Genomic DNA, 141,148 nt, shown 5'->3' on the forward strand with positions numbered 1-141,148 from the left:
CCTTAGGCAGAGATAAGAAAATACTGACTGGGTAAAAAACCAATCAGATTGTGGAATTCGTTACCGTGCCCTCTGAAAAAAAAATATTTAGTATTATCGTGGGCATCACTAAAATCTGACATGGAAAACGAAGAACGGGAACGGTAACAACCGCCTATTGTTTTCAAACTGTGACATCATTATCACTAGGGAATTCGCTCCATTTCCTGTTTCCGTTTGTGAATGTTAACAAATTACCAACAATGCAATAGCGTTGAGTATCTCTAAGATAATCACATGGAGTATCACCCTCTAAACGGAGGCCTTCTGAACTAATGCACAGGGTTATCCTTAAGACTTAATAAATCCATCAGGTGTGTTCTGTTATCAAAGTCTTTAGTTTCCTAGAGAAATTAAGAGCGAGGTCTTTTCTAAATTACCGTAGAGGTCTTACCAACAACGTATTGGACATTTTCCGTATTTAGATAAGATGTTCAGCTGAGTCATAGTAATGCTGGGAGATCATGGAATTCTCAGCACCTTTCCTTGCCACTTACTGGCCATACATTGCCTCAATTTTGGTTGGCATCATCCTTTCTCACTTTGTTAAAAGAAGTTTCCAGCCACAGAGCCCTAGCTACACAGTGGATGTAGATCCCTTGGAAGACAACGAACACGACATCATACCTCCTGCCAATCCACTTAACAATCAACTAATTGGTGAAGGCAATGCCCCTCACATAGCATATCCCTGGTTTGACAATCGTTTGGAGGAGGCTCAAATGAAAAAAATATCAGCTGAGTTCCACGAGAAGATGAACCATCGACGATCAGTCCGAAAAATTAGCGATGAGGACATACCAATTGAAGTTGTTGAAAATCTCATCAGAACTGCAGGTATTAAAATGAAGGCATGAAAGCTCAACTGTAGCAATAATGTTCGCTTAAGAAAACTCTGGTGGCCTTTCAAAGGCGAAGCAAAGTGTTCTCTCTACTGAACTTTTGGCAAAGCAAGGACTTCTTGGTGGAGTTGTATCCTGCTAGTGGTTGTGGGCTAACAGTATGTCCACAGGCGGCCCAAGCTCACGTCTCGAGAAAAAGCCAACGATGAATTCATGAACGCGTCACGCGTTGTGTGACTCGGTGTTAAGTTACGGGAGGAACCGTTGAAAATTTGAACACGTTATAAGGCATAGTATGGGGAACGACATATGGTCGATTTACAACGATAAATATTTCGAAATCTGAATATTTTACACGTAAAATCAATAAAAACTTACTCATGCCCTGTGTATCTGTCGTAGTTCCTAGCGATTTCTGCTGTTTTAAGCTTGCTTTACCATCACTGTTATCCATGTCAAAAGACGAAGTCAAGGCTGCACACTCCGATTTCGACCTTGGTCCACGCGGAGGTGGTTTGCGCCCCGAAAATCCTCCCGATCGGCATTTTTCTCAGCCACACTTTACGATCTAAGATCGCTGCACCCTGGGACATGTCTCAATACTAAAACTTCACGCGCATTTCGCTGGAAACGAGTGTTTTCTACCTGAATTTCCAAGTTCGCTTCTTTCTGGTTATGCTTTGAACACGAAGACTGGACACGGCCGCGAAAGAGACTTGGGTACGAGGTCAATTTTCTCTCTACCGCGAGTGGTACGGTCGATTAATGTACAATACTTACCCCATCTCCACAGAGGCAACTCGCCTTAACCTATTGTCCTAATCAACCAATCAGACAGCGAGTCGAAAGTAAACCAGATAAACAACGTACAAAATTTGAATATTCTGTGGGGTTTTCTGTGAGCATCTAAGCTTCGATTATTTTCGCGAAAATGCTATCGAAGAGGAAGAGATGCGGTGAAATTAACGGCGAAGCGAATCAGAAAGTTAAGAGTGGCAAAGTTTCAAGATGAAAATCCTAATATTTCATTTTAGGAACTTTACTGATAAAATCACGGGTGAAAAGTTTATATTAATAGAGAACAAATTTCCTAGTGCGAACCTAGGATAAATATTTAGGTATCATAACTTTTCGCAAGTTTGACGTCGGAATCCGATACGAATATTATTTTTTCCTACACGTAGATTTCTTGTGAAATTCATGGAGAGGTGAAATATTTCGCCACCTGAAATTGACTGTAATTAAAGCGAACGTTGTATGTGAAGTCTTACATGCCGCAATGTAAATACCATTGTCCACATGATGTCCTAACGTCGATTGCATCTACCCTTCCATGCATGGCCTATCAAACTACAATGTTTTGCCAATTGATGTCCCTAAACGTATGGAAAAATGGAAAAACCCTCAAGATTGGACCGAATTACCCATGATCTACCCCCCAAATTTACGTTGGAGTAAATGTCTATTTAGTCACCGGAAATCCATTGTAAAGGACAATAAAATTTCGATTAGCTAAGCCTATTGTGAGCACGCAGATTGTCAAATGAAGTTCATTGTGTTAGTGTTCATAATTTTCCTTCATATGAAAACTCGTTCTTTGTAATATCCAATAGAGTAGTTTGGTGGTTAAGGCGAGGTGTCTCTGTGGGGATGCGGTAAGTATTGTACATTAAGCGACCGTGCCACTCACGGTAGAGAGAAAATTGACCTCGTACCCAAGTCTCTTTCGCGGCCGTGTCCAGTCTTCGTGTTCAAAGCATAACCAGAAAGAAGCGAACTTGGAAATTCAGGTAGAAAACGCTCGTTTCCAGCGAAATGCGCGTGAAGTTTTAGTATTGAGACATGTCCCAGGGTGCAGTGATCTTAGATCGTAAAGTGTGGCTGAGAAAAATGCCGATCGGGAGGATTTTCGGGGCGCAAATCACCTCCGCGTGGACCAAAGTCAAAATCGGAGTGTGCAGCCTTGACTTCGTCTTTTGACATGGATAACAGTGATGGTAAAGCAAGCTTAAAACGGCAGAAATCGCTAGAAACTTCGACGGATACACAGGGCACGAGTAAGTTTTTATTGATTTTACGTGTAAAATATTCAGATTTCGAAATATTTATCGTTATAAATCGACCATATTTCGTTCCCCATACTATGCCTTATAACGTGTTCAAATTTTCAACGGTTCCTCCCGTAACTTAACACCGAGTCACACAACGCGTGACGCGTTCATGAATTCATCGTTGGCTTTTTCTCGAGACGTGAGCTTGGGCCGCCTATGGTATGTCATGCTAATAATAGTAGGTCACATCGCCCCCAAAACCAAGTCACCCAAAATCAAGTGTAGGCATTTCCCCCATCCCTTTCAAGACTGATCATGTCACCCTACCATAGAACAACTGAAGTATCCCATCCTTATTTCTTAACCCTTTAAACCCAAAGAGTCACCAGCATCTCATTTCTCCTTTCAATAATGCTGCTAAATCATTCACTAAAAGATCATCAGAATAAAGGAAATGCTTTCCAAGTTAAGAAGCTTTGATCTTCAAATGAATTCTATTTGTCAGTACTAAAAGAAACATACAGAGTAAGTATAGAGAATATGGGCACTGATGTTAGTGTGTGAAGGGTTGATCTTAGTCAACTTTATTTAACCATGGTTAATCTCTCAGGAATTACAAGTTATGAATATAAATATACATACGAGCACTAAGTCTACCTTATACAACATTGTACTTCTGCCTTTGCCAAAGAATAAAAAAGAATGAAAAAAAAAAACCTGATTTTTGAGGATGCTGTGCTGCAGATGTGATAAACACATTTTAATATGAATTTATCAGATACTCAAAAGTCATTGAAAATAAACAATTCAGCCACTCCGGAAGTTATTGCATGGTGTTGAATCAAAAACTATTTCCTCTAAATCAAACTTTTGTTATGGTGAAAAAAAATCCAACAGGTTAAGTTTTATTGTTATGATCATTGTTGAGCATTCTTTACCTATCGTAATAAGTTTCTGTCTTTAACTCTGAATCGACGTCACAGAGACCCCCAGTTTTTGGAATTTTTTACAGATAACATATTTATTGTAAATGAGAAAGAACTTCTCTTCAATCTTAAGAGATATTATCAAATCAAACCTAGTTGCCATGATGACTTGGAATAAGGAGGGCCAGAAAAGACTTTTCACCTGCAAAGTCCTGAACCTTTTTAAAACAATTTATTATTTAATCAAGACTCATAATTATTTGCTTCCAAAGAAAGACTCTTCCCCACTTTTGCGTAAAGGCTGACTCATCCATCCAAGGTGAAAACTGTTCAGCCTTAATTCACTCTGTGTCACAAATCTGTGTTTTCAGGAACCTCTCCTAGTGGAGCCCATACAGAGCCTTGGACCTTTGTAGTAGTGAAAGACAAATCTTTAAAGGCCACAATTCAAGAAATTGTGGAAGAAGAGGAAAAACTAAATTATGCCAAGAGAATGGGGGAAAAGTAGGTGAAGGATCTGGAGTTTGCAAAGACAACTTGGTCTAAGCCGTACCTGAACAGTGCGCCATATCTCATTCTTATTTTCAAACAGGTGTATGGATTTAATGAGGATGGAAGCTAGAAGACACATTACTACAATGAAATGAGTGTGTGCATCTCTGTTGGCCTTCTTCTTGCAGCCATCCAAGTAAGATGAGGGACTTATTCAGGGGGAGGGACTTAACAGGGACTTATTCCAAGGAGGCTTTTCCTTAGGTATTGGCAACCTGTGCAGCATGATTGACAGTATCATTGTTGGGTCTGTGAAATTGAGTATAAGCCTGTAAGAGGTGTCTGATTGAGGCTGAAAAAAAAATAACCATATTTTTAATCTGAAATAGCACAAGGGTTGCATACAGTAATTTTGCCATAGACCCTTACTGACAACTTCTGAGAGTACCTTTCCTCCACCCTCCACCCCCCCACCCCCACCCCCCCCCCCTCCAACCCCTCCTTACCCAACCTAGGGTCATGGATCTGTTTGCTTTGTGGAGGAAAGGATACAATTTTAAACTTATGGCAGTTGTAATCAATTCATTTTGACCTTCTCATTGATTAAGCAAGTCCCCCTTACAACCAACTTTATCATTATCAGAATGCAGGTTTAGTCACAGTGACTTCCACACCCATGAATGCGGGACCAAGATTGCAAGATTTGCTTGGAAGGAAAGTAAATGAAAAGCTGTTATTGCTGCTTCCAATTGGTTACCCAGCTAGCGATGCAACAGTTCCAGACATAAAAAGGAAACCACTTCAAGATATTATGGTTTTGAAGTAGAAAGATGGTGATGTGCAATTATCGCATTTGTAGTTACTGCCAATGGTTCTCCCCTCCCCTTGAGGAAGAGTCTTACAAAAATACAACTCTCAAGACAGCTTTTTTTGTTTTTATTGATGTATATTTAGAAAATGCTCTAATCGTGTAGAGTTTTTGAAATTGTTCTAAATGGCCATCTGTAATTCATTAAACACTTCCCACTTAAAACACATTGTATCTTTTAAAGGCAAATCAGAACAAAAGGTACTCTACATGCAAAGCAAGGTTCTTGCCATTTAACCCTATCTCTACCAAGATATAACTGTAAGTTCTCTCCACTGTCTTTTATACATTCCTTTTATTTTCTCTCAGAGAATATACTGTTTAGTCAAACAGAATCTCTGTGCTAATTTTCTTTTGGATTTCTACTTTTCCTATCATTCACTTTTTATTCTGAAAAAGTATGGTTGTAAGAAGAAGTTGCTTTGTGGTCAGTGGTGGGAGTGAAATGGTTAAATTGTTGATGAAGTAGTATAGTTAAATGGCAATCCTTGGCAAGACTCTTATACCTTTATCCTTTTTAGTCAATTGGTGATAGGAAACATGAATTGTTGAAAAAGAATAAATTGATTATAGCCTACAACTGTTGCCACAAATTGTGGGCTGAATGGTTTTTGAAAGCAATATCTTGTGGAATTCATAAAAATGTTAATGTTATGTAGTATTTAGTTTTTGTGACCTGTCATTAGCAAGTGTGGGCATCCTTAAACTATCCACTGACACATCACATGTAAATTGAAAAGTGGTGCTATATTAAAGTTTCTCAAATAAGTATTATGTAAATGTCTGTTAGTCTTTATCCGTATGGATGTAGCACAGATGTATTGCTGGAGTGATTCCTCCTTTAAAAAAATCTACCTCTGATAGTTGTTTGAATTTTTTTTATTTACTGAAAATAGTTACAATAAAGAAATATCAGAGGGATTTCCTAAATATATTTTTCATAAAAAGTTTACTTCAACGCATACATCATATAGTTTTGTCACCAAAATAGACATTCACATCTTGTGGAGAAAATTTGATCTACTTTTACAGTAAATTATTTTCTAAGTAACTTTTTCCATATTAGGATTTATTACCACATGGGTGAATACCCTGATTTGCTGCCACAAAAGTGAGTAACAAGGCTGCCAAGCGCTATTCACCTCCCCCTCCACAAACAGTAGAAGCACGAGAAATGGACCAAGGAAACGGACAGGAAGACATTTCTACGTTTTTTTTATTCAAATATCTTTTTGTTTTCTCCTTTAGTGAACGTCTGGATTATTACCGTAAAGGTCTGGTACCATTTCAATAACTTTGTTTCCTTTTATATTTATATTTTTTTATCCGACCTATCTTCCCCTTTGCCTTTTGCACTTCTTTCCTACATTCTTTCATTTAGTTTCTTTGGTCTTTCAGTTCTTTTTCACAAAAAAGAGGTTGGTATTTCTAAAGTTCCTGCTACTTTCCATCCTAACAGATATCGACACTGGTGCTGTAGATGGTAGACAAATCAGGAAACGATCAAAGAGACCATTATTATTTGCCACTAGCTTTAGCATTACGTACCTCAGGAAAGGATATGGTTGCGTAAAACAAAAAAGAGCCAAAGCCGTGGAGGGAACCCCAACCCTTTTGTTTGTATTTCCTTTCGTTTCATACCAGTGAGAACCGTCGTAACACTGTAATAATCGTTTCATCGCCGGAGCCGAGGCGCTCGTCTTGAATTCGACTACCTCCTTGAACCATTCTTTTTTTTTTTTTTTTTTTTTTAAATTACAAACACAATGCTTACAATACAATATGAAACACCACTTACACTAATTACAATGCTTATTTACATTACTCTACTTACAGTCACTAATACTTACACTACTTACAGTCACTAATAATTACACTACTTACAGTATCCAGCCCTATTAACAACACAGTCTACTAATTATGCCATTACATACAAAAAGTACTATTTTCTTTTAACATTGCACAGTGACACATACCGGCGATGGCGATGGCGACGCCCAGTTAATTCTCTAACAAAAATAAACTACAATAAACTAATAAACAAGGAAGAATATGAGATCTAAGTTTATGCATTGGTCCTCCATTCTTTTCCTTAAAAAAAAGGGCAAACACAAAATTATATGAGAAATTCCCATCTAATTTGAAAATCGCGAAGCTTTCTGTTTCTTATAGCAATTATTTTTTCAACTTGTTTTTTAACTTCAACCTTGTGCAAAAACAATCTAAATATTGGAGAGGTGTTATTTTTTCTACATTCCCAAATAGTCAATTTCCCTAAAATTATCAAATAATTTAACAGATCGTTCCTCTGAAGTAAGCCAACCGTAATATCTTTTAAAGACAAAATTAAATATTCGCCACTAAGATCAAACCACCAGACTGTAAATACGTTCCAAAAAGCTTGCACAAAGGAGCAGTTAAAGAAGAGGTGGTACAAATCTTCCGTATAGGTTCCACAAAAAGAACACTTGTTCGAATCACTTAACCCTATTTTGAACAATTTATCGTTTGTAAACAAAATGAAATTCAATACTCTGTATTGAAACGACCAAACATACGTTTCGCTCGCAACAAGATAAGGAATAGAGAAAACTTCCTGCGCATTTGAAAGCTCAAAATCCGCTGTCAACTTTTTAAAGCCATTCGGGATTCTCGCTTTACTTGTTATCATCGTAGAATAAAACTGTTTACACTTTGCAGTATATGCATTAAAAGATTTAGACTTATAATCAAAATTCATAGGATCGAGATTACCCGCTGTGGGGATAGGGCAGGAGCTTTTTGATTTCGTATTAATAATAGAAGATCTCAAGGCTATCCAAGTCAGGAAATTAGTGTTAAGCCCTTTTTGCTTAAAGAATTCATAAGAACGCACATTGTCAACATCGAACTGTAAATCATTCAAATAAGTTATGCCCTTGTCAAAGTATGTTTTATAAAAAACAGGTTTATTATTAATTCGTATATCCTTATTATTCCAAATTACATTTTGAGAATAATTCACATCAGAAAAGGAGCATCTAAAATCCGCCCACCATCTTAGAAGCTGTAAGTAAAACTTACTAAGACTTAAGTCAAGATCATTTACATCATAGTTACATCTAAAAAGAAAACATCCTCCGTATTTTTTTAAGTTGTATTTGAGGTAAGAAATCCAGGGCCCTTCCTTCTCATCTATGAGACGCGGAATCCAGGACAATCTTAATGCTTTAATATGTAGCTCAAAGTCTGTGAGATTCAGTCCACCATTCTCTAAAGTATTTATCACAGAAAGCCTTGTAACTTTATCAGGGCCTTTCCACAAAAATTTGTAGATCATTTTCTCCATCTGTTTAATAATTTCGGGTGGGGTTTCTATTATTGAGGAAACATATAATAATTTTGGGATTAGGAAAGATTTAATTATTGTTACTTTGCCAAATAGGGAGAGACCTCTGAGTTTCCATAAATTAATCATTTTTTGAACTTCATTTAATCTATCCTGGAAATTTTGTTTTATAACTTGTTCTTGATCACAGGAGAAGTGAATACCTAGGGTCTTAACACCTGTACACCACTCAAGGCCCAGAGGTGTTTCTAAAGAATTTTTGTTTTTTCCAACCCACATAGCTTTGGTTTTAGAAAGGTTCATTTTTAAGCCAGAACATTTTTCGAAGTCATTAAGGATTTGTATTACTTTTTCGACTGATGAAATATTTGCTAGAGTAGCTGTCATGTCGTCGGCGTACAACAGAGACCTAGTTTCATCTTCCCCGATTTTTATGCCTTCAATATTCTCATTTGTTCTTATAGATATCGCTATAATTTCAATGGCAATTAAAAATAAATAAGGCGACAGAGGGTCTCCCTGCCTAACACCCCTTTCTAGTTGAAAAGGAGAAGAGAAAAAACCATTATTAAGAACACAACCTGAGAGGTTATTGTAAAACGTTTGAATTCACTTTATGAAGGAGGGTCCGAAATTAAAACACTCTAATGCTTTATAAAGAAATTCATGTTCTATGGAGTCAAAAGCTTTTTCAAAATCAATAAACAGTAAAACACCTGGTAACTGTAGTGATTCAGTATGAGCGATAATGTCTAAGATTGAACGAGCTGTTTCCCCAATAAACCTACCCTTCATAAAACCGGATTGATTTGCATGGATTACAGAGGGAAGAACATTTTTTATTCTATTTGCGATGACCTTAGTTGCGATTTTTGAGTCGACATTAATCAACGAGATTGGTCTCCAATTTTCCAAAAACATCCTGTCCCTTCCTTTTTTGTCGATCAAGGTGATGATCGCCTGCTTTTGAGAATTTGACATTTGCCCTAGCTCAAAACAATGATTAAAAACTTCAGTCATTAATTCACCAACAGAATTCCAGAAAATTTTATAAAATTCAAAAGGAATTCCATCATTTCCAGGCGTCTTCCCCGTGTCAAATGTATCAAGTGCTTTAACACATTCCTCTATGGTTATTTGACCCTCGCAGCTTAATCTTTCCTCTTGCGATAGTCGTGGAATATTCGAATTTCCAAGAAAGTGATGTAATGAGTCAGATTGGTCTACCTTCAATTTGCTACTATATAAGTTTTTGTAATACTCCGTAGCGGAATCCAATATTTTTTGATAGTTTTTAGTAATGACTCCACTTAAACAGAGCTTTCTTATGTGTTTCCTGGTGTAATTTCTCTTTTCTAAACTCAAAAAATATTTAGTACTCTTTTCTCCGTATTCATGCCACCTCGCCCTGGCACGCACAATTAATCCATTAGCCTTTTCCTCATAAAAATTTTCCAAGTCCGCTTTGCATTCATCAAGAATTTTTTCGACCTCCTCACAGGGGGCCTGCTGAAACTGTGCTTGAGCAATTTGCAATTTTCTTTGCAGCATTTCTTGAACCATTCTTGATATTCATCGATGGCACACAACGCTACGCGATTTTTACTTCGCAAAAAGAACTTAAATAAACCTTCCTAGCTGGCATCACCAAGAAGCAATTCACCACCGACTTTTTCTTCTCCCTTGAACGCTTTAAAGTACCACCAATGGCACAACAGTGGAAAGTATGCTATAGCAAGTAACATCCCCAGGGAGGAGAGGGATCACAAACTCTTTTCTCCGTTCGTTTTTCGAGAGGGAACACATGTACTCTCAACGTATGTCTCAGACACCATTTGTTTGGATACCAGCCGATCACACATTTAAAGTGACTGCGAACATTGGCACATGGAATCAAGGAGTTTGGGTCAAGCAGTGTGACTCACTTTTCCCGTTATAAATGAAAAAAAGCAAGTTCTTGCTTGGTGATTGACGAGAGGTACCTCGTTTGAAAGAGTGAAGAACATGATTCATAACCTGAAGAGGAGATTGGACTACAACGGTGTCAAAGTGCAATCGATTTGTATAGAGAGCTGCTGCAAACATTTATCGTATCTCTAATTAGCCATTTGGAGAAAAATGGTCACATATAAGACAGAAACATTCCAGAAAAGATTAAGTAAATCTCCTCTACCGCATTACAAAGTTATTTGCAGTTATCATAATAATGCGGGTAAGTATCATATTTTGCTGTATTTTTTCCAAAATATCTTCAAAAGACACAAAAACATGTCCGGCTTTCCTTTCCAACATTCTAAGAACAGATACATTGCGCAGGAGATTTGATTAAAACAGGGACAAGCTATTTGAGTCAGTCTACTCTAACTTTAATCAAATCTACTGCGCGATGTATCTGTTCTTAGAATAGAGATCCTGGGAATAACTTGGGGAAAGTATTTAAATATTTGCTGACTGGAGACCCCATGCCCTGTAAATTAATCCCTTTCGCGAAAAAAAAATTATAATAACATCAATGCTAACAAATCAATTTCCTTCTCATCGAAAATAGGTTATGCCGAAAAAGTAGGTTTAAGTGGGTATTTATTTATTTATTTATTTATTTATTTCATACAATTCAATGACAATAAACAAAATCATCATCATAGTCTAAAAAAGAGTCATAGACCTCATACAAAGGCAGATCACAAAAAAGAAAAGAAAAAATACATGTAAAAATATAATGTATCCTACAAAAACTTCAAATAAGAAATAAATAACAATCATCAAAACTGAGATACAGACATGAATGAAGAATTCAAAATTCAGTCATATCTTAATTTTTGGTTCTATTTCAGTTTTGATGATTGTTATTTATTTCTCATTGGTATAATTGCTGTTTGAAAACAAATTCAAACGAAAATCAAAGTGCTCTGTGAGCAAACTCGTGAATTGACACATGATTTTTTGGATTACGTCTAATGTTATCTGGTTTAGGGAAGTTTGTGGTTGATTGTCATATCTAGAGTACGAGCAGTAGTTTGGTGTTCGTAGCAAAGAAACAAAGTAACGTTGGGATAAGAAGGCATTACAATTGAAATGATCATGCTATTACATTTGACAAGGGTGGATGATGTCAAGTGTTTTAAACGTATATCATTTTTGTTTCTGGTTTTGTCTTCAAAAGAAAAGGTTGGAAGTAAATGTGGGTGAAAAGTGAAATTTACTGTTTATCATTGCAAATATTAGAAAACCAAGGCAATACTGTCTTAATGAAAACATTAACGATTCCCTCTTTATCAAATGAGACAAACGGGAACGAGTTTTGAGTGATATAACTAAGCCCAGACTGCCACCGTCATTTTGGATCTCCGCCTGGGTAGATTTTAGTCACGTACTAGGCAATGTATAATCAGGAACAAGATAGAATTTCATTTCAGGCCTATTTATCAATTTTGTGGGGTATAACTTTCGCATTTTAGTACGTAATATTTATTTTGAATCTTCAAATTGTCTTGAAACTTAAAAGAAAATTGTTCTTTAAAATTCACTGAAAATCGGCAGCTAAAATTGTTTGTTTAGGTGTTATTTGATTTTCGTGATAACTTGTAATTTCGTCAGTCGCCGGCATCTATTGTTGCTTCACACAGGAAAAACACACGATACGAAACGTAATGATCGATTTTGTCCTCAATCTCACGCCATAACAGAAAAAGCTTTTGAACATCTGTAAACTCCGAGCGCTTCGCAGTAAGTGATATTTTCAATGAATCTTCAGATTGTTTTCAAGTTCAAGGATTGTAAATTACAATTTTATGAAAAACGAAGGTTGTTCTATTATTTCAGTGTGAATCCTTGCGTGCCTGCCAGTCGCTGGCGCCACTTGTTGAAACTAAAACGAAAAAAAACTCTTTTAAGATAATCATTGGCTTCTTTTTCACGCCACCACTATTCTTAGCGACAAAGGTCGCCATTTCGTTTGTTTATTACTCGCCAAAAACTATCAAATGCACTCAAAAGCCTAAAATCGAAAAAAAGTTTACGGGAATCGATCAATCGAGCGAGTGCCATTCTCGGGAGTTACTACATCACGGGCGACGAGCGGGGATAGAAAAAACGACCCAAATACGAGTGGTCAGCGGTGAAACAAATGCACATCACTGCGAGGATCACTTTCATTCACGTCTTTATCCGCAGTTCAAATATATGACTTTCATATATTCTTAACCGTCTATTCATCACTTCACGGGTCTATTTAGAACCACCATCATGACCAGCTCCCAGTTGGCTTGTTAGCTCAGTTGGTAGAGCGCTGCACTGGTATCGCAGAGGTCGTGGGTTCAAATCCCGTACAGGCCTGAATTTTTTTCAGGCCTTATTTTCACTACTGCCTAAGTAGTGCACATCACTGCGAGGATCACTTTCATTCACGAAACAACTTTCATACTTCATATATAGACAGATCATTTGTAGTATCAGGAAACAATCGTGTTGTAAAGCCGAAGTGTAAACATGAATGTTGTGCCGCGTAGCACTGGGAACACAAATGGTGAAACAGAGAATTAACTCTGAAGTGTAAATTAAAGTGCTATTTAAACCCATGAATAACCCATTGGGCGTTAGCCCTAATAAAGGGAAACAGGGAACCACACGAGGCAAAGAAAAAATCTTTTGACCTCGGTGGGAATCGAACCCACGACCTCCGGATTAGATCTACCGTTACTCTGCCGACTGAGCTACGAGGTCGCACAGAGAAAGTCGGGGACGATTTAGGATGGTGAATCGCGGCGAAGAGAAAGTAAGTCTTTGCCTCGTGTGGTTCCCTGTTTCCCTTTATTAGGGCTAACGCCCAATGGGTTATTCATGGGTTTAAATAGCACTTTAATTTACACTTCAGAGTTAATTCTCTGTTTCACCGAAGTGTAAACAGTTTACTTCGCTAAATAAAATGTTAAGCAATTAAAAAGTGTTGATTGTACATATATCTTTTACTGCTTTAATAAACAATGAAGGCATCGGTGACATCCGAAAGGTACCAAGAAGAATTAAATGTACGTTTTGTAGTTGCAGAAAACATGAGAAAACAATCGTGTTGTAAAGCCGAAATGTTACCAAGTTACACTTCGCTACTTAAAAAGTTAAGCAATTTTCCTCAAGCTTTAACTGGAAAAATACTTTTAATGCTCTATTAACCAACGGAGGCATCGGGAAAGGCATTGGTGACACCGGGAAAGGCATCAAGAAGAATGATATTCACGTTATGTAACTTGTTGTGTGACGAAAAAAACGTATCTTGACTTGTTCAAAGCATTAATCACAGTTGGCTTCCTTTTCACTTGAATTTTGTATCCACAGCCTAAGATGAGAAATTTAAAATTTCTATCAGCTGAAGTTCTTTTACTGCATATTATATCTATTCAATCGCCCCCAATTCACGTGGAAAAAAGGCAAGTAGGAAAACACTGAGCTTCGAGAAACAGCCATGTTAAGGCTAATGTATTTACCATTCCTTAAATATTTACAATCAAGACCGCTCGTTTAGGAGATCTTTTCTCAAAAGATCCACACGTGCAAATAATGCTGTTTTCCGTTCGAAATGTTTTTCTTCCTATTCAATTGAACAACTGACTTAGCGTTTAAGCCGAGAAAAAAATCACAAAGTTTGAATTCTGGGATGTTGTCCACTTTTGGCTCCATCAAGTTACGATTCTGCACCATTGACGCTCGTGAAAATCTATCTTAATTGACTACCAAGGACTGTATTTCTTATCTTGCAAATCAAGGTCTGTACATGACATTAAGTTCATCATCTGGTTCGTTGTTGTAGTCAGCTTTAAAATTTAAACTCTACTTGTGCTGACAAGAAGCCACCCTAAGGGCAGGTGAAATGTTGCGTAAGCGTCTCCGCGAAAGGCACATCCAGACAGCTTGCATGGAAAAACTGGCCACAGATATCGCACCCAAGCCAATCCTCTCCATCGTCGTCTTTGCAAATCTTACAGACCGCGGTATTTCTCCTATAATTGAACAAAAGATATGGGACGTCAAAGAGAGTGTTGCGGCGTTTAAGAAACACTCTTGACACCATCAAAACTTACCAATCAAGGTCATCATAACACGAGCCAAATATGACAGACGTCATTCTTTCCCTTTCCATGTCCACATCGTAACTTCCATTGATATCCAACCCCTCACACAAACACCGAGCAAACTTAAAACAAACAAAGAGAAATTTAATACATTCGAAACCAGGAAGTAGTCCTATTAAAGTGAGCTTTAGCAAGTGATTATGCTACTCACAAGACATACAATCACACCACAGTTATAGCTATCGGTCTGTGTGTAATGTAGTGGTTCAACACATAGCCATGACTTGCAATTCCATCCCGTTTTGAGATCAGCAACGGCACTGCAGAGTCAAACAAAATACAGCAATTACATAAGTATGTTTTGTCTGCATGCATCAAAATAAAAAGGAAAACATTGAGTTGAAAATATTTCACCTGATGTCATCGACCAAAATGGTGTGTACACGCCCATTCATGGGATCGAAATAGTATCTGGTTTTCTGCTTTCGATCCAGAACCCTTAAAACATAAGCAAGAGATTTAGAGCGCTTAAAGATTTATTTATAATGCAAAGTCCAGTTAAAAGGTTCTTGATTAAAGTGCGTTATTCAAAAAAGATTATTATCGTAAGGTCCTAACCAGAAGTGTCCAGTGATTTCCAGACTTGTTCATGGGTATAAATATTTTAGAAATCTGGGTAAAGTTCTCTCCTGACCAAAGCAAGCGAGTGTTGGAATGTCGCTTTACCATTTCAGCCATAGTTGTGTCTGCTACAAAAATATCTCTGTGGATTAAGGTCAGGCGCCACAGAACTGCTTCGATAACCTTTGAAAAAATAAAAAAGGAGAGCATTTTATGGAGGAAAGTTGTATGAAGGGAAGCCATCAAAAAGAAAACCTTCCGAGGAATAGCCGATCCACGCGGCAGCCTAGGAAGAGGAAACATGAAGACACCATCAGCGCTATCCAGTTCAAGAAGCAAAAAACTGAAATCTCCATTTTAAAACTGGAGAGACACTTACAACAAAAGACTTGCCCTAAGTCGCTTCAATACAAGGCGAAGGCAAACGTCACGCCTGACGAAACCTTTCGACAGGAAATAAGCGCTATTAAAAGTCACGCCGAAGAACAATACGTTAGCGCCCTAGTGCGCTTCCATCAGCGTAGACTTGTTAGTCACAAGAACAAACTTGAAAAGGCTAATATTGCCAAGTCTCGATCACAATACAATGTAAATACACGTGAAAGATCACGTTCGCCCTTGAAGAACACTGTAAATACTGATGCCGACAGGATAGACAAAATAGAAAATCAGCTTTCAGAGCTGAAAGATCTTATATGTACACGCTTTCAGAGTGATAATAAACATGTTGAAAAGTACAACATTGTCATCTCTGAAAAATCAGTCCAAAAGATTCCAAAACGAAGCTATCCTCGACGTCAAAACTCACTACAAACCAACCGAGACCTTTCAATATACACACTATTCATCTTGCCACCCGCCAGGTGTTAAGAAAGGCTTTATTAAAGGAGAAGCTATCAGACTTCTAAGAACAAACTCCTCGGAAAGAAACATAGGAGGCCATGTGTAACTTCAAAACACGACTTGAAGCACGTGGTTACCCAAAAAGCCTAATTGAAAAAACATTAACTGAGGTCTCGTTTGCCGCAAGGCAGTCGACACTTAAAAAACAAACCAAAAAAACTACTAAAAATATTGCCTTTTGTGACAGCATACCACCCAGGGGTTAAAAATTTAAAACAAATACTGATGCAAGAATGGAACCTCATCCAAAATCAGCCACTGCTGAAAACAATTTACAAAACGCCTCCGATTATATCATACAAAAGAGGTAAATCGCTTAAAGACATACTCGTCAGAGCAAAGCTTTAATTAAAGGCTTTTGCGTCGCAAACGTAAAACCACACAGGGGAGTCTGTGTAGGCCTGTTTATGACCTTTTCAATCAATGAAATATAAATAGGTAGTTCAGACGCAGCTTCTCGCAAATCGCGTAAGACTGCCTTTGAATTAATTTACCATAAACTCTGAAAGACGGCGATTCTTCTCAATTAAATTATCCCTGAATTAGGAGAGTCAGGATAGGAAACCGGGATCTGTGCACTTTAAAACACTGAGAGATTATATACCTGTTTGAGAAAATCTGTTGTGGTTTTCCTCTTTTGAATGGCTTTCTGTAAGTACATAACACGTGGAGTTCAATGCCTGAAATCATCCATCTCTGCTCTGTTTCCCTCGAAATATCCAAAACAATAATTGCCTTCAACAGAAAAGCCATTGAGATGTTCTTTCAAAAAGTCGATCTCTAAACCTCTTAACATTGTTGGCTTTTGGTCTTCATCCATGGCAAGTTCCTGCCAAATTTGATTGACATTTTTGACAACCGGAAATCATGATACTTTTTTTCATCACGCACGTCACGCAGCTAGCTACAAACCATATAAATAATTATTCTTGGTGCCTTTCCAAATGCCACTGACTCTCTCTCCGAAGCCTCCATTGTTTATTAAAGCAGTAAAAGATATGAGTTCAATCAACACTTTTGAAAAATTGCTTAAACTGTGAAGTAAACTGTTAACGTTTCGGCTTTACAACACGATTGTCTCTGGAACAACAAATTATATGTCTCTATATGAAGTATAAAAGCTGTTTCACCGCTGACCGCTCATATTTGGGTCGTTTTTTCTATCCCCGCTCCTCGCCCGTGATGTAATAATTCCCTGCCATTCTCCACATCATATCTACAACCCGCTCTTGCGCATGCGCGCAATTCACGAGTTAAAAATTAGCTTGAGATGAATTGAAAAACCGATATCATGTCTGACAGGGCAAAAAAAAAGAAGAAAAACCAAGTTTAAAGTAAATTTTAAACTATACTTGTACGTGTCGGCTTGGTATCAGTGTATCAGTTTCCCATTTTTATTTATTTTACATACTGAAGTATTTAGTCTTATTGTGGGCGTCACTAAAATCTGACAAGGAGAACGAAGAACAAGGAACGGGGAACAGGGAACGGGAAAGGAACGGTTCTAGTAACAACCGCTTATTTTTTTCAAACTATTAATGGGTTTCTCCGTTCATTTCCTGTCTCCGTTTGTGAATATCGTGAACAAATTACCAACAATGCAGTCGCGTTGAAGATCTCGAAGATAACCACGCGGAGTATCACGCCCAGAACTGAGGCCTTCTGAACTAATGCACAGGTTTATCCCCAAGACTCAATAAATCCATTATGTGTGTTCTATTATCGAAGTCTTTAGTTTCTTAGAGAAATTCAGACCGAGGTTTTTCCCAAATTATCTTAGAAGTTGTATGGACCATCTCGACCATTTACTGGTGTTCCTGTGCACATACCTTCCTTAGAAGTTTTCCCTACTCAGTTAAGATATTCAGCTGAGTCATAGTAATGCTGGGAGATCATGGAATTCTCGGCACCTTTCCTCGCCACTTACTGGCCGTACATTGCCTCAATTTTGGTTGGCGTCATCCTTTCTCACTTCGTTAAAAGAAGTTTCCAGCCGCAGAGCCCTGGCTACACAGTAGATGTAGATCCCTCGGAAGACAACGAACACGCCGCTATACCTCCTGCCGATCCACTTACCTATCGGCCGATTGGTGAGGGCAATGCCCCTCACATAGCATATCCCTGGTTCGACGATCGCTTGGAGGAGGATCAAATGAAAAAAACATCGGCGGAGTTCTACGAGAAGATGAACCGTCGACGATCGGTCCGAAAAATTAGCGACGAGGACGTGCCTATTGAAGTCGTTGAAAATCTCATCAGAACTGCAGGTATTTAAGGGGCATGAAAGCTCAACTGTAACAATACTGTTCAATCAAGAAAACTCCAGGGGCCTTTCAAGGGCGAAGCAAAGTGTTCTCTCTATTGAATTTACTCTAATGAAATTTTGGCAAAGCGAGGACTTCTTGGTGGAGGTGTATTCTGCTGGTGGGTGTGGGTGGGCGGCGGGCTGATAGTATGTCATGCTAATAATAGTAGGTCACATCGCCCCCAAAACCAAGTTACCCAAAATCAAGTGTAGGCATGTCCCCCATCCCTCCCAAGACTGATCAAGCCACCCTACCGTAGAACAACTGAAGTATCCCATCCTTATTTCTTAACCCTTTAAACCCAAAGAGTCACCAGCATCTCATTTCTCCTTTTAATAATGCTGCTAAATCATTCACTTAAAGATCATCAGAATAAAGTAAATGCTTTCCAAGTTAAGAAGCTTTGATCTTCAAATGAATTCTATTTGTCAGTACTAAAAGAAACATACAGAGTAAGTATAGAGAATATGGGTACTGATGTTAGTGTGTGAAGGGTTAATCTTAGTCAACTTTATTTAACCATGGTTAATCCCTCGGGAATTACAAGTTATGAATATAAATATACATACCAGCACTAAGTCTACCTTATACAACATTGTACTTCTGCCTTTGCCAAAGAATAAAAAAGAATGAAAAAAAAAAACAACCTGATTTTCAAGGATGCTGTGCCACAGATGTGATAAACACATTGTAATATGAATTTATCAGATACTCAAAAGTCATTGAAAATAAACAATTCAGCCACTCCGGAAGTTATTGCATGGTGTTGAATCAAAAACTATTTCCTCTAAATCAAACTTTTGTTATGGTGAAAAAAAATCCAACATGTTTAGTTTTATTGTTATGATTATCATTGAGCATTCTTTATCTATCGTGGTAAGTTTCCATCTTAACTCTGGATCAACATCACAGAGGCCCCCCGTTTTTGAAAATTTCACAAATAACATATTTATTGTAAATGAGAAAGAACTTCTCTTCAATCTTAAGAGATATTATCAAATCAAACCTGGTTCCATGATGACTTGGAATAAGGAGGGCCAGAAGAGACTTTTCACCTGCAAAGTCCTGAACCTTTTGAAAATAATTTATTATTTAATCAAGACTCATAATTATTTGCTTCCAGAGAAAAACCCTTCCCCACTTTTGCGTAATGGCTGACTCATCCATCCAAGATAAAAACTGTTCAGCCCTAGTTCACTCTGTGTCACAAATCTGTGTTTTCAGGAACCTCTCCCAGTGGAGCTCATATGGAGCCTTGGACCTTTGTAGTAGTGAAGGACAAATCTTTAAAGGCCACAATCCAAGAAATCGTGGAAGAAGAGGAAAAACTAAATTATGCCAAGAGAATGGGAGAAAAGTGGGTGAAGGATCTGGAGTTTGCGAAGACAACTTGGTCTAAGCCGTACCTGAACAGTGCGCCATATCTCATTCTTATTTTCAAACAGGTGTATGGATTTAATGAGGATGGAAGCAAGAAGACACATTACTACAATGAAATGAGTGTGTGCATCTCTGTTGGCCTTCTTCTTGCAGCCATCCAAGTAAGATGAGGGACTTATTCAGGGGGAGGGACTTTACAGGGACTTATTCCAGGAAGGCTTTTCCTTAGGTATTAGCAACCTGTGCAGCATGATTGACAGTATCATTGTTAGGTTTGTGAAATTGAGTATAAGCCTGTAAGTGGTGTCTGATTGAGGGTGAAAAAAATAACCACATTTTCAATCTGAAATAGCACAAGGGTTGCATACAGTAGTTTTTGCCATAGACCCTTGCTGACAACTTCCAAGAGTACCTTTCCTCCCCCCCCCCCCTCCTCCCACACAACCCCTCCTTACCCAACCTAGGGTCATGGATCTGTTTGCTTTGTGGAGGAAAGGATACAATTTTAAACTTAGGGCAGTTGTAATCAATTCATTTTGACCTTCTCATTGATTAAGCAAGTCCCCCTTACAACCAAATTTATCATTATCAGAATGCAGGTTTAGTCACAGTGACTTCCACACCTATGAATGCGGGACCAAGATTGCGAGATTTGCTTGGAAGGAAAGTAAATGAAAAGCTGTTATTGCTGCTTCCAATTGGTTACCCAGCTAGCAATGCAACAGTTCCAGACATAAAAAGGAAACCACTTCAAGATATTATGGTTTTGAAGTAGAGAGATGATGATGTGCAATTATCACATTTGTAGTTACTGCCAATGGTTCTTCCCTCCCCTTGGGGAAGATTCTCGCAAAAATACAACTCTTAAGACAACTTTTTTTTGTTTTTATTGATGTATATTTAGAAAATGCTCTAACCCTGTAGAGTTTTTGAAATTGTTTTAAATGGCCATCTGTAATTCATTAAACACTTCCCACTTAAAACACATTGAATCTTTTAAAGGCAAATCACAACAAAAGGTACTCTACACGCAAAGCAAGGTTCTTGCCATTTAACCCTATCTCTACCAAGATATAACTGTAAGTTCTCTCCACTGTCTGTTATACATTCCTTTTATTTTCTCTCAGAGAATATACCTTTTAATCACACAGTATCTCTGTGCTAATTTTCTTTTGGATTTCTACTTTTCCTATCATTCACTTTTTTTTTTCTGAAAAAGTATGGTTGTAAGGAGAAATTGCTTTTAGTCAGTCATGGGAGTGAAATGGTTAAATTGTTGATAAAGTAGTATAGTTAAATGGCAATCCTTGGCAAGACTCTAAAACCTTTATCCTTTTTAGTCAATTAGCTATAGGGAACATGAATTGTTGAAAAAAAAATACAAAATTGATTATGGCTTACAACTGTTGCCACAAATCATGGGCTGAACTGTATTTGAAGGCAATATCTTGTAGAATTCATAAAAATATTAATGTTATGTAGCATTAAGTTTTAGTGACCTGGCAGTAGCAAGTGTGGACGTCCTTAAACTATCCTCTGACACATCACATGAAAATTGAATAGTAGTGCTATATGAAAAGTTTCTCAAATAAGTATTATGGTAAATGTCAGGTAGTCTTTATCCATATGGATGTAGCACAGATGTACTGCTAGAGTATTACTTCTTGTAAAAATTCTACCTCTGATAGTTGTTAGAATTTTTTTATTGACAGAAAATAGTTACAATAAAGAAATATCATAGAGATTTCCTAAATATACTTTTCAAAGAAAGTTAACTCTAACACATCCATCATATATTTTTGTCACCAAAATAGACATTCACTTCTCGTGGAGAAAATTTGATTTACTTTCACAATAAATTATTTTCTAAGTAACTTTTTCCTTATTAAGATTTATTACCACATGGGTGAATACTCAGCCCTGATTTGCTGCCACAAAAGTGATTAGGAAGGCCACCAAGTGCTATTCACCTCCCCCCCTTTGAGATGAAGAGATGAAATTGTGCTTCCAGAGATTCATTTCCATCTATTTTTTTCCTTTACTAAAAGTAATGCCCTAATTTTTCGCTTTTTTGTGTAGTAAATATAAATAATCCAGTAATCCAACTTGGTGTTCCTGAAAGTGGTGGATAAGTATGTCTCCACTTTGCCATTTAATAAATATCCACCACTATTCATCCCACTTTGGTGAAATATACTTTCACACTAGTGAACCAATGACTGTGTGAGCTGATTTTCATCAGTGCAAAGTCACAGGGGGCAATTTCTTCATTCAGCAGTTCACTGATGAATAATCAACAGTGGTATTAAGATGCCCATTCAAGCAATCAGTTTCTCTATTTATGGAATGCTGACGAATGATTGGTTGTCCTATTGTCCCATCAACATCATAAGTTGCCTGAAGTGAGTTGGAGCGTTTCACTCCAGTTGGAGATCTTGAGTCAAAACATGGTGTACAACACTGGAAACAGCGACGAAACTTACCAAAACATTTTTCAGTAAAAAAGCAAAATAGAAGAAAGTTTGCAAATCCAGGGGCATTATCTCCAATACCCTATAACAACAACAATTACAAGAAAGTAAGCATAACAAATCAGTAAAGGTAAATACAATGGGAACATATGCATAGCATGATTGCAATATTCACAATTTGCTTATCATAACTACATAGTTCCATAAACAAGAATTCAGGATGTAAATTAAATTGTTGCACATTGCAAGTATGACTGGAAAATCAAAAAATACTAACTGTAAGGAGTTTTTTAAATAAAACCATTACAAACCCTAACTGAGGTAATTTCTATCTGTTTCTCACTAATTCTTAATCCCAATTTTGCTCACCTGTAGAATGAGAAGCCAAAATGGTGACTCATGGTGTGAAATCATCAGGAGAAATCTTATAGTTCCCCAAACACGCAACAACACAAATAATAAGGGAACACAAATCAGTTTCCTTTCTGCCTTCTGAGCTTGTGCCACTGTACTTTCAGTGAATACTCTGTTTTTCTCATGAAGCTAAGGAGACAATCCATGTATTTGTTGTTTTATATTGAAGTATTCTTAAAGTTTTAAGGATAGTTATATATTTAGATCTACAAATATCATACAGCCATTCATATCATATTGATCTTTTCCTAGATCCACCCAACTACTAAACTAAGAAAAATATATAATAACTGTAAGTTAACACCCCCTCAACCCCAATGTCTGATATGCACTCTAATTTTTGAGCAGGTTTCAAAGTTTTTTGTCCCCACTGGAATTTATGAAAGAAGCATTCCACAAACATACTAACCACAGCCAACCAAAGAGTAATGTTACCAAACTTGCAAAACAATGCAAAAAAAAGTAAGCCTAAGAAGAGAAAAACACACTGCTTGCACTCAAGTGCCTCAACCCCTCACTCTGAATACATCATGATCCTAATCAACACTTGCAGTCTGTGTCTGTTGCTCTTGCAGCAATAAGGAGTAACCTTTTGACCCCTAAGAGCGACCAGCATCAAGTCAAGTCAAATCTATTGTGTATATACAATGAGGAAAATCTCACCAACTAGTTTGCAGGTATAACAGAAAGTTAAAGTAAAAAGAACTAAATTGAGATAATATCATCTATAACTAAGATGATATAAGATTGAAATAGTATCTCAGCAATATTGGGGACACCAACAAAGGCAAAAGCTGGCATTTAATAATCAAGCAGTACTACCAAGGTCTGGAAGGGTATTTTCGAATCCAGGATTTGACCAAAATACAGTGTGGGATTCAGGAAAATGCAAAATATCTTGACAGGACTCAGGATTTGACTGCTCCCCAGGAAGTGGAATTTGCCAAAATTAGAGTACAGGATGCAGGATTTTTTTGCCTATCTGTTGGGAATTTGGTATAGTGCCATGAACCAAATAAATGTTCTAGCGGTGAAAGTAAATCAAACAGGTGAGCACTTGGTGTGTAAGTGGTGTCTCCTTTCAAATCAAACAATAGAGTGCATGTACCTGGTCAATAGTTATCTAATTGAAACTGTCAAGAAATCACCAGACCCTGGACCCTGAGACAACAAAGGGTATTTTTCTCAAACCGGATACCAGGAAAGTACACTTGGTGTAATAGCATATCAGTTACGATGACTAAATATAACTCTTTCTCAAGCTCTTTACATGACTTCACAACTGTTATCCTGAGCAGTTGAGAGGATTGTTTTTAACAATAAGACCATAAGATATGGTGAATACTGATACCAATACTGATACTCCCCTGACCAACACTCAGCTCAACACAGTCAAAGTTTTGTTGTCATTTTTTGCAGCCACTGATGAGTCAGACATGTCTTCTAGTGCCATAAGTACTGAGGCAATCCACAAAAAAATTTAATATCCCATTAAGTGAAGAACACAGAGAGCTATACAGATTTAAGATCCATTCAAAAACCTTTACTGGTCTAGAGGATATTGCACAGAGTTAAGGTCTTGGAGAAAACCCTGAGGGCACCATTGCTGTTCACATGCTCCACAATCACAGGAGCCAATCTAAATCTTACATTCATTTCCTTTTGACTTTTTCAATGTATTTGTGGAAAGAAAAACAGGATTCACAATGATGATAAAAGAAGGTACAGGAAATGGGACTTTAGTAAAAAATGAGCAGGAATTCTGGATCAAAGCCCCCCCCCCCCCCCTTCCAGACCCTGTGCTACTTCAACCTCATAAATACTACAGTGGAACCTGTATGAAGTGGCACCATATTCAGCGGTCACCCTGTATTATGCAGTTGGTTGTCAAAGTCCTGAATTTGTTTCTCCTAAAACACTGTAATTTTCACCTCTGTCCAGTGGTCACCTCTATGAAGTAGTCTTGGTCACCCTTTATTCAATCCCAACAGCCTGTTTGTATTGTCTTTCACCTGTATTGAACGGTCACTTAGGCTGGAATTTCAAGTATAATTTAATCCATCTTTATCTCCCTAAATAAGTGTTTGAAGTATTTTTGCAACTTGAGCAACTTAAGTGGTCAATTGTGGCATAAAATGGTGTTTTTATTCTGTGGAACTGGTATTGATTGGTCAATCTGTATTAAGCAGTGACCTAACCATTCCCAATGGGTGACCACTTGATACAGGTTCGACAGTATTTCATACTACAATATTGATAGTTCATTTTAATCCTTGAACTCCCAAAAGGGATTAGCATGTAACTTCTCCTCATAATATCCATCATTATGCAGCAAAAATGCTATGAGAAGACCTACACTAGGTAGAAGTTGTTATTGTGCTCTAACACCAAATTCTTGTAGCTCGTTTACAAGGAAATGTTTAGCAGCTACCAGAGGAGGATTTATTTCTTGAAAGTTTAAGGGTTAAATGGCTTGAATTCATTGCAATTAATAGCAAAATAACCTTACCTCCTTCTTCATATTTCGTTTAACTAAGGCATAAAGTACAACTATTGCACAAAATGCCATTATTTCCCACAATTTTCCTGCCAATAGCATCCATTCGATTTGCTCGTACCAGCTCAACTTTATGTTGATCCAACACCATCCTGCTGAGACTTTGTTGCCGTTGTCTCCCAGTTTATGAGTCGACGCTGCGACAGTCACAATTATTGCTGGAATTCCCCAGCCAAACACGTGAAATAAGTACAACAAACGCTCAGCTAGTCGGGAATTCTTCCAGCAAACAGAAATGTACAGATGCAACGCCAAAGAAACTGTCCAGAAGAAAGAACACAGCACAGAAAAAGTTCCAATGATACTTTGGACGAAACAGACCTCTTTGTTTTCAGTTCTTGACAACCAAAAATTTGTTATAGCAGCGATTGTTGCAACACATGTGAGAAAGTCTGCGATGGAGATGTAAACCAGAATTCTCCTTGACGTAGTTCGAATGTCCTTCCATAGAAAGAAAGAGACGATGATGAAAAGCGTACCAAAAAGAGACAGAACTGTAGTTATTGTCGCCAAGATTTCGTTCTCCGCCATCGCAGCGCTGATACAAAAATCTCTACGTAGCCTTCGACTGTGGCGTAACAGAACTTATTACGGAAAGTGAAGCATTGCACGATTTCACACACAATAGAAATTTGATACTGAGATTGCGTCACGTATCTAGTACGCTACGACGTGAGCTGTGACGGAGGGGGTGTGTTGAGGGGTAACACGAGGGGGCGTACTGATTCCAGAGTCGTTTGTCACCGATAATTTTTCATTTTTCTTTTCGCTAATTTTGCTGCTACCGGGCTTTTCCGGTATTGAAGGAACAGTTTTGTCAGGTACCAGGGTTCTAAAATTAGAAGGTTGTCAGTTTCAAGTGTGGTTTTCTGTCTCAAAATCTGTTACTTATGAATATATTAAAGTTTTATTGCCTTGCTGGGTTGCTGGTTTTCTTTAGAAATGTAGACAGGTTTCTCGCTTGAAATAAGAGCAGTAGTCTCGCAAAAAGTCCTGTTATTTTCTTCCGCAGTTGTTTCACAATTCGGGACTCATAACGCATCGGACCACTCCCCACCCCCGCTCAGTACGCCGCGGTTTAACTCATCCGCGAATAGACAAGCAAAGTTTCGCGCCCGAATAGAGGCTATCGTGATTATATCCCTCAAATATTTTTACAACGCGCGGGAAATACATATATTTCATGAGTGGGAGAAGTAAGAAGTAATAAGTGGATGCTGAGAGTTGTTATTCTCTTGTAGATGCTCATTTCATTGTCGAGGATTGTCCTTTGCTATTTCTTCACCACTGATGTGTTTCTAAACGGGTTGTTCAAAACTGTGACAAACTTCGACTTCGACACTGGTTTTTTTCCGCCCTTGGGCTCTTATTTGTTTCTGTTATGAGTTGGCACTCGCCCCTTGATATTTATTGTGTTTGATATCTGTTGTGATTACTGCGCTTTTGAGTTCTAAGAGACTCAATTAAAAAGCGCTTTACTTGATTTGGCTATGTTTTTTAACAAGAGAAAATCTTGATTTTAAGTATTCGGATGTCATTCACACAGTGTGCTTATAGCCGGATCGAATTCAAAATAGCCAGCAAACAGGCATTGATTATTAGCGCCTCGGCAAGAGCGTTTCTTTTCCCGCAATAAATTTTTAGTTCACACGGGAAGAGAGCGGCCAATGAGAGATCTGCGAGAGTTCTGGCAAAAATAGTGAGTGCTAGACAGAGCCAGATTCTCCCAGACACAAAACAGACCTCTCGCCAGCTCTCCTCAAACTTTCTCGCGGGCGAAGAAAAGGGCGTTCTGCAGCGCTAAAAGTGGGCCATATTTCTACCGTCAATTTTGCGGGATAAATAAATTAATGTGCACGGTGTGTTTAATAGTCCACATGCGCCAGGCTTAGTTACTCCCATACGTACAGTGCAAGAGCACAAAGCCAAAGACTCAGCCAAAGAGCAGTTATGGAATACTCGCAGCGTCCTGCCCCACTCATCTTACAAACTGGCTGAGTAGGCTGAGTGATCTCTTCATGATATGGCTTGCACAGATCTTCTTCTAAAGCCCATGGATCTTTCCCTCCATCACAAAACGGGTTAAAGTTAGCGGTGACATTTTTTAAGATCCCCGTGGACATTGTGGTGACATTATCGCAAACGGTATCCCATGTCATAGTCACACACATCCTGGCTTCTTCACGTTTACTGTCAGAATAAAATCATACAGAAACTATTCACTATTAAGTACATGGGATATTATCACGATAGATAGAGCAAAACTCAAATTCTTTTGGAAAAAGGGACAATTTTTGCCATGGAAACATGATCAGTGAAAACATCAGACGGTCGTGTAAATAATTAGAGCTTCATCGTAGGAATTCAGTACATGAACATGAACTCATGATGTTTAAACCTCACCTTCCATTTATCGCGAAAATACAGGCGGACGTTGTATGGTTTCCCAAGAACGAAACTCAAGTAAAACAATGAGCCTAGGGACACAGATATAGTGTTCATGGAAAAAAATGTGAGTATATTTTGACACCAGATGAAGATCACTATGTTATTATAGTGGTTCACATACTGTAAACGTATACGCGTTGAAATAAACTTAAAGTTAAGTTTTAGCTGCAAGGGGTGATCCGTGCGAACATCTACTGACAAATAGTAAGATCAAATAGAAATGTGTCAACTACGGTTTTTAATTCGAAAATCCAGTTGATATAGCATTTAGCAGCCTGAGAGAATAAAACTGGTAAAGGTAATGTAGATACCTGCACAGAGATTTGTCGCTTGGGTCCTTGAAAAACGCTTCCGCGAAGTCACGAATGCATTCGTCGACTTTGCTCTTGTGTTCGGGCGAACACAAGGACAGCGACGAAACTAGCGGTATCTCTAAGTCTCTCCCGCTGCAGTAAAGCGATTCCATTTCCTCAATGTTAGCCACTTTCAATGTTGGTTCAGTTTTCAAACATTCCTTTGATTTCTTCAAGGAGCGATAGTATAACATCCAGAATTGGAGTCTTTACCATAAAATAGGAAAACAAATGAGAGTGAGCTAGATAATTTATTAAAATCTTGCGGATAATCAAAATTATATTGTGAAATGCTGAGCATCTAGAGTTTGAAAATGGCCAGCTATCGATGAAGGAGGTTCGTGGAGGTTCAATAATCCCGATTCCCTACCCACCCACCCACCCACCCTTTTTTATGAAGAGTGAATCATTTATAGTAGATGAAGGTCAATCCAACGCCTTTTCAGGCCTTAGCGCATGATTCGATCCAGAGTATCGTACACGATCATGTAATATCGGCATTAGATTCCAAATGCTCAAACTATCAAGCCAACAAAACACTGATAAATTGCAACCAGGGGATCTTTTTGCAGGGCTGTAGGAGTCTGGCTTTTTATGGACAACCCTTTAATCTACCGCTGAGGACTAAAATATAATTGGAACGTAATTTGTAGGAGTTCTTTTTCACACTTTCCTAATGTTTTAGATCTTTTCCAATAATGCTTAATGCTTACCCACAATCTGAAGAAGTCCCTTCCTTCAACGCCTTAAAGAATGTTGATTCGTAGTTTCGTAAGCTGCAGTAGTAATCCATGAAAGTACAGTTTCCCACAGCTGGTAATCCAGCATCGCATGGGTAAAGACAGCCTATAATGGATAGATTTTGGCAGGAGAATGATAAATTAGAATACACTCATTCAATTCTGAAACGACAGTGCCAGTAATGTTAGCGAGCCTCTTTAGCTTTTGGATAGTACGAAATGGGTATCAAAAATACCTGCGAGCATTAAATAGGCGGCAATCAACACTAACCATGAATCCTTAGTTTCTTTGGTTTACGCGTAGCTTAACCATCCTTCTGTTTGACTACAAATTCAGTCCGATTTGACCCTATGAGCTCCTATAGCTTGTGCCCAAATACCAATGACACTAATTAAGAGGCGTAATCGGAATCCGCGGAATCCGCCAAATTACTAAATGGACACTATATATCTGAGACTAATTTTCACCTGAATTCATTATCATTCATAGCAATAATATAAAACTGTTTCACTTCAGGATTTCTGGTGGCGGAGGAGTTGTTTTTTTACTTATATTCTACGTAGTTGCTTGGATTCCGCCGTAGTTTCGAGAAATGAGTGCTGTCACGCGATAACATTTCCAAGATTCAACTCACCTCAGCAGATGGTAAATGTAAATTATTTTCTTTTTCTACCTATTTTTCATCTTCCTTTCTCATTTAATCCCATATCACTCTATTTAGGATGGTATTTGAGCGCCTGGCAAGGTTTAAAGTGACATTTACCACGCTATCCATGGACGTATTGGCAACAGTGACGTGTTTCGCCGAAGTAGCAACATAACGGTAAACACTGCAACTTTGAACGCTTCGTACAAGGTCGATAAACTTTGGCCGAAAACTGTTTTACAGAAACGTAATGTATATCCTTCTCATGTCTGATTCATCACTGTGATTGCTTTCAATAGCGTTGGATTTTGCAGAAATAATTATTTTAAAATCATCTCAACGCTCCATCTAATTTGATATGTAATATTTGAACATTTATTCTTCATTCGCTTCTGCAGTTTTTCGATTTTTATCGAATGATGTTGCATTAAAAGGCCTTTTTCTTCATAAATTTGTAGTTTTCTCATTATTTTGTGTGGCGATAGTGATTTTTGAACCGGTTTTTGAAAGGGCATATTTTGGGACAGATTTTACTACAATCAGACCTAACAAGTTCGTGACTCGATATTTTTGGTTTAAAGCAAAACTGAAGCAAAAGAAATTAATTTTTAAATAGTATTAGGTAACCTCTACTTGGAAGATAAAAATCGGCCGATTTTGATTTTTAGCTAGAAATCATCGGTCGTTTCTTAGGCGCAGGGCCTCTTAAACTTTCTTCGAAATAGGACTAAGCTGAGGCGGAAGTGGCTTTAGATTGCTTATATGTCAAACCCAAGCAAGTTAATGTCAATCCATTGCTTAAATGTCAAACCTGAGCATTAAATTAACTCTTCCAATGCCTACTGCACCTTCGCTTTTTTAAAATGCCCTGATAGGGGAAAATCGTAACAGATTGTACTCACCTAAAATAACAACAGCTGTAAATAGAAGCATTATCGGTTTCGATTTCCCAGGAAAACCTGACCAGAGAAGCAAAATATGGAGCATTGACCAACAATTTAAGAGTTTGTTGCTTCCGATTTCGGTTAACGTCTCTCCTAACCAATGGTAAGTTCCTTTTGAGAGTGCAATAATTCCGAGCACAGTAAAAAAAAACTTTCGCGAAGGAATAAAATTCCACCGACGTAGGAAAATCAACAGCGCATGATCTAACACGCTCGCTCTGAATTGTGTGAAATTAACCGCGTTATCATATTGTTTTGCATTAAAGACAGATCAGGCAGTTCACTTCCTCATTTCAAACTGTTCGTAAAATGATTTTTTCGCAAATGATTTCCGGTAGTATTCATACCAATACTTGGCATACAAACGTTTTTCTGGGTTACAAACGCATAAAAGTACGTTTTGGAACCGTTCACTTTCAGCCATGACTCGAAATTGAGATTTTGGTATTTCAATTCTTACGTGGGTATGCCATGCAGTAGATATACTTGAAACAAGGAGGTGAAGCCGAACTGGTTTAACCAAAATCAGGAGTTGTCGGCGCAGGTGGGTCATGATAAAGAAACGAACTGGATGGGCAATGACGAACAGTGTAAACATAGTCGGGAATATAATATTTCGAACAAGAAATGCTACATGACAGAAGGGTACATTCGTTATAATTTACATACTTGGAAACGCCGACACAGTAGTCAAAGCCAGAAATATGGCGCTTTTTCTCGCTCAACTTAAGAAATATTCCACTCTGCCTCACCTTTGTAAATAAATAATTAAGAAAATAACACAAATTTTTCATTTTGATAAGGTATTACTCGATAACAGAAGAATACAGTTCATATTCTCTTGTCGATAGTCAGGTATGGTTGCTCGGGTGATCTTAAAGGTAAGGCCTATGATTGGTCGAAGATTGTGTCATTTTTCGCCTAGTAATACATCAAATCAAGAAAGGATATCATCCTCTCTTTATATAATACATTCGTTCGAACAATTTTGGGCATAATTTTCGCCTCTGGCCATAACATTGAATGATAATGAATGTATCCCTGTATGATTCCATTGTAGCTGTGATGCTGACAGAGATCCATAGACAATAGGAAAATATCAGTGTAGTCCTTACAATGACAAACCTACCCAGGCCCCTAGCAGGGCAGGAAAGAGCAGGCGTTCCCTTATTACCATGTGGCAGAAGCTTTTGCCTTTTGTGGTGACACTCTCGCTCATTTTTCCACGGCAGTAAATAAGCTTGACGCACTCACTGAAGGAGAAGTACTGAATTTCTACCTTTACTATTGAAGGTATACATGAAATCATAACATGCACCGACACGTTTTGATGTCCTAAAGAGTAACTTAGCTTGTCCAAATTGTCTTCAAATAACTCAGTAACTCTCTAGTGAGCATCAATCCTCCATTTTCTCTCAACTCTCTGCCTGAACAATTAGGGGTTGCATCATGATTAAAATGCAATCTTGACTCAAATACTGATTTTTTTTCCGATTGTTTGACCGGGGCAGCAGCTGTTTGTGACCTGCATGCTGTTCTTTTCCTTTGTGCAGTCAGCGAGCTTCTGGGTTGTTTGCAGAATAGGAATAATTCCCTCTTTTCCAGTTCTTAATGATTACAGGATCGGGCGGGTGCGTGTGTCAAATTCTAGATTTGATATTTAAAACAAAACATCCCTGATATGAAATTAAATTAGGCACAGCTGCATGCATGTTACCTAACATTTAAGCCACACCCGTGTCGAGAGGAATTGGGAAGACAAATTTGACCAAGAAATGTGTCCGAGGTGTAAGCAGTATCCATCATGCATGTAAAATAACAACAGATGCCCGTTGAATCATACTGGAAAACCAATTTAAAAAACCGGAAATAAACTCGAGCGAACCGGCTGTTAAGTTGAGTTAACGAAAACTTTGATGAATTCGCAATCGCCAATCCGTCTGAAGACAGAGAACACTGACCTTAGTCAAGCAAAGAATGAGAACATCTCGAAAACGCACAATTTACAAATAACAAGAGAGTATCAATTATTCAATCGATAGGAGACCATCACAACGACTGCTCTGTGCGTCTTTTTTATATAAGCCTTCGTTAATCTATTCTTCTCCACAACTTTCCCGCCTACATCAGCTTCAGTCATTGATTCATCGTCTTGATAAACTTGATTATTTGTAAAAACTTGTCTGAGGCAGAAGTCAAGACACTCACTAAAATAATACTTAACGTCATCAAACTAGATCACACATCACAAGTCTGATACGCTGATTTCATAATCAGACTTAAATAATCACATTTGACTGACCACCACAATTTATTCATCATGAAAATCCCGCTACTATTAAAGATTGTTCGTCCAAATAAATCAATTTCAAAATCTAACCCAATGTTCTGATTACATTATTTAAAAGTGAGATCATGGAAAACTCGCGAAATTATGCTTTTTCTCAAACCACGCCTGCTTAAGTCTGATTAAAAAATTCCAGGGTTTGGACAATAATACTAGGTAAGTTAAATTGTTGACGATTCGTCTGAGACGATCGATAGAGGTAAGGAGTCTGAGACGGGTGGTGCCTGGTAGAAACTCTCTCCCTTACTCAATGCTCAGGCCACTTCATGGCGGTGACAGAAGAAGGCTCCAGCTTTAGGTTATGGCCAGATAATTTGCATTTAAATTAGATGTTCGAGATAGCGTGACGGTTTCATTCATTTCTGTGCTCTCAAGATCAAGTATGTTATAGCCATCCGCTGGATTAATACTCTGATCGGTTGGCTCTATGGTAGCGTCGTATTCCCAGATCTCCTCAAGACATGGGCAGTGTCTGTATAACAATCTCCGTGAATTTTCCTGGAATTTCTTGGTAAGCAAGCAGAAGAATATAAAATTGGCGAATCCTTGTGCACTCTCACAAATTCCCTAGAAAAAAATATGGAAATTGGGTAATAAAGAAAGATTGTGGGTTGTCCTGGAAAAGGATTGCGACACAAGCGCCGGCTGGCTACTTTATTATCAGTTAGACCGTTCACATAATATTGCCACTGCTTAATTATTTTTCGAGAGGGACACATCACCGAGGCTCAATCTATTTTTGTTTTAATTCTGCCTCGTTCTCTTTTACAAAGCCTTCAAAGTATCTCCTGCAGTGAGCCAAACTTTTTTTTAAAAAATGGGCATACTAGATGAGGTTTTTCCTGGGCAAAAAGGCCCCGAATCTAAATCCGTTGTTAGCAACGGGTACAACTAGTTTTTGTGGTCAGCTATTTCCTTCGACCTTTCCCTTAAACTAGATACTCTCTTTTTTGTTTGTTTATATGCACGAGTTTAGGTAGTTGATACCACCACACCTACCTGCAAATAAACCAAAACTTCTTGGATGTTCAGTGTTTTTGTTGACTTTAATTCCTCCTCAGATGAAGATATATAAATACAGAAGCGAAGCATTCCACAGGACCGTAGAATTAGGAAAATGACGGGAACAAAAGTTAGCCTTTTGTCAGCTCTTTTGGCTGCATTTAGGGCATTACTTCTTATCCGATGTCTTTCGTTCCGATGCAACTGAAAACAAAGCAGTTTAAAATATATTTTTTAAACAAAAGAATACTATAAGAAAAAAATTCAACCTAGCTAAAAGAAAAGGCAATGATATGATCGGCTTAGGTTATACCACAGAGACGAAAAACGTAGGCTTTATTGCCAGCTGCTGCTCAGGAAACTTAAACTGAGCCCGAGCATCTCCCCCCCCCCCCCCAAGTGTATGGGACTGTGGGGAGGGGGGAGGGAGTGGGGCCATTATAGACTGGACCCGAAAACTGCAGGAAAACGAGCCTATGAAAAACTACAGGTCCAACTTTCATCATTCTGATCAGTTGTCACCTAGGATTACGATGAATAAAGAGTCTCGCGAATAAAAGAAAACCAACGAGCGAACAGGAAGCAGAAAGTATTCTTTCAAAAGTTTGAGGCCTTTACAGCGTTTTATATCTGAAGAATTAAGTTCATTGAATATATAAATAAAATTCATAAAATAACAGATTAACGTTCCAACCATATGTTCTTCCCGTCTTTCTCTCAAAGAGAGAAAATTCTTAGTATCATCATTTCCACAAAAAAATCGTGACAGCTAGTCCTGTTAAGTTTTGAATTGCGTGACAGCTTTGACCATATCATCATTATATACATCTCAAATTTCTAAAAGGCATTCATGAGCTTTAACTCGGTGAAGTAATATATACTCAGTAGTGAGTAATTAAGATTACAAAGGTTCTTCTAAGCTTATATGAATTTATTCATGGTACATTGTGGCCTGATGAATTTCTTAGCGTGTGTAAAGATTGTAAAGATTAAAGATCATAGCGGGATACATCATGATATCAGTTAAAAATTAGAACTGTTTATAATTTAAACTGTTTTTACCTCTTCGCGAAGATGCCACTTGAGCAATCCATAGAAAATCAAAATAAGAACAAAGACCAGTATTTCCCATGCTTTGCCAGTGACAAGCATCCAGATGATATAGCTGTGATGTTGAGTGCTTTTTCCACTACCCTGTACCTTAATCCAACACCAGGCAGAACTAAAGATATCACGGTCGTTCCCCAGAACACCCTCAAACAGAGCAAAGCTAACAACAAACACTGGCACCCCCCAACCTATGCCATGATACATCCAAAACATCTTTAAGGCCGTGCTGGGTTTTTGCATAGCTATCGTCGTGTACAAAAATATAGCCATAAAAAGAGTCCAAAAGAAGGACCATAAGTTGGCAGTGGTGGATATAAAACTCTGAGTTGTACAAGCGTTGGAGTTTGTGTTTTGAGGTAGATATGCGCCAAAGATGTAACTTGCGGCCACGATACTATCAGCGATGGAGATGTAAACCAAGATTCTTCTCGAAGTCGACCTCATATCCTTCCATTCAACGTATGTAATAATTATTATTGATGCCCCAAGCAGAGATAAAAGGCAGGTAATGGTTACCAAAGCGCGGTTTAAAGTTGTGTTTCCGATGTCTCCAAAACTCAAAGTAACGGGTGGATGCGTTGTTGATGCGTTGGCAAAATTCATCTTGATAGCCCAAGTTTACACGGTCGTGATTTCTCGTCCTTTCCTCTCGGCAATCAGATTTACGGCCCTTAATTTTTAAACTCAGTTAATATTTCATACTTTTATGTCGACTCCATCATCACAAGAACGAAGATAAAAACGTTTCCTTCAAGCACCAGGTTGAGCCAGCCGCTCGAAGTGCTAAGGTTAGGCTTGTCACACAATCTCCGGAGCGTAAGCTGAGCAATTACGTAAAAGAGGAATTCTTGGAAACAGCACGACTTACGACCCGAAATCTCACTTGTTAAATAAAATATAAGGGCCTTGACGTAAAAAAAGATTGATAGAAATAACCGGTGCACGTGTACTTTAGTGTAAGAGAGATCGCCTGATACTGTTGAATTACGTCTTGTGACAAGGAGGTGGCTTTGCCACGAGTTCCTGCTTATTTCATTTAGACTGACGTAATAAGATCCTGAAGGAAACATGAGATGGTCTGGCGTGCGCGTTAACACTTCTTCAATCTAGCACAGACATCGATCTTGAAAAAAACATAAGTTTACGCAGAGAAAACAAACAAACGCTCATTAATCCCCCAAAATAAGACGCTTCAAAACATCTATTGAAAACACCGGATGCGAGTCAACTGTCAATTCGTATTCGGTTTGCACCAAATATTTCCACAAATCACCGACCATGTGCCTTCCCCGCTGTTTAAGAGAGGAAACTTTAAGAGAGGTGTAAATTTTTGGCGATTTCATATAAACAGTGAGACAAAGGAAAAGAATATTCGACCTCTAAGTAACTGTCGTGCTTTCAAGGCGTAAACGGGGAGTTTCGACAACCTAAACATGCTCGTAGGTGAAATAAGCGCTCCTACAAACTGTACAGCCTTGAAGGCACTAAGGAAGTTTTGACCCGAAACAAAAAGCATGGGTTAAAGGGAAGAAAAAACGTTTCAGACCCAAGAGATTAATCACCGCCCTCAAGCATTCCTTAAAACGCTCTAAGAGCAAAAATTGGAGGGCGAGTAGCTCTAAAGTTAGTCACTTCCGTCACGTCTTCGTCACGCCACAAACATAGCAGGGAAAACGTATCAAGTAACAAAGAAGGTAACAACTGAGACGTGCTGAATCTCTCGATTGAGTGGTGCTTGAAGCAGCCTTGCAGAAATCGATGCATTCCTCAAATAATCTCCATTTGCTGATTGGCAGTGAAGCTAAGCACCACAGGGGCCCCTTATAGGAGGCCTCAATGCAAATATGTCGCCAGAATCCCCTACCATCGCTAACACGTCTTTTGAAACCGAAGCTAACTCACCCTTCAACAGAGTTCTTACAACTGTGTCAGCGAGTCTTTCGTTATTGGGAACTTCTCTGATCATAATCACATTCATCGCATGGAAAGACTTGAGATCGTCTTCCAGAAAGATACTTGTGTTTATTTCAATAGGCGATTTCTTAATCGCTGGTGGTAATTTGTTTGGAGTATGGCTGCCGGAAAATGATCGAACTACTGCTGCGTGCAAAGCTCAGAGTTTTGTCACAACTTGTGCCTCGCTTTGGTCATTTTTTTGGACGACTTTTCTATCCATATTCATGTACACTGCTGTGGCAAGAAAGCAGGCTGAAAAAGCTGACAAGATGCTGAGATATTTCCACATTTTTGCTTGGGTTATTCCGTTAACAGTAACTGGTATCGCCTTTAACAAGTTAGGAAATGACTATGATTTCTACAGTGCTGGCTGGTGTTGGATCAGTGGCGAGTTGAAGACAAATGAGAAACGAAAATGGATGTTACTCACAGGCAAAGCGTGGGAAGTGGCTGCATATGTTCTTATTTCTACATTTTATTGGATGTTAAAGTGTCATATTCGTAAGGAGGTAATGTGTATTGTGTGGTACTTGTACCTGCTACTTTTAGACACAACTATGCATCGGTTAGCCAGGATTTTCTTTCCTTTCTTCTTCAAAGAATCCAACTTTCTGATTTAAACTGATTCTGACTGTAAATATATGAAAATCATATATGTGATATGCGGATAAAGAAATAAATATGGAAGTGATCTTTGCAGTCATATACCCGATTCACACCAGCAAAACATGTTTTGTTAAACTGGTTTTCATTGAATGAAAATTATAAACAGAGAACTGAAAAACTTGATTTTCCATTGGATTCAAGTACTTGCTAACTTGCATTTCCAATGTGCTACATTCAAGTCAAAAATATTCGGCTAAATAGTTTCTATGGAGAAGAAAAAAATTAAACTGTGTTTAACAAAACAACTTTTAAACATGTTTAAGCTTTGGTGTGAATGGGGCAATAGACACTACTTTAAAGCAGCAGTGAAAAGAAGGCCTGAAAAAAATTCAGGCCTGTATGGTATTTTAATCCATGACCTTTGCGATACCGGTGCATTGCTCTACCAGCTGAGCTAACAAGCCAACTGGGAGCTGGCCATTCTGTTGGTTCCAAATAAACCTGTGAAGTGATGAATAGCTGTCTGTAAATATGTGAAAATCATACATGTGAACCGGTATTGCAGAGGTCATGGGTTCAAATCCTGTACGGGCTTGAATTTTTGTCAGGCCTTATTTTCAGCACCACTTAAGTAGTGTTCATAACTGTAAAGATTGCTTCCATATTCATTAAACTGATTCTTTTCCTTAATACTTGACCAGAAATTTCATCATCACTTTGCAACATTATTTCTATAGTGACTGAAACCAAGGTTGTGATTGGTTGAGTTAAACTACAACTTAAAATGTGATTGGTTGAGTTAAACTACAACTTAAAATGTGATTGGTTGAGTTAAACTACAACTTAAAATGTGATTGGTTGAATTAAACTCCAACTTAAAAAGTGATTGGTTGAGTTAAACTACAACTTTGAAAGTGATCGGCTTATTGAACTGTCCAATAACAACTATCCAATAACAAACTGTCTGATAACAACTTGGCAAAAGAATTAATGGAAAAAAGGAATTTTTGTAAAGCAATCACAATCAAGGAAATTGTAATTTTTATGATTATAATAATAATGATGATGATAAAAATCAAAACAGAGTATAAAACTATGTTTATTGAAGATTATTAAACCAATGATATAGATGATTTCATTAAAATTCGATTATTAAAAAGTAATTTGAAATTAACTCACACATTCAATTGATTGCATAAGAATTCGATTATTTAAAATCTATTTTAAAAAAGTAACACTTGAGCACAAGAAGTCCATTTGTGGCCCACATTAAGCATGTTCTATTCCTCACAGCAAGTGTTTTTCCACCTTCCATGTAGCTGTTAAATCTGTATTTAACCTTTAATTTCTTTACATGTAGGTCTATCATCGCCAAAAGTTTTCATCTCACCAGTCAAAGGAATTTGCTATTAAAGCAGAGAGAAGGCTTACATTGGTACCCATCATTTTTATTCTTGTGCGCATTTGGGGTACAATTCGCTTCATCATTTATTTGTCGAACAGTGTAGCAACTTTTAATTCAGAATGGGAAAAAGCTCTTCTTTACCTTCAGGTTAGTTTTTGAGTATCTTGAAGTCAAAACAAAGCAGTTGACCAACCAGTTGCTTCACAAAACATGCCATATTTTTAGATAAGGGGTTGTAAAGATGTGAATTTATTGATGGTTCTGTTGATTTTTTCATGATGTTGTCACTCCTGTGGTAGATTACAAAGTTCAAATTTACAAGTGCTTTCAATTGCAAATTTTCTTCAAGCAATGTACCAAAGATCAAGAAACAAGTGAGATTGTTTTTAGAACTGTGCTGTTGTGAACTACTTGGGAGTACATCACTAGGAGATCAAAGTGTTAAAATCTCAGCTGTTTCACTGAAAACCAACCAACCCCAGCACTCTAAGGTATCATAAGGTGATGCTTGACTGAATGACCTCATTGCTTGGAGAGGTATATCAAAGAAATGTCCTTATCCTAATTCACAATAAAAGTGACTTCATTAGAAAATTATTTATTTTGCAAATTATATTTTACATGTATTATCATTATTATTACTATCATCATTACATTATAATAATATTAATAAGTTTTTCATATGCTGCATTTTATAATTGGGTGGTTCTTCCTAAATTTGCCCAAGGTTCCCATGTGTAAGATGAAAATTCTTTAGCTTTTTGTGTTGATTGCGGCAGATTTCCATACTATCATCAAAAATCTGCATCTTGAAAATTATTACTCAAGATCTTTGTTGATTTTATCCATACTCAACCATTGTTATTCTCCTATCAGGATATTCTGTTCTCCTTGTTGTTTTTGAATCTTAGCAAGTTGTTAATCATTATTACCCTTTTTTGTCTCTGTTATGTACTAGTAGCTTCTTGGTAATTGCCATAGAGTTCTGCAGTGTTTCCATACACCATAATACTAACAAATGGTTATGGTCCACAGTTACTATTAATTTCCATAACAAAGTTTTTTGGTTCATTGTTTTGTTTTTAAATTTTCAGGGAATTGGTGACAGCAGCCAAGGTTTTGCAAACTTTTTACTATTTTGTCTTTTCACTAAAAAATTCAGAGTTAGTCTGAAACTTGCTGTTAAGGAATGTCTTATGTGCTGCAAATCACCATCAGATGATCCACCTCCAAGGATAGACACATCTGCTGAGTATCAAATCGGTCGTAGAACATTGATCAATGAAAGGTCAAGTCTTCTAGCAAGCACCAGCACATCAGTAGAATAAGGACCATGAGTTCCATCTACAAAGGACACCAAGGAACCATTAATTCTATAATGATGACTACATGATGGACAGTATTAATCCTTTCACTCCCAAGATCTCATTAGCTATTCTCCTTACTGTCTACAATTGTAATGATATAACTTCTGAGAATTTGACATGTTTTTCTTTATTCTCGTCTTTTATCTGCTTGATATTGTACAGATATTGTAGGGAGAAATTCTGTCTTGGTTACTCATGGGAGTTAACCAGACTTAAACCAAACTTAAACTTACTAATCAGTCAATAGAATAATTATTGGACTGCAGGTTACACTTGCTGTTGGGTATCTATTTTCCTGACGGCTAAAGGCCTTAAACTGATCATTCAAATTTTTTTATCCTAAAGATATTCCCTCATTTTTGCTCTTCCAGAACTGAGTGGTAATACAAAACAAACAAAGGAAGAAGGAAAATCTGTATGGATAAAACCTCAGGCATCACTTGAAAGTTAATGAAAATATATTGTCTTGATTCCTTGAAACGCAAACTTGATTTCATTGAAACCCAAACGTGATCCTTTGAAACGCAGACACATGATTCAATGAAACGCGGGCTTGGTTCTTTGAGACGCAAACTTGATTCTTCGAAACGTAAACTTGATTACGGTTCAAGGAAATCAAATCACGTTACAAATTGGGTCGAGAACGCATTGTGTGACAAAACTAGACCACTAGTGTGATGAAGAAAACTTACCTCTCTGTAATATTTGATTTCGGTTCAAGTGACTTCCTCTCACCTCCCCCTTGACTGAATTTTATTTGGCTAACACCATTCCTTTGTTTTATGACACTTTAACTGCTACGAGTGAACGCAAAGCAACAGCGCTCGCTTCGAAACGTGGATATGCCAAAGGGCAAAGGGAATACGCCTGCTGGCAACTGAGCACGTGTCTTGGCCAATGAGATAGGAAAAAAAGAGTGCAGGTACTTTCCTTTCATTTATGTTTTACTCAGAACCGTTATAACAAAAATGTTTCATTTGAATCGAAAATTGACTTAAATTTAAAATCCATCGACTTGAAAAAAACCTGCTGATTTCCCAGATCGCCACTTTTCCAAATCAGTGAAGTTATTCAGTAAGTTAGCCGAGAAAGCAACCCGTGACAAATTCGGAACTAATCAACTGAATAGCAACCTGATGAGCTGCTTAGTCCAGAATAACAAAAACATCAAGGATAACGCTGATAACATGAAAAGCTCGTGACTGTTTTTGCGATGTCAGGAAAGGTTCGTTGTTAAATATACGACAGAACTTTTCATCTACGGCCCTTCACCGTCAAGTGCGAACAGGCTCAGCTTATATACAATGCGCTCATGTTCAGCACATGTCTATTACAATGAACAAAATATTTATACTAGGGCGAAAACAGAGAACAATCATTTTCATCTTAATCGGATCGTCACAGAGCCCTCAGATTTACTTTCGATAATACCTTGTGAAGGTTTTTTTGACTCTCTTATACGATGATGAATGTTCCGGAAAAATTGTTTTAAGAGAAAATAGGCCCAATACTAAGGATCAGAGAGCCACAAGCAGTATGAGCGCCTCGCGTGACTTGTGACTGAAATGTGATCTGCATGTTTCCGCATGTTCCCGTTACGATACGTGCTTAGAGCATGTGACAAATAATAAAGCCTATTCTATAAGTATATTTGTTACACTAAATGATTTTTAACCCTCAGCTCTATTTCATCTTAAAGGTTTGAAACTTCGAAGCTAGTGAAATGTCCTTAAAACAAATGTGACCGTCGTAATCATGAGCTACGACAAGGAAGCCGCTGGGGAGGTCAACAAAGCTTTGACAACAATCTCTGCAAGCTTCTCGTTATTAGGAACATTTTTGATAATTGCAACATTTTTAGCGTGGAAGGACTTTAGATCAAATTCCAGGCGAATATTAGTGTACATTTCCATCGCTGATTTCCTCATAGCGGGAGGAAACTTACTCGGAGTATGGCTGGTAGACGAGAATAACAACGCGTGTAAGGCTCAGAGTTTTATTTCAACATGTGCCTCGCTTTGGTCGTTTTTTTGGACGGTTTTTCTTGGCATATATATGTACACTGCTGTGGCGAGACAACGGGGTAACAAAGCCGATGAAATGATGAAATTTTTCCACATCATTGGATGGGGTCTCCCTCTGGTTATTGTAAGTGTTGCGCTTGGACTTGGAAAGTTGGGCCAAGATCATGTAGATAGTGCTGGCTGGTGCTGGATTGACGGGCGTTTGAAGAAAGGAGAAAAAGAAATATGGATGTTATTCACAGGAAAAGCCTGGGAAATAACTGCTTATTTTCTTTGCTCAATATTTTACCTGATGTTAAAGTGTCGAATTCGCAAGGAGGTAAGTGAAGGTTCTCTTTGTATTTCTAGGACTGGGAAAGTGTTGTCCATAATTTTGGATTGGGGGTGTGGTCTGCCTCACTGTGCTTAAACTGTCAGGAAAATTTTTCTGCACCAGACACTTTCCTTTCTGGTGCTCAACAAACCACATAAATTAAATGTGTGTCGTTCTGCATCTTGAAAATTATTAGTATTTTCTTCTTGTCATTTCCTAAGTATCTATTCACGTACACCATGAACATTGACAGGTTGCAGTAGATATTAAACATGTTTAAAAAGTTCGACTTTTTTTCTGACAAAGTAAAATATAATGAACATTTTTTTCTCTCCTCCAGATATATAATGAGAAAGCGCAGTTTTCATCTCCTCAGTCAAAGGAAGCTGCCATAAAAGCCGAAAAAAGATTGATGCTAGTTCCAGTCACGTTCATTTTAATTCGCATTTGGGGAACACTTCGCTTCATCCTTTACACTTTCGCTGGTGTTCACAGTTTGAATACAACTTACGGAACAGTATTTCTTTATCTACAGGTTAGTTTGTTGTGATGTGCAGCTCAGTGTGACTTTTTTTTCTCGACTGGTGTGGTGGCCAATCTTACTATCTTCTGTGTTCTAATTTTGTTAAAATGTCTATGACGATCAAAATCACGAGACACTCAAGAGAATTGGATTCCCGTGTGGGTACTCGGCACCCGTGAAGTCCTGTCAGTTTGACCCCATTACCCGATTCGCGGAACATCGATAAAAAAAAACCGTTTGCCTTTCGGTTTCACATTATCTATCGGAAATCCATCCATCAATCAATCAATGTTGTTAATTCATAGTCAACAGCTCAATGACTTATTATTACACCTCACCCATGATAATCATTTCGTTCTAACTTAAAACAATGTCGCGCAGAGCCCCTCAAAGGATGGCTGCAAAGGAGATACTCGACAGCTAGCAAACTTTTTTGCTATAAAAAATTTTACTTGTATCAGATGAATGTGACAATGTGAACAGCGAAATGTTTCACTATCACACTGTCACGCAAACTTGCGGATACATGGACTTCGTATTCAAAATAATACAACACAGTACAACTTATTAGTTACAATACATCAGTATTAGCTACAATTTATTAGTTATGTGTGTGGTCAGGGTTAAGCTCTGTTGCTAAAGTATAGTCAAGAACGCGCGCTGAATATGTCTACGTTCAATCAAAGTTTACAGGGAGATTTCAGTAGGTCTTGTAAAAATGTAAGAGGCTGGAAAATGAAACTTCAGTGGGATTCCCTATGATTCATGACCCTTAAACTACTGTGACTTGAATTAATTGAGCGGATATTGCCCATACTAGGGGGTAGGGGGTAGGGGGTAGGGGGTAGGGGGTAGGGGGAGGGAATACTCTAGAAAATTATATAGTCGGCCCAGAAGGCCTTTGTTATTTTCCTGTATCGTCTTTTCTAAGGTTTTTCAAAGAACTGCTTAGGAAGGAATGGGTAAAGCGATTATTCCAGCAGGAATAACGTCCATTGTTTTTTTGTCATAAATCAAATTTCTTTCCTTTCTTTGCTCTATAGGGAATTGGTGACAGTAGCCAAGGCTTTGCAAACTTCTTACTGTTTTGTTTCTTCACTGAAAAATTCCAAAGTTGTCTAAATTATAGCGTTCAGAAACTTTCGCTGAATTGCAAGAGATCATTCACCCCTTCATCGATGGTGGAACTCGAAATATCTAGCCAAAAAACACGTAGTACCCAGTCAACAGATGAGAGGTCATATCTACTGCCTAAACCAGACATCGAAAGAGGTCCTTAATTGTGTTTGCATTACATTTTGGTTCTCACGTTATCACATCATCAGAACTTGGAGTGTAGGAATTAATGTACGAGGGGAAAAAAGGAAGATAAACTAAACGTTTAAACTCAAACGAAGGCAAAGCGTTAGCTTTACGTACTTATAAGATACACTTTTGCCGTTACTCTTCCAAAAGTATCGTTTTTCCACATGTAGACTTACATGTAGTTGTTTTTAGTATCAACTACAATTTGTGACAAACTGAAACTTGATTTTCCTCCAAAAATTTTACATTTTTCAGGCCCTGTATCTTCTAACTCTTTACCTTTAAAACCCTGGCAGATTAGCTGTAGGGTATTATTTAGGAAGTCTCTCGATGAATTTTATTTTGTATAGTGTAGTTACTACAGGTTTGCGTTAGCAAAATTCATATTTTATTTGATTTTCATTTTTATTATATCTGTGTTTTTATCATTTAAATAGGATCCCCTTGATAACAGTACCTATGTACTGAGGGTCTATCCTGTATAAATATTCATTACTATATAATTATTATTATTATTAAGTTCAAACAAAATATTACTTTGTTCATGGCAATGTGTGTTTCATGTATCAGTTGGTCACAATGTTCTCCAAGAAATTATTTTGTCTTGTCCAAGTTAAATTTGAATGAAACTCCTAAGTAAATACAAATGTATATTTAAGTAAGAAGAATATATTTATGGTTCTGTATTTCTTAGCATAAGTCATTCAAATCATGATCCATATTGAAGGAATTTACTAGAGATATCAGAGGTACAAGTAAAATATGAATTTTTTTTCCCCCTTAATTCTGGGTCAAGTGAAAACAATAACGGTTATGATGAGGTAAAAATTTGGATGGAAATAATTCCCACTATATAAGAGAAGACAAAGACAAAGAAAGAATAACAAAGTGTAGAAATCTCAAAATATAGTTTCACTGATATCACCTGTGACGGCATTTTGGTTTTTAAGGTACATTTCAATAAAATTTTGGTGCTCATGAAAAATATATATATGTTATTTGCCGGCTGGGAGGTCCGTATGGTGAAAAACTGTGACCGAGGTCTTGAAAATACTGCCCGAGGCCGTAGGCCGAGGGCAGCATTTTCAAGACCGAGGTCACAGTTTTTCACCATACGGACCGACCCTTAGCCGGTAAATAACATATTTATTGTTTTTAAACTTGACGAAATTCTTTCCGAAAGAACCCGAATGATTTATGGCCGTAAATACGGCAAGATCTTCCATAAAATGAACAATTTTTGAGTGAGTAAATGGTAGTTAAAATAGAGGTGATGCAAATTTAAGAGAGATGCCTCAGCGAAACATTTTCATTTCGGTAACGATAAAGGTGATTTAAAAGGCTTCCAAACAAACTTTGAAACATTATTTTTACAAGTATCTGTCACAATCTGACACCTGTCAATTAGAGAGCGCGCAAGAAAAAAAAAAGCGTAGGAACATTTGAAAACCAACAGAACTAGTTTGGCAAGGACTGTCACGACAATGTTTTCTTCAAAATCAGTTAATGATCTAACGGAAAGTATTATTCACTCTCATCGACCATTCATTCATGTACGAAGATTTACCTCTGTTCATTAAGTAAACGGCGAGGAAAGTAATTGTGAGTAAATTCAATTTTTTTTATTTGAAGTTGTGAGAGTTTGCTCGTTTGTTTGCTGTAATGGCGTGTTTAACTCTGATCTTTCCTTCACAAAAACTAAATTCGAACGGCACACTCCAACGAGATACAAGGGAATGTAATGCGGCCTTTTCTCAAAAAATTCATTCAATTTCTGTTGTGCAATTTAAGGTACAAATGTCCAAATTGAACGGAATTGGAAAGACTCACCAGGAGCGTATATTTGTTGTAGAACTTAAATTAAAACTTCGCTCGCTCTTTCACTATGAACAAATTGCTCGAGAAAATTCAGATATTAAATGAATGAAAGTTCCATCGTTCAGTTTAACTGTAACCAAATACCTCACGTTTCAACTTTCTGTGTACTTTTTGTGAACGATTAAAATTAATTGCAGACGGTTTTTAGGCCGCTTGTCAACCAACGTAATGACACTATTGTTTATACAAATTCATTCTGAAACCAATATTTTTCTGTCAACCAAAGTGATTTGATAGAGAGAAAAGAGAGGATTCATAAGTTATTTATCGGCTTGAGGTAGTGACCGACGTGTTTGCTTAAAAAGACTGCCCAGCCGGAAAACGAGGTATGTTTATGAAAAATGACAACGAAAGTTGGGATGTACTCGGCGACTCACGAAAGCGTTACCGTGGCCCGTGGGCAGAGATAGGAAAATACTGACCGGGTAAAGAACCAATCAGATTGCAAGATTCGTTACCGTGCCCTCTAAAAAAACAATAAATATATATATTGCTCACTTTAAGAGAACATCTGTATCAGACTGACTGGTCAAAATCTACTTTGTAGTAAAGTTTGAACAGTCAGAAACTAGTGCAAAAGGCTATTTAAATATAAAGTTAGTTTTGAGCTTCATATAAACAAACTAAGTACATTAATTTAATTAGCTACACAACCATTATCAGAAATTGTTATAAAAATGAAAATCCTAGTTACACAATCAAGGAATTCCATTGTAATCTTACTGGTTTCTAACAAACAAAATTCTAACAAGTAATGGTAATAGGAATGAGTGAAGTCCAATTCAGTCTGTTACTGTAATAATCATTAACAAAATTAGACAAAATCCCAGCAGGAGTGTGATTTGTTAATTAAAAGTATGATTACAGACAGAAATGGTTTAATCATTACTATTATAACTTCTGAAAAGAAAATTTTAAAAACTGTGGAAAGAAGAGAAAGTTGGGAAAAATATCTCGGATAGAGACATTGTCTGACGTAAAAAAATCTTTCATTTTGGAAACCCCCAGTTTTGTAGGGAAGTGGTTGTCGCTATGGCTATTATAATCAATTTTTCGATAGGTGGATTTCATTGAGTGGACTTAGTATAACTGGCTGCTTTAACTGTCCATTTACAGGTGTCCAATTACAACAAACTGTTCAATTTCACTGTCCAACTACAACTCTACAGAATAATTAAAGAAAAAAAATGCAGCTTATGCACCAATCACATTGAAGGAAATCGCAATGGTTATGATTATACCTGAAAAGAGTATGCTTTTAAAACATCATTTGCCATACCAACACATGTAGAGTAATCACAAAGTACTTTTTCAAATCCATTCCCTGCTCTTTGCAGTGAGCCACCAAGGAGAGTGTATTTACTGTCTAGATTGTTTGAACTCTTTGACCAACAGTAAGTTCTGATGGAGTAATCCCTTGAGCAAGATATCACTCTGTAACTGTCAATATACAGCCCTGTAATCGGTCCCTCATGACTAGTGTGGGTTTGTAATGCCTCAAGTGAGTTTAAATCCCACAAACGTACAGTATGATCATGGCCAGCAGTTACCAAAGTTGATCCCCTTGTATTGATACATGACACCTCTCCTATGTGTCCCTGAAAACAATGAATCTGCTGCCTAGTGTCTGTATTCCAGAGGATGACATCACCATTGTTGAACCCTGCAATAATTTGGTTCTGTTTGCCATGAACCCAACTAAAGCAAGTCACAACTGAATCAGATGGATGCTGAAGGATTTGCATCTCAGGGCTCTTCCAGCAGTCTGGTGCAAGGTGTCTTATATCAAATATCTTGATGGTGCTTTCAGACTTAGAGGCTACAGCCATAAGATGGTCAGATTGAAGTTTCACACAATTTAACCCAAATGAACATGTTAGCTCATATTGAGGACTTAATGTCTGCCGTGGATCCCACATCTTAACATAGCCATCTCTGAACCCAACAAAAAGAAGTTGGTCTCCACCTCTCTCTTGTCCAATTACATCTTTTCCACACACCATTGAGGTTACGACAGCAGAATGGCTGCCTTGCAAAGGAGAGGCTTGCTCTGTATTGATGTCCCACAACTTGATGTTCCCTCCAACATCTCCACTTGCCATCAGAGTATTATTGGAGAAAACTGTTAGGCAGGCAACTGATGATTCATGAGATTGCTTCTTCCACAAACTTCTTCCTTCTCGCACATTCCATACACATACAGACTTGTCTTGACTGCAGCTTGCAACAATCGGATAGACATTCTTCTCAATTATTTCCTCATTATAAACATCATTGCTTGTGACAAAAACTGCATCTGTGATCTGGCCCTTATGCCCACGTAATGTTTTGCATACATAATCTTGGCCTGGCCTCCCTGTGGCTACACCAGTTTCAATCTTATTCCGAGCCACATAGTACCTCTGCCATGTTCTCTCTCCTTGAAAGAGGAAGAAATCAAATCAATTATTTATTCTTGATGACCACCTTCTTAACCCTTCAACTACCACATCAAATTTGTAATTCTCCTTACTTTCAACCATACAATTCTCATAATGTTAGTTCAAAGAATCTAGTATTGAATCAACTAATTATCCCCAAATTGATATGTTTCTTTATTTTCATCACTTATCTGGTTGATATTGTATTGATATTGTGAGGAGAAATTCTGTCTTAGTCACTCATAGGAATTAAAGCCTTAAAGGGCATGTAAACCCAAAAATACATGTTTTTCTCATACTATGTAAAAAGTGGCATAGAGAACGAATCTGAAATTCGTTTTGTCCGATTCGACTTATTTTAGGAGAAAATCGGCATTTTCAACTGAAATTCCATTTCCGGTAAAAACAATAGCGAGAGTCGTGACGTAAGCGGTGGAACTAAAATATTGCGCAACACATATTCCCTAGTAGAACTGGTGTGGTAGCTCGTGTAAGTAGCAGTAGTTCGAAGATGTTTTTCAGAAGATAGTGACTCGAATGCCCTAAGCTTAGTACATGACAGCGATGGGGATGGTCAAGAATCTTTAGGAGAGTCTGGGCCACGTCCTTAACATTATGAGCTGCGTAGGGTTCACCGAAGCGATCCGCACGAACACAGTGTTGACAAGGATGCGACCTCCGCGGAAACTCAGACTGGTATCTAATTTACTGTGTGATTTACTTGTATTTGATATGAAAATCCAATAAAGCAAGGGCACAATCTAAAAGAATGCAACAGAAATTTTTTTTTAACCCGCTGAGCTTCCGAGGTTGTTTTGTACAAAATTGTCATAGGTGCGAGTGTGGAACTTGTCAACCAATGCCGACAACTCGTGAAAGTGTTTGTTGTACGGAAATCGGGCAATTGTGGCAAAAAGTAGAGGAGCGAGGGTCTGAAACCCAGATAAGTTGTATCACTGAGTATCCAGGTTTTTAGTAAATTGCCTCGATTTCTGGGTGCTAGAGACGGCCTATTACACGTACATGCAGCAGTAAGGCACAGAGAATCACACCGGAAACGAGTAAGCTAAATGTTTTCCGTTTCATCTGTTTCGTTACATTTTGAGATCGATTTGCTTGAGTTGTTTCTGTCATTGATTTAATAATACAGTACTGCAACTAGCTGTTTATAGTTCCGAATAATTTGCTTCTGGTAGGGCCTGAATTGTCGGTACAACACCAGGAAGAAAAATGACTGCTACAAACAACAGAATGTTCGAACGGCTCGATGAAATCGGCTATTTTCATGTGAACAAGTTTCACAAATTGTGGCTTCAAATTTGCGTCATTTGGAAATATTTGAGTTGTATGCTCAGTTTTATTTGAATCAGTACAAAACTGGACGACACAACGCTTTACCATTATGGAAAAACTGAGTATATTGAAGCAAACTGTAAGTAAAAAAATCGTGACGAGACCGGCAAACAACGGCTGTGGAAAAGACTCCGTGTCTCACGCGATTATTAAACGAAACTTTGTAGGTTCCACCCGTGACGTCACAAGAAAGATGGCGCCATTCAAAATGGCAAATGTTTCGAATTTGGAAGAGCTTTTTCAAAGTGAAAATGGACTTTTGAGAAAAAACAAATGGCACCTTTGGTGTACTTGATATATTTACTAAACATCTATGTGAAAAGAAAATGAATGTTTTTTGGGTTTACATGCCCTTTAAATGACATCTATGTTATGTTTAAAGTGACATTTATAACATAACACATTCACAGTCTTTAAGACAACCATGCCTACCTAAATCTATCAACAGAAAGTATAATAGATCAATTGTAGAAAAAGTAGATACTGGTAGATATCAAGGTTCAAAAAGCAACAGATGAAGTTGTTGTAATTTTAAAACTATAAAAATAGTAAGAATTTAATTTCATCCTGTATTTCCCTACTTCCTATAATAAATTTTGTGCTAATTTGAATGCATTAAGCCTCTGCAATATAAAACGCAACACTGATTTTGGGTTAGGGGGCTAAAAACAAGTGTATGAGAGATGCAATGATTTTCCAGTATTCATATAAACATAGGAAGGTGTTTCAACTCCTTTGTCATTGATTGTCACTCATTGTAACACATTACAGAAATAAATGGTTTGTTAAGAGATGAAACTCAACAGTATCAATACTGAGACTTTGGCAAATTGTCTTGATACTAAATAAAGACATTTTTCCACCACTAAATAGCGTTCCCTTCGGCTCTCCCTTTGAATATTGGAACATGCCATTATCTAAGAGAGTAAACAAGCTCTAACACAGTCCTACAGTCTCTGTGCATCACTGTAATGGAGGGATGGGAGAGAATAAAAAACTGGTGAGAAATTCCCATTTTGAAAATAATTATTTCTAACGCACGAACCAGGTTTCAGTTTTCCCAGATGACAGAAGTTCCATTTCTGCAAACAATGCTTCTTCCATAAAGAACCAACTTGGGAGGCTTCATACCAATCTCTGCAGACTTGAGAGCATTTAGAAAGTTCTCCAGGCGAAAGATAACTGAAAATATTTACAAGTTCGTCAAAAGAAAATATATTTCCTTCTTGGTCCGCCATTGTTAGATTACTTCCCAAGGTACTTTGCAGGTGATAAAGAGCCCACAATTTCCCAGCGGCCTCTTCCCTGAGTGACAGAATGTGTCTTGAAACATAAAGTAATCAGTGGAAGCACATTGCAGTTTGGTCGTTTTGACAAAGTACATCTCTTTTCTCAAAACTTAGACAGGATAGTTGAAAATTCCAGTCTCTCTGTGTTAATTGAGACTTCCCAGCCAAATAAGAACATGGCAGATTCACATTCAGAACGTTTTGATGGAATGTTGCTCGCGATTGCACAGCAATGCGAAGGAGGGATTGCTGAGGTACGTGGTAGAAATTACCTAATCTGTATCCGGGTTGATTTTCTTTGGAACAAATCTATAAATATTCCATTAAATATGCCACTAAAGTGTCGTTTCCCGCTGAAGGTATGTTATCTGTGAGGTGCACATAGTGTCATACATCCTGCCGTCGACCCCAGCTTGCATCAAGCAAGTCAAGAAGTATTGAAAATACCATAACATCTTTTCTGATCTTTTAATTGTTTCGCTATATGTTCGTCACATTTTCACATTCGATGTCATTGAAAAATGTTACTTAACAGTTGCTAGATGTATTCTTTGGATTTCTGGAAAGAAAAACAGACTTTTTCATTGGAGCTGGGAAAGCAAATGCTGAAAAAATGGTACTGAGCAAGTTCAAGGAGCATCAGAAGAAAGTTGAAGAGGTTTGTTTGAATTATACGTTACTTGAATTAATTCTTATCATTTATTTATTTATTTACTGAGCTTCAAATGTTTTGTACAAGGTATCATATGTACATTTATGTAACCCATGAATACTATTTTTTTTTAATTGTTTGCATGCATTTTAAAAGTTCAATGCCCCACACCATCAGATCAGTTACATTTTTTTCATTAAGTGTTGTGAGGCTCATGCAAAGTGTAGTGAATCCAAGTTGTGAATTTGGAATGACTGCAGACTATTAAGTTTGATTCCTCTAATTTGAAATACAGCTCCAGTTGTTTCAAGTTTCATAATATTTTAAAATTGGAATTACATGTAGTAGCTTGGGAATTGTAAGGTCTCTGTCTGATTCCAGTGGACAGCTCCCTTGTTTTTGCATTGAATTGTTCAACATTTGTTCTTTTCTTACTAGAGAGGAGCAGTTTTTGTTACTGACTTCTTTATTGAGGATATGCAAATAACATTATTTTCTTGTGGTTTTTTGTTTACCAGAAAAAGGAAAAAGAGAAGAAGGAGGCTGAAGCTTTGAAAGCAGCAAAAGCTAATAAGGAAGCACAGCAGAAAACAGAGGCAAAAATACAAGAAGTGACAGAGGAAGAAGCAGAGAGGATAAAAAGTGAAGAACAGGAAAGAAAAGAAAAGCAAAAAAAAGAGACTGAAGAAAAAAACACAAAAAAAGATGGAAAGGCTGAAAATGGAGAGGTTAGCCTTTATTCTTATCATTAAGAAGTTGTGCAAACATGTCAAGTGCTTTCTTTAAGTTTCAGAACATTTTCCTATTTACACTTAATGGATACATAAATAGATATCTCATGCTTTTGATGTACATGGAAAAAATTTTTTCCTGGTTTGGTGTAGTTTTAATGGTTGGTAAGGATTTTTTAACTCTTTGGCTTATTCTTTACCCTGCTAGACTGCCAAAGCTGAAGGCTCTGAGGATGAAGATGAAGATGCTAAAGGAAAACTTAAACCTAACTCTGGCAATGGAGCTGACCTTGAAAACTATAGATGGACACAAGTGAGTTGACAAGCGTTATTCCACTTCTTACGACTAGTAAGCTTGCCAAGCTACCTGATGAAACTAGTGAGCTTATATCACCTACATGAAAATCTGTTTGAAACATCAAATTCTGTATACCATTACTGTATTTTACAATAAAACTCATTCAAGCTCCTGTGGTGTTGGCCATTAGCTATGTGTGTATCTATACAAGACTTGATATTTTTTTTCAACTGACTTTTACCTTATATGAACTTTTTTTTATATATTTATTTCAGACATTGCAAGAAGTAGAGGTGAGCAGATTTACATACAACAGTCAGAGGAATAAAAAATTACAACCTGTCTGTTTTATTATTTCAATGTTATGACTTCAAAATTATTACCTTTTTCAAAATAAAGCTGTCTATTAGGAATTAATGTGATCTGTAAGAGCAAACATTGTTAATATTTCTATACAATATTTACCATTTTTATTTACATTATGTGAACCAATTCCCTGATTGCTAACTTGATGACTTTTTCCAGTTCAAGTTTCCAATGGCATGTGCCCTGCCATCTTTCTTGAATTTTTTTTTTCATATGAATGACTGGTAGCTGTTCACAAGCTAGTCACCAGCACTAAAATATTCATCACCTTAATATGTAAACTAGTGGGAAGGTTGTTTGTTTGTATTTAAAATTTTTATAAAATTCCACTGTGATGAATTTACATCCTTCATTTGGAAGTCAGCATGGAATGATGGATTCATACTGATATTATTGAGCTTCTTCTTGTTTACTTGAAGAAGCTGTGATCAAATAAGCTGATAAGATCTGACAATGCTGGCATACAATATTGTGGCACTGTTCTCTGAAATATAACTGCAAATTTCATTAATAATGTTGTTCTTTTTGGAATGGAATTTAAGGCCTGGATTCCTTTAAATGTCAGTTTTAAAGTGAAAGGAAGAGACGTAATAGTGGATATACAGCAGTCTGTAAGTTTTTTATTAATAGTAATTTTTACATGACCAAACTAACAATTAAAAACAAAGAACCAAACTACATCAGAACATTGACTGTAGGCTAAACCCTACAAGCTGTGGAGAGTTTATCATCATGAACACATAATGTTGTGGTTCATTTAATTGACTGCTGGTTAAAATTTGATTTTCCCCTTTTCTAGCTTTATCATTTTGTACAAATCTTTGATAGAAACGCTTTTATTACTTAAGGAAGTGGTATTTGAAATAAGGGTTAAAAGTGAAGCCTAAAATATGTATCAAAACATGCAAGCTCTCCTTTTGTCACCTCGTAAGTTTCCTCTGATGAAGCTTTTGTTATTCTGATGAAGTGCATTTAGTGCTCATCCTCACTTCAAATGTTCTGGTCAAATTTTTTCAGAGGTGTCCTTGGTGAACAACATGTAGATAGTACTGAAATATTTCTGAAAGTTTGGGTTAAATTAGCTGGTTATTTTGCCCAAAACTGACTTACCCAAACTGAAACTATCAGGTATAAAATTTTGGTATAATTAATTGTTTTTCTCTCTTCCTCTGTACATAGCATTTAAAAGTTGGCTTAAAAGGACATCCACCTATAATTGATGGAGACCTGCCAAAGAAGGTAGCTATAATTTAATTTACCTTTATTATACAGGAGAATTTTTAATAATGCAAAATAAACAAAAAGAATTTTGGTAAACAGTGATAATGATTTTTTATTAGGTGAAGATTGAGGAGTGCTCATGGGTACTGCAGGATCAGAAAAACGTTGTCATCACCCTAGAAAAAGTAGGTGAAAACCAGTTTAATTGGGTTAATTTTCTACATAAAAGACTTAAACTTTCAATAAAAGTCATGAATTTAAAGGCATGCAATTGGCAGTTATGTGGTTAAAGATCTTTCCCTCTTTTAAAGATTGTGTAATATTGCACAAAATATTCTTCTCTGTTTGAAAGGAGTTAGCAAGATTGTCATTTAAGAAGAAAAAGCTGTCAGTAGTGGTTGCATTTTTGTTGATAGTTGCCATTTTACTAGAAATTTTCCAGACTAGTAAAAATTTTTTTCCCTGGCAACCATTTCAGGATTTCAGATCACAAAATGGTGACTGTATAGATTTGAGTTTTGAGCCCTTTTAGCCACTGTAATGGCAGTTTTTATGGATTTTTTTATGTTCTTTTCATATTAAACTAGTTATTTATTGTTAATTGCTAATCAACCCATGTGTGTGTTTTGTCAGGTTAATAAAATGGAATGGTGGTCACACCTGTTGACAACAGATCCAGAGATTAACACCAAAAAAGTTCAACCAGAAAATTCAAAGGTTAGAATATTTCAAGGGTGTAATATGGAGAAAATTATAAAATCGCCACAACAATTGTTGATGTCTTCAGTAAAAACATAGCAGCTTAAGCTCAAGCGTCAGCTAATGCATTGGCTAATGCTCACAAAATTAGCTTAGAGACTCTTTATGGTGGCCAATTTACTTTATAAATTCAGTTGATAAAGCCAAATTATCTTGTTATACCCCCGCCAACAGTTTCTCTAGAAACTTACCCTCTTTATTCAAACTCTGAAAACTTTGAGCGGCAGAAATATTTTGAGATAATTTTTTGTAATTTTGAGGTTTACCCCTGCTCCTGTTCACCCTGCTAGGATGAAATCAAAAGTGTGGACAGTTTTCTTAGTAAATCAATAATAATTTTTTTTTTATATTTGATTAAAACATATTAGCAAACATCATTTATTGCTGTCTTTACTGCAGCTTGGGGATTTAGATGATGAAACAAGAGGAATGGTGGAGAAAATGATGTTTGATCAAAGACAAAAAGCTGTAAGTGTTAAAATATGTCATCAGATATATTACAAACTATACAATGGAAAAATAGGGTAGTGGCCTCATTAAAAGTAACAACAATCATGTTAACATCATTTGAAGACAAATGGAGTAGAAGAAAATTTAAATGTTTACTTCAATTGGAACTGAGTCAAAACTCAAATAATGGCAAGTGCACTGCAGAAAAACATACTGTAGGTGGTTAATCAAGACTGGAAATTTGGAACTTCTGAGAAGTCAACTTCAGTTGTAACATTTGAATTATTGATTACTCAAACATTTGTTTTTTCATTAGATGGGATTACCTACTTCAGAAGAACAGAAAAAGCAAGATATCCTAAAAAAGTGAGTTTTTTTGTCCCTCAAAAATGGAGTTGAAATTCCCATTGTCTGGCTTACTTACTCGAATTGCATCACTAAGGAAGTTCAGGACCTTGTACCATTATTTTTACCTGTCAAGGTAGTGAGTACAAACTCCTCTGGATTGTGTTTTCATTGGTAGGCAATACCTATATGATATTTTAAGGAGGAGTTTACAAAAACAAAAAAAGTTTGTTTCCTATCACAACTGACATTTGGTGGTTTGGCTTTGGAAATTTTTCCAATGAATGTGTATTGCTTATATGTGTGTGTGTGTTATGTTTTTTAAGTAAGGAGGCCTATCTTGTATAAGCCCTGTGGTGTTTGGAGGCCCCCTTGCCATCCATTAAAATATTGTTATTCAACAAGTGCTGTAAACTTACTTAGTTGATGATGTAAACCACCACTCTCTTTATGAATGACAAACAAAATTGTAATTTCATATTTGCTCCTTTTTGCCAGGTTCATGGAACAACACCCAGAGATGGACTTCTCAAAAGCCAAGTTTTCATGAATTTTATTCAAGTTAATGATGCAAATCAAACCAAGCCACCAGTTTATTGTTCAAAATTTAATGTGAGACAAAGCAAAATCATGGAGAATCATTGCTTGGTTTTCACAAAGGACATTTAGTGTGTTGTCTGTTACTTTGTGCTTTGCAGTAATATTTTTATTCTCTTTTCAACAAAAGCTTATGATCAGTCATTCTCTGGCATTAGAGATTAGTTTGCCCTCTTTCTTTTTTACTTTAGAATAAAGAACACTATGGATTGTGATACTGCAAACAAAAATGACCCAAGCTAGCACTTAGAACTATAAAATTGGGTTCATAGAATTACCAGGTACTCATCAGTCAAATAAACAGTAACCTTTCACTAAGTTTGTAGTTCTCTCTGTCAGTAGTTAATGAATTTTTTGGGTATTACTTCCACAATATTTTTTTCTTTCATTCAGTTCAAATTCATGGTCCCTATATAATTACATGTGAATGCAAAATAATACATATTTGCAGTTGAAATTAGAAAGGCCAACGGATCATCGACAATGGAGATCAAGACCCCGGCCAAATGGAGACAGATCCAATGAACTAGGCGAGTGAGATAACCATTCTTACATGGCGATACATCAGAATTACAAAAGAACTTGAGCGCTCTAAGAATAAGTCTTTTCACATGGGTTGGAAGGGTTACTCGCAACTCAACGACCTTTTTTTAGCCTCGAGAGTACTATACATCGAGATGTTATGATTTCACTTGAACATTAGGAAGGTTACCGGGGAGCAGGTAATTTAGTGTTAACAACTGAGTTAAAAACATAAATTGGCCACCGTAAAGAGTAAAAAAGCTGACGTTTTGAGCGTTAACTCTATCGCTCTGACGAAGGGCTAACGCTCGAAACGTCAGCTTTTTTACTTTTTAAGGTGGCCAGTTACGTTTTGTCAACTCAGTCGTTAACACTAAATTACCTGCTAAATTATCTCTCCCACCGACGCAGCACCACAGTTTCTTTAGAAACTTAGACCCTTTATTCATTTACCAGGGAACCTCGACTTTACGTGCCCCTGTTGGTTTCGGTAGGTTAACGGACCAGTTTCACATGTCGAAGGTACATGCCGGCTAATTTCCTTCAGTTATTATCGTCAATTATACATTGTTATGGACTAAGGCGTAGTACAGGGCGATCGATGAAGTCGATGCATATCACGCTTGAAATATTTCTTTCAAAGACCTGAAATGCATGACTGAACTAGCCCCAATTCGGCCAGCGGCATTTCCCAACGGACCAATCAGAGGAAAGTGGAATCAACGAGTGGCAATTTCAAAACTGTTCCCTCTCGTAACTTTATGAAGGAGTTTTTCGCGCAGATTTGTATGGTAAATATTGTAAGTTCTTCTGGTTTTAATCGCTGAAAACAATTGTTTGGTAGAACAAAATGTCTGAGCATCAACGCAGTTCTATTTCGGACGGCGAAGAAGAGCCTGATGATGGTCAGATCGACCATCCTAACCGTGACAATGACGCGGACATTCGCAAGAATCTCTTCGATGAATTTGATGATCCTGTAAAAGAAAAGACCTCTTCGGACACTTCGGGGAGAGAATACATTAAGGTTTATTTACGAGCACGGCCGTTTAGTAGCGAAGAACTCGAGGCAAACGAAGATCAACAATGTGTAGAGAGAGAAAGCCGTACTTCGGTCTTGATGAACGCGCCAAAGGAATCGTTTGCATTCAAAAACAGCACTCGGGCTGGCGGTGAGATTTCGCATCGATTTTCGTTCACAAATGTGTTTAGTGAGGATACAACACAGAAAGTTTTCTTCGATGAGACAACTCTTCCTTTGGTAACGGACTTCATTAAGGGACAAAATTGTTTGGTTTTTACCTACGGGGTGACTAACTCGGGAAAGGTAAGCGAGCTTTCTGTTTTATTTGAACATTTGTAACTACGCGATCAGTGAGCTGTAACCTCTTTACTTTCTTTCAAATACAAATTGGATTCATGGTAATAAGCTGTAAAAGGATATAACACTTATTAATTTAGTTGGGTGTCGTTTTGATGTCAGTTACATGTTGATATGATTTATTCTAGTTGAGTTGGGTCGTATACTTCAAAACATCTTTGTTTTCGGTGTTTCTTTTAGACTTACACAATTCAAGGAACCCCCAAAGATGGTGGGATTCTACCTCGAAGTCTTGATGTACTCTTTAACAGTATAGAGGGAAAGAGTTACGAGAGAATGGACCTCAAACCAAGATTCTGCACAGATGTTGTTAGGCTTACATATGACGAGGAACAGAAGGAAAGTAATTTCAAGTGTGCGTTACTCTCGTCTCTCAACAAAGAGGTGAGTTACAGCAATTAATGGTGGGTGATATTTTTTTGAACCGAGCTCTTAAACATCTTAAATGAATACTGTATACACTCTTTTTCAAGGAACATCAAATGTTTTACGATTTGCGATTTTTTCGATTTGAGCCTGAAAACGTTCTTATCATGTTCTTAAGTTGTGTGGTATAGTATTCAATAAATCAATTATTCAATAATCTTACTGCCTGGAGTTGTGTTCTAATGTTTTTGTTTAGGGATAAAAAGTAGCAATGGAACATGATCACCAGCATTTACTGCTGCTGATAAGGCCTCTTACTTCTGTCTTTCAAGACTTTATTTAACATTGTAAATGATTTGCATGGCCACTTGCATGACACAACATTGCAGCTAATAGTGAAAAAGATAAGAATCTGTTTCGAGAAAGGGAGGCTTCTTGAAATGGGAAACTCATAGATGCATTTATGGTATTGCAAGATATTCATCAGGAAAAGCAGTCATCTATGTATTTTGCATTATTCTTTCAGGCTTTTGACATAAATGCATTTCTCAAACTGGACCAAGACTCTACTGCTGACTTGTCAAAAGTCAGTTGCATTGATGACTCAGTTCTGCATAACACAATCAAGAGTCAGGATGGAGGACATGAAGGTATTTAACATTTTATCCAAACTAGATGCAAGGTTACTTCAGTTGTAGCTCCCACTTAAGCATGGTTTCATTTTTTTTTTTTAAAGAAAATTCATCTCAAATCCTCCTTTATTCAAGAATTTTCTAAAGACTTTTGCCAAGTGAAGTGGTTAAACACTGGTATTTTCCCTAGATTTAATTGATCCTGTCATGTCATTTCAGAGTCATCCATCGACAATGACGAGAATATTTCTCGGGTGGCAGATGACACCACAATTAATGTAGATGCACAAGGACCAGTCAAATTCTCTGTCTGGGTTTCTTATGCTGAAATCTACAATGAAACAATCTTTGATTTGTTGGAGCCATGTCCAACAGGGAAAGGTAAAAAAAGAACAACACTCAGACTTGGTGATGATGCAAACGGGAACCCCTATATCAAAGGTATGTGCTGAATAAAGACTAAAGTGGAACCTTTGAACATTGCTTTGTTATTTTATTAATTACTAAGAAATGATCAATAAATGAGTTGACTTTATTATTTTTACAAATTTAAATGGTACAAAAAAGGTAAATGTTATGTTCCCTTGAGCATGAACAGTACTGTATGCTTCCCAGTGTTTTCCACAGTTCTTTCCCTTGCAAGCAGTGTGGTCTATTTATTACATTTGAGACATCCAGATTTTGTGGTACAAGCAACTTGAGTCTTAACATAGATCTGTGCTTTCTGTACTTAGATACAACAACCAGATCCTAGTACCTGACAATCTGTCACAGCTATCTAGTTTGCCTTACTTTCCAAACAATAATTTTTTTGACTGATTTTTTTTATCAAAACTGCACACTCAGCTAGACTGGTCAATTGTGTCATCAGTTGTCAGGGATTTGACAGTTTCAGTGGCCTAAGTCACCAATACCTGCCTCTTCTTTTTCATTATATATTTGCTCATTTTGTAAATTGTAATTTCAAATATGGTTAAGAAATTATGCTACAATGATGATGATCTAGTAAAGTGGAAAATTTAGGCAAATTATTAATGATGCCTGTTTGCATTTATTAATGAAGGATTGAGAGAAATTTACGTCTCCAATGCTGATGAAGCCTACAAGGTAAGATATGCTTCCATCCTCAATCTTTTTCCCTTCTTGGTTATCTGCACTTAAATAACATCAGTGTAATTATAACTGTGTTTGTTTCAATTTCTCAGAGGAGTGACGCAGTGATACTAAAAAATCTTATTTCTTTTTTCATGTATAGATTCTTAAGATTGGCCAGAAAAATCAAAGAATAGCTTCCACAAAGTTAAACCAGTGTTCCAGTCGCAGGTAAATACAACAAATTATCATGGTCGGTTACATTAGGCTCTTTAAAAATGGTCTCTTTTTCATTTACTCTACAACACATTATTTTGTTGCCAACTAGCATGGTGAGTTGATGATGATGACAATGATGGTGGTGGTGGTTGTAGTGGTACTGATGATGATGTTGACACACAGAAGTAGACTTTATCATAGTTTTATGTTACTAACAAAGCAATTCTTTCATTCTTCAGTCACTGTATCTTCAGTATCAAGGTTCTGCGAGTAGTTGATGTTGATGATCCTCATGTAGCAAGAGTTAGCAGGTAAGTGACCATGTCATGCAATTTTTCTTGATATTATTATTTTAGAAATCACAGTTCAAAATTCTTTAATAGAAAACTATAACACATCATCAACTTGCCACAAAGTAGCCTCCAGAACCTATATAGTTATAGAGGCACATGGCTCCATCTGCAGTTTTATTTAAAATACTTATACCACAGTTACAGTTAACATAATTTTTTTTTTTTCTGCAGACTTTCATTTGTAGATTTAGCAGGATCTGAGCGCTACTCAAAAACCCAGAGCAAGGGAGACAGACTCAAAGAAGCTGGTAACATCAACACTTCCTTGATGACTTTGGGCAAATGCCTGGAATATTTACGTTACAATCAGAAAAACCCGTAAGTAGGATTTATCCAGTGAACTGCAAATAAATGTTGATAATAGTTTTTAGCTTTCGAATTAGCCTCATACTGCTGTACTTTATGTTTTCGTTGAAACCAATTTTATATCTTTTAACATAGACAAAACTTTTCATTTATTTTTGTAGGAATCAACCCCTTATTATCCCATTCCGTGAAAGTAAACTCACTAGACTGTTTCAGGGATTTTTCTGTGGAAAAGGAAGGGCTTCCATGATTGTCAACGTTAACATGTGTGCTTCCATGTTTGATGAAACATTCCATGTGATGAAGTTTTCAGCTATCGCCAAAAAGGTTAGAAAATATTTGAAAATTGTCCATCTTTATATACTGGATTTTACCTGACATGTATCATTAATACAAAAAAAGAGGCTTTGGAGAATTTAATGAAGAAAGTTAGCAAATAGAAGCCAAATATTTCAGTGTACAGTTTGATGTCTGATTCTCCCTTTCTTTCCTTGTTTATTGTCAGGTGACCACCAGAGTGTCCAAACCAGTGGATTTACCTCCTCCAGCAAAGAAGGCCCGTGCCTTGGCTGCCACACCACGCTCCAAACCAGCAAGGCCCTCTGTGCCATGGATCAAAGGAGCACTTCACACACCAGCCCCTTGTGATGATACTCTAGCAGAGGTTGATGAAGAGATAGAGGAGGAAAGTGTCATTATGGAACCCAACCCTTATCAACAGGTTTGTTACTCAAAGCTTGCAAGCAGGCCCTTATTACTATTCCTTTGGCGAGAGTGTTTCTCTGCCCGCGGGAGAATACGAGGTTGTGAGCGACGCGAACTGATGAGGGTCTGTAAAGAGTCTGGCACTGACAGTATTATGAGTTAATCAATTATAAGTTTATAAGTTTGCTTATTATAAAGGTTTACTAACTTAGATCAGACTAACCTCAGGAGGTGTTAACTACTACCCGCACCACTCAGACGACTCATTTACGACATTGACATGACTAACGAACCGAACAGAACGACATAATTTTACCGATGGACTGAAACTGACCAATGACAACCGATTTGCACTACCTGGGTCTTACAGCCAATTACATCACGGCAAAACTGACCAATCAGTTTGTACGAACCGGCCTCAGAACATTGGAGTGACAACAAATATTCACTTGACTCTGAAGATGTTTTCCACTCAGGTTGACGAAACATCAATCACCACTACCGACAACAGTCCTTCACAGGACTACACTCACCCGAATAACAAGACACTACACTTGGAAATGTTGTAGGTACCAGACCCCAGGCAATCCTCTTCCTGACTCGTCTCCAATCTATCCGCAGTTAAAGAAACGCGCGTCGTGCATCGCTTGGTAATGTAGTTACTCCAAGTGTTGATGTCAAGCAGCCTAAATGCACAAAATCATAAAAGTAAAAACCAAGTCAGTGGAATGGGATGGTGCTAATTAACATCAGCTAGGGCTTTAGTCTGTTATGCTGTCATATCTTACTTTTCTATCGATTTTGTCACATTTAGCAACTTGTGGACTTGGTTAAAGTTCTCCAAGAACAACTGATCGAAGAGAAGCGTAAGATGCAGACACTGGAAGTAAAGATACGAGAGGAAGTGTGCAAGGAAATGGCTGAACAGCTTGTTTCCATCGAGAAAGCCTACAGGTAATAAGCAAAGAACAGTAGTAATATCAGTCCCCCTAGTTTGTTGCTCTATTATCACCCGAACCTTAAAATCACACACATTTGTGAGACATAACGTTCTTAAAAATGTAGAAGTGAAATGCTTCTGAGGTTCATCTAAGCTGTGTGTTAACTTTCAGTCAATATTGAGGTGTGATAATTGCTGAGCAATGTAGAAACCGCGCAATTCGCTCTCAAATTTCAGTCAACGTGTTAAAATGGAAGTAACCGCTGTTGAGGAGAAGTGTGATCGCAGGATCGAATTGCTGACGCAGTCCGTCAAAATATCTAGAAAAAGAGCCCGGGTCGAACGAATAGAAGAGGAAGACGAGGAATGGGTGCCAAGTGTGTTTTTACATACAGAGCAGACTAAAGTTCGGGTGAGTAAGTTGATGGAATAACGGAATACTTAAGTGACAGAATGATCATGCTTTTAGACAGTAAAGCTGAGCTGTCTCAGATCTTGTCGCATAACGCAACAAGCTTTGCTACTCCGTCCAGATGGGAAGTTTTTTTTTTTTTTCATCACCGCTAACCCGCACTATTTCCTCAGATTTCCTAGCCATTTCCTCAGATCCCATTTATACTCACGGATGGAGAGAGACATACAACAAAGTTTGCATGGTCTTCGAACTTCTCTTTCGTCTCACACTACTGGGACAGCATTCTCAAGGCAAAATATTTGTAATTGATTTAAGTCGTAATTTCTTTTCACAATTTTGGTTTGTAATCAAGAAATCTGTGCTTCGTTTTTCAGGAGCAGCAGCAACTCATTGGTGGACTGAACGCACAGATTGCTGAGTTGCGCCAGGAAATCAAACAACTAAAAGAAAACAAACAAGAAGAAGCAGCGACCTCACAGGCAGTTTTGGAATTGCAGGCTCACTTGAATCACGCCAACGAGGAAGCTGCAGAACTTAAACAGATGCTTGAGGAGGCTGGCGAAGCATTCTCTGAGAAGGAAGCAGAGATCAGTAAACTGAAAGCAGCGCTTGACGAACAGGAAGCTTGCATTAAAAAACAGGTGCGTTCGAGGCGATAGAACTCGACATTACCAATTACACGAACTGGTCTGTTTAACATTCTGTACGTAACTTTGTACGCAATTTCTTACACAAAAGTACACCACTTGACGTTTTTCAAATTACACCTCACTACCCTGTACACTGTAAAGTACCAGACGAAAACTCGCAATCATATCCATCATTCTTCAAACGAAAACAAAAAGTCAAATTCAAGGTCTGAAACTGCGACCAACTGGTCGTCAATGTGACTGAAAAATAACTCTTGACGACCAGAATTTGAATTTGTATGTGATGTAAGGCGCTGAATATATGGATGTGTTCCAAGTTTGAAGCAGATAAAAGCTGACGAAACATTTAATAGCTTACAAGACAAAATACAATTTGCAATCACCTGGCTACGGAGTCTTCACCCCTCGGTAGTGGCTGCACAAAATAATGCCTCATAGTAGTTGTTTCATGAAGTCATCGTTTATTTGGTGCTCCTGAACCTGTAATCAATAAACGAGTGATTACGTATATTTAGTGGTGTTCGTGTCGTTCCTCATGCGGCGGCGGCGGTCTACTTTTGTGCGCCCTGGGACCAAGTTGTCTCTAAAAAGCGGAGAAACACCTAGAGAAGAAATTTTCCAGGGGTAGGGAGGGTAGATTTTTTCTAAACTTAGGAGTAGGGTTTACCCCGTTTTAACTCACCAGATGTAAACTAGGAGTTATGTGGAAATATTAAAAGAGTGGCGCTAAAACGAAGTTAAGTGAAGTGAAAGCATCAAAAAATATTCTGAATTGTGACATGATACAGAAACCGAGCGTTTTCACTATGACTAGGTTACTGTAGTCAAAGAAATGATGATTGAATTTGATTTGACAATCTGACTTATCAGGCCCACTTTGCAAGAAAATTTGATTAACTTTGTTGTGGAACTTGGAGTGTTTGAAAGCAAACGTTCGTGACAGTGACTGACAAGAACAGACACTATTCCTTTTCTGAAATTTGCTAACAATTAAGTTGACGACCTCTAAGCTCAACGTTCCTTGATAGCCTACCTCTTAAACAAATTACGGTGAAAAATGGAAGGCGTATGGATGTGTAGTAGTTCGGTGATTCTCCTTGGTATCCAGTCACCGTCCATGCCTTTCTAGTTTCGTTTATTCATTTATTTCGAAGGTGTAGTTTGATCCTAGTTTTCCCAAAAATTGACCACGCGTATGGTATCCAAAATGACTGAAAAACACGTTAAGTTCATTATGTTGACATTGAAGTCCATAAAGTATATCCAAGCTCACATATCTCACACTTTCCGTTTTCTCTGGCGCGCTGCGTGTATGTCTTGAATCACTTGAGTTAACCAGACTGACTCCCCTGCATTTTGTTTATACCAAATACAGGACGCAACCTTACAACATCTCACAAATGAGCTACAGAAGGAGAAGGAAGCGCCTAAGAAGACGGAAAATTCCGCTGAGCTTTTGCGGACACAAGGTGCCCTGGACGCTGCCTTGGCCAAACTTTCAAACACAGAGCATCAGTTAGAGACAAATAACACAATGATGAAAGAATTAGTAAGGACATTGGAGGAGACAAGAGAAGAATTAGCCCGTGAGAAAAGTTATGTCGCTCAAGCATTCGACAACGACGAAGAACTAATAAGAATTAAAGACGAGCTGCAGAAAGCAGAAGAACGCTGTAAGGAGCTGGAGAAGGAGATATCGTCTCTAAATCAAGTTATTGAGGATTCACAAGCAAAAAGAAACACCCAGGCCGAGGAGACAGACCACATTATGGCCACCGAGATGGCTGTTTTGGCAAAGCAACTTGAAGCAGCTAAAGGAGAGATGTACCATGCCAAAGCTGAACTAGAAACGTTGAAAGGCGAGTGCAAAGAAAAAGAATCTCAACTTGAGTTGATGAAGAAGGAGTTTGGCGAAAAAGTGACAGAATTGGATGATGCTAAGAAAGATATTTGTGATAAAATGGCTGCACTGGACGACATGAAGAAACGAGTTACAGAAAAGGAGACACAACTGAAGAACATTCAGGAGGAGAATTTAAAGACGACAGCGGAATTGAAGAATGCCAAGAAAGCTCTTGAAGAAGAGATCGCAGTTTTGTCCAAGAAAGAATGCGACGTTTACCAGGCAGAAGGTCCTGAAGACTTGAGCAAAGAAAGTGCCCAAGACATTGAAAAGCAAGAAGTTAGAATTAAAAGGGTGGAAAAGGAAATCGAGGAAAAAGATGCAGAATTGAAGAGCGTCAAGAGTGAGAGCAGGAGAAGGATAAATGAACTGGAATCGGAGTTGGTAGAGTGTAAAAAAGAAATGAAGAAACTTCATAGTGAAGATAGTTTGAAAGAATTGGAAAAACAGTTGGAAGAATCCACAAAAGTGCTGGACAAGAAAAATAGTCAGGTTATTGCCAGAAATAACACCATTAAACGCCTCGAAATGTCCCTAGCAGAGAAAGAGAAGCATCTGTCCGAAATGGAAAAGCTACCCAAGGAAAATAATCTGAAAACTAAGGAAGAATTGAAAACGTTAAGAAGACGACTTGTCCAAGCTGATAAAGAGAGAGAGGAGAGTAAGGATATGATGGCTAAAAAGAACGTGACACTTGAAGAAACTAGGCTGGAACTTGAGAGGTTAAAGAGAGAGTACGATGAGAAATCCGCCAAATTTCTCGAGGAACTACAAGAAGTAAGGGCGGAAATCGATGTAGAAAAAGAAGAAACGAAGAAGAAAGACGAACGCATTCAGTCTTTGGAAGAAAAGTTGAATTCTCAGCAGCTAAAGAATGCTTGTTTACAAACGCAGCTGGAAAATGAGAAGAGAAACGTGTTGGAAAAAGAGAAAGCTGTTGAAGAGGCGAGTAAAGAAATGTGTAATGCACGAAGTGCGTCAGCGAATGAGTTAGATGAAAAGAAAAAGCGTCTAGCTTCTATGGATGGAAAAGTTCATGAACTAAAAGATGAACTTTCTGCTGCGAACGAGACAACTTCACGACTGCAAACTGAAATTCAAAGATATAAAAACCAAGTTGTACCAGATCTTGAACATAAAGTGAGATTCCTCGAGGAAGGAATGGCACGCAGTGATGAGAGGATTAAGGTATGAATAGTGATTAGTGTATTGTTGACTATTAATGTGGCTATATCACACACTTTGAGCTTTTACAGCTAACCATGGAATTAGCTATAATATACCACAGTGGCATAAAACTGTTTCCACGACTTAAATATCTTTCAATTGCGACCTTGAAGTTATTTTACGTCAGGTGAAGTATTTCTACTATACCAAACGACTAGCTTGCTAGAAAGCATTCATTATTAGCGCTTCAGGATGCGCGTTTTGTATCAACAAGAAGATTTGAGACGAGTCGGAAGAGGTTTTTCGGGGGTCTGGCACTAATAATATCAGTGCTCGCGTTGTTTAAGGCCTCATACTTTCTCATGGACAAAAAAAAAACGTTCGTGCCGAAGCCAGAGTTTTCTTTGAGGTTTTAAGTAGCCGGAGCTTTTGTAAAGGTAACCGGTTGTGGGTCCGAAGGACCCATACGATGGGCTTTAGCCCATTGTTTCTAGGGGGGTCGGGGGCATGCAAATCCAATATGGCGGACAAAACGTCATATCGTTCGTACTTTCCTGCCACCGCAGCCAGATTTGTCCAAAAAAAAAGTCCCCATCAGACAGTTTTTAAACTAACCTTGAGTCAGAAGTCTATTTATGTTTTCAGAAAAGATAGGCTGATCATCTCTGTACGGGCTCTGGAAGCAATGAAAGTAGCTGGCGAAACCTTGCAGGGAAGCCGGCGTTCTTGGCCGGCTGCCGGCTGCCGGCTCTTATCTACAACCCTGGGCCGAAGTACCAATGACGTAGGGCCTGTTCCCGGGATATCAAATGACGACCGCACTTTTTATTCATTTTAAGACAATTTAAAGTTAAATGATTTGGTTTCATTAGACTTTCAACGACAACTTTTCTAATCGTCAGAATTGTTTCTTCAGTATTTAAAGTAAATACCTGTTATAAATTTTTTTCGTTTCAGGAAGCCAAAGTAAAGCTGGAACAGGAGACGAATGAGGCGAACGCGAGACTGAAAAAAAGAAACGAGGAAATTGAAGAGAAAGTGAAAGAAATCGAAGAGCTGAGGGAAAAAATAAAGACGATTGATCAACAAAAGTTCCAAGAATTGGACAAGGTAGGGCTCTTCACACACAGATTCTGACCGTCGAAAAACCGCTAGTTTGGCTCACTCCAGGTTCCCTTGCCGGATAGCAAGTGCTTGCTCTCACTTGTCAACTTGGCAAAGTCCCAGCACATTTTCAATTTTGTACTAAAGACTGGCTGGCTTTCAGCTTTTACTACTCCGTTCGTGTGGCTGAGATACTGCTCAGATTTTCCTTTAGCCATAGAGAGACTTCAGTATTGTTGACTTTGTCGGCTTTGTGATATCAAATATACTCTGCTTTTAATTTTTTCCTCGTGTCTTTCCATGTTGATCTATAGCTGTGGAAGGAGATGATGTCCATGCAAAAGACCATCGAAGACAGGAACAAATCGATCGACGAACTGGAACAAAATATTAGGAAAGCATCAATTGAAAATGAAAAATCCCGAGAACAGATCAGGACACTTACAGACAAAGTGAAAACACTGAATGACGAAAAGAGTTCCATGGAAGGAAATCTGCGTCTATTCTCGTCAGGTAGCCGCTGAAACAGTTTCGTTGTCTCGATGATATCGTTTGTATGAAAGGATTCTGAGTGATTGATCGCTGGGTATGGTTTGTAATGGCTAGGGTATGCCTGTCGCAAAAATTATGTCGAGTTGTACTGTTTGCATACAGTAAAGAATTCCTTAAGCGACCACACAGATTATAATGCCTGTTTGGTCAGCAAGAGTTAAGATAATAGCAAGTCAAATTAAGACGTCTGCTAAATATGCATGCCATAATATTGCAGTTGAACTGAAAAGAGTTTTTCGGGTTTTAGCTGTGGCTACTGGTCTTGGGGACAAGTTTTGATGCAAAGGGAAAAAAAGAAAGAGAGAGACATCATGTGTTCAACATATAGCAATTCTCAAACGTGTTGCGAAATCATTCTCTTGTTTTCCGTAGATGCGGGAAAGGACAAAGACGTGATTGCCAACCTGAAAAAAGTTTTAGAGGAACAAGATGTATTATTAGCTGAACAAGGACAGGCACTTGAAGAAAGACAGGATGAATTGGAAACTCTCTCCATAGAACTGCAAACTTGGCAAGAAAAGTGTGAGTTAGCAACTAAGGAACTGGACATAAAGAAGGGGGAAATAACCAGCTTGAAGAAGAAAGCGACGGCTGCTAGCGATGCTATGAAAGATATGTCCAATAAGAGCGAGGCTAATGAGCGAAACATCTTCGAGCGGATGCAGAACATGGAGAAGGAAATAGCCATGTTGCAGAAAGAACGTGCAACTCTTGAGGAAAAGCTGGTAAAGAAAGACGAGGAAATAAGCAAAATGAACGATTCAAGAGACAACATCATGAAAACCATGCGTCAAACATTAGAGGTGGCTAACGCCAAAAAGGCAGAGTATGAGATCAAACTATCCACAATCCGCGAGCAGTGTAGGCAGGATTTGAGAAGAGAGATGGAAGAGGAACTGCGGAAAACGAAACGGGATTACCAGAGACAGCTTGACGACAAGGATAGGAGTATAGAGGAGATTAAACATGAAAAAGAAAGCGTAGAAAGAGAACTCGCTGCTGAAAGAAGTGACTCTTCAAAAACAGATTCCTCTTCTTCGGTGAGAATAACGTTTATGGGTTTCATTTAATACCCCTGATGACACAGATCAGTGTTAGTAGAGCTGCGGGTGTTCGAAATTAAATGAAGTATTCTCGTTTTTGTCTATCGCTCATCTGTTACTGTTCCTGCTTCTAACTTCTCAAAAGAAGGACATTACATAAGTTCGATATTATTGTTAATCCAAAAGCCGTTTTACAATTTCGATCTGAGGAGCTGCTAGCAAGACCTTATCACCGTCTGTTTGTTAAGTTGTTTCTTTGTTTGTTTTATTAGGACCCTGATGTAGCTGACAAGGCGGATTCGACAACATCTTGTTCAAGATCAGCGAAGAAATCCTTGAAGAGGAACAGCAGTGACATCCCATTGTCTCAGGTAAATCCTTACGAGCCGGTTCACTCTTGGTTTAATGTTGGCATGAAGTTGATGACAATTTCCTGACTCCGACATTTGACAAAAACATCAACTAAAAATTTCATAGAATAGTTCAAGAGGAATAAAATCAGACGATTTTTTTTTATTCAGTGCGTCTCTCATGGCTGGAAGAAGTGTGGATTTTACCTGAAATTTTATATAACTATTCAAGTCCTTGATGACTTGAATTGCGTGTACAATGTTTTTTCTTTTGGTTATTTTTTAACGTAAAAATTTATCTTGTCAGAGGACAAAAGTGGAACAGCACAGTCACGTTTGGAGACAAAACATAAAGCAACAGCTCTCTCTCCTTAAGGGTGCTTTCTTTCCTGACACCATAGGGTGACGGTAATCATTTATCCACTTTTCTGATACAGTTTATATGTAACCCTTTCCATTCTTTGCTCTGTTTCAGCTCAAAACCAAATGGACGAAGGTACAAAAAACAGACGACAGTGAGGAGGACTTTACTCCGGGCTCTTCAAGGAAAACGTGAGCACACACTCATACACACTGACTGGCTTTCATGGCTTGGGACAAAAAAAATCACTTTAAGAGAGAAACAGTTCAATCGCCATTGTACTAACTTGAAAAATCCCAAAGTATTCGCTTGGTTTGATTTATTGTTGGCTACCGCCTTAAATCAATTCATGCAGATTAACAATTCATCTTCCCTACACCGGGTTTAAAAGTTCACTCGTAAGTTAATCATTTCTTTTATTTCTTCGTAGACGAAGTCGCCCGGGCACAAGACAATCTGTGAGAAACAAACAGACGACACCCGCAACAAAGTCAACGACTTTACCAGTTAAAAAGTCGTCAGTGGTAAGGTTATCTCTTTCTGTCACGTGATGAGCACGCGTCAGTTTGTTAAATGAAGAAATTATCAATGGATATTGGAGTTGTAAATTCTGAGTTGCTTTGCTCGAGCGCCCATTCAATGCTGAATTTGAAACTCTTTGCAGGACGAGACAGGGCCACCCAAAATAGAAGCAAAAAAGAAAAAACTCTTCCAAGAATTGCAAGAAAACACTGCAGGTGTGAAGCTTTCTTGAGTAATGGCGTAATATCGATCTATGGACATGTCCTAAAGTCGTTCACGTTGACAAGGCGTGCCTCTTAATTGTAAAGCTCTGAACTGTATTTGTCTTTTCCAGTTGAAGACAATGACAAGTGCTCATCGCAATCGAATGAAGAAACAGAAAATGTTCCACCAAAATTGACTCAGTCCTCCGCGAAAAAGGGAAAGAAGCTGTTCAAGAAACCTTCTGGGATGACATCTCTCTTATCTCCCGCAAAACAGGTACAGTGTATTGTACTCTTCGTGAGGCACATTCCGACCGGTTTGAAAACGCTCAGGCGCTCTATACGAGGCCTGAGTGGAAAATTTGGGGTTTCACTTTCGCGTTCAATCACAACTGAATTGAATTTCCATCGAGGATCTGAGCTTTTCTTATTTAGGTCCCAAGAAATAATTGAAAAGCAAGCGAGATGTTTTTACATACTTCCAACTGCCTTTCTCTGCTCTCCATACTTGGCGAATTTCGCACGTGTACGGCATTTTCTCGTGAAATATAAGTGAAAACCGTATGAACAATGTGCCAAGATTTCAGTTACCGCAATTATGGGCCCTTTTACATGGAGGTGGGGGACCCCAGGTGGGTGAGGTAACCCGCCTGTCCATATAATTTCTTATTTCATCTTGATCACGTTTACATGATAGGTGGGGTGACCCGCCTAGGCGGGTTGCTCGGTCTGCCAAGTAGGGTAATCCTGTCAGCCGGGGTGGCAATTTGCCATGTAAACGTATCAAGGTGGGGTAACCCGCCTAGCCGGGGTCGCGTTCATGGCAAAAAGCTCAAAAGCGAAACATGTATGTTTTAAAACTTTGTACATTTCCTAGCCGTCTCATGGCACAAATCACCAGAAACCACAACGGACACCCAAGGAGTGTAAAATGTTCACATTTCGGAATAATTAGAGTTGTAAATCGACCATATTTCGTTTCTCAAACCATTCCTGATAACGTATTAAGTCTACTATACCTCGCGTAGCCACCGCGTAACACAAGGCGTGACGCTTTCATGAATAAATACAAATGTGTCCGAGAATTAATCTTTCGTCTTTCTCGAGATGTGAGCTTGGGATGCCTATGCTGAAATTCCTTAATTGCAAGCGCAACAACAACCTCAAGAAACCTCACCCCAGCACCTCGGGGTTGTAAGATTGCATGTAAAAGCGTTTTATTTTTCGACCACGGCTAGGCGGGTTATCTCACCCACCTGGGGTCCCTCACCTCCATGTAAACAGGCCCTTAGACTGAATACACATAGAAGTCCTTCTTCTTAGACTCTTTGAGTGTTCATGTATCTAAATGTATTTGACCTTCTGCTACTTTTAGGGAAGTCGTGAAGTGAAGACAGAGCAAGAGTCCACAAGAAACATTATTGCCAGACAATTGCGTCCACGTGCAGTCAAATATAACTAGTTATAGAATGGAAATTTCTGTGTAAGAAAAAGGCTGAAGTGGCATTGTTTTGTTTTTTTATTCCAAATCAGACGGTATCGTAAATATAAGTTTAAAATTATGAAGTCCAATAGCTTTAGATCAATTACTCCGAGCCTAAAACATTTCAGTTCTCTAACACACGTAACTTAAAGGTAAGAATCGCCAATTTTCCTGTAGTAGGAATGAATTAATGGCTGTTGTCACAGGAACAATCTATGCGCGAAACTGAAAGCTAATAAGGGGTAATGACATCAGACAAAAAGTAATTATGCCAGGACGTTACAAAGTTATCAAGAGGCATGAAAACGTTTCTCCTTTACTAAACAGATGTATATATTTTGGGATTTAAGTGCTTACATCAATGCATATCTGTTCTGTTATCACATGCTTACATAGCCTTTTACTGACTAAACTGGGTCGCTCCGTTTAGTCGACTTAATCCGCACGTATCAACGATTACAAAAATCTGTTTTCAGTGAGGGCGCTAACAATGCTGTAGGAGAGGCATTTATAATAACTGGTATCCCAGGCTAAGCTGACATGTGATTACTTAATTTGCCATAATCCTGATTGTTCGAGAACCCATCAAGTCTCAATTCACTATTTGTGAGAGAATCAGTGAGGGAATCAAAGTGAATCAACCAAACATTGTGATGCTTGAAAAGAAAATAAAAGATGAGAATAAGCATACTTTATATGCATGTTTTTCTACTGAATAAAAGGCTGCTGAACAAAGTACCCGTCTGGGGTCGCAATTTCATGTCGTGTGTTTCCACTTCATCCCATCTTTGCTCCCGTCCCCTCAGTCAGCAAAATGAATGCGGACGAGTGGGACAGTACTGAATTAGGGAGACTGGGTATATTAACTGACATGATTATTATATTAACAAAACCTTGCTTTACAAAAAAAATGAAAGGATACGTTTTGGCACTTCCTCATTTGGCTTTAGTTCACGTGTCATTAGGGTGAAAATCGATGCTATGAAAGCACTAGCGCTTATGAAGATGAATAGAGGTAAAGCTAATGTAACAAAGGGGGTAAGTTTCTGACGAAATTGTACTGCTGCGTCGGGGGGGGGGGGGTATTACACGCTTATTTGGTTCTATCAGCTGGGTTGATGATATAAATTAGCCACCGTCAAGAGTTTCGAGAGCTGACGTTTCTAGCCTTAGCCATTCGTCAAGGTGTTAAACTATGAGTGGCTTCTGTTTCAATACAGTATCAAACAGACTAGTAAGGACTAGGCCCTTCTCAATTATGCTGGCATTTTTTTGGCATTATGTGGTTAAAAAAACCTTCTTTTCCCACTTTTTCCGTAAAAAGAATTGCTAGCATTATTTAGCATTTTGCATAACTTTGATCTAAATTTCAGCACTCAAGAGAGTGAAGATGCTAAATTTTAGAATTCAAAAGCATTGTGATGATTTGCTTATGAGTTTTAGAGGAGGATTTCATTAACTGTATGAACTGAGTGCAGCTGGTCAGTATAAACAAGATGGCATCGGCCAGTGCCACGCCATCTCTATACTTGCAGCTCATAGAAGGAAATTCTGAAGGAGAACATAGACCAGTCCCTTCAACGATAGCTCGAGATCGATCTTTAGAATCAACCAGCGGAAAGAAAACAGCGATACAACGAAAGTCACGTTATATGAGCGAGTTAAGAGGGGTTGTCAGTAATTTTCAAGAATCCGGCGACAGAAGCAAAAATTTAACTTTTTTTTTATTTGCTCCAAAAGACCCTTATGGTGAACTGTTTTCAAAAATATTATTCAAAAGTTCCAGCGAGTTTTTATTTTGGCAAAAAATACGAAAGTTCGAAATCGGCCAAAACGTACCTAATTTGCATAATTTCTATCTGGCTTTTGGTGCATTTTCACAACGCTCGTACAAGACAACGAAAATTTATCTTGCATTCATTTTTTTATAAGTTGTTTTTCATCCCTTGGAGTAGCTTTGCAACTATATTTTATCTCCAACTAAACTTTCTTTCGTTTGTAACCACCCGCGTAAACTATATTTGCTACTCCGTTTGTACGCTAAATTTTGCCATATTGCAGACGACCATATCATCGGGGGTATACGAATGTACATAAAATAAAAGAGTTTTCTCCAACGAGCAATTCTTCGTGTTTATCATGTAAAAATATTATCCTTGGCCCGAGAAAAGTGAGCGCGGCAGACCAAAATATATAGCGTGCATTTTCACGGAGTTCGGCCATTTTCTTGCTGTACTTCTACTGCAAATCACACGCTATTGGGACAAAACTCGACGTGTTTGGTCTCTACTTCTGTTTTCATTCATTTAAATATATCAATTTTAACTTTAAAATTACCCTACCTTTATTGTTAAGTGAATAAACCTCCGTTTTAGGTAAAGTTTTCAAGTTTATTTTTCTCGAGTGCTAAATAAACAAATCTCTGTTTACAGAGATACCAGCTCTGTCGACGTGTTTTTAGCTGAGATTAGCCTGTCGCTTATATTGTTCTTTGATTTAAAATCTATCCCCCTGGCGTAACTTTAGAATAAATTACATGTAACTATAAATGTTGCTGTAAATACGTGAGCGTGAACTAAATAAAATCTTCGCACACAAAATATTCGAAACATGTAGTTGTCGCAAGAAAATACTCGCTTGTGCATGAACCTCGTGTATATACATTCGGTGTTTTGCTCTGTTGCTTTCAATTGATTTCTACTACTGTCGCTGTAATTAAATAGTTTGTTTGTGTAGTCCACCTGTTTAGATACATTTTCAAATCAACTCTAGGTTGCTATTCTGTTTATAAAAATTGTCAAAGAAATCCGAGAAATAATGCAACATATTCCTTCTCAGACACTCTGATTAATGGATTACCATAGTACACCACTTTCAAACCCTGCTGAGAAATTATTCTCAAGCAACATATAGAGAAATTCACTTATGTATGTGTAGTCCATGTTTTTGAAGTAGATTATATCTGCAGACCTCAGATTCCTCAGCTAAAGGTATCCTGAATTAGTTTCCACAATGTAAATACGGTTAGATTTTACGGTAAATACTGTTAGATTTTACACCGTTAGTTAACGGCTTAAAATCTTACAGTATATACACCGACGCAGATAGTGGCGTAAAATTGTACAGTCTACAGACTATGTTAGTCGCATATTACCCGTTATCTAACTATCGAAAATAAAGCAACATATTCCTTCTGTTTTCGGCTGATGCATCAAATTTCATCTGTCACGCAATAAGCATGCTGACCGTATTTGCGTTGTGGAAACTAATTCAGGATACCTTTAGCTGGGGAATCTGAGGTCTGCAGATATAATCTACTTCAAAAACATGGACTACACAAGTAGTAATAGTGAGTCGGTATAGCGTGTAACCAATCAGAATCGAGTATTTTGGTCACATGGTACAAATGGACCGATCAAAAAGCCGGATTTTCACATTCCATTCTGATGACGTGTCTAGAACCGCGCGGGCGCTAGGGGCCGAGTTTGTGGCGGTTACGGGCGGTTTACGGGCGGTTCAGGTGTCAATGGGTTAATTTATATATTTATACCTTTCATCGTTAAAAGAAAATGGAATTTATTTTTTTTCGTCATATAACAATTACAAATCGTAAATATCATTCTTGTTGATGTCTTTCCCTAGGTCACCGACGCCTTTCCCGATGCTTCCGTTCGTTAATATAGTAGGGAAATTATTGTTACGGTCAAAGCTTTTGGAAAAGTTTTTAACTTTCTAATTAATGAAGTACAACTTGGGAACATTTCGGCTTTACAACGAAAAAAGAAGAAAAAACAAAAAACAAAAAACAAAAAACAAAAACAAAAAACAAAAACAAAAAACAAGAAACAAGAAACAAGAAACAAAAAACAAAAAACAAAAAAACAAAAAACAAAAAAACAAAAAACAAAAAACAAAAAAACAAAAAAACAAAAAAGACACTACAGAGATAACACTCCAGGTAGATTCAAAGCCAAACTTCTCAAGACGATCTCTTTACCGGGAAGAGAATGGGAAGTGGCCTTGTCGAGCATTTCATTCCCATCTGCCTTATCTTCAAGTATTCGCAATGATTACCGAAGCTTGGTAGACTTAGATTTCATGTGTGGATTAAATCTTAGCATGGATGGTGTAAAAGATCACAATGGTCAATACATTTCCAGTAAAGAGTATTGGATCCAAGGCGATAAGATGAAGTATGAAATGGGGAGAAAAGAGAAAGGTCTATCAGCTTTAAAAGATGGTGTGGATTTTTGGAATAGAATAATTGCTTTACTCACTTACAGACTGCACAGCAAATTACCCATCAAAGCAAGTGGTATTATAACCAACGATAAAACTTTGCTTTCAGAGAAAAAACATTACAGATGGCCAGAATTTTCATAGGAAAACGTGGGTGGTACATACAGGTTGAAGATAGACAATGGCGGGATCGATGGAGCATACAGATCTGGACTTGAAATTGCTTTTTACCTCAATCTAGAAATAGCTAAAGCCTTTAATTTAATCATGCCTAGACAAGATGGAAAATATGATTCTTACTATAAAGGTTATGAACTTACTAGTCATGTAGCTGTGGAACATTTTAGAGATCCTATAAGCCAAACTTTAGATTGGATCGATGGTACTAAATTATGGGAGATCATTCATGCAAAAGAATTAGGATTTAAACCAGGAGGACATAGTAGCACTTCCAAATATGTGAAATTTGAATGTTCAGTCAATTGGTACTTTTACGAACTGGGAAATGCCTATTACAGTCCAATGTATCAAAAACGATCCTTGTACGTGTACACGGATTTGGTGCAGACACAGTTTATGGGTAGATCGGAATTTACAGTTTGTTCCTGTAAGAAAAAACATGTTTAATACTGTGGAAATAGGAATCAGTGAAGTAGATGGAACTCATGCTGAATTTGTAAGAAATGTTTCAGAAAGCGTGTATATAAATAAAACCCTATTACCAAGCAACACGCGCTTTTGGTTTTATCTCGATCCGTGGTGCACTTGCAAAAGTCAGATTGTACGGTATTTCCTACTACCGTACGAAGCGGGTATGAAATTTGGTCGCGTTTTATAAATCTAGTGACGAATCAAATGTACCAGGAGATGAAAGATATCTACGACTATGGCGCAGGGTATATGTATAACCGAGGAAGGAGGTTTGAAGAATGGAAAGATGGAAGTGGAAAAGGGAAATTTCCTTATTTCGAATGGGTGCCGAATGCAGACAGATACGATTTGAAGATCAACAGCAAACATGTGCAATACATGGGCGTGTTCGACCCCGAATTCTTGCATCCTGTACCATCCCAAGATAAACGAACTTTGGAAGAATTGACGAAATCATGGCTAGCTAATGACCACGTAGACATTGAACTGGAGTTGGCTAAAAAATTCCACGTGATAGAAGAAAAAACAAAAAGTGATGGCACTAAAATCACATGCTTGTCAAGTAGCGTCAGAATAGAACATTTTAGAGATCCCAATTTAAATTTATGGAAATCCACTGATGATCTGTGGAAAGTCGTGGATATTCAATGGACTGTGGTCGTGGGTCGTTACGTGCGATTCTATTCTTATGTCAACTGGTATTTTTCTGGTTTAGATGAAAAAATCTATCATAACTATGCGGATCATAAGAGAACACTGTTCGTATACACAGATTTGACACAAACTCAGATCGTAGGTGGTACAGAGACAGATTTATTGAGAGAAGTCTCGTTCCCTAATAACGAAAAAGGGAAATGGTTATTTGAACCGTTACATTTACAGTATTTACCTATTCGTAAAAATGTCTTCGACAGTGTAGAAGTGAGAATCAGTGAAACCGATGGCTCGCAAGTAAATTTCAAAGATGGACAGACAATCTTGACCATCAATTTTAGAAGAAGCGGCGGTGGGTCATTAGAAATGTCAACCCAAACGCAATTAAGCAAGTGTGCATCTACGAAACGTATGTCACAAGACTATAAATATGAGTGGTGATTTAATTTTATCATTTTTGGGAGTATAGAGAGAGAGAAAAAACCCTAATCATCATGCAAGGTGGAAAACTACGATATTATAGACCGGGAATTCAATCTGGACGTGGACTGGGTGGAGTATTGCGTGGAATGGGAAAAATAGCGAGTGCAGCTCTAAGAGGAGACGTGGGACCTGTACTCAAAAAAACGGAAAGAGAAAAGCCAAGGATTTTGTTTTTGGTAAATTAACGCGTGTGAGACGTAAAAAGAAAGTCCAAAAAGAAAGCGGAATGAAAGGTATAAAAAGGAGGAAAAAAAAAACAAGACGTTTGAGTGATATTTTTACCTACTGAAAAAATATGACATGTGGAAGACGACGCGCAATAAGAAGAAAAAAGAAAAAAAGACAGAAAGGAGGAACCATATGTCCTTCATCCATAGTACTGTTTCTTGGATCTTCTACCATAATGCCAGGCGCATACCTGAATAGGAAGAAGAAGAAGAAGAAACAGAAAGGAAGAGGGCTACTAATGGGACCGATCCTTAGAGTTGTAGGGCCAACGTATAAAATAGGAAAATTCTTAGGCCAGAAACTCATAAATAAGAAGAAGAAGTAGTAGGAATATTATAACAGAGAATTTTTATAGAGTTGATTAAAAAAAGATATAAAAGAGCTGAATTATTTTTCATTTTGTTTTTTTCATGAAAAAAAGGATGGATGAACTTCCTATAAACAGAGCTTCCAATCCCTTTAAAAATCAAGGTTACATGATGAGAATAGTCGGTCAAAGAGGTGGTGGAATGTTAGGACGTCGTAGTAGTGGTCGTCGTCGTCAACGAAGAAGACAGAGAGGAAGAGGAAAGTTTTCGGCCGCCAAGGTGCCGATATTTGGATCTTTAGGAACAGGATATAAAATAGGAAAATTCCTAGGCAAGAATCTCTTTAAACTCATGGGTATGAAAATGAAGAGAAATTATAAGTATAGGTAGAAAAAAAGATATAAAAAAAAAGCTTTTTCATTGGAGTTTTTACATAATGGTAAGAAGACAAACTGGAAGTGGAATGATAGAACGTCGTCGTCGTCGTCGTCGTCGTCGACAAAGAAGACAGACAGAAGGAGGAGGAGGAGGAAGAGCGTTTCCATCCTCATTGATTCCAGGATATACCTTAGGAAAATACCTAACTGGTAAAATCATTAAGACCATAAAAAAATTATGAAAATCACCACACGTCGCAGAGAAGTATAAAAAGCTCTTTAGTGAGAGTTTCTTCATCGGTTCTTGAAAGATGAGCATCGTTTTCGGAAGCAGCGAGGCCTCCTCGGCCCACTTCAAATTGGGAGAGGTTCAAGATAGTGCTTTAGACCTTTTAACAGTACCACCTACCAACATCACTTACAATGGATACCGTATCGTGGAAATCAATCCGACCAGTGAAAGTATTACCCTTATAGAATTTTTGATACCAGGCAGTCGTGAATATCGATTTTAGCCGAAGTTATTTTCGTATGGATTTGATTCTGAAAAAAACCAATGGAGGAAATCTGGCTGCTGCATCGTAACGTTGGTTGGCTCCAAACGCGTTTCACACCATCATCAAACAACCTTCCATCTACGTGAATGGGACTCTGACCACCGAACAAACAGACACGTACGCTTACAAAGCATATCTGGAAACCATACTCAATTATGGAACAGAAGATGAGGAAACGATTCTCAGACCTCAAGGGTATTACTCAGCTCTAAATTATCCACCTAGCGACCTGACTGCCAATCAAATCGACAGTGCCGCACCTCATGCCGACTACACAGCGTTATCGAAAGAGCGAAAAAAAGCAGTCGACGGACTCCTGGAAAAAGAAAAAACCACGGGAGGAAAAACTATTCAATTGTTTGGTTTACCTCATTTAGATTTGTTCAATACAGGCAGGTTACTCATACCGGGAGTAGATCTCAAAATGAGGTTTACACTCAACGATCCTAAATTCTTCATGAATGGACTGACTGCAGTAAACACCGACGTCAGGTTACAAGCCGGCGATTTGAAAATGAAATTCTATGCCTGTATGGTCAAAGTCAGGTCAGACGTGTACAATAAAATCGCTACAGCAAGACTGCAGAGGAATATTGATGTGTATTATCCCACCGTCAGACCAGAAATCAGGACCTACACCTTGCAAAACAATCACACTAACTTTGAAGCTACAGACGTGTTCAACGGAAGAGTACCGGACCGTGTGGTGGTGGGCTTAGTCTATCAAGATGTTTTCTCAGGTAATTACGCCTACAACCCTTTCAATTTCCCGAAATTCGATGTAAGTAGCATCAAACAGATTGTGGAAGGGGAAGAGTACCCGTATCAACCCTTGCAACTTATTGCAGCCAATGGTCAACTAGACATGTCAGGGTATCACAGACTTATCAGTGCCAATTGTTCAGCCTACCGAGGAAAATGTATGATCAAACTAGAACATTGGGGAGACGATCAACATACCACATTATACATGTGGGATAATGTCGCCTCTGGATGTGCAGACAGTGTACAATTGAACCCTAAACAAGAAGGACGTGTCAAAATCGCCATTACCAAGAGCTGTAAATTCGTTAATCACCGTCATCGTCTACGGTGAATTCGAAAACATGATGCAGATAAAACCCACGGGTAGTACTCAGTACGACATTTACAGTCAAACGATTGCAGGAAGAATCCAGTAAGAAAGAAGAAGAAGAAGAGGTCATGGAATTCGTTCCATTTACTACAGAACAATTATCTTATCTCGCCAAACAAGATCCATGTCTAGCACCTATTTTCGAAGGAATGTTTGCAGCCGATCAATTACCAGGATTACCAGAAAAATGGAAAAAAAGAGCTTACATCGTCAACACCGACGAAATCAGTAAACCCGGATCTCATAGGTTGGCTATTTTCACAAAAAAACACACTTGCGAAGTCTTTGACAGTTACAGATTACCATTAAACTGGTACAAACCATCCGATGTGGTGGAATGGGTTTGCGAAAACTTTGAAATTATAAAAAAGTAATGCAGTGACATTGCAAGAAATGAACGCACAATCGTGTGGGCAATATGCATTAATGTATTTGAAAGCTAAAGCAAGGGGTCAAAGCATGCACGACTTCATAAGTTTATTTAAAAAAGGGGATTTTGTGCACAATGATCATTTGGTGGGAGAAATGATCAAACCATTATTAAATTCAAGAGTTAAAAATCTTAAATGTTGTAAACAAGACAATAGCAGATCTTGTCCATTGAATATATAAATAAAAAAACACTTTTTTAGTTTACAAAAAAAAAATCATGATGTTATGTACACCGTTTCAGTTTCAAAGTCCGTGTAGCATCATGGTCGTGGGACCTTCTAGTTGCGGTAAAACGGTGTTCGTGGAAAAACTAATGAGAGAAAGAAGTCGTTTGTTTACACTGCCAACCCACGACTTTTAAAAGAATGAAAAAAGAACAAGGCATTCATTTCTACGAAGGAATTCCAGATACCCAATTATTGGATACATGGTACAAAAAATCAAAAGGAGGAATCTTGGTATTAGACGATCTCATGTGCGAAGGAAGTGACCACAATAGAGTCTTAGATCTGTTTACCAGAGAATCACATCACAGAGGTATCAACGTCGTTTTCATGACTCAAGACATGTTTCCCAAAGGTAAACATGCCAAAACCATTTCTAGAAATGCACATTACATCGTTGCCTTCAAGAATCCTCGCGATCAATTGGGTGTGCGTATTCTCACGCAACAAGCCTAAAGAATCCCAAAACAAGTCAAGGTTTCAAAAAGTAAGCCATCAAACAGATCGATCCTGATATAGAACTCTACGTTAAAAAAATGAGACAACTACCAGCATCGTTATCGGTCGATGCCGATCCTACTAAGTTAGTGAAATCCTTAAAAGACGAAGAAGGAGATTTGGTCACTCCCGTACAACAGAAATTGCTCAAAAGAATTTTGAGTGAGGTCACCCCCAAAAGAGAACCGGTCACACCCAGAAGAGCACCCAAACGAGAACCGACGACGACACCTCTAAAACCGTCGAGAATTCCCGTCAAGATACCCAAGAAACAAACCTCAAGCAAAAACGTGTCGTGGGATGAATTGCCGTTTACTCAAGAAGGACCTGAATTAGATATAGACGGTACCGTCAACAAAACTTTAAGAAAGATGCGAAAAATATTTGCCAAATATTCTAAAACACCACGACCCCTCAAAATCTTAAAACCGGCTAAAGGATGGACAAGTTAAGATCCGTCTAGAAAAAAAAAGAAGAAACAGAAAAGTTATATTTTAAGCTCTATAGGTTCCGTTGCCAAAAAATTGGCGTTTGATGGTAGCGAAAGTGATGGTAGTAGTAGTAGTAAAACTTAAAAAAATGATAAAACAATTTTTTTATTTGTAACTCCACATGTTTTTTTTTACATCTAGGCCAAACGAAGACGGGCCAACGTACCAAGTTTTCTTGTTGTAAATATATCTTTGTAATGTTCATAAAAAATATAAATCCTCGTCAGTCTAGCAACGAGACTGCTCCATTCTATCCCGGAATAGTGAGATTTAAATTTCATAAAGTCTTTTTTTAAAAATGTTTGATATGTGGTGTAGTCTGCCGGAGGTTGTGCGGGTATCATTTCATCCATCTTCTCCACAATCTTCATAAATCTTGCAGCCATGACCGCCTCGTTATGCTTGGCAAAGATGGGGAAGCATATCCAATTTTCAATTTGTAAATTGCGCACCAGTTTGATGGCTGTTCTTAATTGTTCCCTCGTCATGAGCTCCGACGTGGGATCGGTACTCTGTCCGATCAGATCGGTTTCCAGGTTCAGCTCTTCGACAAGTTTTGATCTTCTTCTTTGCCGCGCCTTACACATCGTCTATGAAACAACAGCTACACTCTTCGCAATACCAAATGAGAGATAAAATTGGTAAAGCCACAAAAAACATACCAACAATCATCAAATGTACAAAAACGAACCACCTTTTTATGTTACGCTCGACACCGTTCACATGTGGTATGACATGATAGGGGAATGGGGGGTACCCCTATTAGGATATACCACATGTCAGCGGTGATGGGGGCACTATATAAAGGGACGTCTTTCACCACTCGATCACACATTTCCGAAGTGCAGAGACACAATCAACATCAGAATAAGAAGACGAAGGAAAGACGGCGAGAAAACGATGAAAAAAAGGTATAATACTTTTTTTTCCCGAGAAAATAATGTCTTTCGTCACTATCTTGATTGCATATTTTGCATCGTGTATAGAAAAATGGCCGGGCGAAACAGTATACGAATGAGACAGGAAAAAACCGGATGTGGACGCTACCGAATACGATTGTCATCTGTAAATCCCAGACCTGTGAACGAAGCGTGCAACTTTCATGTTGCCGATAATACGTGCACCGGCGGTGTCAGGTGAGATGGGAAGAACATCACAACACCTGTGCATTGTGTCGCGCCCCTTGACCTAATGTGGTGGTGGTGGTGGTGGTGGTGATGGTGTCACACCTGCAGCTCCTCAAAACAACGAAAATCCTGATGCAGAACTAGCCAGGCAAGAAATCGCTGAAAATCGATACAGACCGTATCGCACGTGACGTTCTCAACATGACGCGCAAAGTCATCGCCAGACTTCACACCCTTATAGATTCACCCACCCTAGAAGAACAATTGGAAAGGGTAACAAAATACATTCCCCATTTTTTTCTCGTTTCTTGATCGAACGTGTACGTATAAATTAACAGACGAATGAATTCATTAGATGTTTACATGCGAACTTCCCCTCTACTCGTTTCTTATCAAGTTGAAGGGCGTAAAACTGATTGGATGCAAGAACAACTAGAACTAGGAAGTAGAATGTTCAACATAGCGATAGAAAATATCACAACTATTTCACGAAATGATATTAATTCGATTAAATACTTTTTATTTTTTTCAGACTCACGACATGATCTTCAAAGAAATCTCAAAAATTTAAATTACGATGTGAATTAAAAACAAATCGTGATTTAACAGTAGAACGGTAAATAATTACATTATTTATGTTATAACGGTCGATCTCGAATTGGACTTCAATGAACAATGATTTTCATCTTCAAAACACCTTTGAATATTTATATTTTCCATTAGTGGATCTATCTTTGTGTAAAGTCATGGGAGATTTACAATACCGTCGCGTGATGTTATTCATTTACGTCAATTATAATATTCGGTACAAAGAAACCGACTCGATCATGATTAACACTTTCTGTATAAAATGGTATGGAATTAACGATGAACCATATATTGTCACCGGTAATGTCTTTCCAATCTTGTAACTTGTAAACAACATGACGTTCATTTTTTTTTTACTGAAATAAATTTCATTTTTTTGACAGCAAATGTGTCAATCGTATCTTTTCTCTATAAATTTCATTCCCCAACCCACTTTTTTTTCATTCGTACAAAACATGGATCCCGAAAAGCAAAAACCCTTAGAGCTCAACCAAGAAACAAACCAAATCGTCCAAGAACTCCTGCAAATCTTTCAACGGACAGAAAAAAACCTTGATCTCCTTCAACAAACAAATCAAATCGTCCAAAAACTCCTGGAAATTTTTCAAAAGAAAAATATAAACTTACAACATACAACATACCATTGAAAGCATCTCCAAATGGTCGGGAAACATCAAACAAAGCAACAAGGTATTACATAATTACACAACCACGCTCAGGGATAGATGATCCCTTTTCACTCAAAAAACGTAAAAGACATCAATATCTTGGTCCTGGAACATTTCTCAAAAAACGATTCGCACGTGGTGATCCTGGTATCAATCGTTTGGACAGAATCGCCAAACAACATGTTATAGACTATTCCAATGCCAAAAACATACGAGACAAATGGAAAGCTGACCTGAAAATGGTCAACGCCATCGATGCACTTCCTGGTAAAAAATCACGCATGGAAAAATTGTCACGAAATATCGCCGCTAAAAGAAAATTCAAATTGTAAATAACCCTCACCTATAAAAACAACGCATCAACCATCATCATTATACCAGTAAACTCGTAACTTACAAGAAGACATCATGGTTCGAAGAAGAAAAAACAGATGGAGAGGAACAAGAAGAAGAACATCAAACAGACAAAAAGGGGGTCTCCTACCCTTAGCAGCACTCGTTCCAGCATTCATCGCCGGAGGTAAAGCCATCGGATTAGGTGCTCTTGGAGGAGGTGCTTCATTTGGTGCTAAAAAAGCTCTAGAAGCTGTCACCAGGAAAAGCAGGGAAAAAACCAGCAAAATAAAGAGACCCCATGCTTTAACACCTAAACAATTACAATTTCTGAGAAAAACCGGACCCATTTTTGGAAGAGCTGTCGGCTCCGCCGAAAAAATACGAAAAAATGTGTTAGGAATATCATAACCTTTGTAAATAAACATTCCCTTTTTCAAACTCTTTATTTTGTCTACTTATTTTATTCATCCATGATTACGATGAATGAAAAATGACACATAAAAGCTTCTTTTATTCTTTAAATTTTGATCCCATTCAAAAAATTTTTTTCATCTGTAACAAAAATGGAGTAAGAAAAAACAAATTCTCCTAAAACTCAACCAAAAACAAACCAATTCATTCAAAAACCTTTTACAAATCAACAGAAAAAAACCTTCATCTTCATAGAGAAACAAACCAAAACATGAAACGAGTCACAGAACGGGAATGCCTCCTCATACAACGGTGTTTTCGATTGACATCGACTTCATTCACTAAAAGCAAAAAAAATTCGCACATTAAAAAATTTTTTATTCACTAAAAAGAAAAAAATTCGCACATTAAAAATGCATTTTTGGTTATGACATCTTATAATAAAATAAATTTTACCTTCTTGTATTATCAACTTCACTTTTAAATATCATACATGGTGTTTTCGTATCTTGTGGCACAATCACCACATTCAGAAGCCTGTCATCAATTACATCCATCATTTCACTCGCTAAAAAGAGTTGTTGAGTTGTTATTCAACTATCTCATGAGGTTTGTGTGCGAGTGTGGAGAGTGGAGTATGCACACGTCGCTAAGGGCTCTCGTTTTGGTTGCCTTTTATTGCGTCTTGGCACTCTCTAAATTTAATGGAACAACAACTTCTTCTTCAGTTTCGCCTTGGTATCAATATGGAGTTGGTTGCTTTGGTCTTGGCGTTTTTTTCACGAACATCTTGCCATCTTCAGTTCGCATTGGTGTGCGTGCTAGATCTGTTGGTTTTTGCTACACCAAATTCTCCTTAGCTAGATGGTCGAAACACGGTTCTACCTGTTTAGTTATTGCTGGACATGACCCCCCGCTGGATAATACTGTCTGGATGGATATTTCTAGGAATCCAGGTCCTACAAACGATTTATTTGATATCTGCTCTGGCGGTCAAAATCTGGTTCATGGTGGAAATTTGCATATTTCAAGTTCGACTCGAACAATAAGCACATCAAATAATGGACCAGGAGCAAGGTTTGGAATTCCATCGCTGATTACAATGCGGCCGACTGTCACCACTGGTTATAATAGGCCAGTATTTCGCACGCTCACGGACGTTCCTATTGATATAGCACAGTGCTCTTCACTTCGAACTAACTTAATGAAACTCTGTAATTTGAATGCAAGATCTATCAAAAGCAAATCTGCGGACTTTCTGTGCTATGTTAAATCGTGCGCTGCGAATATTTTCGCAATTACTGAAACCTGGTTCACCGAAAAAGACTCAGCTCATAGAGCGGAGGTGACTCCGCCAGGCTACATGTTAAATGATCATGCGAGATCTGGTCGCTCCGGGGGTGGTACAGCTTTATTGTGCCGTGACAGTATTAGCGTGACGAGAATCGCGGCTGGCGAGAAAAAGTCATTCGAGTTCTCTGAGTGGATCATTCTTGGTTGGGGCTCTCGGAAAGTCGGCGTCGTTGTTGTGTATCGCCTGCAGTATTCTTCTTCTCATCCTGTGTCTGTTGATGTCTTCTTTGAGGAGTTTTCAGCCTATCTGGAGTCAATCATCCTTTCCTCAGAGCCGTTGTTGATAACGGGCGATTTTAATATTCATGTAGATGTTGTCGGGGATCCTGTTCGCGCGAAATTTCCTGATCTACTCGAAGCGATGGATATGTTGCAGCATGTTACTACGCCAACTCACGAATCGGGGCACACATTGGATCTAATTATCACACGGCAATGCAACGCCCTGGTCAAGGATCCACCTGTTAGTGATTATCATATTTCTGATCACTGGTCTGTTACTTGTTTGCTTAATCTCGACAAGCCAACAATCACCAGGAAGACGAAAACGATTAGGAAGATTAAGAACATCGACACTGCTGCACTGTCTAATGAGCTTGCTGTTTCAGATTTGTGTACTAACACTCCAGACGATCTCAACGATTTGGTGCACTGTTACAACACCACTCTTGCGTCTGCATTAGACCGTCATGCTCCACGCGTTACTAGATCTATTCCAGTGCGTCCTCTGGTCCCTTGGTTTAACAACGATATGAAGGAAGTGAGAAAGGAGAGGCGTAAGGCAGAGAGAAGATGGCGCCGCACTGGCCTCCTTTCTGATTTACGGAGGTATAAGGTCTTGAGAAATAAAACTAACAACCTTATAACGGAGGCGCGCAGGGTGTTTTACAGAGAACTCATCGATGAGAACTGTGGCGATCAGAAGAGATTATTCTCGGTAAAAAAGCGGTTGCTTGGTAGCGGTCGTGAAATTCAATATCCATCTTTTAAGGACAAAGCTGCTCTTGCCAATAAGTTCGGTGAATTTTTCGCCCAGAAGATTGTCACCATTCAGGGTAAGCTTGATGAAATGTCAGCTGACGTGTCACCTAGTAATACTGACTCCCAGCCTGAAGTATCTTCGATTGAGCCAATGACCAGTTTTACTCTGCTCACTGAACATGAAGTACGGAAATTGATTGAGGCCATGCCCAAGAAGTCATGTGCGCTTGATCCTATGCCAACTCCCCTTCTTGTCGCCTGTATTGACACTCTGCCCCCTGTTTTAACCAAGATCATTAATCTTTCACTGCAGAATGGTATTTTGCTGACCAGTGGAAATGTGCCTCGGTCCATCCCCTGTAAAGAAGCTCGGACTGGAACCGATTTTTCAGAATTTCAGACCAGTCAGTAATTTACAATATATTTCCAAACTTACAGAAAAGGCTGTGTTCATACAGACGCATGGTCAGATGGTCACCCATAACATCTATGCAGAGCTGCAGTCGTCTTATCGTGAACACCATAGCACGGAGACGGCCTTGCTCAAAGTCATGAACGATGTTCTTCTGAAAATGAACTCGCAACACGTGACCCTGTGGATCCTTTTGGATCTTAGTGCGGCGTTTGACACGGTCGATCATTCCATCTTGTTGGATCGGCTGACCAAGATTGTTGGCTTGCAGGGTAAAGCGCATGACTGGTTCCGCTCGTACCTGTCTGGTCGGAGTCAACGAGTCGTAATTGATGGATCAATGTCAAAGGAATTTTCTCTGGACTGCGGTGTTCCCCAGGGTTCCTGCCTGGGTCCACTGTTGTTCGTTATTTACACCTCTTCCCTCTTCAGGGTCATTGAACGTCACCTTCCTCAAATCCACTCCTACGCCGATGACTCCCAACTCTACCTTCGCTTTAGGCCGGGTGATGATGATGCCCAGGATGTCGCGCATCGCGCTATGGAAGCATGTATTAAGGACATTCGAAAGTGGATGATTGATGGGCGGCTGCTACTGAACGACACGAAGACTGAGTTCCTTGCTATCGGAACTCGTCAGCAGTTAAGCAAACTTCGCTCTTCTAGCATAGAAGTTGGCAACCAGAAGATTGATCGTTCTTCCAGTGACAGGAACCTCGGCGTTATGTCAGACGAATCTCTGGGGATGAACAGCCATGTTAACCAGATATGCAAGACCTCCTTCTACCACATTCATAACATTAGGCGTTTATCGAAATACTTATCTAAGGAATGCAGACAATCATTAGTTCATGCTTACGTAACTTCAAGGCTGGATTATTGCAATAGTATATTATATGGGTTACCCAAGTACCAACTATCGAAATAACAACGCATACAGAATACGGCAGCCAGGCTTATAACGGACACAATGAAATTCGATCATATTAAACCGGTACTTTACAACCTTCATTGGCTGCCAGTAAATTACCGTATCCAATTTAAGATCTTGATGATTACTTTTAAGGCGATTCATGGCATGACTCCTAGTTATTTAAGTAATCTGATCTGTATCAGAACATCGTCTAGGTATTCATTACGCAATAATGATACAATATTTTTAGAACGCCCAAAAGGGGTTATGCGCGCAACTTTAGGTGCCCGCTCGTTTCATGCCTTTGCGCCTGCGCTGTGGAACAGCTTGCCTGCGCACATCCAACGAAAAAAAATAAATTCCATTTTCTTTCAACGATGAAAGGTATAAATATATAAATTAACCCATTGACACCTGAACCGCCCGTAAACCGCCCGTAACCGCCACAAACTCGGCCCCAAGCGCCCGCGCGGTTCTAGACACGTCATCAGAATGGAATGTGAAAATCCGGCTTTTTGATTTGTCCATTTGTACCACGTGACCAAAATACCCGATTCTGATTGGTTACACGCTATACCGACTCACTATTACTACTTACACATACATAATCAGTTGATGATGCAGTTTGGAGATGTCGCAAGGTTCGTAGAAGAGGCAAAGGACGCAAAAGTTTGCCCACAGTACAACTTCAAGCAATACTTTCTGACCCACAGCGACTAGTGAACTTGAAGCTTGAGATTGACGATACTATTGATGTTAGCAAACATTTTGTGAAAGCCACGTATTTTTTGGAAGGGGATGGTCCTTTGGTTTTTGCTTGTTATGAGAAACTAAGCGCCGTTTCCCAACTTTGTCAAGCTCCTTGTTTCCTTAACGTCCGTGCAATTGCAACTGCAATTTCGGAGGAAGACCCATGTCAGAACGTAACAGCACTTGAACGGAGTGCGAAGGCTTGCGTTGAGCCGGCAATTACGTGGTTTCCGAGAAAGTTCAATGTCGATCTTTATGATGTAGTGGTAGCATTCAAGGCTGCCAGACTATTCTGCCCTGTTAGGATCCAGTGACTTAAGCCCACAAATACATTAGTAGGGACTCTGAGGACATTTCCTTTCCTGGATAGTGATACTACCATCGACAGTCTCAGAGCCGAGCTTCCTGCCTATTTGGCTGCCACTGAAGATGTTGTTATCCCGACTGAAGAGAAGGAAGTCGAATGGTGGTGTGGGCACGAGGAGTAACTTCCTCGTTGGGCTCCCGCAGTGAGGTAAGTTCTCCTTGTCCAACCATCGTCTGCTACGGCAGACAGAGTATTTTCAATACTGAAGGCGTCCTTCAACGAGCAACAGAATTGTGCTCTTGTTGACAACCTCCAAGCCAGCGTCATGTCACAGTACAACAAACGCTAAGGACTTCAAATATTAATTAACTGTATATCATTGGAAAAGTTTTGACCGTATCAGAAGTTTTATAAACAAACAATTTAACACTTTTCACTTTATTCAGATGCTGATACACACGATGTCCGAGTTTCTACGTTTTGCTTGAAATTCTATTTCGACACCAGTCCTACTCACTAGTGAGTCACGTGAGATATGCGCGAGTAGCCCGAGCGATCAGTTGCGCGCGTAATTCCAGAGCGGTCGGTCGTGTATTTTTCCAGTGCTTGGATTATGGCGGACGAACATGATCAAATACTTTCCACTGAGGCGGAGGACGAACTCTTAACCGTTGAAACGGACCCTAAAGAAAAGACTCCAACTGATGTCCACCCGGATCCCATGTTTAGTATGATGCAAAATGTGAACAGAAACCTCGGAGCAATGGCAGACTCGATGATCGCCGTGCAGCAGTCGCTGAAGCGTCTTGACTCCAGCCACACAGACGAACAAATTGACCCTAAACGGCGTAAACACTGTTCCAGAGACGAAATGAGTGCCTCCGATGGTTCAGAGCACGATGGAGAAGACTCTGATGCAGACTTGCAGGCCCTTTGTGGCACTGAAGCCGACGGAATTTCCAAGGATAAACCACGTGCTCCACTTGAGCAAAACGATGGCAGCAATGACCCATTGTTGTCAGAAATCGCAGAGGATTTCCTCAATGCAGACGACTCAGGTCCGGCTATTGAGAAACAACTGGCGGACTTTATCAACAACCTGTGGTCTAAGAAATTGCCAGACTCGAAACTAAAGGATAAGTCGGCGAAGTATTTACGCCCGGCGAACTGTGAGACTCTCACAACACCGCGGGTTAATCCTGAAATCTAGGATAAACTGAGCCACTCAGTGAAATAGCAGGACCTCAGGTCCAGCTCAATCCAGAAAACGATTGCCACAGCTGGTGCTGCAATGTGCAAATCCATTGGGATGCTGCTAGAAATGAAGAATTCGAAGCAGCCGAAGTCAGACTCTGACATTCAGAAACTTGTCAAAGTGAACACCGATGCGGTCGCTCTCCTAGGGCACGCACATATCGACCTGTCCCACCGTCGCAGGGAGTCGCTCAAACCGCATCTGAACAAAGATTATGCTGGTCTGTGTGCTTCCCATGTTCCTGTAACAGCTCAGCTGTTTGGAAACGACCTGCAAACCCAGCTGAATAATATACGAGCATCCAACAGAATAAGCTCCACAGCAGTTGGGAATCGCCACAAAAACTCGAAGGGACACCCTTCCCGAAACTACCAAAAATTTGATCGGCGAAGCAAGCCTTTTTTAGCCAAAGGCCGTCAGTGGAACTCGAAGCCACTTCAAAAACCCTTCTTCCGACAACAGGATCAAGGGAAGAAGCAGCAATGATTTCCGCTGACACACTTGATAATTTACAGGTAAATAATCTTGTCTTGTTTGAGTCCAATATGAAACATATCTTTGCGAATAAGGTGCAAAGCTTCAGGGGTGGCCAACTGACACATTTCCTTGGTAAATGGAAAGAACTAACTTCCGACTCGGAAGTCCTTAACTGTGTTAGGGGTCAGTACATTGAATTTTCCACACAGCCCATAAAAAACTTGGTTTCCAAAAGGAAAACATTCAACATCAGTGACTCACCAGTTATTGAAGCTGAAATTAAAAAATTGCTTGACAAAGGTGTCATTGTACCCACTCAACATGAAAGTGGAGAATATATTTCGCCTATTTTTGTGACAAATAAAAAAGATGGATCATCTCGAATGATCTTAAAGTTGAAAAGCTTTAACCAGCATGTTGAATACCAACATTTTAAAATGGACTCGGTCTGGACAGCAATTAGGCTCGTGACCCCAAATTGTTACATGGCGTCAATTGATTTAAAAGATGCTTACTATTCGGTCCCTATTGCAAAGCCACACCAGAAGTACCTCAAATTTGAGTGGAACAACATGTTATTTCAGTTTACATGTTTTCCCAATGGGTTGGCCTTTTGCCCTAGGAAATTTACCAAGCTAATGAAACCAGTCTTTGCCACCCTTCGACAGCTTGGCCACTTATTGTCAGGTTACATAGATGACTCCTGGTTGATGGGGACAGTCTGGGATGATTGTGCAAAAAATGTGGTTGACACGGTAAAATTATTAGACAGTTTGGGATTTGTGGCACACCCTGAGAAGTCGGTGTTCATCCCAACTCAAAAACTGGTATTTCTGGGTTTTACTCTAGACTCAGTTAACATGCAAGTCTACCTTACACCTGATAAGGCTGTTAAGCTAAAACAGGTAGCTACTGTTATGTTGCACTGTAAAAAGCCTACTATTAGGGATGTAGCCAAGGTACTGGGGCTTATAGTATCTAGCTTTCCTGGCGTTGCCTATGGACCCCTTCACTACCGCTATTTAGAACGAGATAAAACTATAGCTCTTAATGCTAGCAAATGGAACTTTGATGCCACAATGTGCATATCCAGCCAAGCAGGTGAAGAGCTTAAGTGGTGGATTGAATCAATCGAGACTGCATCCAACCCGATAAATCGAGGAGAAGTAGATATTACCATTACTTCTAATGCCTCAAAACAGGGGTGGGGTGCAGCAACCAGTGATTCTTCAACTGGGGGACTTTGGACTGTTGAAGAGGCTAAGGAGCACATCAATTTTCTCCAAATGTTAGCTGTATTCTTTGCCTTAAAATCACTCAGTACTTTGACTCATGGCAAACATGTTAAGGTCATGGTCGATAATACTACCACTGAATCAACTATTAACCAGATGGGTACAAGCCACTCCCCTAAGCTAAACAAGCTAACTAAAGACATATGGGATTGGTGCATTAAGCACGATATATGGCTGACTATGGCTCGTATACCAGGGTGTGAAAATTTAAAGGCAGACAAAGAGTCGCGTACATTTAGGAGGTGTACTGAATGGTGCTTAAAGAAAACTCTCTTTGCAAGGGCTTGTACCAAGCTCAATGTTACCCCTAACATCGACCTATTTGCGTCTAGGATCAATTGCCAGATCACGCCCTATGTCTCTTATAGAGCAGACCCAGAAGCTTTTGCCATCAATGCTTTTCACATGTCTTGGCAACATTACTTATTTTATGCTTTTCCACCATTTAGCCTGATAACAAGAGTTCTTCAAAAGATTCAAGAAGAGAAGGCAACAGGGCTTCTACTTGTTCCAAAATGGCCAACTCAACCGTGGTGGCCCAAGTTAATGCAGATGTTAATACAACCACCAGTACAGCTTCCAAAGGACAGAGACACTCTGTTCCTACCCAGCAGCCCACAGGAACCTCATCCACTTCACAAGAAACTGTGCCTGGTTCTGTGTCACTTGTCCGGAGATACCTCAACGGCAAAGGCCTTTCGACAACAGCTACCACAGTCATGGAACACTCCTGGCGGTCAGGCACTAGAAAGCAATATGCTACTTACCTTGAGAAATGGAGACGCTACTGTAATACTAGGAGCATTGATCCCATTTGTCCCCCTGTAGAGGAGGGAATCAATTTTCTTGCTGAACTCTATGACTCTGGCATAGGATACAGTGCTATTAACACTGCGAGGAGTGCCATCTCATCTATTGTTACATTGGCTAACAATATGTCGTTTGGTACCCACCCCATGGTGTGTCGTTTCCTCAAAGGCGTGTTTGAATTGAAACCTTCCCTCCCTAAATACAAGAACATTTGGGATGTCAACACTGTCCTGGCTTACTTGTCAAACCTTCACCCACCTCCGGGCTTAACTTTGAAGGATCTCACCTTCAAAACGACAATGCTTTTAGCTTTGTTATCAGGGCAGAGGTGTCAGACACTGCATTTGCTTTCTGCTAGCAATATGGTATTGAAGGACGATAGCTGTGTATTCATCATCAACAAACTTTTGAAGACCTCTCGGCCAGGAAAGCATGTGTCAGACTTAACATTCACAGCCTACTCACCAGACAACCGTCTGTGCCCTATCGTCTGCTTATCTGAATATGTCAAAAGGACAAGTCACCTTAGGAAAGGGAGTGACCAGCTGCTAGTGAGTTTCCAAAAGCCTCACAAGCCAGTTTCAACTGACACGATTTCTCGATGGCTAAAAACGGTTCTTGAAAAGTCAGGAATAGATACCTCAGTCTTTAAGGGACATAGCAACAGGGCAGCTTCTGCATCTGCAACTGCAAAGTGTAAGGTTCCATTGTCTACAATCATGGATAACGCAGGCTGGTCGAATGCGACAACCTTTGGGAGATTCTACAGGAAACCCATCGTCACATCAAGTAAAGCTTATGGACAACTCCTATTGGAGAACCTCCACACAGGATTGTTACAAGACATTTGTTACTGTTAACCAGTACTCATTACCACATGTTTGTTGTGTTTATTTAGTTGCTGCCTATTATAGGCAGACTCCCTATAACAATGAATCTGGGAACTTGGCAGCTTACTGTTTACTGCCTTCTTTCCTGAAGTGCACTCTGTGCACCATAGACTGACAAGCCATATTGCAGTAGTTGTTTTGTACACATAGTTTTGGTAAATAAACCTGTTTGTGTTTATTTCTTTGATCATAATTGCACTGCTTTAAAGTCTCACGTGACTCACTAGTGAGTAGGACTGGTGTCGAAATAGAATTTATAAGTTAAACGAGACTTACCTGTAAGTTGAAGTTTGACTGTAATTCTATGAGATACCAGTCACGAACTAGGGAGTCACGTGCCCTACCCCTTCACTTGGTGACTATGTAGCACATTCATCTTATTACTTCCCACCCATTATTGTTTGCGATCATTCGCCTTTAAAGACTGATCGCTTGGGCTACTCGCACATATCTCACGTGACTCCCTAGTTCGTGACTGGTATCTCATAGAATTACAGTCAAACTTCAACTTACAGGTAAGTCTCGTTTAACTTATAAATTAAACAAAGCATTTTCTGAAACCAAAGTAGAATTATTTTGAGAATCGAGCATAATTTGAGCATTATTTTTGGCGTAAAGCGGAATTTCTAGGAGCATAAAATGCCAGTTTTAGTAGCATAATCGGGAAAGGCTAATCGGAAAATGAGAAGAAAAATATCAATTACAGGATTATTAGTTGATCCAAAACCAAATTCTCTGCCCTAATATTACATGAACTGTATGGCAGACAGAAAGGAGAATTACTAATGAGATCTTGGGATAGAAAGGGTTAAAAGGGCACACGAGTAGAACCAGCTTCAGGGCCGGGAAAAACAACGCCATTCCTTGATATCAGTTTTAAATGGCTAAAGGTAAGGTTAATGTTGCGATTAATATCCAAATTCAAGTATATAGAACACTGTTATTAGCCTTTCTCTATAACATAAGACTAATTCTTGAAGAAAATGAGAGGTTTGTACATGTATGTAAACCGGAAGTGACTGGAAGTGTTGGAATTCCCCAGATTTTATGCTACAAAATATACTTTCACCTTCCTAATCACGCAGTTAAGTCCATCATTCGTAAAAACCTTAAATAACTTCAAAATGATCCCGAAAATGGTACTATATTTTCGCAACCAAACTAAATTCATGGGCAACTTTGAGGTCAGAATTTCAATACAAATGAAGGATCGTTTACAAATTCCGCCTCAGCCAGACCCAGAGCTTTTCGACGGTGTTGACCTGGGACTAGCCTTGCGCGAGGTGTAGCTTCTGTTGCCTGCGTTGTGTGCAACATGATCTCGAGACCGAAATTACGATTATCGTTATTTCTAAATTGGCACCAAATTTATGGATATAGTAATTTCGTGGCACTCTTTACCAATCCTCTTTAAACGTGTTAAATAAAGAGAAGGACTCGGTTCCACTGTCTTACAACATTCAAGATGGCGGAGGAAAGGGGTAAATGTGCGTTCAGTTGTGATCAGCATGATCTCGACACCAAAATAACGATTACCGTTATTTCTAAATTGGCCCTGAAATAACGAATATCTGCATGTCTGAGACCTTCGGGCTCGAAGCTTGGGAACTAGTATTCAGGGAAAGATAAAATGGCGGCTTACGGCGGCGAAGGAAATCTCAGTAGTTTAATATTTAGCGTGAAAAGGCTTGGGTGTTGTGATCTGGTTCTCAAGTGAAAAAAAAATCACGGTCTGCAATGGCCCTACCACCTTTTGAACAACAAGAAAACATTGAAACGGTGGTAAAAAGCAGCAAGTTTCGAAGTCTAAACGAAAGATGGGTAAGCTGAGTTTCAGTCAAATATCATGACATTTGGGATGTAATTTCGATACCGAATAAATAGTTCTACATGGTTATACACGCATAGGATTCTGTTGTGTTCACGTGAAGGCCATTTCAGCCATTCCTGCCACTTGTAAGTGGTAGGAAATAAAAGATATGTATAGTTGTTTCGTATTGAAGCCCTGTGAAATCAAAAATTTGATTTATTTCTTCTTTGTTTTAGGTGGTCATCATCCATTACTTTTGGAAGTCGATGCTGATGAGAAAGAAAAAATGTTTATGATTATTTCTTCTCTCGAACATTTTACTATTTAGGTACCAAATAATCTTGATACTGGAGGTCATTGCATCCATTATGAAAAAATTACCCTTGATTGCTTTGTCAACTGGAATGTATAATGTAATATACCTTGTGATTTGTGGGATTTTCACAAGTAAACTAGAAATACTTGAAGAGGGTAATGATGTACTTAATGCAGAGCATTTGGTACAAAGTCTGCTTTGCTGTAATCTACCTGAAGGTGCTTTTTATATGCTAGTAAGACTTGCACAGCCCAGTCAAAATGTTTTTGAGTAGTAGAAAAGCTGGCCAAACCTCTTCCTGAAAAGCAGTCTGAAAAATGTGAAGTTAGTGGAAGGTACTTCATTGTAGGCGGCCAAATTGTAAGCTGCCAGCCCATTTTGAGTGAGCAGTAAAACTCAAGATTGGCTATTTTAGCTAATTTTATTGAGAACCAAATTCCCAGCAACGGGCACAATTTTACTGGGCTATTTGTTATTTAACTACTTAGTAATATTCTTATTAAAATTTACTGCATTCCTTTCTAATAATTTGCTGTTGATTGTATGCTGTATATAGCTTATGATTTGTGTGATTTTCACAAGTAAATTAGAAATACCTGAAGATGGTAATGATGTACTAGATAATGTGCTTGATGCAAAGCTATTGGTGCAAAGTGTGTGCCTTGTCTGTAGGTGATTTTGCATGCTAATAAGACTTGTAATTCAAATAATACACATCAGCTGGAGTGGGAATATTAAAAGAAAAATAATAATATTTAGCTATACCAAGTTCTGGTTTTATGTCCAAATTAAGCACTTAGTTGAAGATCACTGCACTGCTCAGGTCCAGAAGGCTGAAAGAGTACTGTCTGCTGTTAGTTTGATTTTTGTCATTTCTATTGATTTATTTTATTTATCAATGTTTCTTTGAATTGTAATTCATTGATCTCTTTCAATAGAGCAGGTTCGCTCATGTAACCTAATCTCCCACTTATGTATGTATGTATGGATGAGCTCAGTCAAAATGTTTTTGAGTGGAAGGCAAGCTGGTGATAGTAATAGGCAGCAGAGGCTGAACCTTGTCTTGAATGGAAGTGTGAAAAGTGTGAAGTTAGCGGCAGCTATATTGTGGCAGGCAGCCAAATTGTCAGCTGTGGCACATTTTGACTGGGCTGATTATGTGTAGTATATATGTGCACTTCTTTTAGGGTGTTAAACAGGTTAAAGTACCAAGAAATCCTCTGTGATAACTTGATAATTCAAGATGTAAAAATTTTAAATAATAAGGTAAAGCTTGATCATTCTTAAGAGTTTCCATTTGTTCTGGAAATTTGGGGGAGGGTCAGGGGAGCATTATTTATACATAAATAATGTACATAAAAAGTAAAAAAAAAAGGCCCAAGGTAAAATCCCAATTTGTTTTAAGAGTTAATTTTATTAAGAGAAAACCCTGGATATAGCTTGGGATTTGTGTGATTTTCAAAAATTGTTAGGAACCTTGTTAATTTTCAGCTTCAAGAACACAAGTACATAATCTTTAGTGCGGCCCTCTTTTCTCCCCGCCATTATTCTAATTTTTTTATCAAGTTTCCTCTTTCTTGTGTTCAATTAATTTATTGTCTTTACAGGTGAAATTTTAATATCTGCTAGCACAATTATCTCTGCTAAGAGTGTCTACCATCACTCTTGCCGGTCTCAAGCCCAAAACGCTGCAAACTAGCTGAAACTACATGTATTTCGTAAAATTGCAATGAAATCTATCTAAAAACACCAAAATCCGGCAGAACGCACGAGTTTTTGCCAAATTTTACGCAAAAGTTGACAAAAGCGCTTAATTCTACCTGAAAAACACTTTTTTTTTTTGCAAAAATCAGCCTATTTTACATTCAAAAGCACGATGTCTTTAACAAAATAGGGATACAATCCATGTGAAAACACTTATTCCAGCTAAAACGCAGTGTTCTCAGTAAAATTTAGGGAAAAAACGCGTAAAAACCGTCAGAAACACGACAAATTGGGCTGATTTTACCCACTCTTTGTGTAAATAGCTGCCAAAACCCTCTAAACTAGCTGGAACTACATGTTTTTCACAAGATCGCCATAAAATCTTGAAACGTTGCTTTAGGGACCTTTATGCCTCCAAAACGAGTTTTTACTTTAAAAAAAAAATGGAATGAACAAAGATGTTAAAGGGGAAAAAGCTGTGAGAAAGGAGAAGTTTAGTGTTGCTGTTTGATATGCCGCCCAGATATATCAATTTATTAATTTAACGCCTTTAGCCGTGGGCAGAAGTTTTTCTCTAGACTAAGAGGACCCTCCCTATGTTGACGAACCTCAATAACTCGTTGATTTTACTGTTTTTACACAGATTTGATTTTAACCATATTCGCCAAAATAACTGCCAAAACACGGCAAACCAGTATCTCGGCCAAGAGCGATATTGGCCATTTCACACATCCTTATTAGATATGAATTTTATTAAAGATTGTCATTCTAGCATATGTTGGCTAGTTTCCACAGGTTTCTTGATTTTCATGGGAAAGTGGCATTGGTTGGTACCATGACCAATCTCCTCGACTTTCCCATGATTTTCATAGGATGTTAGCGACCCATACTTCGAACCTCAGTTGTTTTTTTTTTTTTTTTTTACATTGGCGCGAGTTTCACAACTTTCTTGTGGTTTGGCATTGACTCAGAGTTGGGCTTATTTTTATGGCTAATCCATCGGCGACTTTCTCATGATTTTCTTGGGTTCTCAACAGTGACACGCACTTTGGAACCATAATTTTATAAATATGTCAACACTGGCAAATACTGCTAAAATCTACACTCTACTAAACTCCATGTACCACAATATCCACACAACTGCGTGTGCCTACTTGAAAATCCTAACCCTAACCCTAAAACTATCCAGTTAGCCTAGTATTGTATTGCTGGTTTGAGTGACTAAACTGGCTCAAATGATCCAGCTGCTTAAAAATCTAAGCACAGAGTAAGTTTAAAAGATTCAATTTTGTAAGGTTTCGAAACAGTTCCAAAATTAACATGCACATAGCTCAGTGTAAAACATCGAAGCTTCTAGGACTTCTTATGATTCCTACGAACGTACACACCTAATGCACGTCAATTTGCCTTTGTTTTCCTCGAACGATCACGTCTTCATGGTAACGTGGTGTAAGAACTGTACAGCACTTTATAAATATATGTTTTACTTGACGGTAAAAGTTTGAATCCGTACGAGGAAACGTAACGGAAACAGGCGATGATAATATTCCGTTGACAGAAATGCAACGGAAACGTGTCGTCATATTTCCGTTCAGGAATCATAACGGAAACATAACAGGTCCAAGGAAGAAGTGAATGATGTGGAAACATAGAGTTTCATTTTTCCGAATTACGGAATCATGCTATTTCGTCCTGTGCTCACTCTAACTCTGTGCTATCCTAAACCTAACCCAAACCCCAAACCAATCCTAAGCTATGGTAAAGGGTTTAAGTCAGGGTTGAGGATAGGGTTAGGGCAGGAGCCCATTACCTGGTTAGGGTTAGAGTTTGGGTTGCTTCGGGTCAGAGGGGTTTAGTGTTACAATCAGGGTTAGGGCTAGGGTAAAATTATGCTTAGAGTTAGCGGGGTTTAGTGTTAGAATTAGGGTTAAGGCTAGGATGAGGCTATGCTTAGGGTTGGCGTTAATATTTTTCTACAAGCATTCAATTGCAGGGTTTTTGGTATTGTGTTTGTAAATTTCAGTAACTACTTGAAAGTTTACTGAAAAACAAACGATAGGCCGACTGGTACACTTACAGGATAGATAGAGAAGGTTGGGGTTAGGGTTAGGGTTAGGTCTAGGTTAAGGGCTATAGGTTAGGGTTTAGGGTTTAGGGTTAGGTTTTAGGGTTATGGTGTGGGGCTAGGGTTAGGGTTAGGGTTTAGGCTTAGTGTTAGGGTTAGAGGGTCTGCGGTTGAGGTTAGGGCTAGGGTGAAGGTTTGGGGTTAGGGTTTGGGGGTAGGGTTAGTGTTTAGGGTAAGGGTGTAAGCGTCTTCAAAAATATTTTTAAGAAGATTTTGTCACCTTTTTCACTTAAATAACCACCTGAAGAATTTTGACCAGTTAGATTATTTGAATCGGTTGGATTAATTTTGATTGGGGTTTAATAACTTTTAGTAGTTGGATGATTATTTTTACCAGTTGAACCACTTTAATATGCTGGATCTTTTTAACTAATGTTACCATCCTTACCTGAATTATTTGAACCAATTTCACTGGTTACACATGCATTATCCAGTTAGACCATATCAACTGGTTGGATTATTTAAACCAGTTGGTCCATTTTAGATATTGGCATCATTTTATCAAGTTGGATCATGTTAACCAGTCGCACCATTTTACTAAGTGAGATCGTTTCTTCCGATTGGACCATGTCACGTATTTAAAATCTTTTCACCGTTTAAACCATTTTATCTTGTTTTGGCTGGTTGGACCATGTTAACCAGTTGCATCATTTTGACTGGAGTGAAAAGTTCCGTTCTTAACCCGAGCCCTAACCCTAACCCGGGGTTTGGGTTAGGGTTAGGATAGCTTGCAGCTAGAGTTAGGGCTTGGGTAGGGTGGGATTATGATTAGGCTGAGGGTCACAATTTTTTCTGAAAACATCCATTTTTTTTTTGGTATTGTGTTTGGCTCTAAACTTTAACAACTACTTGAAAGTTTGCTTGAAATCAAAATATACCATTTTTTGCCAAAATAACTGCCAAAATGCGCAATTCGGCCCTTTTTATTAATTTACACTTGGTTTAAGCTTGGTTTTTGTGTTTTCCCACAGACTCTTAAACTATTTTGCTGAGAACATTTTTTTGCAGCGTTTTTAAAACTGAGATAAGCTTATTTTTGCAAAAAAAACAAACGTGTTTTTCAGTCGAATTTAGTGTTTTTGTCAACTTTAGCGAAAAATTTTGCAAAAATCGTACATTTCTGCCGTATTTTGGAGTTTTTAGACAGATTTCGTCGCGATCTTGTGAAAAACATGTAGTTTCAAGCTAGTTTTCAGTGTTTTGGCAGTTATCTTGGCAAAAAATGGGTAAGTCAGCGCAATTGTTTTTTTTTGGTTTTTAAGGTTTTGTTTGCCCAAATTTTACTGAGAACACTGTGTGTTAGCTTGTCTCCATTGGTTTTTCGCAGATTCTATCGCTGTTTTGCTGAAAACATAACGTTTCAGCTTGTTTGCATCGTTTTTGGACGTGAAATAAGCTAATTTTTGCAAAAGGAAAAAAACCTGTTTTTCAGCCCAAATTGACATAAAGGATACAGAGGAACATTTGCTTATTGCCTTTTTTTTTGTCCTTACTCATGAAGTTGATTTTGGCATTTCAAACAAAAACTCTGCCAGAGCATTAATTGAATGACATATCATGCACTTACTTTGAAGCAAGAACACTTTTTTTTTAATTCAGAAAAATACCTTTTTATTTCTTTTTAAGGACTGCTGGATATAACCTGTACAACCAAGATGAATTTACATTCATTATTTGTCATAACTTACACTAAATTAGAAATTCAAGTATGAAATGAGGGTACTAGCCCTTTAATAGTGTTCAAAATTTCCATATGCAGGGGTACTTGTGGCTACTGGAGAAGAATCAGTCTTTAACCCTTCACCCCCCCCCCCCCAAGGGAGATAATAAGTACAGATATCCTCTTCCCTAGGGGCAACTAGCTCAAAAGTGAGTGATCTCAAGGGCCCTCCAAAAACGTTTTCTACAGCAATAACTAAGCTCTACAGAAGCACACTATGCAGACAAAAGGTGTAAGAGAATCAATGAATTCTTTAATTCTTGGTCCCTCCCAGGCCAACCTATTGTACAAATCTCATGACATCTGTTCCAGTTTCATCAGTCAATTTTTCAAGCTTCAAGCTTTTGCTGCAATTATGTACTTGTTCTTGAAGCTGAAAACTAACAAGGTTCCTGTAAATTAAGTTTACATAACAACCTAACAATTTGTGAAAATCACACAAATCCCAAGCTATATCCAGAATTATGCTCTTAATAAAATAAACTTTTAAAGCAAATTGGGATTTTGCCCTAGTTCTTTTTATTTTTTTGTTACTTTTTAAATACATTTGTATAAATAATGCTCCCCTAACTCTCCCCAAAACTTTTAGAACAGATGCAAACTCTTAAGAATGATCAAGCTTTACCTTATTATTAAAAATTTTTACATCTTAGACTACCAAGTTATCACAGAGGTTTTTTTCGGTACTTTGACCTGTTTAACACCTAAAAAGAAGAACACATACATAACACACACACAATCAGCCAGGTCAAAATGTGCTGCAGCCAACAATTTGGCCACCTACAATGAAATAGCTGCCAATTTCACACATGTCAGACTTCTATTCAGGACAAGATTTGGCCTCTGCTGCCTATTACTATTGCCAGCTTGCCTGCCACTCAAAATTTCAACTGAGATTGTACATACATACATGTGGGATTAGGTTACACGAGCGAACCTGCACTATTGAAAGAGGTCAATGAATTATAACTCAAAGAAACATTGATAAATAAAATAAATCAATAGAAATGACAAAAATTAAACTAACAGCAGACAGCTCTTTTTTGGCCTTTGGGGCCTGATCAGTGCAGTGATCTTCAACTAAGTGCTTAATTTGGACATAAAACCAAAACTTGTTATGGTTAAATATTATTATTTTTCTTTCAATATTCCCATTCCAGCTGATGTATATTATTTGAATAACAAATCTTATTAGCATGTTAAAATCACCTGAGGACAAGGCATACACTTTGTGCCAAAATTGCTTTGCATCAAGTACGTTATCTAGTACATCATTACCATCTTCAGGTATTTCTAATTTACTCTTGAAAATCACACAAATCATAAGCTATATACAGCATACAATTGGCAGCAAATTATTAAAAAGGAATGCAGTAATCTTTAATAATAAGAGTAGCTAAATAACAAATAGCCTAGTCAAAATGTGCCGGTAACCAGGGATTTGGCTTTCCACACAGAACATTTGTTAGGCGTCTAGTCTGGACAAGGTTTGGTCTCTACCTTCTGTTACTATAGCCAGCTTGCCTACTTCTAAAAAATGTTTTGACTAAGCTGAAAAAAATGTTTGAGAGAAAAATGGCCACAACAAGCCCACTTACTGCAAAATAAGAAACATAAAAGTAACACTTCAAATTAATACAGAATATAAGCCTTGCAGGATTTGGCTCTCAATAAAATTAGTTAAAATAGCCGATCTTGAGTTTAACTACTCACTCAAAATGGGCTGACAGCCTGCAATTTGGCCACCTACAATACACCTTCATAATAGGATGCAATGGTCTTCAGTATCAAGATTATTTGGTACCTAAATAGTAAAATGTTCGAGAGAAGAAATAATCATAAACATTTTTTCTTTCTCATCAGCATCGACTTCCAAAAGTAATGGATGATGACCACCTAAAACAAAGAAGAAATAAATCAAATTTTTGATTTCACAGGGCTTCAATACGAAACAACTATACATATCTTTTATTTCCTACCACTTACAAGTGGCAGGAATGGCTGAAATGGCCTTCACGTGAACACAACAGAATCCTATGCGTGTATAACCATGTAGAACTATTTATTCGGTATCGAAATTACATCCCAAATGTCATGATATTTGACTGAAACTCAGCTTACCCATCTTTCGTTTAGACTTCGAAACTTGCTGCTTTTTACCACCGTTTCAATGTTTTCTTGTTGTTCAAAAGGTGGTAGGGCCATTGCAGACCGTGATTTTTTTTTCACTTGAGAACCAGATCACAACACCCAAGCCTTTTCACGCTAAATATTAAACTACTGAGATTTCCTTCGCCGCCGTAAGCCGCCATTTTATCTTTCCCTGAATACTAGTTCCCAAGCTTCGAGCCCGAAGGTCTCAGACATGCAGATATTCGTTATTTCAGGGCCAATTTAGAAATAACGGTAATCGTTATTTTGGTGTCGAGATCATGCTGATCACAACTGAACGCACATTTACCCCTTGGGAGTTACTACATCACGGGCGACGAGCGGGGATAGAAAAAACGACCCAAATATGAGCGGTCAGCGGTGAAACAGCTTTTATACTTCATATAGAGACATATAATTTGTTGTTCCAGAGACAATCGTGTTGTAAAGCCGAAATGTTTATTGAAAAGGTCATAGACAGGCCTACACAGACTCCCCTGTGTGGTTTTACGTTTGCGATGCAAAAGCCTTTAATTAAAGCTTCGCTCTAACGAGTATGTCTTTGAGCGATTTACCTCTTTTGTATGATATAATCGGAGGCGTTTTGTAAATTGTTTTCAGCAGTGGCTGATTTTGGATGAGGTTCCATTCTTCCATCAGTATTTGTTTTAAATTTTTTAACCCCTGGGTGGTATGCTGTCACAAAAGGCAATATTTTGCCTGTAGTTTTTTTGGTTTGTTTTTTAAGTGTCGACTGCCTTGCGGCAAACGAGACCTCAGATAACGTTTTTTCAATTAGGCTTTTTTTTTCAGAGCTGAAAGATCTTATATGTACACGCTTTCAGAGTGATAATAAACATGTTGAAAAGTACAAAAGTGTCATCTCTGAAAAATCAGTCTACAAACCGACCGAGACCTTTCAATATACACACTATTGATCTTGCCACCCGCCAAGTGTTAAGAAAGGCTTTATTAAAGGAGAAGCTATCAGACTTCTAAGAACAAACTCCTCGGAAAGAAATTTCCAGGAGGCCATGTGTAACTTCAATACACGACTTGAAGCACGTGGTTACCCATCATCGTCAGAGCGAAGCTTTAATTAAAGGCTTTTGCGTCGCAAACGTAAAACCACACAGGAGAGTCTGTGTAGGCCTGTCTATGACCTTTTCAATAATTGTGATTTTTTTCTCGGCTTAAACGCTAAGTCAGTTGTTCAATTGAATAGGAAGAAAAACATTTCGAACGGAAAACAGCATTATTTGCACGTGTGGATCTTTTGATCTCGGTCTCCTAAACGAGTGGTCTTGATTGTAAATATTTAAGGAATGGTAAATACATTAGCCTTAACATGGCTGTTTCTCGAAGCTCAGTGTTTTCCTACTTGCCTTTTTTCCACGTGAATTGGGGGCGATTGAATAGATATAATATGCAGTAAAAGAACGTCAGCTGATAGAAATTTTAAATTTCTCATCTTAAGCTGTAGATACAAAATTCAAGTGAAAAGGAAGCCAACTGTGATCAATGCTTTGAACTTTCAGCTCCCAGTTGGCTTGTTAGCTCAATTGGTAGAGCGCTGCACCGGTAACACAGAGGTCATGGGTTCAAATCCCGTACGGGCCTGAAATTTTTTTCAGGTCCTACTTACAACTATTAGTTTCAGTAGTGTTCTTAGCTGCGAGGATCTTCTAATTTCATCTTTCCACCGCAGTGCAAATATGTGAATTTTCATATATCTAAATCTTTAAGTCACGATAGGTTTTTTTCGTCACACAGCAAGTTACATAACGTGAATATCATTCTTCTTGATGCCTTTCCCGGTGTCAGCAATGCCTTTCCCGATGCCTCCGTTGGTCAATAGAGCATAAGAAGTATTGTTCCAGTTAAAGCTTGAGGAAAATTGCTCAACTTTTTAAGTAGCGAAGTGTAACTTAGTAACATTTCGGCTTTACAACATGATTGTTTTCTGCAACTACAAAACGTACATTTAATTCTTCCTGGTACCTTTCGGATGCCACCGATGCCTTCATTGTTTAATAAAGCAGTAAAAGATATATGTACAATCAACACTTTTGAATTGCTTAACATTTTATTTAGCGAAGTAAACTGTTTACACTTCGGCTTTACAAAACGATTGTTTCCTGATACTACAAATGATCTGTCTATATATGAAGTATGAAAGTTGTTTCACCGCTGACCACTCGTATTTGGGTCGTTTTTTCAATCCCCGCTCGTCGCCCGTGATGTAGTAACTCCCTTACCCCTTTCCTCCGCCATCTTGAATGTTGTAAGACAGTGGAACCGAGTCCTTCTCTTTATTTAACACGTTTAAAGAGGATTGGTAAAGAGTGCCACGAAATTACTATATCCATAAATTTGGTGCCAATTTAGAAATAACGATAATCGTAATTTCGGTCTCGAGATCATGTTGGTTGTGTGAGAATCCAGTAAACTCCCTTTCCTCAAGCGACACAGAAGTAGGAGCTTCTTTTCTTTCACACAGGTATTTTGGGGTTTGTGTATAGTTTTCTTTGAACTTGTATAGAAAAATATCGAGGTTGCCCTCCAGACACAATCTTCAAAAAGTGAAGGTATTTGAGTAAGGATATCGAAACGAAATGCGGAATGATGAAATATCTCCACCAGCCTTCGCTGGTAGACTATGAATTGGGTTGATATCCCCATCTAGAGCATAAGATATGTTTGTTATCCAGCTATCTATGATTTAATCATTCCAATAGGTGCTAATTTTAAACATGCGTGATCGGCGCGCTGTATATCAAGGTTGCTCTCCATACACAATCTTCAATGGGTGAAGTTATTTAAGTGAGGACATCGAAACGAAATGCGGGATGATGAAATATCGCAACAAGCCTTAGCTTGTAGATGATAAATTGATTTGATGTTCCCATCGAGAGCATAAGATGTGTTTGTTACCCAGCTATCTCTGATTTAACCTTTCCAGAAGGTGCTAATTTCTGACGTGCGTGATCGGCGCGCTGATCAGAGCCGTTGCTTCTCTTGAGCCAAATAGAATTCGTATCTAGACCAACCAAAATTCTTAAATAGATCGCTTGAATTGATTCAATGCTGAAATTAATTGCAGTTGAACTAAATTCCATATCCAAGAGAATTGCGCGTCTTGATCAGTGGCAACGTTTACTGAACTGTGTAGTGAAATAAAAACGTAATCATAGCGGACAACGGGTGAACTAAAGCCTTTCTCTGTCTAGACACTAAAGACAATAGCTAATTCGCCTACTCGGCGACCAAAAAGCCAACTAGGCGTGTATTCGCCTTTTCCAAATTTTCTATTAATAGCACTTATTGGGATATTGCACTTTATGCTTTAAGACTGCATCTTGTGAAACAAAATACAAACTTAAATTAAATCAAAAGTAAAGCTTTTTGGATAATTTTCCACATGCTTGCACACTTTTATAACAAAATACATTCGAATTTTCTATTCCATGGCATGGCATGAATTTATTCTGAAGAATATCTTCACCAGCCTTCGCTTCTAGATTATGAATTGAGTTGACGTTCCCATCTAGAGCATAAGATATGTTTGTTACCCAGCTATCTATGATTTAATCGTTCCAATAGATGCTAATATTAAACATGCGTGATAGGCGCGCTGTATATCAAGGTTGCCCTCCATACACAATGTTCAGTTGGTGAAGTTATTGGAGTGAGGACATCGAAACGAAATGCAGGATGATGAAATGTCGCGTAAAGCCTCATTATCTGAGTAAGGAGATCGAAACGAAATAAGGGATGATGAAATATTGCGACAAGCCTTAGCTTGTAGATTATAAATTGAGTTGATATTCCCATCGAGAGCATAAGATATGTGTTACCCATCTATCTGTGATTTAACCTTTCCAGAAGGTGCCAATTTTAGACATGCATGATCGGCGCGCTGATCAGAGCCGTTGCTTCTCTTGAGCCAAATAGAATTTGAATCTAGACCAACCAATATTCTTTAATAGACCGCTTGAATTGATTCAATGCTGAAATTAATTGCAGTTGAACTGAATTCCTTATCCAAGAGAATTGCGCCTTTTGATCAATGGCGAAGTTTACTGCACTATGAAGCGAAATAAAAACGTAACCATGGCGGACAACGGGTGAACTAAAGCCTTTTTCTCTCCAGACATTAAAGAAAATAGCTAATTCGCCTTCTCGGCGACCAAAAAGCCAAATAGGCGTGTATTCGCCTTTTCCAGATTCTCGACTAATGGCACTTATCGGGATATTGCACTTAATGCTTTAAAACTACATCTTCTAAAACAAAACACAAACTTAAATTAAATCGAAAGTAAAGCCTTTTGGATAATTTTCCACATGCTTGCACACGTTTATGACAAAATGCGTTTGAATTTTCTATTCCATGGCATGGCATGAATTTACACTAAAGAATGAATATCTCCACTGGCCTTCGCTTGTAGATTATGAATTGAGTTGATATCCCCATCTAGAGCATTAGATGTGTTTGTTACCTAGCTATCTATGATTTAATCATTCCAATAGATGCTAACTTTAAACATGCGTGGTCGGCGCGCTGCGGAAAGCGTTCTCCGACATCCGTCAGAAGGAGGTCATCTCGGGTAGATTTCCGATTACGAAATCCGAGCTCGCCCTATGTTGTCTTTGTGATGAAGGCCCTATTTAGCATATTAGACACGCAAAACAGAGAAGAAACGAACACGTGCTTCGTTTTCGCTCATGACTTCGTATTAGCGTTAAGATATTTGCATTTTTTCCCGTTGCTTCCTATATTACAGACTCCAAAAGATTTCTGCGATGCCTCCTTTTCACGGATGGCCGATTACAACTACAACATAGTGACACCTCCACCAAATCTGTCAAAAGGAGGATGTTAAAACACCAGAGGTCATCTCTGGTAGATTTCTGATGACGAAATCCGAGCTCGCCCGATGTTGTCATGAAGGCCCTATTTCGCATTTTAGAGCCGCAAAATAGAGTAGAAAGTAACACTTACTTCGTTTTCGCTCATGACTTTGTATTAGCGTTAAGATATTTGCATTTTTTTCCATTGCTAACCTATATGACAGATTCCCCAAAATACATTTGACGCCTCCTTTTCACGGATGGCCGATCACAACTACAACGTAATGACATCCTCACGAAATCTGTCAAAAGGAGGATTTTAAAACACCGGAAATCTTCTGGATTTCTGATGAAATAAATTTAACGCAGTTACGTTCAGAGTTTAAGCGATATATTGTTATTTCTAATATGGTAATTGATTAAAAAATTGCACATTACCTCGATTGGACGGAGATTAAATTTGAACATAATGTAGCAGGCGATATTACTTTTGTCGACAAGGATAATCCGTGACTTGTCTCACCGATTACATTTTCTCTATCTGCCTTGTGCCATGATCATAATTGAAAATATTCTATAATATTTTTTACAATATTTAGATGAGGATTTTCAATTCTAAACGCAAGAGCGAACTTAGGGAAAGATCTACAAGAAACAGTTTCTCATGAATACATTTTAAAAATTATTTCGCTGACTTCTACATAGATAAAAATTACTACATAGTTATATTTCACTTCGACGATTATCTTAATAAACAATTAACAGGAAGTTCTGAGAATCAGTTTTTTTTTCAGTTTCGACAGATTTCGTGGAGGTGTTTCTATGTTGTAGTTGTAATCGGCCATCCCTGAAAAGGAGGCATCGCAGAAATTTTGTGGAGTCTGTAATAAAGGTAAGCAACGAAAAAAAAAAGGAAATATCTTACGGCTAATACGAAGTCATGAGCGAAAACGAAGCACGTGTTCGTTTCTACTCTGTTTTGCGGGTCTAATATGCTATACACAGTAAAACAAAACACAAACTTAAATTAAATCGAAAGTAAAGCCTTTTGGATAATTTTCCACATGCTTGCACACGTTTATGACAAAATGCGTTTGAATTTTCTATTCCATGGCATGGCATGAATTTACACTGAAGAATGAATATCTCCACTGGCCTTCGCTTGTAGATTATGAATTGAGTTGATGTTCCCATCTAGAGCATTAGATGTGTTTGTTAACCAGCTATCTATGATTTAATCATTCCAATAGATGCTAATTTTAAATATGCGTGATCGGCGCACTGTATATCAAGGTTGCCATAAATACACAATCTTCAATGGGTGAAGTTATTTGAGTGAGAACATCGAAACGAAATGCGGGATGATGAAATATCGCGAAAAGCCTTATTATTTGAGTAAGGACATCGAAACGAAATGCGGGATGATGAAATATCGCGTAAAGCCTCATTATTCGAGTAAGGACATCGAAACGAAATGCGGGATGATGAAATATCGCGACAAGCCTTAGCTTGTAGATTATAAATTGAGTTGATGTTCCCATCGAGAGCATAAGATATGTGTTACCCATCTATCTGCGGTTTAACCTTTCCAGAAGGTGCCAATTTTAGACATGCGTGATCGGCGCGCTGATCAGAGCCGTTGCTTCTCTTGAGCCAAAAAGAATTCGAATCTAGACCAACCAATATTCTTTAATAGACCGCTTGAATTGATTCAATGCTGAAATTAATTGCAGTTGAACTGAATTCCTTATTCCAGAGAATTGCCCCTTTTGATCAATGGCGAAGTTTACTGAACTGTGAAGTGAAATAAAAACGTAACCATGACGGACAACGGGTGAACTAAAGCCTCTCTCTCTCCAGACACGAAAGACAATAGCTAGTTCGCCTTCTCGGCGACCAAAAAGCCAAATAGGCGTGTATTCGCCTTTTCCAAATTTTCGATTAATGGCACTTATCGGGATATTGCACTTTATGCTTTAAAACTGCATCTTGTAAAACAAAACACAAATTTAAATCAAATCGAAAGTAAAGCCCGTTGGATAATTTTCCACATGCTTGCACACGTTTATGACAAAATGCGTTTGAATTTTCTATTCCATGGCATGGCATGAATTTACACTGAAGAATGAAGATCAGACTGGAGTAATTCCTGACTGGGTGCGCCAGTCAAGTGTGCTCATTGAACTTTCATATCCAAGTATCTGCACTTTTAAATGCTTTAGAAAATCCTCGGAAAGAATAGTTTAATTTTCACCTAATCACTTTCTAATCACTCCTTTTATCACTTTCTTAACAGTTTCTTCAATAGACAAACTCGTTATAGCTATCCTAGAATGCAGGAAAACTGAGGTCCATCTTGTTGGCAGTATTTGAGGAATGAGTATTGATACTACAGGAAATTTTGTGTAGATGCAAATAAACGGTCCTGTACCTCAAGTGCTATGACTGTAACTAAGACCTCCTGCGGATTTTTAACAAAGAATTAGGTCTTTGTGGTTTTCACAGCCAATCAAATTCAATTCTAAATTTTATTTGGCTGTGGGAGCAGACTACACTGAAAACCAAACATTCACCAAAATATGGATGCATTTACAGCCAAATAATTGGCCTGACCAAGACAGTAGTTCTTGATGAGGCTTAATCCCTGGTTTTCTAGATTGGTTTGGGTAAGGGTTAGTTTGGGGTTAGAATTGAATTTGTTCACATTACTTTTAATTAATGAATTAGGTCTGCGGGCTGTAAAAGGCCTTCCAAAACAAGTATATTTTGTAGGGTAGGTACTGATACGAAATTTTACAACGTTTTTTATTTCAATGCATTGGGCAGCATATGCAGTCAAAGCTATATGAAAAAAATAAGCCATCAATTAGCAGCTGCTTACTGGAAATTGTACATACAGTTGTTTTGGTATTATTAGGCCATGTCAGTGTGGAACAACCGGCAGTGACAAGGAATGTAATGTAAAGAGGTTCTTAGAGCCAAAGAATTATTACTGCCAAGCTGCTGTAGAGATATATATAGATAGTATATATAGATAGATAGATAGATAGATAGTATAAATGGTATATAGAGATAGATAGATAGTATAAATAGTATATATAGATAGATAGATAGTATAAATAGTATATATAGATAGATAGATGGTAGAAATAGTATATATAGATAGATAGATAGTATAAATAGTATATATAGATAGATAGATAGATAGATGGATAGATAGATAGTATAAATAGTATATATAGATAGATAGATGATAGATAGATAGATAGATAGTATAAATAGTATATATAGATAGATAGATAGATAGTATAAATAGTATATATAGATAGATAAATAGATAGTATAAATAGTATATATAGATAGATAGATAGATGGATAGATAGATAGATAGTATAAATAGTATATATAGATAGATAGATAGTATAAATAGTATATATAGATAGATAGATGGATAGATATTATAAATAGTATATATAGATAGATAGATAGATGGATAGATAGATAGTATAAATAGTATATATAGATAGATAGATAGATGGATAGATAGATAGATAGTATAAATAGTATATATAGATAGATAGATAGATAGTATAAACAATATATATAGATAGATAGATAGATGGATAGGTAGATAGATAGATAGTATAAATAGTATATATAGATAGATAGTATAGATAGATAGATAGTATAGATAGATAGTATAGATAGATAGTATAGATAGATAGTATATATAGATAGCATATATAGATAGATAGTTAGATAGATAAGTAGGTAGATAGGTAGATAGGATAGATAGGTAGATAGGATAGATAGATAGATAGATAGATAGATAGATAGATAGATAGATAGAGGGGTTGTTAATAGCTTTCATTTTCCATATACTAACTCAGAGGCCTGGCATTTACATGTAAATATTACTAATTAACAAATACAACATCCCTCAGTCTTAGCATGCATAATTTAAGTGGCATGGAGGCTTCTGTAATTTCTCTATTGGCAAGTTATTCAGTAATTTACCCCTCTTATTCTGATTTTTGTTGATATTCTTTCCCAGACTGTGCAGTTCTACTGAAAGTATTGAATTATGCATATTGAGAAGTTAAAGCTATTCCTTCATGGTTTGCCTCCTGATTGCCATGGCAGCACTTTAAAAGATTTTCTTGAAGGTAATGTTTTAAATAGTTATGGAAAAAGTACTTATGTATGTGAGGTGTATTGTATGTTTTTTGATATTAAGTGGTGGTATGATTAATAATTTCATTTGTGCCCACTAATTGAAACTTTTGGCTTCCCCTAACTTTAAAATCTGTTATGTTACCGTTCTGTTCATTAGCTTTGGACTCCAAGCCCAGCATTCTTTTAGGGGCCCGAAATTGAGATATAGTTGCCTAAAAGAGTATTTTTGTGGCCAGAGAAAAGGAATAAACAATGGAAAGAGAGAACAAAATGGTACAATTTGTACATGACATAATACACTGCCAATCACATTGCTTATCCCTAAATAATCCATTTGGCTAGTAGCTAGTGTTCCAAGCTGTAATTGTTTAAGGTCACCACAGAAACTAAACAAAAATAAGGCACCTAAAATTGCAACATGAATATCAAATTTGGCAACCTGTGTTTGATGGTCATCTGGCAAGTTGCAATATTTGTGCAAATTAGTTTTTAAAGTCCGATGTAAGAGTGATGTGATCATTTTCATAAATCTTTTTTTTTTTGTTCAGTCATTTTCTTCTATAAAACTTTCAAACCAAATGCCAGTTCTAATGCTGATGCATCAATCAGTGTCAAGCTTTAACAACCCCCACTCCCCACTGGCAACCCCCCCTGGCATTGTAACTTTTGAAGATTGCATATTGTGTTCTTACAAATGATGTCCTGGATCAGGGAGCTGTGCACATAAGTTTAATGGTTTGTAATCTTTGCAATAGCCTTGTCAATTAAGGTCAAGTTTTATCAGGATATGAAAGGTTGGCATTTAACTTTTTGTATCATTTTTAAGTGGAAAAGTTTTTCCACTCTTCTAGTCACAACACACACACTAAACAACCTACATTCCATCACAAACCATGAAAACAACATCCAAATTCCAATCAGAAAATACCCAATCATTGCACTATTTGAACATTAAGAAACTTTTCACGTGCTTAAATTGTATTCCAACCATTCAAATTCTATTTTGCTACATTAGCCTTTGCTCTATCATGGGTCATTCAAACAACCTGTATTTGATCACGTATTCTATCTGCATAGTCCAACCCTCTGAAAAAATTCACATGGAACTAATTGCTATTGATAGTACATATTGTTCACCCAATTCTCTCATGTTTTGACTTTTTCTACTGATAAAATTTGCCTTAACTACCTGGGACTTAACCCAATCCCATGTTAATTCCTTGTAAAAAAAAAAACCTGCATTTTAAGGTATATTTCTCACATGGAGGACAAAGTCCAGATAGGCAACAACCAATGAAGGAGCCCTTTTTGAAATATTATCCTTACCTCTTGTTCAATGTATCTTCACTTATTCAAGATTGCAATATATCTTTGGTTAGGGTCTATTAGAAGTACAACAGAGTTTCAGTTTGCTTTTTGTTGTAAAATTACGCAGAATTATATTTTTGAGGCAACTTACTGTAGATGAATAATTTTGATTTTCTCTCTGTTTGAGAAATGGCAGGAAGTGTAGTCTCTTTTGCAATCATTATTTGGTCTTGTGTGACAAGACCAGACAACAGCTGTGAAGGAGACAACACTATGCATGGCACCAATACATTTCCATTTTACTTAGAAGTATTTAGACAATAGAGATTATGGACCACAAAATAGCTGTTTGAGTTCATATAAATTAGGTTTTTTTCTGTCTTTCTCTTCAGATGAATTAATGCGATATTTTCGTTCTTTTGAAAGTTATGCCCTTTTCGGTTACAACAGTGAAAACATTAGGTACACATTATGTCCCATCTCAACCCACACCAGCCAAAAAAATAACTTTTACATGCTACGCATGCCTATGTTTCTATTTTGTAAATATGTAAATCTTTTACGTTGCGCAATGGGAGAAATGCAAAGATTTTAAAATCTGATCTAGTTTTGGAAAAAAAAACTAACCTTGCTTCATTAGTTGTTCCTTAGTATCGTGTGAGTTTCTTGAGCTAATTTAGGGCTGTCTAGCTCAGTTTTAGTTCAAATCCTTTCCTTCAGCTACTTGTGATAATACAGGCGCTAATGGGACTAAATTTTTCACTTTGGCGACCAAATCCTGGAAATCAATCACCAAATTGGCGATCATATTCCTTCTTCATACCTTACCCAAAGATATAGTTATTTAAAGATTTGTAAAGATAAATCTGTGGCGAACTTCCTCGTTAAGTTTGTTTTCGAAACGGTCAGCATTAGATTCCATCCACCAAAACCACCTTGGTCGAGAGGGACTGAGATGGAATGATGGAAAAAAATTACGAAGCTACGACAACATGCCGACTTATCCCGATGACCCAAGTGTATTATTTGTTTGGGAAATTGCGTCAAAACTTTTTACTAAAGAAATGGTAAGTATTAATTTATTGTTCGATTGTAGTATTATAAAACATTTTACGCAATTTTATGCAGATATTTCACGTATTCAAAAGGTGCTTAGATGTTACGTAGTTTTGGTGGATGTCATTAGGGAACATCCACCAAAACTTTGACCAAAACCATCAACAATATATTTTTTAAATTTTATCTATAGCCATTGTTAGATGTTCAGGGAGACAAAAGATTTATACCACTAATTAGCAGTTAGTGCTCTGGCTAATTATTTTTTATGGTGCACAATTGCTGACCGACCAAACGTTCATAATGATTATCATAACTCTTAACACATAGAATAAAGTGGTTTTGGTGGATGTTTCTCTTCATCCACCAAAACCACCACAGAAATTTCTGCTACTTCCTTACAGAAGACTGATGTGACCTGCTATTTGGAGTACATAACCACAATCTATTTCTTTGTATGTAGAGATATTTTGGAAAGTTCTTGAGTCAGCACCTTTTATTATTGAAACCATAATCATAACATGGTGCATAATATAGAATACAAAAGGTTCTGGTGTGGTAATCATGTAATCTTGAAACAGGAGAGTTTTTAACTGACTTAAACTGATTTAAACAAACATTTGCAACAAAATTCCAGGTCCAGAAATTTCTTCCACTATTTCTGCCAAAATCATAACCTTTAAGTACAACAAATCAGCACATTAGTAATTGTTATCAGGGATCTGAAAATCCTATAAATCTTTCACATTTATTTCAAGTAACCTTTAATTTCACATGGATGAATAAGTATACACTCAACATGCAGAATGTCTTACAGTTTACAAACTATTTCCCTTTTTATGGATAGACAGTGAAAGGCCTCTGCCACATTGGTGAATCAAACCATTGTATACCATGCATTTTGTGATAATTGTTTGTTTTTGCTCACAATACCCAGAAAAATGGAGGGGATAAATTTAAATAGCAAATTCTATGGTTAAAATTAAATAACATTGGAAGATCAAATTAACTTTGTACTGTTTAAAATTCAGTTTTGGTTTCTTGCTTATTCCAGCCTCTTGATATTCAAAAGCATTCCTTGTCATTTTTTGTGTTCTTCTGTGTACATAACTTGAAAAATAAACACAGAGAAAGGAAACCACAAATGATTAAACTTGAAGCTAAAGCAAAGTTTAAGTTGAGCCATAGCTGATCCAAATACTGAGCACTTTGTATTGTAACCCATTTAGCAGTAAAGTTTATCTATATGTCTGCCAGCTTGTCACAAGTCTTACCCCTCTCCTTCAAAAGTCTCTATAAATAAATTTTTCTTTGTGGTCCCTAATTGATGATTAGTATATTACAGCTCCTCAATTTTCCTCTCTCAAGTCAAGGTTACTCTAAATTTAACAAAGTAATGGACTTGATAAAACTCAAACTATAACTCAGCTGGCTGCTACTTGCAACCTTAATTTCTAGATATCAGTATACAATAATCAATATGTTATAAATAAGAACCCTAATGCTTAATTTTGCAGTGATCACCTTCCTCCTTTTCATTTGCAGACCAGACTGGAACCTCTACAGGTGTGTTTGCTTGTTTTGAGTGGGGATGGAAGAAAGGGAGTCATGCCGCATATCTGATTTATTAAATCGCATTTGTTCTGTTTATACATGAGTAGAACTACCTTGTTCTCTGAAAAAAATAAAATTTCTCGCATTTTTATCTGTGCTTCGCAGTCAAACTTCCTTGTGTCTTGGACAAGAAATCTTGTTTTCTTGAAAACAAAATCTTTGTTTCCAGCCTTCTGTAATAGGTAAATATAACAGTGTAAGATGAGTGACAGTGTATTTCTCAAGTTATTTTTTGGAATGTGACAAAACGGAAGTGTCATAGTGTGATAAGGAGCAAACATATGATTGCTTGATAGAATGCAAAAAATGCAGAATTGCATATATTTTCTCCTTTGTCAGCAGCATATGTTAGTGAAAAGTTCTTACAATTGTTAACTTCTAAACCATCTTTAATTTAGCCAAGATTGAACTGTTATCACGTTTGTCATAAAAGTATTCTGAGATCAATGTCATATGACCCATTCATGTATTTGACCTTTCAAATTAGCAAGCCATAGTTGACAGAAACACAAAGGTTGAGGATAAAAAGAAATTATTATAAACAGTACTTCTTCTGTATCTTTTCGTTTCCTTTTCTCTCCAGCTGTTCAGTCTATGCCGTGCTGGCAATTAAACACTTTCCTTCCCAAAATTAAGAAAAGGCACACTAGTAAAAAACGAATTTTTGCTCCTTAAATATCTCATGCATCTTCCCCCAGTATTTTGTGACTTCTGTCCGAGGAAGGAGGTGTAAGCATTAAATTAACCCGAATGATTCCACGAGTGTGGTATCATCCAAGCCATGCCAGAGGACTTGAACTAGACAAACTAGTGAGAATGCACAATAGCGATAGCAAAGCTTTGTAATGCTAAAGAGCTATATCAAATATACATAAATATATGTTCCCGAAACCTTTGACAGCTTTAAAGAAAGAAAACTTCGTCGTCAATCCTGTTTCAAATTCCGCAATAAGTTTAAGCGCCTCATCAACAGAATTTACGTATCCTAAATTATCTGCATGTTTACCATCAATGGTTCGCGACTTAAAATTCTCGCTATGCTGTTTCTGTTTGTTCCTCAAGAATCATGGGATTTACAGCTTCGGATGTTCGGCTACATCACTTGCGGATTTCCGAGAATCTTCGGTTATGTTTTGCAAGTTATTAAATATTCCATCTCAGTCCCTCTCGACCGAGGTGGTTTTGGTGGATGGAATCTAATGCTGACCTTTCGAAACGCAGCGGCCTCTGGACGCCATCTTGGATTTAGGCAACATGGCTGGTGGTGTATGATCCCTCTGGTGTCCTAATCTGCTAGCGACTTGAAAAACGAAATTCCTATAAAGGGATAATTTTACTTGCCATTAAAATTGAGATAGCTAGATATTCACATAAGTTTCAATTGTCGAGTTATTCTTTTTCTTATGAAAAAAAAAGAATAACTCTGCTTTTCCTTGGGGTAGAGTTGCACAGAACACGTCATCACAACGGAATGTGCTACACATAAAATTAATCACCCCAGAGTAACCTTGAAACGTGAAAATATGTGATGTGTGATTAGCTTACTCGCATGCATCTTAATTTAGTAGTGAGGAAGTGTGGAAATATGCAAATATGCAAATTAGTCTACCTTACTCACATTTATCTTAACTTGGTAGTGTGTTTCAGCCATGTATAACTTTTGCAATAAGTGCAAGTTATGCAATAGATGACTTTAGCGGAGGTGCGCGTGAAGTGATCAGTAATCTTAATGTATCTCTTGATATTTCCCTTGGGTTATGAATGAAAGGACAGGTTTTGCATGGTGAGCAAGCACATTATATAGTTCCAGGTTGGTTAAGCGGTCGTGGTCGTAGCTTACGTATGGTCGTAACCTCCCCCTCCCCTCCCCCCCCCCCCCGCCAAGGCGAAACGGAAGCGAGGGAACGTCAACGAAAACCTGACATCTAATCGTATTCTGTGACGTCACTTTTTTTTGTAAGAATATGTACATCCGATTCTTTCGTGAATTCTGATTGCCAAGAGTTGGTAATTTACTTTCATACAAACGAACAAGATCGCGAACAACAGAGATCTACGACGAAGTTTTAAGGCAAGTTTGCGCGACTTTCGGGACAGTTCAAGAAGCACAGCAGAAAGCCATAGATACGTTTTTCGTAGGTAAAGATGTCTCCGTTTTGTTACCAACCGGCTATGGAAAATCTTTAATAAATCAAGCGGCGCCAGTGATGGATCGCCTCTCTTCTCTAGAAGAAACCGGTTACAATATTTATTTTGCCTCCCGTTAAAGCTCTCATAGAAAGCCAGGTGCTCTATCTCAGTGGACTTGGGCCAAGAGGATTGTCCCTCTTCAATTTTCGGTTTCTTTGCGAACGGCGCTGCGAAGCTATTAAATTAAAGCTAGTTGTTTCTTGCAGCGATTTTTTCGACGGAGAAAAGAGTCGCTCTTTCTCCACGCTTGCAGCGTAACTATCTCCTAAAGAAATCTGTAAAAACCTTGAGATTCTGCGGCAAATGATCCAACGACGACCGTGGCACTATTTACAAATGCAAGAAGAAACTACGTGGACGTTGAAATCTAGTTTCGTAAGCGCGATCCTAATCGAACACCGTCCTCTTCTAACTCTATGCAAAATGTCGCTCATAATCTTTTGCTATATCCTTAAAGCAAAGTACATGTTTGAACTCGGACGCTAAATTGCAAATTAACCCGAAAAAGGGAAAACACCTCGATGATGTTCTTTTCTAACGCGATAACCTTTCACGCTAACACGTGCCACTTCGCAAAAACTATTATCAAGTTACGTAATTTTGCATAGGTTAGAGTGACGTTTCACCTTGGCAGGGGAGGGTACTGTTACACAGGCTATCGTGGTCACCATTGACTGAATTACAACGGCCTGTTTGTATTGTCATCCCGGCCTGATTTGAACGGTCACGTAAAGCAGAATTACTTGAATAAAGCTAAGAATAATCTTTAGAGTCAAATTCATTTCATGTTTATTTCTGGGAATCAATGTATTACTGCTTAGAGTGACTTTCGACTTTTTAGATCGACGTCGGATTTCACCGGTAAAAAATCACAGTGTGCGCCGCCATCTTGAATTACACAAAGGATGGAGGTCCTTCATTTCAAACTCAACATGTGGCTAAAAGATTTGTTTTCTAGCGTCTCATATATCCATTGGACATACGTGAGAACTTTCGAACAGAAAGGAAAAAAGTGTCGAGGGAGTTCAACTACCTCAAACTGCCTTGCCCGAAGTTTAAGCGTGGAGGCAAACGTTTTGCTGGAGTCTGGTCACGTGACTCTGAGACGTCTACGGTCGCACGCATTCGGAAACAATCGTAGATTTAAAACTCCCTAATACGGGTTTTGACACTTACGAGAAAAAAGTGTTTGCGGGCAGGCCGTTGTTTGCTTTTGTCACGTAACGGGGGGAAGAGAGTGCGTTGTGTGACGAGACCAAACAACGGCTGTGAATGAGATTACAGGAAGCGTGGCACCCACGTAACTTATTTTTTTATAATTATTGTTCAGAATCCTGTGGCGATGCCATAAATTACGTGTGTCTTATTTTATTTCAGATAAATTGGAAGACTATTTTTCTGCTCTTCATTGAGCGATATTTTCATTGGAATCTTTTGAAAATCAGTGCTCTTTTTCTATGACAAAAATGCAAACATCAGTTACTTAGTGTCCCATTTCAACCCACCCATCAAAAAAAAAAAACTCTTACATGCGTAGTATGCCCTTGTTTGGCAAGTTTTTCTTAAATACCAGTTAGTGTAGAAGACTTCTGATCGATTCATTTCAACGTGAGGTTCTTGGAAGGCTTTACATGTATTTCTTATAACAAGGGCATTTACTTTTGATTAAACTGCGATGGTTGCACGAACTTATAGTAATTTATATGGGCTACGCAAGCCGTCAACCTTTTTATGTACATCTTCATTGATGCATTCGTGGTATTAGAGGCTTTCTTCATCCTGCATGATGAAGAAAAACCATTTTTTTTAGAAGCAAATGAAGCATAGAAGAATGACTTTAATTGTACGAAAACTGAAATGATTATCAAAAATTGATTATATATATATTTTTTACTTATCATCTATTTTCAACAATGTTATGGTTAGGTATTGAATGTGAATATATCTGTGTAAGTTGACGAGTTTGTTCCATGAGCTGGAGTCTGGGCAATGTTAAATGACTATGACGCCGGAGCAACTTTATCCTCCATTCGGAAGGAAGAGTCGTTCAATATTCTTCGATTTGAATAGCTGACAAAACTCTTTTCGCTTTTGAAGGGTATGTCTTGTACAGAGCCTTAATGAAAAATTGGCAATCAACCTTTTTGGAATTGGGTACCACATAGAAATATTTAGGAGCCAAGTAATTGCTGAAGAAAAAAAGTTAATTCACTCCGGAGAGACTTTCAATTGTGCGTCGTCTTGGAATTTTAAACTTATTTCAATGTTCCAACTTAAATGTACCAAAAGGGATTAGAAAAATTCTGTTTATTCACAGGGAAAAACTCTGATTTTAACCTAGTTCCATTAATTTATTTGACTACCGGTGGTAAAAAAAAAACACTGAACCCCTAGTCCATGGACTACCCCGATGGACTACCTAAATGGCCCACCCTGAAATGGACTGAGCGTGCAAAGATCTCTTTTCGAATGAGTACTATTGAAAATACTGCCATTAATATACTCACATTGTGTTGTATAATTAAAATTTCCAGACACCTGTGCTTGGAACTGCATAATTTCTTGGAAATATTTACATTGCTGACTCTGTGTATTCACCGCCAGAATTTTTGTATCGTGCGGAAAAGAAAATAAACCAGTAAAACCTTCTTCTTTATTTTCATGAGCCAATGGCATAAATTTCTCTGACAAAAAATTTATTTTTTTAAAGCAATATAAGTTAACGATGGCAAGGAGACTAAGAAAGCCACCAGGTTTATGGGGTAGGCAACCTCACTAACAATATTATATTTATGAAAAGAATAAGTGCTGCGAAGGTGTAGCTAGGCTAATTCGGTGTTTATTTAGGAAAAAATTCTTTCATTTCCGTCTTAAGTAGCCGCTCCCGCTAAGAGCGGTCCTCCCGACTTCCCGTCGGAAAAAAATTTCTTTTATATTTTGCCCATGAAAAGGGCTTAGGACACATGTTTTAAAAATAGTTTAGTTGTTCTCCAATTCTCTTTTTTTGCGTCACCACAAGCCAAAAATGATTTTTGGCCAGTCTACAGGGATGGAGTGTAAATTTCAAAGATTTTGTCCAGCGCGCAGCGACTGCAACAATGTAGCTCATGGGATTCTATCTTGTTACAAGTTACAAGGTGTATTCACTTAGTTCAGCTGAAATATTTTTCATACCAACTGGATCAGAGGAGACCCTTTTCTTCGACCTTAATTTGCATATCAAAAATTCACTACTTTGTACGCCAGAATTCTCAAAATGCAGGCCTTAATCGGGCTGAAAAAGCATATCAGTGCATAGTTTATAAACCATTGAGGTCACAGATTGCCTCAAACCCGCGGGTATTTCTCTAGCTTCCATCCACCAACTTCTTAAAAAAAAATAGGTCCGCAATGCGTACTTGTGTGGGATTTCATTGACAAAGTGTTTGCAAGGGGTTTTTGAGCGGAAGCAAACCTGTCGCTCACCGTGAGTCAACTGTACTACAGGGGTGATATTAGGCCTGGAATCAACAGCCTGAATAGTAATTTTTGTGTGGGAATTATTTGAACAAATACAGATTCACAGGAGAGATCTGGGGTATTAACTTATACTTTTATCAAGCAATATGCCTTTCCCTCCCTCCCTGAAAGCTTTTTGGCGTGTTTTTGAACGTTTGGTAATCGTCTTCAACAATTAAATTACCTCTTGGTGGCTTAGGCTATTTATTTGTTTATACGGCAAAACTGGAAATACTTGGAGCAGTAAATATTTTCGTAACAGTCATTGAAAAAAAATTGAAAAAATTTCTGCTACTACTGTTTAACTCGTGGATACACGATAGCGTAGAAACGAGTTCTTGTGGGCGCTCTGCGATATGAAAATTAGCGTGGACTCTTCGTAATTAGTCGTAATTAGTCGGCTTCGAACTCGAGATCTATCCTTCCGAAGAAGTAAGTCCAAAGTCCTGGCGCTATTATGATTGCACTGATCGTTGCGATATTTATTGTCTTTACACGCCTGTTTCGACATTTACTATATTGAAATGGACTTCAAATGTTTCAGATTAGTGCTATGATCAACTTAAAAACCAAATTTGAAGGGTCTTCGAATCGTCCATGCGCTAAACATAACGAGGACCAGCGAGAATCACGAAGACTTTGTGAGTGACAGCAAGCTGTTGACACAGAAATTCCCACGGAAACATGTACCCATGACATAAAAAAAATGGTAATTTGCAGCATTATTTCTTTCTACGCCAATTTGGGTCTTTCCGTTGTAATCGTTTCGTTTTGTTATTCTTGTATGCAAACGTGACTGTTTTGATGGTAAGAATGAAAGATGATCGCTTTCAAGAAGTCGTTGCCGAGCACGTGACTATAATCTGGCCGGTGTTGTTTTGATCACTTGACGATCTTTTTCGCTGAAAATACAGGACGACTTCCTATTTCAAGGAATGCTTTTCCAATTAATTTCTATCGCATCGGTGTAAAAAAGTACAGGTATATGGGTGTTCTGAAAAACAAAAGGGAAATTCAAAACTACGAGAAATTGCGAGTAATCGGCCTCTTCTGCTACACGCGGGTTTTTTTGGTGTAACATGCGTGTGTTTCCCATAAGTTACAAGCACTTTACGCACGTGGGAATGCTGCAATCACGAATTTTAGATTACGTGAAAGTCACGCATGTGGTTGTTTGCTCACTTCACTAATATGTTTGTTTGCTTGTTGTTGTTTTTTTTGGTATCCTGGAGTATTTCAGGAGGGGTTGCAGACTTAACTGTGGAATAATTGTTTAATGCAGGGTTGTCAATAAAGGTTGCAGTTAGAAATTAGCCAAGATGCTAAAGGAGCTGCCTTGAAATTTCAAGACTGTGTGTTATGTAGTTTATTTTTGTCTTTTGTAAATGGATGTTAAACTGGACAACTCTTAGAAAGATGACTTCAAACTTAATTTTAAAAGGCCTGTTCTGGTACCAAATGAATAAGCAGCATTTCCTTATTAATAGTATGGCGAGTTTCTTATTACAAATTCCTCTGAAAAAAGGGAAACAACTCTTTTCATAACTATTTACTGCTTTCTTTTGTTGCTCTCTTAAAAACAATGTACATCATGATAAAGTAATTTGTTAGAGGACACCGTGAAATGAGGCCCAAACAGCTTTATGATCTGTGAAATATGTTGCTAAAACATCTGCTTGTATATCAATGTTAGATATATTTGTATATATATGATCAATTACTGTGTTGTTGTCAGTTGTATAAGTTGATATGAACTGTTTGTAATGGTTATCCCTCACTAGTAAATTATACAAAGGTCTTCTGTCTGTTTCAACAAGCCAATTTATATTAAAGTCTCCAGTAATGTTATTGTTGTCTGGTGAAATGTTATTTAGTACCTCAGTTATTGCTTCATAAAGTTGTCTTACAGGCACGTTTGGGGAGTGATATATCCCTATGATTATTCAATCCTAAAGACTTGCTAACTTAATTACTGTTATTTCAACACCATGTATATTGTGACAATAGGGGTATCCAGGTAAGTATGGGATTTTATTGTACACAGCTGTACCACCATAAGACCTTGATCCATTGCTGGAATTAAGGTTATCATTACGGAAGAGAACATAACCAGCAATGTCATACATGTCATTATTATCTTGAGAATTAAATCTTGTTTCTGTGAAAATATTGATATCAGCACTTAGATAAATTAAGTCTTTACGTATATCTTCTATGTGTTTGTGAAGAGACCTTACATTAAGATAACACAGTTTAAGAAGGGAAAATGTTATGTCATGGAGAGGGGAGATGCAAAGCTTAAGTTTTGCAGTTGTTCTTAATCTCTCCATCTGGATTAACAGCAATCTTGCTTTCACACAAATCAGAAATATATAGGCCTTCTATAGCAGTCACTCTACTGAGTACCACATAATGTATGTGTGGAATAGTATTTCTGGTACTAAAATCCACAACAATTCTACTGTCAGTATCACCTTGTGGCCTGTGAATTGTTTTTGCTGCTGCGGGACACAGTGGAAATTGTTTTCTAACAACTTGTGCTGTTCTGTTTCTACCTACCGCAAACTGTGTATTCACAGGGTTTACTGGGGTCCATGTGTGTTCAATTCCTTGTACATACAAATGTCTTTTTTCATTCCTTGTTTTCTGACCTACATCTGAGTGGTCAAATTGTACCCATACAATACCAGATGGTTTGGTTTGTTGATGTAACTGAACTAGTTTAACAACATTTCCAGCACCATTTGTCATGCCATCTTCGGTTCGTACATTCATGACAAGGTGTGTTCTTTCACCCTCAGCAAGACAAAGGGTTGAGGCTAACTGTTTTGTTTTTCTTGGATCATTGGGTATTTGTCTTAGTATTTTGTTTCTTAGCTCTGGAGAGATAGCTCCAATAACACTATCTAGAGCATTTATTGTGGATTTGTTTCCTGTGGCTGCATTATGGGCCCTTTGATTAAATTCATCTACTTTAGCATTCTGTATAAATAAGTGAGGTGCATCTATTGGGTTGTTGATGTCTTCCTGTATAGCTCTCTTTAAGTTTTGCAATGTCAGCTACTGTGTGTTTACCTTTACGCAACCTATTAAGTAATTCCACAAACAATTTGCTGTCTCTTTGACCCATGATTTCATTAAGTTCAAACATTTTAAAGTGTTTATGCCATAAACTGGGAGAAAGAACAGCATAAATCTACATTTTTGAGGTCTTTGAAAATATAAGCATCCATAACTGATTCTAATTGGAATAAGTCACCAATAGCAATTATGCTCTCACCTCCAAAATCCTCTCTACAGCCTTTTATATCTTTAAGCCTATTGTTTAGCTGCATTGCAAATTACCATTACCATTTCCTACCATTGAGATTTCATCAACAAAAATCCATTGACTTCTCAAAGTGTTTAGTCTACTTGAATCAAGCTGTTTGTAATGTCTCAGTGATTGATTGGCAGGAATGGCCAGAGTGCTATGAAGGGTGTTACCCTTAAGCTTTACCGGTTGGAGCTAATAGTATAACTTTGGTCTGATGAAAATCATCACCAGCTCTAGTGTTATAATACTTAAGCACTTCCTGATACAAATCTTTTGTTAAATGCGATTTGCCAACACCAGCCCCTCCACTGAGGAAGCAGTAGAAAGGGGTTTCTGAGGTTTTAATCTGATGTAAAATGTGATAAAAAATTCTTTTTGCTCTTTATCGGGTGTCTGGACCATTTGACGAAAATCGAAATCAGGTAATTCATTCAATATCAGTGGTTCATTATTCAGCGATGTTGATGGAATGTTGAGATCATCAGAGAAGTCATAGTTTTCACTTAAATCAGGATGTAAATCTTCATGAGATCCAATCCTTGGACGGAATTGGTCAATGGAGATCCCCATATTTACTTGTGTGCTTGAGCGAGCAACAACAACAATCCAACTAACTAGAAACTCAGTTTATTAAAATAGATAACACTCTTGACAGTTCAAGGCAAACAATAGTTTCTTTCAGTTTGTGACACTTTGAGACACTCGTGAGACACTTTGAGACACCCTGAGACTCTTTGAAGCGCAACCCGCACAAATACATTCAAGCCGACAAATGTTGGCTTGCGAGAGTACAATGACTCTTTCAATCTGGCACAACCCGCACCGAAGGTCCAAGCCGATAAATGTTGGCTTGTGAAAACGTAAAAGCTCCTGTGCAACCTGCACTGAACACAAGCCGCGTTTCAGCGTGTTGGCTTACGTGAAAAAATCTTCTGTTATAGACACCTGAGGAAATAACGAAACAAACGCCTCAGATTATGAAAGAAAGAACACAAACCAGGTGTACAAACGTAATCGCCTTTCGTGAGAGCTTAATCGTGAAGCTCCCACGACAAAATTGAAAAGTTAAAGCACGCAAAGAACCCGTGAAAATATGAAATGACTTATCCTTACCTTGGAAACGAAAATCCCCAAGAAACAAATATGAAATTCCGAATAAGTTCTCTAAAACCCAACGACTGAGAAGAGAAATGGCCGCCATACAATACACTATGACTAGTTATAGTTCTCACTAGAGCTGCCCCCGCCCTACAGTACCATTTTCTTTTTTTTTTTAGTTGGGCTTGTTGTTCACAGTTGTGTAATTTTTCTGTTATGCTGTTACGGAATTGCGGCTCAATACTTTGGTGTTAGTAATTTTGCATCTCAAAATACTACAAGTGTACAAAATGTAGTTTTGGGAAGTGCTTGGGTTTTTTTTTTTTTTTTTGCTGTGTGGTTTAACTTGTTTGTTCTTCACGATCAAGAAGAAGCAGAATGTAGGGACTTGGGTGAGTTTTAACATTGGAATGTTATAGGTGGCATTGGAGAACAATTTATAGACAGCATTGAAGAACAATTTATTATTATATAGTTATTAGACACAAATTATACCTTAAGAGGGCCTACATTCTCTCTTCTCCAGTCTTCCTCTATACTAGGACAAATCTCGTGTCAAAGACGCCGATCCTAAAAGTCCTCGCGCGCGTGTCTTTTTACTGGCAGCCCATGACCATTTGCGGGAAAAACGTTGATACCTTGCGGCCGTGCAAGCGATCAAATCGAGATTTTTTCTGGTTATGATCTACCGAAAATACCCACATTCTCTCTTCTCCAGTCTTCCTCTATATTACACGGGGAGTCCTAAGGTGCCTCCTCGGGTTTTTGGCCCTCTGGGGCCAAAAACCCTGCGGGGGCAAAAAAACGCTGACTGGAATCCAGTCTTCACGGCTCACTAAACGCAACTAGAAACCACGTGACAAGCACTTCTCTCTCGTGGACAAATAAATGAAGAAATAAAGAAATAAAAAAAAAAAATTTCGCGGGCCTTGACTAAGTGTGGGAAATCCCACACAACAACGCAAATCCATGTGTTTGCTTAATGGCGCTCGTGTCAAAGATCATTTGCATGATTCTTAGAATTGACCAAGATCTCCTTTTGACCGTTCAAACGCTCTTCTACGTTTAGGATTTTAGGTTTTCACAGCAACTGAATGGAGATTAGATGTCGAGTTGTCATAAATCGTTGCGAAAACGTAATCGGTCGTAACGCTTGCGCGCTTGCGTGACTTACAAAGTAGACAAAGGTGATCGGAAGGCGCCTTCTGAATAATTTACGTCGAAATATGTGGTCATGAATTACGCACAGTGTGGAGAAGATCAAAATTAAAGAATAAAACTTGGCACTCTGGTCATAATAGAAATATTGCGTTGCTTACAAGGACACAAAAACAAGTTAAAATAGGTTACAGTGTTTATGTTCTTAAAACAACACGCATACACTCTGAAATAATTCTTGCAGTTTCTCCCGAGATTTAGTATACAGAACCCGATGAACTAACCTTCCTTTCTGAAAATTTGTTTCCGTCGATGTTACGCTCTTATGGACCACAACGGTTTTGAGCGATAAACTCGACATTTCCCTGCGACCATCAAAACCAACTGGACAAACCAAGCTTGATGTATTGCGTGACGTTGTTGTGCAAACCTTTCTCTTTGTTATACGACCTGTTTCGCAGGTTCTACAAGTTGGAACTAAAATTAGTTAATGTAACGAATTGGAATTGAAAGTTATTCAAATGGACTGAAGAATTTTACATTTTAATGAGAATTTTATCGTTTAAATGTTTACTTGATTCATGGAAAGCAAAGATTGGATTGGCTTTGGGTATTTCAGCCCTGATGTGGAAAAAATAAAACAGTGGTATGTTCTAAACACCAGAACACCTGATAGGACGCTGGAAATGTAATAGAAGTATTTTTCAGCATCCAGAGCAAAAAGAAGAGTGTGAACGTTAAGAAGTTGGTGGATGGAAGCTAGAGAAATACCCGCGGGTTTGAGGCAATCTGTGACCTCATTGGTGTATAAACTATGCACTGACATGCTTTTTCAGCCCGATTAAGACCTGCATTTTGAGAATTCTGGCGTACAAAGTAGTGAATTTTTGATATGCAAATTAAGGTCGAAGAAAAGGGTCTCCACTGATCCCGCTGGTATGAAAAATATTTCAGCTGAAGTTTCCATATTTTGTCTGTGAACTAAGTGAATACACCTTGTTACTTGTAGCAAGATAGAATCCCGTGAGCTACATTGTTGCAGTCGCCGCGCGCTGGACAAAATCTTTGAAATTTACACTCCATCCCTGTAGACTGGCCAAAAATCATTTTTGGCTTGTGGTGACGTAAAAAAAGAGAATTGGAGAACAACTAAACTATTTTTAAAACATGTGTCCTAAACCCTTTTCATGGACAAAAAATAAAAGAATTCTGGCTTCCTTCTTCTCTTTTAGAGAGGGAAGTTTAGTCTGAGTGAAGATCATTATGACTTTTAACATTACATTATTGTTTGGAAGTAGCCTACAATGTCATTTAACGATCTTCAACACTCATCTCTCCGGTGAAGGCTGCTAAAGTAAACTTGTAATATGTAAATTTGTCTTTGTTGGCTTCCATCACAATTTTGGTGTTAGCCCAGGGTATCGACAGGGTAACACACACTAACAAAGCCCTCAAAATAGCGTCCTTGCAATGTTCAAGGTAAACGAAAATATGCGGTGAAGTTTACTTCAGGTAAATAATCGGCATTAGAAAAGTCATCGGCAGATGGCAAAGTGAGAGCCAGACTGAGGAATGTAAATCAAAAGTCCCTCTTGACAACAAATAAATTGGTCAACGTGTTAAGATCTAAAAATCACAGTACGCATGGGTTATCTGTGACACTGTTCCCTCTCTAGAAAAACCTATGCTCCCTTCCGCACCACATTTTACCAAATATCCACCTTCGTCTTCCATGATATTGAGATCTTAACCGACGTTTTGTCCATAGATTTCGATTTTGACTTTTGTTGTTAATATCACCAAATGTGATTTGTTTTGTTACGGAGTAAGAATCCGACGTGCCTATTATCTAAAAATTCCATCTTGACTGAAAAATTTATATTGGCATCTGTTTCTTTTTTTTTAATAGGAATTTATGACGTTCCTGGTGTCATCACTAAAGTTAGCATTCCGTCAAAAAAGGTGAGTTTTAACTTATTTCAGAGCCGGTTCGCTCTAAAGGAGAGACCACTATTTTGTAATAAACTTGGTTTTAAGCTCGCACGCCGGCGACCAATTTGCAGGAAGCACAACAAGCGGTTCACAAAAAGCTTCTTTTTTTATTCCCGGTAGCAAAATCATCATCTGAGTCAAGTCTGCATAGCTCCTGATTGTTCAAAAAAGATGATCAAGATATAGCGATATATAATCTCTCTCAATTGGTAAAGACTTAAATCATTACGAAGTAAAGATGGATCGACTTTCTTTTATATTTAATGCCAAGCAAACAAGTTTTAGGTTTTTTCCATCATGGCTAATGTGATAATGTTGTAGCTGTGTGCTTGTGTTTCTTGCTTTCTTTATCTTTTAAATTGCAAACCCTGTTTCCCATCATTTTTGTCTCTTAACCTCAACTGAGTGTTATGCTTGTCTGTAAGGCTAGTTTGGCAGCCTTATAAGTCGTCTACCTAGTTTGCTTTTATCAAAAATCTTTATTGAAAAAAATTTGTTTTTCTTCCAGACATATGCTTTTGTGTCAGTATCTCACACAGAGGTAGTGGACTTTTTGCTGAGAACTGTAAGTGTTTCAAACTGGTAAACAGGAGTAATTTTTTTTTTTATTATTATTGATGAAGTCAATCAGAACTTTATTCCTAGCATTATCAGTCAGTTGAAGAAACCTATGTTTCTACAAACCTGGAGGAGCCCTGATTAGCTATCAAATCAAAGCTAAATACTTCTCCCGTTTAGGGCTGGAAAAACTGAGGTTGTGAAATGACTTGCTTATGGTAACATTAGATAAGGGTCTTAACAGGGTGATGGCTTTTTCTTCTGACGGTTAACCTTTTAGCCAATTAACCTCCTTCCTTTGTGATAAAAATGAGACAATTTTACGGTTAATTTTTTTACGAATAAGGTTTAAAATTTTTTCTGTTTTTACGCCTAACGATTGAAAGTTTTTACCGTTTTATTGACACCCTCATAGATTGGTAGAGAGATGTGATGGTGAAGGGTAATTTTACAAGATATACATGATTTAACATATTTACATATACGTTAGGTTTATTTTCGTTTTCTTAGACTTTAAAGTGTAGCACATCGCTACTAATACCCTTAACCGGACAAATAAAATAACTAACTAACTATAACTTATAAGAGAGATGCAAGAGGCACTTTTAAAAAGGCCTCATGGTCAGCACACTCAGGATTGAAACTTCCACGTTTGAGTCCTGGTTAAATCATTGTGTTGTGCTCCTAGGAAAGTCGCTTTACTTTTATGGTGTTTCTCTCCACTTGGAATTTTAACTGGCTTCCAAAAAAACTACCAGGAGAACTACAAACATTTTTTTATGATTGCCTTTAATGAACTAGCACCATTACGGAAGGACTAAAAAATATGAATTCTCCTTGTGCTTGTCACTTCACACCTGAACAAAAGCAGAATAAGTTCTCAGCTTGTGCGATTTCCATTCCTTTTGCACCTGACTAAATTTTACAAGGATGCTCTAAAACTTAACAAAATGTCAATGAATTAGTAGATTAAAAGATCAAGTAAGTTTTTATTCTTTACTTTGGTAGAAGAAGTTGTGGTTTTAATCGTGATGGAGTCCATGCAATGATATTAATGTACACGCCGTATGTATGAGAAAGACTACAACATTCGGACTGAACAATGCCACGCATTTAAAAGGCAGTCTGTAGAAACATTGCAATCTAAATCATACATGACTCTGGGATGATATATTATGATTATTACTTGGGATTATTTACTATAACTCACTTTTCACAGACTCTCTTGTATTGTGATGACAATGGACAGTTCTATCAAATAAAAGCTCGCCATTACAAAAGACCGCACTACAAAAAAGAACATCAACGGGATAAATTACCAGACAAAGAATCTCAAGGACATTCCACGGATGGAGCTAATTCTCAACCAGCTAAGTATACAACACCACAACATGTTCATCAGCTTACTCCAGACTACAGCATGTTGTCGTTTTCAAAGCCAAAGAGAAGAAGGAGGAAGCAAGATGACTCACTAGTCTGGTTTTGTGGCATTGGCTCTACTTCATCAAAGAGGAAACATAAAGGGAAAAAGAAGAAGAAGAAGCAGGTTGGCGTTGCCTTCTGTTTGGCTTTTGATACTTTCAAATATGATCTTTCATTGAAACAACCAACATTAAATCTGGTCAGTCAGTAACCGCTTGATTACAAGTTTTTTTATGGTAAATAACCTGGGTCCGATAACATTCTACCCTATGTAGTATTCTTTTCATTAAGGTAGGAAGGGTCCATCTTATTCATTTTTAAAAAATGGTCCAATTGAATTTATTTTGTACTGGCTGTGCCCATAAACCTGCCAATGTAATTAACTGGGTATGCTATAATCAGGTAAGTGTCATTTTCCAACTAAGTCCTTGGAACATAACTGTGTAATGATGAACTTTATTTGAATGCATTCATTTCAATTTTTTCTAATGATCTGACAACGTATTTAAAACATTACTCTGATACCTTCTTTACTGGATTTTTTTGTCGTCATTAGGAAATAATTTATTTGAGCAAACCATAATATCCTAACAATTATCATTTACTTATTTACTCTTCAACAGAAGAACAGAGGATTCTCTCATTTGCTTTAACAAAAATGTGTTTAACAAAAATGTGTTTAAAGCTGCTTGGAAAACTGACCTCTTCTTTGCAAGTTACATTTCTTGAAAACTATGCAATAATTAGCTAATTGAATTCGCGAGCAATGTTTTGAAAAGATTTGTCAAAAAAGGGTTTAAATTTCAATCAAAATAGGACATACTTCCTTCATTTCAATCCTTTACTTTTCATTTTCTTCCCTTTACAGTCATCAAGGCAAGAGCTTCTTAAAAGTGAGTCATTTCAGTTCGGAAGCCTTTATCCGGAAAGTAAGAGTAGCAAAGAGAATATGGGACTAACAGAGGACATAGCAGTTAAACAAATGGAAGACAGTACTGCACAGGTGACCAGTCTGAAATCAATAAAGCAAGATGAACATGTTCCCGCCATGGTTCTGAATCCCAGTAAATGTTTGGGTCCTAAGAGGTAGGATCTGCATGCACTTGTACAAAACAAAATTGTTTAAAAAATATAATTAAACGGTTGGATTCACAGTGAATTCAGTAGTGAAGCTTACATCAGTGAAAAGGGGTAGGAAATACCTTGCTTTCAAATACATTAAGCGGATTCAAAGACTGCAAAACTAGGGTTGAAGTCATGTTGCTTGAGCACACCTTGGAACTTAAAGAATTAAAGCATTGATGATTTTGTAAATGGACATGTATTGAAATTGTCGTGCTCAATTAATAAACTCTTTTTATTAATGACAAATAATAATGGTTTAATTGATATACTATCCCCAAAGTGACTTAACTCTTGAGTTCTCTCCACTAAGTCTTACTTGGTTGGACATGACTTGTCTGCCTTGAAATTGTAGTACCTACCCATCCGTCAGCAGTAAAATTATTTGCTTCCTTCTATGTACTTACTATTTTCATTTGATTTTAATTAATTTTCATTGACTCCGGACCATTCTCTTGTCGCTCACATACTTCTGACTTTAAAATGCAGGCATCATCATCATGTACTGTTTTGCTAACATTTTTATGAATCAGAAGCCTTAATTCTTGTACATTAAAAACCTACAGCCTTAAATTTTTTGTCCAAGAAATAAATTTTTTAGAGAAATTGAGGCTGAAATTTGAAACAGGTTCTCACGAGTAAGTGAAGTAATACAAATAGAAATGAGACTGAGACAGATCAGCAGTGATACGGTCTCGTAAAAATGTGTCTTGGGCGATTAATTCTTTGACTAGGAATTAATTACTATTTTAAATAAAACAATCAACTTCATTTGATTCAGATAAAATAGATAAACTAGTTTGTCATGACAAATAGACTGCTAGGAGATATTTCACGGACATTTTCTGAAATTTAACAACTCCATGCATGCTTTTTGTTGCATATCTTGTTACATAACCTCTTTTAAGAATCGAAACAGCCGTATTTCATGTTCACTCTTCAGCCTGACCAGTAAATTATGAAAAAAAAATACAGCAATTGCACTCTAGAGTAGAGTGATAGAAAAAAGATTAATACTTTCTCAACCTTCATGTTTGGATACAGCTCAAAATCTCAAGTCATTGTGGACCATAGCTATCTTGGTCCAATGTGCCTACAGTTAACTAACCCATCATCAGTTGCCGATGTAAAACGGGAAATAATGGAAAGGACTGGACTTCCAGTAAGAAACCAACATCTATATTGTAATGGAAAGAAGGTAAGTGTGATAAAGGAAATAAGTTTATGGAGAAAACAGAGTTTTAATTAGCAGTATCAATGGTAAGCCACACCAGACTTCACAGAGGAAAAATTACACTAGTTAGAAACGTGGAACTTAAACTTGAAATATTGGCAATCCGTTTTGATTGAATGCTAGTACTATAGAAGAGGAGTCTCTGATATAGCTGAACCGTGACGTGCACCTCAATCACGGAACTGTTTTCATCTTACTTTTTCTTCATCTTTAAAAGTTAATCTAAAGAATGTACCTGTTTATATCTATTAAAATTACAGTGGCATCTTTTATATTGTTCTTCGTTTTCAAAAGTGTTCCAGCATGGTAGGCTTTAGTGGCCCTGCATTAGAAGTGTTTCAATGACAAAGCACCATGAAGGTTTAATAAACAGGATTTTTTGGAAAAAGCCTTAACTTTCTATGACATTTTCTCTCGCATGTCTTTCCAAAGCTTCGTGATGATCTGAATCTGGAGTCCTTACTTGATGACGATAATGACAGTGTCACGCTTAGACTATTTGAGGGCTTTCTAAAAGGTGGAGGTAAGAAAGCGATCTTACAACTATTTTGGTCTAAATAATAAACATGAAAAAATTTATAGATTCTGATTGGCCAAATGAAATGCAGTTTTTAGAGGACTGGAAAAAACAGTGCGCTCTGATTGGTTGATTGAAGCTGAAACTAAGGGATATCCGAGGATATCACTCAAGTGATACACCCCAATAATCAAATCTTACGTCCACTACGATAAGTCTTCGTTTAGAGTTTAAATCAAGATAGGAGAGCATTTTATGGTTGTTACGGAACAAGTGAAATATTTCTTTATAGAAAACATCCCCCGCAGAAAACATTAATCTGTTCGTAAACATTTTTTCACGCGCGTTGCGAAATTTTTGAAGGATAAGAAACACAATAGCTTCTATTTTGCGTGTAAAGGTGCTCGTATATTTGTCCTTGGACATTATCTGTTTCTTTAAAGCTCACTTCTCTCCTTGTCATCAACTGATTTCGATCCTAGAATTTCCCCTTGAACGTTTCTGAAAGATAACGTGGATATCCAAGAAAAATATAAATTTCTCATTATAAACTGCTAATCTAAAACACAAAAAAATTAAAATTTTTACTCATTTTCAATTTCCCATTTCATTTTTCCATTCACCATTCCTCATTCCCGCTTTTATTAAACATCCATTCAAATAGTGTAAAAATAATTCAGACATTGATAGCACGATTCCTTGAGATGTTTAGCCGCTTTTGCGACTTTAAAAAAGAGTTTGAAAAAAAACCTTGAAAACTGAGAAACCTGTTGTTTACTATGTTGTTTGCACGGTTAAAATAATCATTTTTGCCTATGATTCACGCGCATTGTTTCTGCATAAGCTATCTCGCAATTTTTTCATTAAAAAATTACAACTCCTCGCATTGGCAGAAATATTGGACAAGATGGCGGTTCTGACATCATGTGATCGCTCTGCCTCGAAAAATCTCAAAGATTTACTTGCAGGTCTTCTTTTCTTTGTCTTTTCATCAAATAGAAGATCTGCGGTGCTCAAATTGTATAAGTCATGGTACGAAACACGCTTCTTTGCAGATCGAACCGTGATCGCCGCTATCTCATGATATTCTATTGTTCCGGAGTGTAATATGATACACCGCTGATAATTGTTAGCGGGCTCGAAATGTCCTTGATTTCTGGCGATGATTTTGATCGGTCAAAAAAACTCCTAATTTTTCACTTATTCACTCGCCAAGTTGTTATTGGCTAGTTTGTTATTGGACAGTTTGTTATGGGACAGTTCAATAGACCAATCGCATTCAAAGTTATAATATAAATCAACCAACAACCTTAGTTTTAATCATCATAGAAATGCAAATTTTCCCTTTCTTTCATAACTTGGTTATTCTTCTTTTCTCGGGAAGTGTAGTTTTTATGAATAATTGATAATAAGACTTCGTGTCGTCCAGTTCGGTCTGTGATAAACAAATCGGACTCCCGCGGCGCGCTCGTTAGATTTGGTTATCACTCGTATGATTACAGACAGAATTGGACTCTACTCAGTCCTATTACCGCAACGACTATTGTTAATATTATTAATAAGTAATGACATGATATGAATAATAAAACACGCGGGATGTTGGAAGAAATGTTTTTAACCACGAGCCTAAGACAAGAGGCTCACAAACTTTTCGGTATCATGCGTGTTAAACATGAAAGAGTTACAACTTACAGGTTTCTGACTCTAACATGGCTTAGAAATATTATCTGGTTATAAAGTTGTTAATACTTGAGATCTCGATTTCCACTCTAACGTCTCAAAATCTAAAGTGAGAAAGCACACAGCCGGAAGACTTTATGCTAAATGAAAATATGTAAAAGTGTTGAAAAAAGCGAGGCCAAAATACAGGTATAATATATTATTGTTTTTTTAGAGGGCACGGTAACGAATCTTGCAATCTGATTGGTTCTTTACCCGGTCAGTATTTTCCTATCTCTGCCCACGGGCCACGGTAACGCTTTCGTGAGTCGCCGAGTACATCCCAACTTTCGTTGTCATTTTTCATAAATATACCTCGTTTTCCGGCTGGGCAGTATTTTTAAGCAAACACTTCGGTCACTACCTCAAGCCGATAAATAACTTATGAATCCTCTCTTTTCTCTCTATCAAATCACTTTGGTTGACAGAAAAATATTGGTTTCAGAATGAATTTGTATAAACAATAGTGTCATTACGTTGGTTGACAAGCGGCCTAAAAACCGTCTGGAATTAATTTTAATCGTTCACAAAAAGTACCCAGAAAGTTGAAACGTGAGGTATTTGGTTACAGTTAAACTGAACGATGGAACTTTCATTCATTTAATATCTGAATTTTCTCGAGCAATTTGTTCATAGTGAAAGAGCGAGCGAAGTTTTTATTTAAGTTCTACAACAAATATACGCTCCTGGTGGGTCTTTCCAATTCCGTTCAATTTGGACATTTGTACCTTAAATTGCACAACAGAAATTGAAGGAATTTTTTGAGAAAAGGTCGCATTACATCCTCTTGTGTCTCGTTGGAGTGTGCCGTTCGAATTTAGTTTTTGTGAAGGAAAGATTAGAGTTAAACACGCCATTACAGCAAACAAACGAGCAAACTCTCACAACTTCAAAATAAAAAATTGAATTTACTCACAATTACTTTCCTCGCCGTTTACTTAATGAACAGAGGTAAATCTTCGTACATGAATGAATGGTCGATGAGAGTGAATAATACTTTCCATTAGATCATTAACTGATTTTGAAGAAAACATTGTCGTGACAGTCCTTGCCAAACTAAGTTCTGTTGGTTTTCAAATGTTCCTACGCTTTTTTTTTCTTGCGCGCTCTCTAATTGACAGGTGTCAGATTGTGACAGATACTTGTAAAAATAATGTTTCAAAGTTTGTTTGGAAGCCTTTTAAATCACCTTTATCGTTACGGAAATGAAAATGTTTCGCTGAGGCATCTCTCTTAAATTTACATCACCTCTGTTTTAACTACCATTTACTCACTCAAAAATTGTTCAGTTTATGGAAGATCTTGCCGTATTTACGGCCATAAATCATTCGGGTTCTTTCGGAAAGAATTTCGTCAAGTTTAAAAACAATAAATATGTTATTTACCGGCTAAGGGTCGGTCCGTATGGTGAAAAACTGTGACCTCGGTCTTGAAAATGCTGCCCTCGGCCTACGGCCTCGGGCAGTATTTTCAAGACCTCGGTCACAGTTTTTCACCATACGGACCTCCCAGCCGGCAAATAACATATATTTATTTCGGCAAGGTTCTGGACTTATTATATATGCTGCATTTGTTTTAGCAGTGTACCAGTATTCCAGGGCCTCATAAATTTGGAAGTTTCTCTTAACCATCCCTTTTGCACTAACACAGGCAATAGTAGGGTTTTTTGCGTCTTGCTTTGGACTGTTTTTTAGCCTCTTTTTACACAGTTTGTCATTGTATACATTTTCTTATTTGCCTTATTGAAAATCACCCCAGTGGCTCTTGCGATAGTCGATTCTGTTCACCATGTTAGCTTCGAGATCGATAGGTGGCCTTAACTTAGAGAAGGAGAATTCTTTTCGCAAGGTCTTGCAATGTTGGCGATAAAATCAATTTCCTTTTTTTATTATTGACGTATTAGAACAAATGGAACTGCAATTGAATCATGCTAAAGACTCTTCTAAGATCAAAGAACTGGGCTGTGATATTTAATTCCATATTTCTACCCACCCACCATACATCTTAATTCGTTGTTGGGAGTATACACAAATATGACCATTAAGTGGTTGATATGGAGTATTTGAATTATCTTATCAACTATGACGAAATATACTATTTGTTAAGCAAACAGAATCATAAACGTTGAATTCTTACACTTACCTTAGAGCAGTATTTGTAGGCTTGTTAAAAGGAGTGAACTTTGTTAAACCTTTCAACCACAGTAAGACCGATGGAGAAACAAGATCAAGCTGTGGGCGCTGTTGGAGGGGAAAGAGATCAGTCAGTGTTGAGAACAGAAGGTGAGTATCATTCAGTAACAATCTGAGCGCATGAGGATAAGGCTAATTTCTTTGGCGTCAAATACATTGGCCTCCCACTCTCTCGAGCCTTAGGCTCATGATATTGTCGGTCAGCGGCTACTCGCACGTCCATTCGTAAGAGATACATTCTTGTAGTCCGCTATGTTTATTGCACCAACCACGAATAAAGGAAGTTCTGTCATTGGTATTGGCCCCTACACTTGGTGTCAGAAGTGGGATAACACGATGGCGAACCTTTAAAGACCGGAGCCCAAAGTGGTGGGAAACGTGAGTGAAAATTTCGAGTTACGATTCAACGATCACTGCATAAAAGCTAATTACCACGACCTCGCTAAAAATCCTGTTGCAGAAAGAGTGCT

The 141,148-nt window shown here is 37.9% G+C and overlaps 13 protein-coding genes, 4 long non-coding RNA genes and 1 pseudogene across 21 annotated transcripts in view; 9 read left to right on the plus strand and 9 right to left on the minus strand.

Annotated features, from left to right (window-relative positions):
* The first annotated feature begins 244 nt into the window (after positions 1–244).
* LOC149041874 (iodotyrosine deiodinase-like) lies at positions 245–5,998 on the plus strand (annotated as a pseudogene). The gene is made up of 4 exons (XR_016179302.1): positions 245–353; positions 465–876; positions 4,230–4,546; positions 4,994–5,998. The product of XR_016179302.1 is annotated as an iodotyrosine deiodinase-like (transcript).
* A 7,992-nt stretch (positions 5,999–13,990) lies between these two features.
* LOC149041875 (uncharacterized) lies at positions 13,991–15,608 on the minus strand. Its single transcript, XM_089180828.1, has 5 exons — positions 15,231–15,608; positions 15,026–15,109; positions 14,823–14,931; positions 14,621–14,733; positions 13,991–14,539 (listed from the first exon to the last, which is right to left on the minus strand). Exons 1-5 carry the CDS (start codon positions 15,533–15,535, stop codon positions 14,395–14,397), a joined length of 756 nt encoding a protein of 251 aa, XP_089036954.1. The 5' UTR covers positions 15,536–15,608; the 3' UTR covers positions 13,991–14,394.
* A 2,270-nt stretch (positions 15,609–17,878) lies between these two features.
* On the plus strand, positions 17,879–22,605 carry LOC149041876 (iodotyrosine deiodinase-like). The gene is made up of 3 exons (XM_089180826.1): positions 17,879–18,402; positions 19,666–19,982; positions 20,414–22,605. Exons 1-3 carry the CDS (start codon positions 18,030–18,032, stop codon positions 20,594–20,596), a joined length of 873 nt encoding a protein of 290 aa, XP_089036952.1. The 5' UTR covers positions 17,879–18,029; the 3' UTR covers positions 20,597–22,605.
* LOC113671846 (G protein-coupled receptor 157) lies at positions 20,686–25,914 on the minus strand. The gene is made up of 3 exons (XM_027188109.2): positions 25,216–25,914; positions 22,662–22,835; positions 20,686–22,374 (listed from the first exon to the last, which is right to left on the minus strand). Exons 1-3 carry the CDS (start codon positions 25,792–25,794, stop codon positions 22,093–22,095), a joined length of 1,035 nt encoding a protein of 344 aa, XP_027043910.2. The 5' UTR covers positions 25,795–25,914; the 3' UTR covers positions 20,686–22,092.
* A 579-nt stretch (positions 25,915–26,493) lies between these two features.
* LOC149041877 (uncharacterized) lies at positions 26,494–30,596 on the minus strand. The gene is made up of 4 exons (XM_089180827.1): positions 30,354–30,596; positions 28,778–28,910; positions 28,023–28,271; positions 26,494–27,453 (listed from the first exon to the last, which is right to left on the minus strand). The coding sequence occupies exons 1-4, from the start codon at positions 30,436–30,438 to the stop codon at positions 27,156–27,158; spliced, it is 765 nt and encodes a 254-aa protein (XP_089036953.1). The 5' UTR covers positions 30,439–30,596; the 3' UTR covers positions 26,494–27,155.
* A 1,858-nt stretch (positions 30,597–32,454) lies between these two features.
* LOC113671869 (G protein-coupled receptor 157) lies at positions 32,455–35,897 on the minus strand. The gene is made up of 3 exons (XM_027188129.2): positions 34,807–35,897; positions 33,742–33,948; positions 32,455–33,309 (listed from the first exon to the last, which is right to left on the minus strand). The coding sequence occupies exons 1-3, from the start codon at positions 35,455–35,457 to the stop codon at positions 33,037–33,039; spliced, it is 1,131 nt and encodes a 376-aa protein (XP_027043930.2). The 5' UTR covers positions 35,458–35,897; the 3' UTR covers positions 32,455–33,036.
* Positions 35,898–36,501: 604 nt separating this feature from the next.
* On the plus strand, positions 36,502–40,668 carry LOC113671908 (G protein-coupled receptor 157). Of its 2 annotated transcripts, XR_016179308.1 has the most exons (4): positions 36,505–37,319; positions 38,777–38,968; positions 39,171–39,358; positions 39,916–40,318. XR_016179308.1 is itself a non-coding variant. In XM_027188174.2 (3 exons), the coding sequence occupies exons 1-3, from the start codon at positions 36,699–36,701 to the stop codon at positions 40,147–40,149; spliced, it is 1,047 nt and encodes a 348-aa protein (XP_027043975.2). In that variant the 5' UTR covers positions 36,502–36,698; the 3' UTR covers positions 40,150–40,668. The 2 variants fall into 2 exon arrangements, 1 of the variants encoding a protein (XP_027043975.2); XM_027188174.2 differs by lacking the exon at positions 39,171–39,358 and having other exon boundaries at positions 36,502–37,319; positions 39,916–40,668.
* Positions 39,055–41,020, minus strand: LOC149041878 (uncharacterized). The gene is made up of 2 exons (XR_016179309.1): positions 40,881–41,020; positions 39,055–40,165 (listed from the first exon to the last, which is right to left on the minus strand). It is a non-coding gene; the product is annotated as an uncharacterized LOC149041878 (long non-coding RNA).
* On the plus strand, positions 40,973–45,039 carry LOC113671919 (G protein-coupled receptor 157). The gene is made up of 4 exons (XM_027188184.2): positions 40,973–41,110; positions 41,888–42,531; positions 42,866–43,060; positions 44,092–45,039. Exons 2-4 carry the CDS (start codon positions 41,944–41,946, stop codon positions 44,326–44,328), a joined length of 1,020 nt encoding a protein of 339 aa, XP_027043985.2. The 5' UTR covers positions 40,973–41,110; positions 41,888–41,943; the 3' UTR covers positions 44,329–45,039.
* LOC113671896 (uncharacterized) lies at positions 44,719–51,278 on the minus strand. Its single transcript, XM_027188163.2, has 2 exons — positions 51,050–51,278; positions 44,719–48,650 (listed from the first exon to the last, which is right to left on the minus strand). Exons 1-2 carry the CDS (start codon positions 51,240–51,242, stop codon positions 47,467–47,469), a joined length of 1,377 nt encoding a protein of 458 aa, XP_027043964.2. The 5' UTR covers positions 51,243–51,278; the 3' UTR covers positions 44,719–47,466.
* A 48-nt stretch (positions 51,279–51,326) lies between these two features.
* Positions 51,327–57,030, plus strand: LOC113671934 (nuclear migration protein nudC). The gene is made up of 12 exons (XM_027188203.2): positions 51,327–51,547; positions 51,829–51,951; positions 52,464–52,673; positions 52,885–52,989; positions 53,250–53,267; positions 53,883–53,951; positions 54,520–54,579; positions 54,681–54,746; positions 55,195–55,278; positions 55,720–55,788; positions 56,087–56,136; positions 56,614–57,030. The coding sequence occupies exons 1-12, from the start codon at positions 51,470–51,472 to the stop codon at positions 56,663–56,665; spliced, it is 984 nt and encodes a 327-aa protein (XP_027044004.2). The 5' UTR covers positions 51,327–51,469; the 3' UTR covers positions 56,666–57,030.
* Positions 57,031–57,950: 920 nt separating this feature from the next.
* Positions 57,951–73,666, plus strand: LOC113671890 (uncharacterized). The gene is made up of 23 exons (XM_089180829.1): positions 57,951–58,561; positions 58,796–58,999; positions 59,508–59,631; positions 59,833–60,054; positions 60,677–60,720; positions 60,869–60,936; positions 61,164–61,235; positions 61,449–61,595; positions 61,745–61,910; positions 62,089–62,304; positions 63,103–63,242; positions 63,466–63,640; positions 64,018–64,284; positions 65,669–67,384; positions 68,321–68,473; positions 68,782–68,980; positions 69,392–70,059; positions 70,335–70,433; positions 70,888–70,964; positions 71,204–71,297; positions 71,438–71,510; positions 71,630–71,775; positions 72,874–73,666. Exons 1-23 carry the CDS (start codon positions 58,085–58,087, stop codon positions 72,958–72,960), a joined length of 5,634 nt encoding a protein of 1,877 aa, XP_089036955.1. The 5' UTR covers positions 57,951–58,084; the 3' UTR covers positions 72,961–73,666.
* Positions 61,987–62,850, minus strand: LOC113671942 (uncharacterized). Its single transcript, XR_016179310.1, has 2 exons — positions 62,646–62,850; positions 61,987–62,238 (listed from the first exon to the last, which is right to left on the minus strand). It is a non-coding gene; the product is annotated as an uncharacterized LOC113671942 (long non-coding RNA).
* An 18,309-nt stretch (positions 73,667–91,975) lies between the features above and the next one.
* On the plus strand, positions 91,976–92,314 carry LOC149041879 (uncharacterized). The gene has a single exon (XM_089180831.1). It carries the CDS (start codon positions 91,976–91,978, stop codon positions 92,312–92,314), a length of 339 nt encoding a protein of 112 aa, XP_089036957.1.
* Positions 92,315–92,374: 60 nt separating this feature from the next.
* LOC149041880 (uncharacterized) lies at positions 92,375–96,008 on the plus strand. The gene is made up of 2 exons (XM_089180830.1): positions 92,375–92,874; positions 94,581–96,008. The coding sequence occupies exons 1-2, from the start codon at positions 92,842–92,844 to the stop codon at positions 95,799–95,801; spliced, it is 1,254 nt and encodes a 417-aa protein (XP_089036956.1). The 5' UTR covers positions 92,375–92,841; the 3' UTR covers positions 95,802–96,008.
* A 1,089-nt stretch (positions 96,009–97,097) lies between these two features.
* LOC149041881 (sterile alpha motif domain-containing protein 9-like) overlaps positions 97,098–141,148 on the plus strand; it is a 63,549-nt gene continuing 19,498 nt past the window's right edge. Inside the window, exons 1-10 of one of the 3 annotated variants that reach the window (XM_089180833.1) lie at positions 97,098–97,134; positions 108,086–108,157; positions 114,563–114,674; positions 131,832–131,884; positions 132,423–132,479; positions 133,692–134,018; positions 134,763–134,980; positions 136,061–136,214; positions 136,683–136,773; positions 140,691–140,768. In XM_089180833.1, the coding sequence (XP_089036959.1) occupies positions 114,593–114,674; positions 131,832–131,884; positions 132,423–132,479; positions 133,692–134,018; positions 134,763–134,980; positions 136,061–136,214; positions 136,683–136,773; positions 140,691–140,768 (1,060 nt within the window). In that variant the 5' untranslated portion in view covers positions 97,098–97,134; positions 108,086–108,157; positions 114,563–114,592. Of the gene's footprint in view, positions 97,135–107,249; positions 108,158–111,302; positions 111,401–114,562; positions 114,675–131,831; positions 131,885–132,422; positions 132,480–133,691; positions 134,019–134,762; positions 134,981–136,060; positions 136,215–136,682; positions 136,774–140,690; positions 140,769–141,148 lie in introns of those variants that run through there. The other 2 variants (XM_089180834.1, XM_089180832.1) reach the window with 2 other exon arrangements.
* On the minus strand, positions 104,003–119,271 carry LOC149041882 (uncharacterized). The gene is made up of 2 exons (XR_016179312.1): positions 116,896–119,271; positions 104,003–105,969 (listed from the first exon to the last, which is right to left on the minus strand). It is a non-coding gene; the product is annotated as an uncharacterized LOC149041882 (long non-coding RNA).
* Positions 128,278–128,881, minus strand: LOC149041883 (uncharacterized). The gene is made up of 2 exons (XR_016179313.1): positions 128,780–128,881; positions 128,278–128,611 (listed from the first exon to the last, which is right to left on the minus strand). It is a non-coding gene; the product is annotated as an uncharacterized LOC149041883 (long non-coding RNA).

Source organism: Pocillopora damicornis, chromosome 8 (genome assembly GCF_964200805.1).
Source record: "Pocillopora damicornis chromosome 8, jaPocDami1.2, whole genome shotgun sequence".
Lineage (NCBI taxonomy): Eukaryota > Metazoa > Cnidaria > Anthozoa > Scleractinia > Pocilloporidae > Pocillopora > Pocillopora damicornis.

Coding starts and splice junctions, on each gene's coding strand:
- LOC149041877 (XM_089180827.1), bottom strand. CDS start 30,438: ATGCTCCATATTTTGCTTCTCTGGTCAGGTTTTCCTGGGAAATCGAAA. Junction 28,911..30,353: donor TACAGCTGTTGTTATTTTAG/GTGAGTACAATC, acceptor TATCCATTATAG/GCTGTCTTTACCCATGCGAT. Junction 27,454..28,022: donor AGCGACAAATCTCTGTGCAG/GTATCTACATTA, acceptor TTATTCTGACAG/TAAACGTGAAGAAGCCAGGA.
- LOC113671846 (XM_027188109.2), bottom strand. CDS start 25,794: ATGGCGGAGAACGAAATCTTGGCGACAATAACTACAGTTCTGTCTCTT. Junction 22,836..25,215: donor AACGAAATATGAAGAAGGAG/GTAAGGTTATTT, acceptor TTGTCTCCTTAG/CTTCATGAGAAAAACAGAGT. Junction 22,375..22,661: donor TTTGGCTTCTCATTCTACAG/GTGAGCAAAATT, acceptor TTGTTGTTATAG/GGTATTGGAGATAATGCCCC.
- LOC149041875 (XM_089180828.1), bottom strand. CDS start 15,535: ATGTTTCCTCTTCCTAGGCTGCCGCGTGGATCGGCTATTCCTCGGAAG. Junction 14,932..15,025: donor ATTTTGGTCGATGACATCAG/GTGAAATATTTT, acceptor TTGACTCTGCAG/TGCCGTTGCTGATCTCAAAA. Junction 14,734..14,822: donor GTGGTGTGATTGTATGTCTT/GTGAGTAGCATA, acceptor GTTTGTTTTAAG/TTTGCTCGGTGTTTGTGTGA.
- LOC149041876 (XM_089180826.1), top strand. CDS start 18,030: ATGGAATTCTCGGCACCTTTCCTCGCCACTTACTGGCCGTACATTGCC. Junction 18,403..19,665: donor AAATCTCATCAGAACTGCAG/GTATTTAAGGGG, acceptor CTGTGTTTTCAG/GAACCTCTCCCAGTGGAGCT. Junction 19,983..20,413: donor TTCTTCTTGCAGCCATCCAA/GTAAGATGAGGG, acceptor TATCATTATCAG/AATGCAGGTTTAGTCACAGT.
- LOC113671919 (XM_027188184.2), top strand. CDS start 41,944: ATGAGCTACGACAAGGAAGCCGCTGGGGAGGTCAACAAAGCTTTGACA. Junction 42,532..42,865: donor AGTGTCGAATTCGCAAGGAG/GTAAGTGAAGGT, acceptor TCTCTCCTCCAG/ATATATAATGAGAAAGCGCA. Junction 43,061..44,091: donor CAGTATTTCTTTATCTACAG/GTTAGTTTGTTG, acceptor TTTGCTCTATAG/GGAATTGGTGACAGTAGCCA.
- LOC113671908 (XM_027188174.2), top strand. CDS start 36,699: ATGTCGCCAGAATCCCCTACCATCGCTAACACGTCTTTTGAAACCGAA. Junction 37,320..38,776: donor AGTGTCATATTCGTAAGGAG/GTAATGTGTATT, acceptor CTTTACATGTAG/GTCTATCATCGCCAAAAGTT. Junction 38,969..39,915: donor AAGCTCTTCTTTACCTTCAG/GTTAGTTTTTGA, acceptor TTAAATTTTCAG/GGAATTGGTGACAGCAGCCA.
- LOC113671869 (XM_027188129.2), bottom strand. CDS start 35,457: ATGAATTTTGCCAACGCATCAACAACGCATCCACCCGTTACTTTGAGT. Junction 33,949..34,806: donor AGTGGCATCTTCGCGAAGAG/GTAAAAACAGTT, acceptor CTTTGTTTTCAG/TTGCATCGGAACGAAAGACA. Junction 33,310..33,741: donor AAGTTTTGGTTTATTTGCAG/GTAGGTGTGGTG, acceptor ATTTTTTTCTAG/GGAATTTGTGAGAGTGCACA.
- LOC149041879 (XM_089180831.1), top strand. CDS start 91,976: ATGAGTGCCTCCGATGGTTCAGAGCACGATGGAGAAGACTCTGATGCA.
- LOC113671934 (XM_027188203.2), top strand. CDS start 51,470: ATGGCAGATTCACATTCAGAACGTTTTGATGGAATGTTGCTCGCGATT. Junction 52,674..52,884: donor GAAAGGCTGAAAATGGAGAG/GTTAGCCTTTAT, acceptor TTACCCTGCTAG/ACTGCCAAAGCTGAAGGCTC. Junction 56,137..56,613: donor AAGCAAGATATCCTAAAAAA/GTGAGTTTTTTT, acceptor CCTTTTTGCCAG/GTTCATGGAACAACACCCAG.
- LOC113671896 (XM_027188163.2), bottom strand. CDS start 51,242: ATGGCGGACCAAGAAGGAAATATATTTTCTTTTGACGAACTTGTAAAT. Junction 48,651..51,049: donor TCTGGGAAAACTGAAACCTG/GTTCGTGCGTTA, acceptor TCCTCTTTCAAG/GAGAGAGAACATGGCAGAGG.
- LOC113671890 (XM_089180829.1), top strand. CDS start 58,085: ATGTCTGAGCATCAACGCAGTTCTATTTCGGACGGCGAAGAAGAGCCT. Junction 59,632..59,832: donor TCAGGATGGAGGACATGAAG/GTATTTAACATT, acceptor ATGTCATTTCAG/AGTCATCCATCGACAATGAC. Junction 71,298..71,437: donor CAGTTAAAAAGTCGTCAGTG/GTAAGGTTATCT, acceptor AACTCTTTGCAG/GACGAGACAGGGCCACCCAA.
- LOC149041880 (XM_089180830.1), top strand. CDS start 92,842: ATGATTTCCGCTGACACACTTGATAATTTACAG. Junction 92,875..94,580: donor ACACACTTGATAATTTACAG/GTAAATAATCTT, acceptor TCCACCATTTAG/CCTGATAACAAGAGTTCTTC.